The sequence below is a fragment of the Rhagoletis zephyria genome, unplaced genomic scaffold, assembly GCF_001687245.7.
Source record: "Rhagoletis zephyria isolate East Lansing unplaced genomic scaffold, Rhagoletis_zephyria_1.1 Rzeph_scaffold_00837, whole genome shotgun sequence".
In the NCBI taxonomy this organism is placed as follows: Eukaryota; Metazoa; Arthropoda; class Insecta; order Diptera; family Tephritidae; genus Rhagoletis; species Rhagoletis zephyria.
The window spans coordinates 22003-142871 of record NW_016157921.1 but is presented as its reverse complement, the minus strand read 5'-3'; the positions used below and the strand labels follow the sequence as shown (position 1 = coordinate 142871).

Genomic DNA, 120869 nt, shown 5'->3' with positions numbered 1-120869 from the left:
TATAAGCGAGTCATTTCAGCATTCTACTGTGGCTGCTTTCGTCACTCGCGCGCACTGCCGTGCGCTGTGATACATATACATAATATGGACGTGCTAGTAGGGAGTAGTAGTTATGTGGAGAAAGTCGTGGGACTTAATTTTGTCATTAATTTTTAATTTTAAGAACCCAACCCGCTTAAGTACCTCGATGCGGGTACTTAAGCGAACATAATTATTGATGTAGTTACATCTTTTTGTAGACTCACATAAATATGTAAATCCTTAAATAAAACATGAACATTTAATAAAGTAACCGTAGCATTATTTAAAATTCTTTAATTAAACTACAGTTCATTCCCTAACAAATACCATATAAACCTAAGCCTAATGTTTTATAGGAAACTTACAGAAAAAATTCACCAAAAATTTAAATGTTTTTCCCAGAAGTGTTTGTTGTGTATACAGTTTTATAGCCCATTCAATTTTAGTGTAATAATGTGCAAGTTTCAAGTAGCTAAAAATTACCGTTTATTTTTTATAATTTCTTTCCCGAAGGTGTGTAACGCTGCCACTGAATTTCAAAATATGTAAATATTTTAAGGAATTTTAAAAGAGCACCTCAAAGGGGAAAATTACAGGTAAAATGGTAAATGGTGTTCGAAAAATTTAGGTACTTAGGCGGGTGGGGTAAATAAGCGGGGAGATAGTTTAAAGAGGGATTTTCTTCAGATTACATTCAAAAATTCACATTGCTCAAATATGTTGGTTACTTAAGCGGGTTAGGTACTTAAGCGGGTTTCACTGTATATACACGAGATTTGGAAGTTTTTATCCAGACGTCCAATCGACATGTTTGAGATATCGTTGGAAAGGTCTTGCAGAATGGGTCCAGAAAATGTATTCAAGCTTCATAAACGATTAACCGGATTCTTAAATATTAGGCTAAAGTATTGTGAAACAAAAAACGTTTTTTTTTGCTTTTGCCGATTAAGGGGGGCATGCGGGTACACCCTACGTATTTAGTGTTATTCTATAGGTCAATACCTTTGAAACGATACCTTATATATTACGCTCCGCCTACTAGTTCGAAAGATATAGAGGTAAATGTGTTTTGGTTCGTGTCTCCGCTAAGAGATGTATGTATGTGGCGTCTGTACGTCATTTAATTTTTTTTCAAATTTTCAGGAACTAAAGTACAAAAAAAACTAAGAAGGTTTTGTTCCAGGATGTTTTGATTCGTATGCCTTTGTGGGCGTGGCTGCTGCCTGAAATTCGAAAAAACGCAATTTTTTAAACTACCACTGAGGCCGCACTACTCACTCCATGTCATTGACGCGGATATCAGTAGAAGGGTCTTCAAACAAGCTATCAAACGCCATCTTTTTTGTTTATAAAATATAAACATATCATAACGTTATCGCCTGAAAACTAAAAATCGGGCTGCTGAAAATATACGGCAGTTTCTCAAAAACTGGTCAGTCAATTTTATTCTAGGTTTCCAAAAATCTAGCCCGAAACCTTAGCTTTCATCTGGTATACAGCTTATATCTGGGAAAACTCTTGTTGTGGAGATATTGGGATTCAAATTGAAAAAATGTCGCTCCAAAAAGGGTCAAATGGTTAAAAATTAACACATCCGTCTAATTTGGTTACTTTAAGATATAAAAATAATATTCCCAGTTCCCCGAAAAAATTGCCCATTCCCCGATTGCCACTTAAACCGAAATTCCTTGCAAATCGGGGAATTTCCCGCGAGTTGACAGCAGCTGTGCTAATCACTTCGTACATGTCTTGGAAACCACCATTTGTGTGTATTTTAGAGTTTTTTCAGTCACATGCCGAAATTGTAACATTTTTCCCCAGTTTAATTGCAGGTATGTACACAGTATTTAACTATGCGACATGGGTTTATCACCCGCACTTAACCTACCTGGTATTTACCTATAGTTGTACATAAATATGTATGTATGAATGCATTTAATTCACCCAATGTGCCGTTACTACTTACATACATATGTATAAATTGCCAAAATTTATTGAGCAAAACTACTTGAGAAAAAAGCATTAGTTTAATGGCACGAGTGCAACACCGTACACGTGATAGAAGTAAAACTTCTCAAAAAAAGCACATGTGTGCCCACCACACCCGGTAGAAATCTTAACAAAAATAAACTACGAGACTATCAGACGAATACAGTTGTTTATTGTATCCAAAGTTAGTACCAAGTTGATAAGTTGTTATCATATCTCATATTTTTTTTTTTTTTTTTTTCGAATACAAAGGATATGCTCATTATTTTTCGTTTTATTCCGTATTCGAAAAATTATATGTTTCAATGGACTCATCGCTTTGAATACATAATTTGGATTTTAATATTTTTAGCAATTTATTTGAGAAAAATAAAACATTTAGATTATTGTTTGTATTTCTGTCGATTTTAAATTTGCTACCCCAAAATAATTGATATCAAATAAAACACTTCTTTGAGGTAAAATTTTCGAGTGACGAAAGCTGAATACGAACACAAAATTTATGATATCAATTGCGTGACGAAAATTATACGCATTTTTAACTGCCTTTGAAACGTACGGAAAATCTTTTTTTATTATTCGGAACGTTGCGAAATTCCGCTCTACTGCTAGAAACACAAAATGAATAACAGAACTTGTGCAACGATTCGTATGAATAAAAAAGATTTTCCCTGCGTTACAAAGGCAGTTAAAAAATGCGTATAACTTTCGTCACTAAATTGATATCATAAATTTTGTGTTTCTAGTTCAGCTCTCGTCACTCGAAAATTTTACCTCAAAGAGGTGTTTTATTTGATATAGTATGTTGTGAAGTCCAATGTATTATGATGAATTTCAAGGGCACATGTGCCGTTTGCAGTTTACTTTCTCTTGCTGTGGTGCATGTCTCATTCACTTATTGTAGGTAATTTGTGCGGATATATGTATGTATGTAGTACATACAAGTAAATAAGAGTGTTAGATATAAGTAAACAGAACGTTAGATTTATAGTGTGTGACATAGGCCCAAGAAGTGACTGATAAGTGTTAGAAACTTGACTAAATGAAACGGAAAAAGCTTATAGATACATATATACTATAGAAAATAATAAAGACTTAGTAGACTGGTGCACAACTCGGCTTTCAGCTGGTTTCAAGTCATTTGCTCATTTAGCATACCAATGCAACGTTTTGATTTCAACCAACTATGCACTGCAAAAGCACAGAGAGAAATAGGCAATTTATGCCATTGCATAACCTGTTTCTCTCTAAGCATTGTCGTTTCAAGCATCTATCGTGTGAGAGAGCAATAGAAGCAATGGCAATGAAATGCAGTGCAAATGAAAATGAATTAATATCTGTGCAATGTGTCAAATGAGGATTCTTTCCTTCCTAAACACACGTACATATTGTTGGTAATTTATGGAGAAAATAAAATAACTAAGTAACTAGGCGTGCTTGATATGCATATATGGCGTATAATTGATCTTGATGTTTAAACACTGACAATGTGTATATGTACATGCATTGTACCGTTTTGAAAAAAAGATTAATATATTTGTTTTTTTGACAACGAATAAAATAAATAATGTTCATTGTTTATGCAATTAAAAAAGATTATACATACTTTCAATGTATGTATAAGAACTTGTGTACTTTTATGTATAGCTTTACATTACGCAATTATATTGGCTTATGAAAACTACCTTGGCCTGTATATTGAACTAGAGGCATTACCGGTTTAGTTTCAGAAAGCTTTCTGCTTCAGACAATAAGAAAGACCTAAAAGTTTGCATTTGACAACCCAATGTTAAAAAACGTACATATATTCACAAAAGTATTTAAAATTCAAAATTATTGAAAAATATCAAAATTGTAGCGATATGTGTGTTGGTATAAAAATGGTAAGTGTCACATGCAATAGGTCGCTTGTTGCGCCGGTGAAACCAAGGCATTTGTGCATCAGTCTAATACTTTGCTAGTTAGAAGATTTTATATTACATTTACATTGAACGCAAATACGCGCTTTGAAATAAGGCATTTGAATGTATTTACACTGCCCGAATTGCATTTGCTTTGATTTCCCATCAATTGCAAAGTAAAAACAACAAAATTCACACAATTCAAAACTATCTCGCAGCACGCAATTGAATTTTTAATGAAAAATAGAAAATGCAACCTTGAAAAGGGTTAACAGTTATTCATCATTTGACATTATAGTCGGTGTTCAAAAGAGAGAAATGTCACTATCACTTCTACCTTATTTAATATGCCTTGTGTATAGGGAAATGCGTGATTTGACTTCGCATTTCATATTTCCCTCTCAAGTGACGTATTTGGGTTCAATGTAAATGCAATATTATCTATTTATTTATGATACAAACGAATTGAATAAATAAACGCAGGCATACGGTAACATACAAACAATTAGACCGGCATACAGGCAGTTAAACAGTCAGACAGACAATTAAGTACTCACAAGTGAAACTTCTCGTTCCACACAGGATTTAACTCCTGTGGCATTGTACGTGTACGCTTTTTCACCTTGCTAACTTGCACCGTCACATAGGGATCACTGGTACCGCTTTTATCCTTCGCTATCAGGCCTTGAGCACATATCACTGTAGAATTACATATACGTGTTTTTTAATTGAAATCATTTTCATTCACATTTTTTTTGCAATTATTACTTGTGGATACACATTTTCGTTTCATTATCAAATATCGAAAAGCAATTTTGTTTGTTGTACATACATATATTGATTTGTGCGTATGTATGCAATGTAACGTAATGCAAGACTACGAATACAAGTATTAATAATGAATGTACATATCTGTGGACTTATGACCAAACAACCTCTGTGCTTTCTGTAGGTTGGAATTTAGTGTAAATTATAAGGAACTTCCCTTTAAAAATTTTATATTTTTATTCAACTTTGATTAAGATATCATCTTGAACTACTCCTATTAATAGCTAAGCATAAAAATATCATTCGAGAACTCAATAAATTACTGCTTTGAAGAGAAAATGACCTCACTCGAGAGAGTTGTTTTGTCAAAAGTCCACAGAGTTTTTATGTATATAAGTAATGAGTTTGAATTTTGCGGGTAAAATAGAGTAAAGGTAGGATTATGCATACTTCGCATAACTTCGCACAACCATTTGTACCAATGCAAATGAAATGTCACTTAAGAAAATGTTAAGCAAAATCTAAACTCAACAGATCGTTAAGTTTTTACAAGTTCTGCTAATTACGGGGTAATGGGAGTACATACAAACTATATTCAAAGTACCTACAAAATTGCAGTTTGAAATTTATGCGAAGTTATGCGAAGTATGCATAATCAGACCAAAAGGGTTTTTGTGTGTTTATGGGTGGGTAAGAAAGGTAAATGATATGAAGTATATAATTTATACATATGGATGCGTATATATATGGAGCTGATGATGGCAGTAGTTCTGCTGGCATATATGTATACACTGTTCCAAATCATCATTATAAACATATATACATACATATGTATGTAGTATGCGTATGATGATGATATGGAACAGTGTTTATGTATAAACATTCATACATAGATATGTACATATATGCATTTTTAGAAGGAGCGCATGCAATGAGGGTACATATGTATATGTATGTACCAGGGTTGTTGCGAATGTTATATCAAAATAAAAATCCTTTCCGGATAATAAACAAACGGCCCGTCCAAATTAAAAAAATTTGGTATCATATGAAAAAGGACTGAAATAGCTTTTAAACAGAATTAACGAACAACCTCTATTTATATTTTTTTATAATTTAATACTAAAGAGTTGCATATACCTGACCCAAGGTTTGTTCTATGATAATAAATTAACATTTTTTGTTGAAATATTTTTCAGTATGTGGCTTTCCTCGTTTAGACATTTCAGTTTTAAAGCTGTTTAAGTCCTCTTTCATTTGATACCAAACTTGTTTAATTTGCATAAGCGGTTTGTTTATTATCCGGAAAAGATGTTTATTTCGGAATAATATTCGCAACAACCCTGGTATGTACATATAAGCATAACCGAATGTAGAGGTGTCGAATGCGCGTCGTGTTCGTATGCGAGAAGTCGGAACAATTAGTTTGCTTCTAAGTGGTTTACAGTGGATTGAAGGTGTTTGAAGTGGCTTAAAGTTTTAGAAAGAGGTATCGTGGTTGGGATGTACAGGTGCGGTCGAAATAATAGTATTGTGGGTTTTGTAGGAATCACAGTAACAATATAGAATACTGAAATATTTATAGATAATTATGTACATATGTGAGAAAAGGAAGAAATAAGAAAGAATTTAGTGCCAAAACATTCGAAAGAATATTACATTTCACACCACTATTATTTTGACAACAACTGTACTATAGTGGAAGCAGTTGTGTATTATAGATGATGAATAGGATTCGATTTAGTTCGGAGTTAAGTTAAATTACGCATATATTAAATAAAAAACAAAAAGGATATTAACAAATAAGTAAAACGTTAGAGTTTTGCGTACTGGATAGCTCACTAGTTTAAAAGAAGTGTATGCACGAACATAGCAAATCTTAGTACAATTGCAATTCAAAACCATGAAATTTTAAATATTATTAATTTTGGTGAAATTGTGGGGAAGTCACGGCCAGATTGACGAAAACCATTTTGGTTAATAATAGTTTTTATTTTAGTTTTAAATTTTCGATTTAATTTGCATTTAACGTTTACGGCAGTCCGTTTAAGTAACCGGTGAGACAGCAAAACATTTTTTCATATGTTTGATTAATTTTTTAATGATGTAGAAAAACTAAAGTGGAAAATTAATTAGAAATATAAATATAATAATTTACTTTAAATTTTCAATTCATAAAATTCAAGAAAGCTGCTGTAAATGAAAATTCTTATGTTTCTATAAAATGTTTGTTTCGATTTTTAGAGTAAAATAAGTGAACTATGTACATATACGAATAACTATTTTTTATATTCCGAAAATTGAACAGCGAAAGTTTAATTACTTTTAACTTTGAAAATTTCAGTCCTAAATATATTTAAATTATTTAACAAGCTTTATAATTTATTTATAGTTGTAGCGGATATCCGGTATCAGGTATCCGGCTGTCCGGACAGTTTTTCGTCGGATATTCGGTATTTGGTATCCGACCAAGTCACTAGCCGTTACATCTCTAATTTATTTACATGTTTATTATGTGATTTTTAGACAAATGAAGTAAAGTAAATACATATGTAGGTACTTCTAATTTTTTTTTTAGTTTCGAATTTTTTTGTAAACTTAATTTTTCAACCTTGATTTCAAATTTCTAAAATTGTTTTTTTAAGTTTTCTGCCGATCGATATTATTTCTGAATAGAACCAGCTGAATAACTAAGTAAAAGCAAAGCTTAAAATTTTAGGCGCTAGTTTTTTATTTAATTTTTGAGAGATGTTTACTAAAAATGCAATTGTAATAAGTGTTTGCCATTTAAATTTCAAATTTTCTCTTTACGTAGTGTTGGAATGAATAACTTGTGCATATTTTCACAAAAGTTTCAGTATAAGTATATAGTTGTGGCCCTCTCAAACAAATTTCTAATTATAAAACGTAGAAAAAATAAAATCGTATATATCAGCTAATCACTACGTACATGTGTATGTATATATGTATGTATGTGTGTATATTTCTACCCAGCGGGGAAAATATGAACAATTAAAACTGAACGTTTAGGAGCCCAGTATTGAATGCTGAATGCCGGCGTGCTACGGTAGTAAATGCAAGAAAACCAGTTACTTTTCAGTATTGTAACTATTATTTTCTAAAGTTTGTTATTCGCTGTGTTTTACCGAGTTTTAGTTAGAAATATGTATTATTTTGTTTTTATTTTTTGAAGAATGCGATTAACATTCATGCGCAAGTTTGCATAAAATTTAATTGCTTTAGGCTTAAAGATTCCCTTGTTCGCATTCACTATGTACACTTACACAGTACTTATACTGAATTTGTAGATTTTCCCGCGGGTATGGTATTTATACAATACTATATACATATGTATTTATAATATATAGCGGAAAAATATGTGAAATATAAAAAAATCGTGCTAATAAGTAAAATAGTTTGTTATTATTAGACTCTAAATAATTAAGTTGCACATACATATTAGTCCATTCCAGTGATAATTTGCATACATATCACTTGAATGAATGGCGCAAAAACCACTCAGGTTAAGCGAAAATCCTTTGACCCAAATCTTTGCTCAGATATTTAACCGCGAATCTTCGCAGTGGAATTTACTGGAATGCGACCATTTGCATGTAAATATGTACATATGTATGTACATGCTTATATGCATATACTTATAGTTATCACTTTGCTGCAAGAATTTCATAATTACATTTTCATTATTAGCTCATATCTTGTTGTGCAAAAATAGAAAATATATATTTATTATATAGCAACAACAACAAGAGAAAATGCTCACACTTTCCAATATAAGAAGTAAATTCCTTCAATTATTATTTATACTTATTTATTTAACAATACACATTATTTGTGAACAAAGCCGCCGTTATTAACGAATTTTTCCTTGACTTTTTTGGTTATGCTTGATTAATTTTATTTTTAATTTCATGGCACTCTTACAGCAAGCAAGCGTTATGTATTTCTTGACTTATTGTGTTGCTCAGATAATTGTATTGTAATGTGTTAGTAGTAGGCAAAATTAATTCACAGTGTAAAGAAATATATACAGCCTTAATGAAAAGTGACCAATGATATTTACAATAGGTAAAAAACTAAACAAAAAATAAATGCAAGAAAAAATACGTTAATAAATTATTTAGTATGATAATAACTTCAGTTCGATTGCCCAGCACTTTAAAATCGCTCGCATGTACATATGTAGAAATTTTGCTTTATTTACTATTTATTTACTAACTTTCAAATATGCATGTATGTATGTAAGCTAAGGGCATTATAGCTTTCTATATAGTGCTAGAGAACACGCAAATAAAAAGGAAGGAATTAAGTTACTGCGAAAATGCTAATGGTAAACATGTCAATATGTTAAATGTATGTAAGTAAACTTGGCAAATTTGCGTATGTAAGTTGAATCAGAAACATTTTACTTAAAAGAAAAGAACAGCTGGTGTTTTGTAAACAAATAATAATTTTCAGATTGTGTCAGAACGACCTAGTCGGATAATTTAAAAAAAGATGTATTTTTGAAGCCCTTTTTCGGAGTTTTTAAAGCGATAGGCCTTCCGTGCTCGACATTTTCCCCCTTTTTTCTTGAAATGGTCACATTTTCAAACTTTTTGATTCAGCTTATCTTTAAAGACGCTGGTTAATCGGAATGCATACACTTCAAAGTAGAATAATAATGTACGGATTTACTTTCCTCTACGATCAATTGTTGGTGTTTTAGATTATATTATGAATGGGCCTATCACACGGTCTCTTATTGAATACTCTAGATCAGGGCCAGCGAAGCTTTATACATACACGTGCCATTATTTCCAAAGAAACATTTAATGCAGCCATGACGTGCTCGTTCTTGGAGACAGTAGTTGACACTTAACCCTTAATTAGGCGCATAAATAAAATCACACAATTAGTCGCATGGGGTTCCGAGTGACCCCAATAAAAGTGTTGAAAAAAGAGTGTTACAAATAAAAAAAGGAAGTGTGTATTATCAAAAACATTTAAGTACTCTACTATCGTTAACTTAAAAAAACATACGTTCTACTTCAAACATAAAAAAAATTAAAAACTTACGTCCGTCAAAAAATTTTAAGTTAGTGGTCGCATGAGATCAGCACTCAAGAGAGTAGCGACACATGTGACGACTAAATAAATAAAACGAAATGTGTATTGTCATAAATATTAAAGCTCTTTATTATAGTTAAATTTAAGAAAGAAAAGCATAACTTTGACTTCAAACTTATATACAAAAATAAAAACTTACCCCCGCCAAAAAATGCTACGTAAGTGGTCGCATGGGGTCAGTACTTAAGAGAGTAGCGACACATGGGTACCAGTGTTGACTTAAATATAAACAAAATTGAATACTTTTTTTCTACCTGTTAAAATTTTTGTATTTAAATAGTCAAAAAGGACTGCCAACCAGATCCCGTATAAAGTTCCAGGAATTGTTGCTCTACGCAACTCCCGATCCGCGGTCGCCGCATTTTCAAACCTCCGAGTGTACTTCTGTCATTAAATCGTTTCTCTTAAAAACCATTTGCCGTTCAGAGGCAACCTAGAACTTTAAGTCCCTTTATTTTGCGTGACAAGATCAACACTCACATTATGGATAACATGATACCAAACTCGTTGTATGCATGCATTCAAAAAACTAGCGAAAGGGCAGCTGATTATTATAGCAGTATACATATATTGAAAGACTGAAATAGTAATAGTTGTCAAATTAAGCAGCTGTTAGATTATAAAATCCTTACTTTTGACCACAAAATTTAGCCTTAGATTGCCCTTACATTACTTACTTGCTTACTTTTTATTACTATAACTAATTTACCAAGCTTGGGAATAAACAAGCAGTAACTCCAAGCATTTTCGTTTTATTGAGACCTGCTAAATAACTTGCTTAATTTTAACGGGATTTATTAAATTTTTTTAACTATTTTGGTATACTTTATTTTTCAGGTGCGGCGACACGGGTGTGTACAAGCTGATGTTCTGGCCGTGACTAATTTACTTACCCCGCGGGGAGTTAGGAACAGTGTTGCCGCCCCCGAAAAATAAAGTTTAACAAAATCTTTCAAAAAGTTTAACAAATACCGCTAAAATTAAGCAACTTATTTAACGGGTCTTAATAAAACGAAAAATGCTTGGTGTTACTGTTTGTTTCTTCCTGAGCTTGGTAGATTGGTTATAGAAATAAAAAGTAAGTAAGTAAGTAAGTAAGGCTCTATAAAAGCATAAACAGACGGCAGCGTTGATCCGGATCAACTCGGGAATTAACTGCAGTTGATCCGGATTAAGTTCGAGTTAATCCGGATCAACGCTGCCGTCTGTTTAAGCTTTAAGGCTGAGTTTTGACGTCAAAGGTAAGGATTTTATAGTCCTCTAAGGGCCAATTTCAAATGAATATTTAAACGGCACTTAAGTTTAATTGTGGATTGTTGTTTAAATGCCATTTAGCTTTCGTTGGGTTTCAGATCAAGTTTGTTTAAATTGGCAGTACTGCTGCTTGTTCCTTGAAATTATTGTTGCATTTGCTTGTTTGTTTACATTTTCTGCTGAACAGCTGATTGTTTTTTGGTGGGATTTGGTGGGATTGATTAAACGACCTACCAATCAATATTGGTTGTTTGATATAAAAACAGTGTTGCATATTAAATGTATGATCTGAAAATGAATAGTGGAAGTTAATCAATAATCTCTACTTAAGTAGGCTATCTGAAATCGGGCCTAACAGTTGCTAAATTTGAAAACTATTACACATTATTTCAGGCTTTCAACACATACTCCTATAATAGTTATCTGCCCTTTCGCTAGTTTTTTGAATGCATGCAAAAAACGAGTTTGGTATCATGATATCCATAATGTGCGTGTTGATCTTGTCACGCAAATGAAGGGACCTAAAGTTCTAGGTCGCCTCCGAACGGCAAATGGTTTTAATGAGAAGCGATTTCATGGCAGAAGTACATCTGGATGACAGTCTCCCTAAACATAAATTTGAAAAATTTTTTGAAATAGTAGCTCTTCTTAACATTTTAACAGGCAGGAAAAACTTGATCAATGTTGCTTAAATTTAAGCAAAACGGTAACGCTGGTTAGGAAGCTAGAAAGAGCGCGAGCGTCCTCAAAGCACTCCAATAAATCGTGAAAAAACTAAGAAAAAAAAAACAATTAAGCGTCTCTTAAATGCCTCTGTTTACTTTGTGCGCAGGGGCCAGCTTCTGCAGACGGCTAATATGTGTAGAATTGAATTGCAAGTTTCCAAAGTTTTAGTATTAGCGTGTTTGCCCATATTGCCCGATGGTCTTTCTGATTCGATTGATTCCAACTCTTTCTTTCTTTCGACTAAGTTTTTAGACCATATTGAATTACACTGAAACTCAATCAGCTGCATTTCAAAATCTTCGATTTCCAATCAATCAAATTTATACGAGTGCAATTTATCAAGTCAAGTCACATCAGGATACATAATAAGTAAATTTGAGTGTTTCCGATAACTCCTTGAATTCAGAAAACGTTGATGAAAATTCGTCGATGAGAGAATTTATTACCAAAGAAAACTATTCAGCGACTCTTGATCCGCCTGGTTTTTTTATCTAGATCCAAATCTAATTTAGACTTGTTAAGTTTGGCAAACTTTTGTAATTTTTGGAAACGATGGGGCATATTCATAGTCAAAATAAAGACGACACTAAAGTTAGTTTCAGCTTTTTCATGTAATGAATTATCAATTTAATATCTGCCAAAAAAGCTGCTACTAAATTTAGAGTCGACTCAAAATCTTAAAAACTAACTTTAAGTTTAGCCTAAAAAGGGCGAATGAGATCTATGCATTATAATTATAGTTTTATTAGAGCCTTGAAACTTTACGTTCAAATCATTCAAATGCTTGCACATATCCGTAAAAACCACCAATTTTGCAAGCCACGTATAAGCCTTAAACCTTCGTTTATTTACTGCCTGCGAAGATGTGAGGTCCAATATTTTTGAGAACTACGCCCATTATATCACCAAGGAAGGCGAAGCCATGCTTTGCGCACTAAGCTTATTGATGAACAATGCAATGGAACTCAAGGATCGAATGTCTTGTGTGTCTGTATTTTTGGCTCTTCTAACCTGTTGTCTTGTGTGTGAGTAGATCTTGCTTTGATCTCAAATTTAAATGAAAAAAAAAGAAATTGTGTTGATTTGGTAGTAAATATTACTAATGTTAATTGAAGAACTGAGTTCTCAATTAATACTGTGCTCAAATTATTGCGTGCCATCAATGGCACGCGTGCCTGAGGTTCGCCAGCCCTGGCCTAGATTGATAGAACGCTATGATTTTTCCGTACATTGTTTTTCATTTAGCAAAATGTTTTTTTCTTACGTAGAATAATTTAAGGGTCAGCTATGACTTTTGGCTGAATAACTTGAATAAAAAAACATTGTTTTGGATGCTTTCAGTGCGTAAAATCATAAACAAGTATACTCTGTAATGAGCAGGGCCGAAGAAAATAAGCTCGAAAAAATCCATTTTAAGCGATTAGATAAGCACTAAAAGATTGGTAAATATGCTTGAAAAAATGCTCGCAAAACAAAAAAAAAACAAAATTAATCGCAGTTTTATGTTTTGTTTTCTATTCAGTTTATTTCAAGGAATGAAAACTTCTAATGGTCATACAAGTCTTGCTGATATTCTCAAATAATGAAAATCTGCGTTGGTCGTTAAAATTTTTTTAAATATTCGTTATTCTCCATTTAAGATAAATTATATAAATCTCTTCAAAAACACCATTGCCTTTCCGTAGAGACGAACCATTGGTTTTATATTTTTGTATCCAAGCAGAAATGCAATTGAAGTTACGGGTTAATACAAACTAAATCTGTTTTCATGTTATTATTTGTAAATATTTCTTTAGTTCGACGAATAAAAAAAAGCCCAAGAAATGGCCAAGAAAAAATTATTGAGCCAAATTTTCTTAAGCAGTACGAAGTTCTTAAGAAAAGAAAAGAAAGAAGAAATTTTCTTGAAGAGTACAAGAAGGCATCATTGTTTTCAACAGAAATATATGGCCGTTCCATTATTTCGTAAGGAAAAAGTGAGACAGCAGGCTGTAGACTATCAGATGTCAAAACTCCTTGGACACTACTATTCACACACACGAAATAATAGCACTTTCTTTCTTGACCATTTACTTAAAAGGTCTGTACTTAGCTTTATACATTGAAATAAGCAAAACAAGCATGATTGTTAAAATTAAGCTTGGAAACCCTGAATAAGCAAATAAAGCAATTTCAAGGAAAAGCTTAAACTTTTCGGCCCTGGTAATGAGTGACGCCAGAAAAGTGGCAACACGCTAGTGAAACGTCCAATACTACGCAGCTGATTGGTCGTGGTGTATAAAATTATTATTATTATGTTCGTATGTTCATTGATCGAAGGTGGAAAAATATGATCCATAAAGTATGTTAGTGAAAGAAAAATTAATAAAACTAAGTAAAAGAGTTGTCTGAGAGTATTGGAAATTTGTAACTCAAGTAGCACACTGGTGTATAAGTTGGTGTAAATTTAAAAATTTTGGTATAAATCTGATTAATTGTACCAAAATTCACAAATTTACACCAATTTATACACACACATACTTGAGTACACCATTGTCTGGCACATTGACAATGACATACACACTATTTAATAGCCTTATTCATAAAAAGCATAAAAAGTAAAGTAGCTTTAAAAAAGGTTTACGAATGTTGATTTCGTTTCTTCCGAAAAAATGTCGCCCTTCCCCAGTGCAAAATGTATTCAATGTTACACTCAATACTGTCAAAGGGCATGCCTTTGCCTTCTTGTCGTTGTCTAGCTCATGTATTTTATAATATTGTCGTTTTAAACAACCATCTGATTTTGAGGGCAACCATCTTCTCTGACAAAGCTTCAAAGGGCAGAGGATGTGCATTTTTTTGTCTTACAAGAGTGTGACATTTTAACAAACGAACACAAAATTTTCTAACCCTTTGCTTTCAATTTGGTATCGAACACTAAAAGAGAAAGTGGCACTCAAAAGGCGTTTTTTTGGTATAAACGAAATCACCATAAATAAAAAATGTACGTAAACGTCAATTTATAAAGCTCTTTAAACCTACTTAATTTTTTTGAATAAGGCCAATATACTATACATTCAGACATACGCACCGACACATATCGTTAGCTTAGTGAGTGGAAAATCCATTTTTAAACATTTTACAGGAGAGGAAACAAATTTCGTTTAACCGTATTCTTCAAGTATTTTGTTAAACTTTGAACACACAATTTTGCATGTTTAAAACAAAACAAGATTCAATATGAATACAAAGAATTCGATATTAATTTAAAAAAAAATCGTATTATTTTGGAATTTTCTGTGCATTTTTTGGATTTAGATTTCACTGAATATAAACGGGACGAAATAAAACAAGTACCTTAATTCTTTTGAAAGCGATACATTTTTAATATCTCTTGCTTCCGTTATCAAAATACATATGAGTTTTCACAAAAAATGGACCTAGCAACTTTTCACTCTAAGTTAACGATATCATACAATAGATAACTACCATCACCTTCCCTTATAAATACATGCATATGGTTTGAGCAAACCGTGGTGTAGCTAGATTGTGTATAAAAACTAGTTTCTACACACGGGTCAAGATGGAATTGAAAGCTACTAAACCAACCCTTAAATTGAGCTTATTTGGAGATTTACTAAGTAGCAATGTTTTATGATCAGCACCTATTTTTGAAGTATTCTTTTAAAACAGGCTAGCCTAATAAGCTCCCTACATACGTTGCTAATTATTTTTGCTTCCAAAAAATTAAAAATTTACTTTCGAGTAGAATGTCCCTTAATTTCTTTAATAAAAAAACAAAACAAGTTTTTTTCTAAGTAAATATGAATGACGGATAATAGCTTTGGAAAAAAAAATCAACCAAAAAATCGGCCGTACATGCATTTCTTAAATAAATATTTGTGTTGTATCAAATACTCTAACTTAGCATTAATAAATACATATAAATAAAATGAATATCTAAAATGACATTTTGGGCGTTAAATTCGATTTGATAAGAAACGAAGTGAGCCACGTATAATTTATTAGTGCATTTTCTACGTTTCTGTTCATTTCTTAAAAGTTTAGGATTTCAAGGAAGAAAGAAGAAGAGAAAAAACGGGAGCATTCTGTTGGGGAATGCTTTTCATCAGTTTCAACTTAATAAAGTTTCCTTTTATTGCTGTAAAAATCATTGATAGTTTTGGAATTTTGTAGCGCGAAATTATACAGAGAGAGAAAAATAAATTTAGCGGAACTTAACAAAATGGTGTTTTTTGTTTCTAGTTTTGTTAAGTTCTTAAAAGTAAACAAATGTTACGAAAACTTAATAACATAGGCTCCAATAGGTTTTACGTTTTCCAATTCTTATAATATATGCGACATATATGTATGTATGCAGGTATAAAACAAATAGTGATAACAGCCAATTCAACATTGTTACAACAATACATCTGTAGAAAACCTTAAGTACATTTAAACTGCATATCAGCACATACTTAACAGTTGACAATGCATGGAAATAAACGTAAAATGTTCAGCGAAAATTTAAACAAAAAACATTCAAAAATCCATCTACCTAACTACATGAAAATATAGTGTGTATGTATTGTATATAAATATAAGTTGAAAAAATAGAAAACAACATATTAAAAAAGTTTGTGTACAAGTTCAGCGAAAGAAATGTATTTATAAACTATTTACATATGAGTGACTCTTTTATTAAGCGTTCTCTTCGCTCGAGTTTTTAACTCAAAAAACCTTAATCTCTATAGTTGAACAAATTCCATTCCCTGGTAATAAAATTACAAAGTTAGTCCTGAACTGCCGACTAACCACCACTGTACATACATACATTTGCCTTTAAGGAGTTAAATAAGAATAGAACAACTGATCTAAACGCATAAATGCCTTGTAACTACATAAACCTCGAAAACTTACTTAATTTTGTATCGAAAAGAGGTTTATTTACGAGGTTTGCGCGGTTACGAGGCACAGTTCACATAATTCTGACAAAATAGTGTGCAATCTAGAAACTATAATCATAACGGTTAGGTTTTTGCCATACCCTATAAATAGAGCTTGAAGATTGAGCAAATTAATGCCTATCATCATTTTAAAGCTGTTTTCCCTGCACATCGACGCAGCGCACATTAGAGCGATACGATACGCGATACCATATGCTTACGGTTCTAAGCTAAGAGATCTTAAAAGCTTCTTCAATGATCCTAGATGTATTCACCCAAAAACAGCATCCTTATAGTAACATTACAAATTTGTAGGATATTTTTCTTGAGATATTCATCCCGCAAAATTTGTTACAAAAAATTCGTTAAATTTTAGTATAATAAAATGCAAGTGCAATCAGTGGTGCTACCATTCCGCAGACCCTGGGGTCAAGCCTGTTTCCGATCAACATCAAAAAATAAACAGACAAGTTTTTGTTCTAATAGCGGTCGCCCCTCGTCCGGCAATGGCAAACCTCCGAGTGTATTTCTGACATGAAAACCAGCTTCTCATAAAAATACAATCGCCGTTCGAAAATGGCGTAAAACTGTAGGTTCCTCCCCTTTGTGTTACAACATCAAAGCGTACGCCAGAAATTGGGGTAGAAGCTCGGCCTAACGCTAACATATTTAGGGGATTCACAAGACGTGTTAACCGTCGTAAAATCTTAAGCTTAACACTTGTTTATGTAAAATAGCGGTTAAAATGGTTGGGGGGTTGGCTAATTATATATTCTTTATCAGTTTAAAAGAATTTCGGTTTAGTTAGAAATCCCCTAAAACCATTTTGATTAAAAAAGATGTTAACCTTAAGATTTTACGACGGTTAACACGTCTTGTGAATCCCCTAATTGTGTAAGCGCCAATCTATTATTTTTAAAGTGCAAGTTTAAAGTGACTTACCGTTAATTTTTGGTATATTTTTTTCTTGAAAGTGTTACGCATTTTTTTCAAACAAAGGAAGTAGCGCGTTGCACTTTGTTATACTATATTTTAATGAGCTACAAAACTGCAAATCAAATTTTTTCTTAAGGATCTGATTTTGAGGAAACTTTGCAGAATTCATTTTCATAGTTTTTGCAAAAAGTCGGAAATTTGGATTTATATGTTCTTGTTGGGAAAAGAGCTTTACTTTCATAAAAAATAATAAACGTTAAATATACAAAAGCAAAATATCCAAACCTGGCTAAGATGCTGAATCCTAATTTATATTTTGGTCACGGTATGTGTTCCTCAATTCGAAGCACAGACATTCATATTAGAAAATAATAACTGTTTATGGAGAAAATTACGATCATATACCAACATCACTTAAAACTGGTTCAAAGGCACGCCATTTTAAGGAGCTGTCAAGCGTGGAAATACGGAACACCGAATACGGGACAAATACAGGACATTAAAAGAAATACAGAACATTTGGCGTCCCGTATAAAATAAATAAATTTCCAGGACAATTGGACAGGACTGTCCACTATAATACAGGACGGATGGTCACCGTACATATGCCGTGTGATTGCAAACCATGTCGCACGGCCGATACGCATGTGATATTATGCCGCACGGCCGATACACAAGCGATATTATGTCGCTGCAGTGTCGCTGTCGTGCAAGTGTGCACAGGTTTCATCGCTTCCTACCAATTCCCACGTACACGATGTCGCTTTCGTATCGCTCTAATGTGCACCGTGCCTCTAAGACCTTTTGTTTAAGCGATTTATGCATTTCCCGCATAAACAAAGAGCAGCGAACACACACATGCACTTGTATTGCATTTCGCGGATAAGCCAAGTGCAGCGAACAAACGCACTTATTTGTGTTTAAAAGAGACGCACTCGTTCTTAAGCTATGAACACATCGAGAACGACATCACCACACGACACGACATTAAGGTTTTATCTACATAATCTAAATGCTGTGTGGACGGCGACGTGAATTTTTTTGAATGCGACAGCGACATCATGAATTTGTTTGAGTTTGACATAAAAGAAGAGGATAAATCTAATCTTTCGCTAGAAAAATAGAAATGGATCTAATCTGCCCACAGCTACATTTTTGGCTAGTCGCGGTGCTGCCGTGTCGTCGCCAAAATAATTATCTACATAAGTGTACGTGTTAAAATAATTTGACAGCTGTGGTCCGTAGGGCGTCGTTCCCAATGTGTTTCAAGCTTTAATTCGATGTGCATTGTTTATGCAATTCTCAAATCTCTCCTTGCTGAACATAGCGAAGTGATAAGTCGCTGACATTTCCAGCCACGGTAAACGCTTACCCAGCTTGGCTATCACACGGTGCTTTAAGCATCGCTTCCACTCCACTCCCGGAGTAATTTTTGACATGGTAGTAAGCTACGGCTTACACGCCACACCGGGGCTCTGCATAAATTCATCCCGGAATAAATCTCAGCTAATTGCACAGCAGCCCGCGGCAGCTAGAGCTTGACTCCTCCAATGGATTCCCCAAATTTTACATGGGAAAAGGGTCACATCTTGAGCTACCGCTTCACCGGCCTGCCCGTATCTCTCTCTCTCTCTCTCTCTCTGTCTCTCATATCAGGCATATGAAGTCCGTGGGTGACTATGTGGGTTCATTGACAAAGGTAATCCCTATCTCCTCTACTCCTCTAACACACAACTCTAAACCTGGTCTCCCGCTCTCCCTCAGCTAAACACCTTGTTCTTGTGATGATTTTACATAAACAAATAAATATTGTTTTAAGTAGTGCACTTTTTTGCATGCATCGTAAAACGTTACTTGTAGGTGTATGTGCTGATATTGCAGTATATGAACTAGTAATTATGAGTTATTGCATTTTGCATATGATCGGTATGTGATTGGTATGTTAGTGTTGCTTAGACTCTTTGATAAAAAAGTTGATAAAATATCAGATATATGCATATGTAGTTAAAGTAGAACATTAGGCCATACAATATATTTATATACGTACATATATCATTTTCATAAACACACATCCATTCCACATTTAGAACATATGTACATATGTATGCATGTATCATTTTTTTCAAGCCTGTAGTGAATTTTGATATTGCAGCTTGACAGTGTTACAAAAAAAAAACAGGGATTACACACGAAAATACCTCAATGTCGAGGCTCCAGTGTGACATAAAAATATGTTTCTTATAGTTCCTGAACTCTCCATTTTATATAGAAAACACGAATTGACGCACTGATCTATTAACGACCTGTACTTTTATAAAAAATATAATGGGAAAAAACAAACAAAAGAAATATAGACAAATCCTGCTAAAATTATGCGTTTCTATTTATGTTTTTGTCACCGCATTTAAGAAAAAATTGCTCAACTATTTGTTTGCTCGATTGTTAATGTACTTTTAGGACAGTGTGCCATGTTTAGCTACTTTCATAGATGTTCAAAGTTGAAAAATAAGAAAAATAGAGATTTTTTCAACTTTACCCGACGAAAATTACAAAAAATCTAGTCTCCCAATTCATTAAAAATTAAGAAGACTTTAAATGCTTTATAAATCTAAAATTTTTATGAAAATGGCACTTAATAAAGCTTTTTAAATCTAATTTGTTTTTAAGGAATAAGGTCATAAGTCCAACAACACATTTGGGGTATTCACAACGGCGTCATAGGTGTCGTATTGTTGTATGTCGTACATTTTAAACACCTAAAAAATATATTAAGAGGGTTCACAAAGTACCCTCAAAGTGATATTATGAATTTTCGCAGTGTTAAAAAATAGTTGGTTGTGGTTTTAAGTTCTCTAAATATTTATTTAAGCTTTTAAAGTTTACGACATACAACAATACGACACTTTAAATGTCTATAAATCCTCTTTTAAAAACATATTTCATTTTTACAATCGGATGAAAAATTATAATTATAATAGATAAATGAATTAAGAAAGAAAATATCTTCTTTTATTGAAAAATCGAGAGTTCGGGAAGAAAAATACACCTATTTTTATTATGCACTTGACCCTACCCACACAGCCTACATTAAGTTTTTTTCGTGTTTTTTGTAGCACGGTGTAATTATTTTTCCTTTTTCTATAATCGAATTCGATTTCAATAATACAATTAAGGCTTTTAAGTGTACAAGCATTAGTGGCAACTTTCTCTATACAAATAAAAAGTAAATCTTTATAGGTATGTACGTATGTAAATAAGCCTATTCGAGTAACTTTTCGGTTTTAATATGTACACTGATACGTACACTGAGTTCTGAGGAGACTATCAGGGCAATTCTGGCAATTGTTCTTCAACTCATCACAGTCTTGCAAGACAAAAGTATTTCGTAAGACACTTGTCAATTCTGCCAACTATCTTGAAAGCTCCTTTCTGTCTTTCGGGAAACTAAATGAATGATCTCTTAGCGAGGAAGTCTTAGAGTTATTCTGTTTGTCGTTTAGCAATAGCTTTTCTAAACGTATCAACAAAAGAAACACTCTAACACGTTGAACTATATTTAAAAAGGAAAATTTTTTTAACAATAAAATCTTAAAATCTAAAGAAAATCTAAAAAAAAAAAAATTAATTAAAGAAACAAACTAACTTAAAAAAATTCGCTGCCCGATAATTGGATTGCTACGCCTGGTGGAGAAACGCGAGAAAAATGATTTTCATACATACTTATTCATCAGCCTTTCTGTCAAAAGAACTTTGCACAATTAAAATTGGCAAAAGGGAGCTTTTGTCTGCGATTTTTATTTCAGCAGATATTTTTGCAGTGAAATTATAACTTCCACTGACATTTTGTAACAATTTGGAAAAGTTTTACTTGAGTAAATGCTGCAAAATAAACTGAAAGCCCAAGTCCTTTGCATAGCCAGGGAGAAATTCGCGTATGGAAAGGATAACATGTTTGTCAAGTCATAGGATAGTCAAGAAGGAAGCAAAAAATTGTGAATTCGAGTTTACCATAACAATAAGCGGGTGCTTTTATTTTTTGTCTAAAAGACAGGTTGTTAATCCATTTTTACAAACTCTTGCAATCAAATGTGCCGATATTATGCATTACATTGGACTCTCAACTAAATTAGTTTAAAGTGAGTATTTCGTATTTTTAAAGACCTGTATTTAATACATTCCGCTGTAATGGAAAAACGGAGAATGTAAGTATTTTAAAGCTTTTTATAAACACTTTCAATAAAAAAAGAATACGTCGATATTTTTCATGCTGTGGCGTATTTCGAGTTTGATGTTCGAAAAACCCCGAAAGTGTGAATTTGTTTCAGCACATTGGAGCTACCACCAATGACTTGTGCAGGAACTAGAAATAAATACTTATGTAAATTGGTGAAAGCATATCGGATCAACTTTTTATCTGTTGTACTCTACAAGCCCAGTTGGTAAGCTGAAAGGTAGAGGGAAACATTCATATTATTAAGGCTAGGTTTTTATGGCACTTTGATTATTGTTGCACAGTCTATACTTTTTGGCTTTATTTAATATTTTGCGTTATTTTAAAGCGAATGCCTCTGAAAGTGTATCGCCCCCCATACCATGACACGGCCACCAGCATGTTTTACCGTTTTGTTTAAAATATTGCTATTTAGATCCCCACTTTCTTAACGCCCAACAGATCCAACAGGTTAAATTGGAATTCATCCGTGAAAATAGCCCGACCCCGGAAGTCAGTAGATTGATTAACATACTAATTCTTGAATTGCAATAGCTTGATGAATTTTGTTTTCTGATAGGGAGGGTTTATTGCGCGGTGTGTATGCTCGGAAATCCAACGAATGCAGACAATTCTTCACAGTCTGTGCGTGGACAGCTATTTTGCAATATCTACTGTGGATTGTTTTGGACCTTTCTTGATATATCGAGCAAAGCTTCTCTCTACCTCTGATGAATATATTTTCTTTGGTCTTCCACTTCCTCCTGTTATTTCTAAATTTCCTTTCTTTTTATATTTTGTTACTATGTACTGAATAGTAGTGGGCTTACATGGAATCCAAATTACGCGAGCTTCAAATCTTGAAAAATCCTGGCCTTAAAAGTGATGTTTAAAATATATGGGAGAATATACCCCAAGATATTAGCCGGAGCTTTGTTTATTNGGGGGGGGGGGGGGGGGGGGGGGGGGGGGGGGGGGGGGGGGGGGGGGGGGGGGGGGGGGGGGGGGGGGGGGGGGGGGAGGTTATTTAATGTTGGTTTTTTTTTATATATATAGTTAATTCTTTAACAAATCCCGTGTAAATCCAAGTTTCCAAACTTGTGCAATACTAAAAAAAATTCAACAAACTTTCGTACAAATTTCGAGCCTTTTTTAAAATTCTAAAAAATCAATCGTAGTTTTTAGCCATTTGAAACTTGTTCTTTATTCTACTACAACTGCATACTCAGAATCTAATTAAAAAACTCGAAATTTTTACGAAAATTTGTTGAATTTTCTTTAGTATTGCACAAATTTTTAAGGCAATGGCACTCGATTGTTACATTTATACAGATTAGTACATTTTTATATTGGCCTATTGGTACAAAATAAAAAATGGCACATTTTTTTGTAGTCAAAAGATTTGTACAATCCGGCGATGTTCTAATGAAAAATTTCAACAAATTAATTTTCGTGATTGGGATAAAGAAAATTATTTGGTTAATATACGTATGTCAACAAGTGGTCGAAAATATCTCAAAAAATTAATGTTTGAAGGCAGTCTTGAAAGTTTTAGACTCGCACATAAGCAAAGTGAAGTCCCTTACTGAATGCCATAGCTTTTAAAATGAGAACACATGGGCTACTTCCTAATGTGGAATCAGAACGGATCTGTATTGACCTATGCGAGAGGTCATGAACAAACATGGAGGACCGAATCGAAAAAGTTACCAAATTGAAAAACAAATTATCAAATTTTATAATGAAAGAAAAAATTTATCAATTTTGATTAACAATTATCAACGCGGCAACGCTGGTTTTGACCCGTTAATCGTTTTGAATTTAGTGTACAAGTTGTTTTTGGTTTCAAAAATGAGTTTCTTAACGTTGCTTAAGCTTCCGAGCTAAACTAAGCTATTTGAAATAAATCTTTACTGTTGATATAGAAAGGAAGTACCTCTGTTTAAATAATTTTTGGTTTTGTCTAAATAGCTTAACTTAAGATTTTTGATTTTGAAGATGGCTACCTTTAATGTAAAACTTTTGTTTGGTTCATTGTATACCCTTTTTTACTCTGGAACGAACCTTGCAAATTATAGGTATAAGCTTATGCCGCATTATGTATACTACAGTGGCATCATGAGCAGGGCAGTCTGACATACATACTGGACTTAAATGCTTTAGGTTGTCTTCAGAAAATGACACCAGGAAAAATCGCACTTCGATAATTATTAAAATTAAATACCTGTGCAATATCTTGGGCTGTAAAAGCATAGCTCTCAGCAAAATTCATCTGAAAGGTTACACAGGCCTGCGAAATTTTGCTTTTTCTTCCCCATTCCAATAATATATTAAAATACTTCTTTGGTTTTTTCTGGCACGTGGAGATTTTTTTATTGGTGAAATGTATATTTTATAGAACTTTTAGCAATTAATTAACTTATAATTGAATTTTTACCTAAAAAACTTGCAGTATTATCCAGCACAAGACTAAGTACATCAGAGAAAAACTTATATTTCCAAGTTAACACTGGTATTCCGAGTTAATCCTAAGAAAATTGAAAAATATTATTTTATCGAAAAAAAACTTGATGGATTATTTTTTTGGTAGCGTAGTACCTACCTAATTCCTACCCAAATTCCTAATTAGTTTTTTAAGGGAAAACCATACTGGCCTGTGTAACGACAAACCGGATGGCATGTTTATCTCAGTATTTTTAACGATTTTCATGAAAAGTCAGAAAGACTTATGTAATTTCGAAGTTGCCGATACAGCGGCGGATGAAGAATTTTTATTTTTTTTGGGGGGTTTCGAAATTTTCATTTCCTTTAGTTTTATTTCCAACAGATCGCCTGCAAAGTCTTGGATCCGTGAAGTCCTCCATTTATGCATTTTTTGCAGTTGAAAGAGCGCTTGCTTCGCCCATTCTTTATCTGTTATAGTTTAAATTATCCCTTAAATTCCTAAAAAGGTTTTAAGTGCAATTTTAATAACTTTGCTATACACTTGAAGTGTATAGTGAATCAAAATAATAAGCATAATTTTCGTGTATGTAGGTTGATGAAAAGTGGAAAAAAATCCAAGTAATCAAGGTGTTTTCTTCATTTTCACAACTTTTATTCGAAATTAATAATTCTTCAAAATGCAACCGAAAAGAAATTTCTCTGATTCCCACAAGTCCAGGTATAAGATTGGATCTTGAGAAAAATATGTGGACCTATTCAAGTAAAGCGTAGGGTGTATATAGGAACTGTATGATCAACCAAACTCGAGATACCTGAAGAGATAAAAAACAGTTGCTTTAGGTCAGTGGAAACTTCTACATATATATGTTTTGTTTTGACTACTCTTTACACTTGTCTCAATAAGCTGAAGGCAGCTTAATAATTAAGCGCCCATTCCCCGACAGGTGTCCAAAGATCTCTTTTATGAGCGCTTGGAGCGTACAAAATCGTGCTTGGCGATTTCAATGCTAAGGTGGGCAAGGAAGGGATCTTTGGCGCCACTATCGTAAAATTCAGCCTCCACGAAGAAATGCCCGATAACAGACTTCACCGGGGCCTGAAATATGGTATTATTAGTACTACACCCACTGCTGAATATGGTTAGATGAACGCATGCCCGAGTTTGCACTGCCCAATCCACAAGAAAGGCGATCCCGTAATACGCGCCAACTACCGCGGCAATGCACCAAATCTTGGAAAAGACCCGCGAGAATAGGATCGACACACACCATCTATTCGTCGATCTCAAACCCGCTTTCGACAGCACGAAAAAAAGTTGTCTTTAAGCCGCGATGTCTGAATTTGGTATCCCTGTGAAACTAATACGGCTGTGTAAAATGATGGTGAGCACTACCACCAGTTCCGTGAGAACTGGATGGACTTCTCCGAGCCGCTTGAACACAATAAACTGCTCAGTATCTGAATTTTTAACGCACAAACGTGCTTATACGATTTCCTTCGTTACATATTTACATATGTATGTATATTCTAGCGCGATGAAATATATAGGATGTGCAAAAAAAGTATTTCTTTCCCGACCATGTTCGAAAAGATGGCGTCTTAAAAATAACATCTGCATAAAAATAATTCGGTCTAGTGGAAAATAGTCATGCGAGATTGATTTAAAAGCTCAGAAGTTTGTATAAAAACGATCCAATTAATTACCCTTTTATAACTCTAGTTGATTTATTTGGTTATAATTTAAAAGGCAATGATTATTTTCCGTCCATGCTCTATATAACACTATATATAAATACGCCACAATAAAATTTTTAAACCCCTTTTATAAGGGGACCGTTCGCTTGATTTTAATAAAACATACACCGCTTTGAAGGACAAAACTTCTTCTAATCCAGAAGCACGAAATTCTATCAGCAGGCCTTCCCAAACTTTTTTCATCGCGGCACCCTTGTTGTGCTAAAAAAAAATTTCGCGGCACCCCTACTCTTCAAATGTCTACGAAAACAAGAAAACACAATGCAAACTTTATGCTCCTTTAGATTTAATTTGAGGACTGAAATTGTTTTGATGATGTCATAATTTCCCTTAAGTTTATTGGGGACTTTGACAATTTTACCCTGAAATTATTCGACGCTGAAAGCTTTCTGGTGTATTTGTTTTTTATGTAAACATTCGTTGAAAATGCAGTATTACAGATAAATGAAAAAGTAAAAGTCACTAGTATTTTTAATGCATCTTGCCAACTGCAGTATTTTCTGCATACACTTGCATCAAGAACTCTCTTGGCTCCCTTCGTAGTATTTAATATTCAAAGTGCTGTCTTCACTGATGTCCAGAAGGTTTTCAAAAGCTTAATTTGTCATCCCAGTAGGTTTACTTTTCGGGTCACATGAAAACGGGTTTGTTATCCAGCTGTAGACATCCTCAGAGTTAATGCTGGAAAATATTCGACAATGGTTTCTTTAAATCTTCTAAGTTAACGCAGGCAATGCCGGTTAACGCTAAGAAAATAACTTGTATCAATTTTCTTAGCGTTAACTTCGAAGTTACATACGTTTTTCTGATTTATTTTGTTTATTTATGGGGTTTTCATGCAAATTGCTAGAAATTCTAAAATATACAAGTCACCAATCAAAAAAAATTTCGACGTGCTAGAAAAAACCAAAGATGTATTTTAATTTTGCAGGCCTCTGTTATCTTCGCAGCGTCATCCAATACGGGTTTTAAATCTAGTGGCGGCATCTTCCTAGTCGCCAGGCAATACCGAGGGATCATACAGTGACCTCTCGTGGCGTTTTCTGACTCTTGCTTCATCCTAGACATCGCTCCTTTCGTTTTTCCAACCACTGGGGCTGCTCCATCACTGCAAATATCCGCAGACTTGCTCCATTTCAAACCATTTTTCTGGACAAAGTTGTTGATAGCTTTAAAAATTTCGTCGCTAGTGTTGTAAGTCTCAAGTCATCAAATGTTCTTCTTCGATTTGCATTGCGAATGGGTACCTCACTAACACGAGAAGAACTTTAAGTCCCACTACGTCGGTACTTTCGTCAAGTTGCAAACTAAAAAGTTCACAAGTTTTCACACTTTTTATAAGTTCGTTCTCGACTGCCTCTAACATAGTGTTGATTCGCTCTTTCACAGTGTGATTGTGAAGTTCCAAAGAAACTGCTGCGCTTGTTACAAGAATAGCCCAGCCAGGAAAAAATCCGAGAACGGGAAGAAAAGTCAATAAAACACGGATTAGGTCTACAAAAGTACCGAAAATGGTTGTGAAAAGGGTACGTTTTCGACTATTTTTCTGAAAATTCTCTGATTAAACTTTTCGTGTCCAACCGTATGTGAGCGCGATTTTTCTTGCCTATATATTTTTTGTTTCATTTGAAGTTACCTACTATATAGTACATTTATGTCTCCACAGAAGTGGAACATAGAGATCTGCGTGCCTGCATTGAGTTTCATTTAATTTGTTTTATCAGTAATTTCATTTTTTTTCCTTTTTATAATTTTTTGAAATGCGCATTTAAATGCAGTTAATTATATGTAAAATGAGGTAGACTTTTATAAAAATTTAAATATTAAATAAGCAAAAGAAATATAGACTAAAGTGGTTGAAATAAGCAGGGACGGTAATCATTATGAGTAAAATTATTTGAATCAGCATTTAATCATTATTTTATGATTTTTGTGTTTCGCTCAAAAATAATAATTGTTATTGATTTTTATTTTTTCGCTCAACGGAAATGATTTTTCTTTTTTTGATCACAAATAATGATTATTTTATGATTTTTATTTGTTCGCTCAGAGATAATAATTATTGTTGATTTTTTTCACCTTAACGATTATTTATGAAATTAAAAAGGCCATATAGACGCAACTTACTGAAATTCCGCCCTGAACATTTTGGGACTTATTCCTTTTATAAGGGTCTCGCTACCTCTGAAAAAGCTACGACGGAAATAGCGCTGGTATATCTTTTGCGTTTTTTGAATGATCATTATTCTTAAGTGAAAAAATAAAACTCAATTTATATATTAATACGCTAACATAAATTTTGTCTCCGTTCGTTTGGCGATTCTACCGAACCGATTTCAAAACCAAGAACACCATTGGAAAGGCATTTTTCCGTTTTTATGGTTTCACAATTGGTTGAAAATTACGGCTAAAACCGTCGTTTAAACATTTTCGAATTGTGTATAGATGTTGCTGCAACATGTTCAATTTGACATGTTTCGCCTGTTGTTTCACTACACATTTGAAATTAAGCTTTGAAATAAATATAAATATGAAGATGAAGAAATAAATAATAACTGTGAAGTCAAAAAAAAAGAAGACAAAAGTGAAGATAAAGACGAAAATGGAGACAATGACAGATACATAAGAATTAGGGTAACTGAAAGGGTAAGAATATTTCTTGAATTTATGAAGTGAAACTTCTTTAGCGGCAGTTGGTTGGTTGGGAGTAAATTGTCAAATTCAAGAGGAATAATGTTTAGCGGTTTGAGAATAAAAACAAAAACAAAGATGCCTAGGGGTACAGGCAAAAACGAAGATCAGAGTAAATTTAAACACTTTAAGGTAAAGGTGAAGAGGAATATGCAAAAATAAAGATAAATATGAAGAAAAGGATGAGGATGAAGATCGATATTATTATCGATATAAAACTCGACATTTTTATCGATATAATAATCGATTTTGCTGTCGATAAAATAATCGATATTGTTATCGAAACTGTTATTGATTAAATAACCGCCATTGTAATCGATATAATAATCAATATTGTTTTCGATACAATAATGGATATTGTTATCGGTATAAGAATCGATTAAATAATTGATTTTGTTATCGATTTAGTCGTTTATATTGTTAACGATATGTACAATAATAGATACTGATGATTGTTGTATTTATCGATGAATTAATCGATTTTGCAATCGTTGTATTTTTCTATATGTTTATGGTTATTGTTATCGGTATTTTTATCGACACAGTTAACAACAGGGTTATCGATATACTGATCGGAACATGGAATGTGATCACATTACATGACAACACATCACATTTTATCACATGATATGAAGAGACATCACATGATATTACATCACATAATATTACATCACATAATATGATATCACATCACACGATATCAACATGACATTATATGATATGACATCACATTATATGGCATGACATCACATGACTTGACATCACATGATATGACATCGTATGACATGACATAGCATTACATGACGTGGCATCACATGATATGACATCATATGACATGAAATCAGAGGATATAACAACACATGACATGACATCCTATCACATCACATAAAATCACGTCATCGCACCTCATCTCATCTACGTGAATAGAAAAAGAAAAGGATGTAAGCAAAGATGTGAAAGATAAAAACAAAGATGAAGACCAAGGTAAAGTTACCGATTTCAAAACCAAAAACACCGTTGGAAAGGTAATTTTCTGTAGATGAGGAGAGTTTTTATAGTTTCGAAATTGGTTGAAAATCGTCGTTGAAAAATTTCCATATTTGTGTATGGTTGTTTTTGCAACCTGTTCAATTTAAGCTGTTTCGCATTTTGTTTTACTTCGTATTTGAAATTAAACTTTGAAATAAGGATAAATGTGAAGATGAAGAAACAATTGATAACGATGAAGACAAAAAAAGGCAAAAGTGAAGATAAAGACGAAAATTGAGATAAAGGCGAAAATGGAGACAATGAGAAATACATAAGAATTAGGTTAAAAGATAGGAATCGAAATAAAATCAGCCATAAAGGTTACTGAAATTTATCGAATCATCGAAGTTTATAATTATCGAAATTTATCCATGCTCATTAAGTTACCGCAACGTATCGAATTATTCAAACTGATCAATGTTTACTGAGTTGTCGAAATTTATAGACACAGAAACTTAGTTGTCCAAATTTACGGATAGTTATCGAGCTATAAAAACGTGTGGGATTAACGAAATTTGTCAAGTTAAAGAAATGTATCAAGTTATCGATATTTATTGAATTATCATTATTTACAGACTTAACGAAATTTATCGAGGTGTCTTTCAACTTACAGAGTTATCGATAATTATCGATCTACTGAAATTGGTTGGTTCAACGAAGCGAAGTTTATGGAATTTTCAAAATGTATCGATTTATCGAAATTTCAAGGTTATATAAGCTTATCGATTTATCACTGCTTATTGAATTTAATCGTCTTAACAGAGTGTAACGAGTTATCAAAATGTTTAGATAGTTTTCGAAAAATGTGGAGATGTCAAAAGTAAAAATTTATAAAGGTATCCAAAGTTTTTACATTTTTGAGTTATCGAAAGTTGAAATTCATCGAACTATCGATATGTATCAAATCACTGTAATGTATCGATAAACTTGAATGTATCGGGTCAATTCCAAGTCCTGGCGAAGTACTCCAAAGACCTTCTCAGTTACGTTTTAGCAGAAGATTTTCCGGTTAGTTAATTTGTACCGTGTAAGTTTTGCTACGTGTTAAGTTAGAAAACCTCTCCAAGGTTCTAAAACTAGAAAAACTGTCGAATTTCGACAGTAACTGGCACTCTAGTAATAATTATTAGCTTTGAGCGAAAAAATAAAAGTCGTAAAATAATCATTATTTTTGATCGAAAAAAATAAAAATCAAGTAATAATAATTACCTTTGAGTGAAAAATTAAAACTCAAATATTAATTACTCTTTTTAAAATTAAAACTCAAATATTAATTACTCTTTTTAAAATTAAAACTCAAATATTAATTACTATTTTTAATCTTTATTGATTTAAATCGAAAAATAAAAATCATTGTAAATTACAGTAGGGCCTACGAACACAAATACGTGAGTATAGTTAAAACTGTTACGACAGTTACAACTTGTTGATTTTTTTGGTTAAAATTTAAAAAATCATGATTATTTTCCGTCCCTGGAAATAAGGCGTTTCTATACATATGTTGACTTAAGCTTTTTTTGCATCGTGATTTTTCCAACATGCCTTAAGTTACTTTATCAGATATGTACACGCTAAACTATTGTTAAATGCGTATAAATTTAATTAGTCTTTGTTTTGTTACTAATGAAATATTTTTCAACTTAAATAATAAAGTAGGTTTCAAACCCGTTTGTTTATTATTTATTATATGGTAGGACAGCTTTTCAACCTATATTGATGTAATTTTTTCATGTTAAGTTGTTGGAAAATAATGAATATCTAAATCCCGGGACTAATCCTGGGATTGTATGAACGATGTCCCGAAATCCCCGGGCTTCCAAATAACGAAAAAATTAACATTCCTAGTTTATACATACAAATTTATAATGAAATAACAATTTAATTTTGATAAGATATTTATTAATACAATTTCTTTTCTCCTAGGTTCCTGTTCCGCAAAAGAATCTATAACATCATCAAAGTTCAAAGATAGAGCCATAGAATTTTCAGTAGACAGAATAGCCAAGTTACGTAGCCCATAGAGTTTCGAAAATAGGTTTTTATTAATTTTAATTTCGAAAATGATCGTTCCGCTGCAGGCACAGGAATTGGAACAAATAATATTAATGCAGTACATACTTCGTTTTCATAAGGTAATCTGTGATATCTTCGACTAAAGTAGTATCGATTTTGGGTATTAGATGAAAAAAAAGTAGTTTTAATTTTTTGAGTCTCCATAGAGGCATCTGAATTCTGCGCCTGTGCGACACGCCTTAACCGACTCCAATCGGGACCAAATTTATATGTGATATCCTCGACTATAGTACCATCGACGTAGGGGTTGAGGCTTAGGAAATCTGATGTAAAAATTTGCTTCCTACATTTAAGGACCACCCTAAAGTACATAGTAATACACATGCGAATATATTTTTTCTAATATTTGTTGGATTTCTGATCCATTTTGACAATCTGTTGGCCGTCATTACTTTTTAAAAACTCAAGAAATACCTTGCAATTCATTTTAAAATTTACCTTTTTTTGGAGCCCACTTTTCTTCAATCTCGCCACAATTGAAGCTACACGTAATAACGCTACTTCAGTAAGAAGTTCTTCAACCCTTAGCCGGTTAAAAACATGGCTGTGTAGTACCAGGCTGACAGGTGAGGCACTTTTAGAAATACATACACCTATATATTAAAATTGACACTGAAATAGAGCTGCATGGCCACGACCATCGATAGTTTTGATAGTCACAACCATCGATAGTATCGATACTATCGAAAATGTCGACACTATCGATAGTACTATAGATATTTTTGATTAAAAAATTCCAAAAATAAAACAACAACTTTTATTGAAAATGATCTCAGAATTGCTAAAATATGGCAATATTTTTGTTAAGGGACAAAAGTTTATCAACCACTTTTGGCTTCAAGCAGCATCTGCGTTCGGAAATTATTTGGCCAGCTTTTCTAAATGTCCCTTCCGATTTACAAGATGAAGCAGGTTCCGTCGGCTTTTACTATTACTGATTAATGTATGCATGAGTAAAAACTATCGATAGTGCTTACAAAACCATCGATGTTTTCGATAGTCAAAAACCATCGATAGTATCGATAGTGCCCTCTATAGTTTTCCAGTTCTACACTGAAAGGATAATAAAAAGGTTTACGAAAAAAGGAAAGCACAAAATTGAGTTTGCAATTTAAATTAGTATAATCGAAGTTCCATCCTTCAATTGAAAAACGTTGTAAGTAAGAAATATGCATTAATATACAGTCATCCATTACCTCAATAAACACATTAGGGCTATTATCGAAGTCTTGCACGTAGCACAGATTGTATGAAATGCAAAAATACAATTCCATATTTGCAAGAGTACGAGGGCACCCCATTGCAAAGTGGTAGCAAGCAGCGAAAATCTATGTCAAGGGCACATATTCCAATTACAACAATAAAAAAAAAACTACCACAGCGTCGCATTTATCTTGCTATGCATTTTTGCAAAATATATGCATGGGCTTAGACGTTGCATACTTTGCTGCAATAGGAAATGTTGCTTCCCATGTATTTTGTTGTTGTGTGTTTGCAAGTTATGCAATCCGTGCATTCCGTGCAATGGCTCTGCAAAGTTTCGAGAATACCCCTAATGTAAAGTTTTGTATCTTGTTATTTTTAAATGATACATATAATCTCTATATTACCAGTTAGTTGCTTGTGGATCGTACAGTGTGAACTTTGAGGGGCCACCCATTGGTGAAACGTTTTAGATGTCTTTTTAATTTATTCTCTATCTTCTTTATCTGTGATTGATGAGAAGGAAGTGGAATAGAGAAACGGGGAATTGAAAGTTTCCAGTACATACATCGAGTGAATCCTAGAAACTGCTTAACGGGGAATAGCCCTTGTAACACGATTCGACGAAGATACAATACTTTAATCTTTATGTCAACAGCAACATACCCGGGTATGTTTTGCATTTTCAAACTGCTATATCTTGGGAACTATACATCGGATTAGCTGGAAATTTCATGATATCCTAAATAATAGAATTCTACACCATATTTCGAAGTCTGAGTGGGATTGGACCACCTGGACTAGAGATCTGACCGTTTTTTGACTTTTACCCCTTACATCAACAGCTGCATACCCGGGTATGTATGTGAAAAGTCATGCAAATATGTTGATACATTTGAAAAGTTAACTTTGTTCCGAATCAAATTCTTAATATAGTACAAGAATATAATCATAATATAATATTATAATACATGTAAAACAAAAAAGTATGAGTGAATTGGAAATTATCGACTTTTTAGTTACATATACCGCATTGCGGCAAGTTAGTAGAATGTTTTGCACAAACGAGTGTTTTGCACAATATGCAGGTTTTTTTGTTGGGCTTCGTTTGGAGCATATATATAACAATTAACCTTTGTTTTTATTCTACCCGTACCGTCACGTTCTTCATCGCCTCCTAGTGCAACATCCATTATACTCAAAGGATCGCCGTTTATTGCTTGAATGGCGTTGCGCGTAGAGAATATTCTAGAAGCTTCTACTTCTATTTCAGGTTTCGCCAAGTGCTCACTAAGTTAAAGAATAAAACATCATACTTCGGTTTGAAAAAGCTTTCTGGTGTGGGTTGTCTCCACGTAAGTTATGTACATACGTAGCAAAGGCAGCCACATGCAGAATATTATAAAGTGATGGTAAAGGGCATATATTCGTTCGCTGTTTGATAGAATATTCTGCTAAGTATTTAACCATGTCATTAAAGTCCCTTTTTTTTGTTGTGATCTAATATTAAAAGTGAATTTTCTTTAAGACCTCTTACTTCGGTTTTGTAATGCATTGCTGAAAGGATCACAACAGATTTATTTTTTTCGGCACGAGCTGGTCCATTTTTTGCAGACCTGTGTATGTTGTTGGTTCGAAACTGGCAGTTTGTGGTGGTACAGCAGATCAAGTTGTTCCATCTTTGTCAGAATAGTTTCCCTGGTCTCACCTGGTCTGTCGTCCTTTTCTCATCTTCACTTTCGTCTTCCGGGTCGTATTCTGGTGACTGGAATTCTTCTATATCGGAGTCGTCTGGAGTTACATCATATTCGTTATCCTCTACAATCGCCTCAGACACCAAAGGCTCACCGTCACTATTTTCCCCGCCTAAATCTTCTAACCTCTGGCGAATATATTTTTGCTGTTGCTCAGGATCAAGTGCACTAAGTGGTCGTGGAGTGAGTCATTCACCATCTTTAATTTTTACTTTTGTAAATTTTGTTTCGTTGGGAAACACTTGGAAATAAAAACCCATAGCTCTTCAGTGTCCAAGTTTGCACTACATAAGTAAATATCAGAGATAAGTACTTTTTTGCCTATGGGTTCTTCAGGTTTGTGCATGCGTTGAAGTATTTGCGTCTACTTGAAAACCCCTTCTTTTCTCACATAAATATACTAGTTTTTTACCTAAACAATCCTCTTCGCATATACATTCAAAACCCATGATCATAAAGTGTGGTCTGAGAAACTGATTATTCATACAGTAAAATAACATATTTCTCAAGTATTGTTTTACATACTTAAAACAAACATATTTTTTAGAAAATAGCAATAAAGTCTTAGCCAGATTAAAATAAATGTGTTAAATATTCACATTTTCGTCATAACGCAATGTCATTTCCCATATAAAATGTATGTGCATACCCGGGTATGCTGCTGTTGACGTACGTATAATTTTTCTGGTGTTGACATAAAGGTAAGGCAAAATTATGCTTGCTTCAATTAAATTCATAGAAACCATCAACGATTTAACATACATAAATGAAAGTTAAAAGCTAGAAAAGTGCCGCCTTCGGCTGTGTTGTATGGGAACTATACCTACATACATATATATGTTTTACTGGTCTGATATTGTCGGTTTCGATTAATGCGTTGAGGCGTATTTTTTTTGCGTACGAATCGAACATTTGAAATTTTTGAAAGAAGAAGTAAAAAAGAATACGCTCCAGTATAAAAAGCACCTGCTTATCAAATTTCACCCAGATATCTGAGAGACAAATTTTCGTCAAATCAATGTCCCTTAAGTAAGTGTCGAAACGGTCGTCGTTATAAACTTTGTGACTTGAAAATTGATTGTTTTGATTACGAAAAAAATATTTGTAAATAGATATTTTTGAATGTTTTCTTTTCAAATTTATGTCTATTTAATAGGGCTGTGCGATTAATTGATTATTCAAAATTTTAATTAATCACAAAGTAAATTATTCGATTAATTGGAAATTATGATTACTTAAAACTTCAGTTACTCGAGTAATCCAGATTTGTGATTAACCAAAAACAAAAATATTTGAGTAATTTGCTTTGTGGTTAATCAACATTTTGAGTAAAATGAGTAATCAACATTTCAAAGTACTCTTTACATATAAAGTAGTTGAAGTTCTTTGATACCTTGAAAACAACGTTTCTGTTTTCAAAAATTAAAGGGCTTTTTTTTCATATACAAAATGTAAAAAAGAAAATAAGCATTTTCCAAAGCAAACTCTTTTAACGAGCAAAATTAATTTTTTTGAGTAATCATATGTCAAGTAACTCGATTAATCATCGTTTTGAGCAATCAAAATCTTGATTACTCGAGTAATTGATTAACCGAATAATTGATTAACTAACTTGCTCAAGTAATCGAATAATCGCACTGCCCTACTATTTAATATTCTATCAAATGATGTGCTGCGCACATTTGTGTCGGTCTTTCGCAAATACATGATGCTAGAATTTTCGAAAAATTCTACCTATTATAGCTTCAAACACAAACAAACTCATTCGAAGGTCAAACATAATAATAAAAAGTTTGTGTACACTAACCGCATAACATTTATAGAGTTGATAGTTATAGTGGCGTTCTCTCAAGTAGGTTTTAAAATTTATCTGACCATCAAATACATATTTTTAGAACAAAATTTATGTTTAAAGGCAGATAAATTTTAACATCTACCTGAGAAAACGGCGCTTACCTTTATAGAACAATAATTAATTGGATCGGTTTCAGACAACATTTTGAGACTTTAAATCAATCTCGCATGACTATTTTCCAGTAGAAAGAATTATTTTTTGATTCAGATCATATTTTCATGACGTAATATTTCCGAAAATCGGAAACATATATATTCGTACTTTACCTGCCTGCCAAACATTTTTACGAAACATATGAAGATTCCATGTTCATACAAATGTATTTATTAATATTTGGGGCTACATGTACATATGTAGATAACAGCATCGCGTTATACATATTTGATGTATGTACATATATGTAAATATAGAAAACTAATCAACAATTTTTTGTTGGTATCATAAACAAAATTTTAATAGCAATATCTATATGTAGATATATAAAATTTAATAGGCCTATTTACAGATAGTTGCATAGAGTATTTATATGTATGCATATGTAAATAACCAGTTATAAAAAGCATTTGCATCATGAAACATACATATGTGCAATTTTATTTTCGAAAATAGTAAGTGGTTAGAATATGAACAGGTTTTTGCTAAAGTTTTTTTTTCTATCTATTTTTTATATTATTTGCCAAGGTGTGTGTATGCGTTTGATGGGCATATATGTACATTTTTACTACATAAATAAGTACTAAAAGTGGTTTTGGATGCAATCACTCAAATCGCAACGTAGCGTATCTTAAAATTAGTATATAATTTTTATTGTTATTATTATTATTATTATTATTATTATTATTACTATTATTATTATTAATATTATTACTATTATTATTATTAATTGTTATTATTATTCCAATTATTATTATTATTAGCGAGGCGCTACGATATGGCGCGATTTGAGAAATTTGAAGAAATATGCATTTATAAATATTATATGTAAACTGGTTCAACATGTTTTTTTTATAAAAATCCCCTGTTAAATATTTTCGGGTTAGTCAAAAAAGACTTATCAATCTTAATATTAAGATTTAGAGGTCGCTTATCGCGAATTTCTATTTTCGATATAAATAACCAGGGTTCGTATTTGCACACACATGTGCAGCACATCCTAACATTTTAAGCTCACACACGTGTGCTGTGCATATAAAAAATTAAAAATTTGCTCACATCACATGTGTGTGCCGTTTGGTAAAAAGCACGGGCACATGTGTGTACTTTCTTTTTATTAATGTAAAGCACACGCACATGTGTGTGCTATGCGTAGAGAAACTTATACACTTCGAATTCTAACTCAAATCTTAAAATAATTTTTTAATATGTTTTCTGTCATATAAAAAACAAACAACATCTCACTTTTTATTGAATTGTCTTTCAAAAAATAACGTTTAATAAACAAATTCTTTTAAGAATATATTATGTGCATGTGCATGGGCTGAAATTTGTACAAAAATCGGCTCACACACATGTGCATGTGCTTAATAACAAACAGCACACACTTTTCTGTGAGTAGAGTTTGTTTTCCACTTATGCACACACATGTGTATGAGCAGTGAGTGCAAGTTGAATGTGTTTCTGGCGTGTGTGTGAGCAGAGCATGTGTGTGCAAATACGAACCCTGTAAATAACACAGGCAAAAAATTGTTTCAATATTGAAACGGCTACAAAAGTGGCTACAAAATACTTTTGATTTTCTGCAAGTTTTTTGTTGGCAGTATTGTGCGATTTCCTTCAAAAATATATATCGGTCATTTCGATACCCTAACTTACAAACGAGTTATGAAATTTTAAAACCGAAATATTTGTTTCTGTGTTCTTTATATGGAAAATAGAAATTCGCGACGAGCGACCTCTAAGTCTTAATATTCAGGCGTCGTTTTTCACTGTCCTGAAAATATTTTACAGGGGATTTTGAAAAAAAGTTAGTAGATGTTTTGATACAGTCTAGTATAGATCAATGAAAGTTACGTACATACATATATACTCTTCAGGGATATTTTTTTCGCAAAATTCTAAAAGAAAGCATAAGGCAAATAGATACAAATAGATTGGTGGCAAGAAGAGGGAAGAAAGCTTATGAGATAGAAAAATAGTTGAAACAGAGCATACAGATTGAACAGTAGTAGTTGTGTAACAAGAAATATCCATACCAGGCTAAGGTGGCAAAAGTGTAATTAAAGTTTTTTTGTTTCAGACAGTATCGTATACTCAATAAAATAAAAGGCGTTCCTATGTACATATGTATGTGAAAAATTAATTAAATACATAGTTAGAGTGGATTTCCTTTAAGAGATGTGTCGTTGAGAGTCAAGAGTTCGCTTGGTACTATCGATTTAGAAGTTGCCTATGTCAAATGGGAAGCTTATTGGGTATTTTCTATCGAAATTTACTTGATAATAAACATACATATTAACTGTCTTCTGGTGATTGAGTGAAGGGATACAATATGGGTGTTAGGTTTGGTTAGTGGATAGATTAGTTAGAATGATGCCATAGGGACTGGTTTTTCAGGTTCAACGGAGTGCTTAAACTTTATATAATGTTAGATATTTATCTTTTTAAAACCAGTTTTTACTACTTTTAAATAAATACAATATATTTTTCTATATATTTTGCTTTTGTGTGTACCTGTAATCGTCAACTTGCATGACCATTTGGATGTTCCCTCAACAGTTGCGCGCTCGGCTTGTTCTAATGAATCTATGTGTGTATCTGGATCCACACCAAATGTCATCCTTCAAAAATCATAAGTATTGAAAATGAGAATTGGATTTTTTTGTAAACCAGAATGTATAATCAAATAAATTATTTGCCCTAATCATCCATTGCTGAGTCTTATTGAAAATGTAAAGCACAACTTTTTTTCATTGATTTCAGCCGTAATTGAAATAAACTTAGGTTGTAGGAAACACTAACGTAAAATAAAGTTGAAAAAAAACAAAAAATTATTTAAAGAAAATAGCAAGTTGTTTAAACTGTTTTCTTCAATTAAATTAAGCTTAAGTGACGGGTGTAGTGTAAATTTTGCCTAACGTACAGAAATATGCATACGCCTTTGGATATATGTACATATGTGCATAGTATATAAGTGCACATGAGGGCGGTTCCAATTCCATTAACGTAACTTTATAGCAAGAATAAAAACAAAATATAGATTGTGAACCAAGAATGATAGAATACAAGATTGCGCCAATCGAGCTGAGAGCAACTGGCCGTGACGTCAATAAATACCAGAATGAGAGAGCAAGACGAACTCGACAAGAAAAAGAGGAAGCATCGAACAAAAGGCAGTATTGCCAAGTTTTGAATTTGAAAAAGCACCAAATTTTTATTGGTATATTTTATGGACTTTATATACATACATAATTTTATTCTAAGGATTCGAATAAAATTAATAAAAATCAATGTTTCTTGCACGACGGTCGATTTCTTCTGGCATAATTGAAGGTGCTGCCACATTGTCGCTTATGTCACTGTGCCATGATTTTGTTAAAATTTTTGTAAAGTTGCTTACCACACTTACGATTGCTATAAATTTTGCTTCCATTTTTTTTAAGATTTTCTAATTTGGTTTCTTGAAACTAAAAACAAAAGCACCAAAAAACGCACCAAGCAAATTTTCGCGTTTTGAATGCCCACTAAATTTGGCGCGAAAAGCATCCAGGTGGCAACAGTGAATGTAAACAAAAGTATTTTATGACGTCAGCGATTGGGTGGATGCTGTCAAATCGACGAAGAGAGGGTTAGCGGTCCGCGAATGGCGCGACCTTTATTTTCCGGATCGTGATTGTGAAGTGTACAAATAGCTGAAGGTTTTTCTTCTACCAAAAAAGGCGCACAGCTTAAACTTTCTGCATGGTGCTGAAACATAAACCGAAATTAATTTCGGCGTCAGACACTACTTAGTGTAAATACTTGCTTCACAGTAGCGAGTTAGGAGGAAAACTTGAGCTTGCGAAAGCTGATAGTTTGGAAAATCATTAAAAAGCTAAGGTATGTTGATATACAATGCAACCGAAGGTGAAATAAGATTTTACTTACTTAGACGTTACATCAAGATTTGTAACGGTGTTTTAATGAAACTACAACCGACGTTTTTGCTCAGTAACCTATATAGCGTTAATAATACTTGTACATATATTCAAAATATCATCGCATCGGTAGATAAATCTATACTATGGCTAAAGGTAACACGACAGTTAACACATCATTTACTTGCGGACGGTAATTTATGTGAGCTAACCGGCAAATCAGATTATTCTACTGTCAGGGCAGTTATAAAAAAAGCGTTTTAATAAGCCACACGTTCCACACTGTACCCGTTTGCAATTATAGCATGCCAAAAGTCCAACATTAAATGACTTCAGATAAACATGATTTTTGATATTCTGGCTGACAAATATTCAGCTACCAAGTCATTCTAACAAAAAACAACAAAAAAAATAATCGCTGTCAAACGTTGCTTTTTGTGACGCGTTAAAATATTATTTTAAAATAACTCTTAATGCGTGGTTTAACTTAAATGTCTTTTTATTTATTTAGTAAGTTTCAAACCTGTATTACAGTTTGACAATTTTCCTTATATATAACAAAAAAAATCGAAAATTTATAATTTTGAATACATTAATATCTTTAATGGAGCAGATTTTGCAAGTCTAGCCTTACCCAGACAAGTTTTTATACGCAAAATAATAAGGAACATTTGTACATTAATATCCCGTAAGAAATTTTTGCACAGGTTTGCACGAAGCTCTAATTTTATTCAATAAACATGGCATGCACCTGCACCATGCATGATAATGCTGTAATGAAACATATTTTGGATAAAGTGGGAAGAGACATTGACAGTACAGTATTTTTCGCTTACAAGCACCCCGGTTTCTGTATTTCCCGCTTATAAGACTTAGAAACAATGGCGACTATCATTTGCTGGCCAAAAGTCGAGAAGTAACCAAGATGATTTGAAACTCAGTGTTTGGGAGTTTTTGAGGTCGCTGATTTCGAATATGATGTCAGATTTAGGAAATTCAAAATGGCATATCCGATATGGCGACCAAGTTTTATAATTCTTTCCCTTTCACCAAAAACGCATATAAATCGGGTATTTTCGAGGTCGCTGACTTCGAATCTGATGTCAGATTTTGTTAAATTCAAAATAGCGGTTCCAATGTGGCGTTATCGGATTTGGAGCGAAAACAATTTAAGTTTAAAATAGCCAAAAATATTTTGGCGTTTCAATAATTAATACTGATAAGACAATAATTTAAACATGAGAATGATGAAAGTTAGGCACTATTCTTTATATGGGAGGTACGGGGAAATTTTAGCGGGCCACTCCCATTTATGATCCAAAAAATTATATAGGTGGATGCATTGTTCATGCAAAATCTCAACATCACACATGTATTGGTTGCATAGTCAAGAGTTTTGCCACGCTAAAATTGAAAAATGGCACAGTGTGCGTCTTAATGAAGCAAGTGGAGTGACCCTGCAAAAATTTGAGGACCAGGTGGTCCACTGGGTCGTAGTTTTAAAGTATGTGCAAAAGGAACAGGTTGCATACTAGTATCTTGTTATGCTTACCTGGACCACTTTAAACGTAAAAAAACTGATAAATGTGTTGAATACCACCTTTTCGTGACCCATCAGAAATATGATTCGGCTGCCGAATGTGCCAAAAGGAGTAGTTGTCTAGGTGGTCCCATGTTATGCAGCGTTGGACCAGAGGTGGTCAGGTCCAAAGACATCGCAATGTTAATGTAACCATATTTTCTCCATATATTTCGTCCATTTTGGTTACTAATGTTGGTTACAAGGTAGCGTGGTCCTGTACTAGTATTTAACCCGGTCCCACTTTTTGCAGGGGACCGATCCAATCGCACACTGCAGCATTTGAAAACTGTGCTGCACCTCCAAACTCCTCAAAATTCACGCATACATGTTTTTTATTGGAAGCTAGGCAGTCATTAAGGCTTAATGGTTATGATGACAAATTCGCTTTGCGGGCTGGTATGCTATCCCCAGCCGGGTAAACTTACCACTGTGGAACAGGCCGTACATCTATCCCTTCCTCATTTATCTATGGACATAGATAGGCGGGACAGGAATCTCGAAAGCGAAATACCTTTGGCTCTGCTTTTTTATAGTATTTAAAGGCAATTGCCGACCAAGGTCTAGCATATTATTAGAGCTAGCTAAAAAGTGCATTTAAGCCTACGCCACCACTTTTTTGATAACACCGTGCGACAGTCGACTTTGAAATTTCTGGAATATGGTTGAATAAAAAACTTATTCAAAATTTTCGATGCATTGTAGAATAACAATATGGGTATCAATTAAAAGGTAAATTCTGTAGAATAGAAAAAAAATTAATTTTTGGGTGCACCAGGACGAATAAGTATTAAAAATGTCCTTTTAAAACTTTATCCTTGAATATCCTGGAAAATTTCCAATATTTATTTTTGAAAAAAATTCATATCAAAGACTAATATGTTAACTACCACATCCTCGAATTTCCTCCTTCTAACTTTATTAGTTTTATTTTTAATATTTTCATTGAACTTTGTACCACGATTGTTTATTAGGAAATCTGCTCACATCTCCTCATCAGCCTTCTTTGTTTTTTGTTTCCTTTCACCTAGGGGCCAAGGAGTTTATATAGGGGGCAAACATGATTTTAATTAAATTTTGTTTCTTTGTGTATATAAATAGAAATTTTTGGGATTAAGAAAGTATAAGTTTTCTGGTATCCTTTACAACGATACCAATTTTTTAAAAATGGATTTGTAATTTTTTTGTTTAAAATATTTTTTTTATAAAAAAAGGTATTTTTTGCTTTTAAGTGTTGTTCTCAAATTTTTATATACGAAGTATTGAAATATGCACACCAGAAGAAAGGGTATTTAATCGCCTTTACAACGATACCATATTTTAAAAATCGGTTAGTAATTTTTTCTAAAATTTTATTTTTTTTTATAAAAAAAGGTAGTTTTTCATTTTAAATGTTTTTTCTCAAATTTTTATTCACCAAGTGTACAAATATCAGAAGAAAGAAGATTTGATGGCGTTTACAACGATATCAACTTTTTAAAAATTTATTAGTAGTTTTTTTGTTTAAAATATTTTATTTATTAAAAAAGTAATTTTTCCTTGAAAATGTTTTTTCTCAAATTTTTACATACAAAGTATACAAAACTTTTTAAAAATCAGTTTAAAATTGTTTGAAATATAAGGTTTTTAATTTTTCGAAGACCAAACCTTTGCCCCCTTATAGCACCTGTAATATAAGTTTGCAAAAAGAAGGTTATAAACTATTTAAATAAGAGCAAAAGGCGGTCTACGACTGTATTTTTAGTTTTTTAGTTATTTACATATAATAATAAAAAATAAATTTTTACCAAAGATCTTATTTCGAACTTCGAAGACCCATATCTCCATTTCGGAGGCTAACTTCGAAAAACGGAGAAATTACTTTTTTACCTACATATAACTCAATCTCTTGAAAAAAATTGAGTTGCTCCAATACCCAGTGGAGTGCTGTACAGTGTAATGATTCTTCATTATGTATATGTATATATTGCAACTATCAATATCTTATAAAGAGAAGTGTAAAATTTTTTTATCTAAAACTAATAAAGTTAGAAGGACGAAATTCGAGAATGTGGTAGTTTACATATTAGTCCTTGACATATATATTTTTTTTCAATAAAAAATATTGGAAATTTCCAAGGATATTCAAGGATAAAGTTTTGAAAGGACATTTTCAACATTTATTCGTCCTGGGGCAACAAAAAATTAAATCTTTTTTAATTCTACAGAGTTTTTCCTTTTAACTGATACCCATTTTATTACTCTACATTGCACCAAATCTTTTTAATAATTTTTTGATTCAATCATACCCCGGAAATTTCAAAGTCCTTTAAAAAAATCCTGACGTTAGAGAGAAACATTAAAAACGCAGTTATACTACATTTGGCTCCTAGTTTTGTGAATATATTGATTTTTTCGTGTGTTTGAAAAAGTTTTGGTTTTTGTCGCACGGTGTAGATAATATGTATAGATCGATTAATGAGGATCCATAGAAAATTCTGAGTATGCAACTTTTCTTAACTCTACCAGATGTAAAAGTACATGTATTGTGGAGACCTCGAAAAAAGTATATTTAAATATATTTAATTTTGATACACAAAGTAGTGTAATATATTGAGCAGGTATTCATAATTTTCTTTTTCAAGTGCTCTTGTTCTTATTTATTTTAATTGACAACAATCCCCTGTAAAAATTCCGCAAAAACATTTGAGTACACGCTGAACAACAACTGTATAAGCAAACGCGGCTTCCAAATGGCACACAATTCTCATAAAAGCTGTAATTATACAACTGCATGACTTTTACCAGATATCTTGTTAGGCACCTGATCTATTTATTTATCTTGTATGTATGTATATGCATACATAACTTCAGCAAGGTAGGCAAATATGTACGCACAATGACGGACTTCGCGAAAGAGGAAAGAATTGTTAGTTGGGATACAAGCTCCTATGGGAACTAAATTCTCTAGGAAATGGAAAACTATGAGCAAAGTTGTCAAAAAATTTGCATAAATAGGTAATTACAGAGAATATTTTTGATACCTTATAGCTACCCTGCAGAGAAACCCCAAACTAGTCAGGGAAAATATTAGTTCACAACTAGAATTTCCTGATTGAAACCGAACTAGTTCGAAAATGACCAGACTTGTACTAGGTATAAAACGATTTATTCATGCCCTGTTTTATTTGAATTAGACAGTTTAATACAATAAAGTACACAAAATATTATAACTTTTATTTGGGTATATTGTAAACCCTTGAAGCGAGTACGTATTCAATTATACCAGACCCGTTAAATAATGATTAATATTCATAATGATTATTAATTAAAGCATGTTTTTTTGGATAACCGTTTAATGATTAAATATTAATTCATTAATTTTAATTACATCATTATTTTGTTATTTTGGATCATTTTCAATTATTTTTTAATTGTTTTAATTACACGATTATAATTATTTGATTAATTTCTATTATTAATTATCAAGACAAACTATAGACAAAAATTAAGAATATTTAATAGCTGCTTGAATTATTTATTTATTGTATTCCTATCCAAATTTCAAATTTTAAACAATAATTTTTACTTTTATAAAATTTTAAAAAGAAAAGACTGAAATGTGCAATGTTAATGAATTTAATTTATTTTAATGAAAACTTTTATTTTCATTTTAGTTCACACAAAAATGATCTAAAGTATTCATTTTATTTTTAACTAAAATGTTTTCTTTTGCATATTCAATATTATTAAAAATGATAAAAATATAGTATTTATTGTGCCTGAAACCTTTTACTTTAAATAACACTTAATGAAAAATGCATTTAAATTTATGTTCGAAAGTTGGAAATATTTATTTTTTTATTTTTGCCTTTACTTAATACTCAAAAAATTTAACGCTTATTGTTGGCAAATCTGATAAATATATTAAAGTGTACTTAATCAAAAGTGTTTTATTGTATATTCGTGAATTCATTTAAGTTTTTGACTCCTNATAACTTTTATTTGGGTATATTGTAAACCCTTGAAGCGAGTACGTATTCAATTATACCAGACCCGTTAAATAATGATTAATATTCATAATGATTATTAATTAAAGCATGTTTTTTTGGATAACCGTTTAATGATTAAATATTAATTCATTAATTTTAATTACATCATTATTTTGTTATTTTGGATCATTTTCAATTATTTTTTAATTGTTTTAATTACACGATTATAATTATTTGATTAATTTCTATTATTAATTATCAAGACAAACTATAGACAAAAATTAAGAATATTTAATAGCTGCTTGAATTATTTATTTATTGTATTCCTATCCAAATTTCAAATTTTAAACAATAATTTTTACTTTTATAAAATTTTAAAAAGAAAAGACTGAAATGTGCAATGTTAATGAATTTAATTTATTTTAATGAAAACTTTTATTTTCATTTTAGTTCACACAAAAATGATCTAAAGTATTCATTTTATTTTTAACTAAAATGTTTTCTTTTGCATATTCAATATTATTAAAAATGATAAAAATATAGTATTTATTGTGCCTGAAACCTTTTACTTTAAATAACACTTAATGAAAAATGCATTTAAATTTATGTTCGAAAGTTGGAAATATTTATTTTTTTATTTTTGCCTTTACTTAATACTCAAAAAATTTAACGCTTATTGTTGGCAAATCTGATAAATATATTAAAGTGTACTTAATCAAAAGTGTTTTATTGTATATTCGTGAATTCATTTAAGTTTTTGACTCCTAAAGTAGTGGTTTTGGTCCATAATTGGACTAGTATTTTTCTGTATATTTTGAACTGGTATGAGACTGGTATATTTCTAACCGAAATGGATGGAATGGACATCCCCATGTTAAAAATACCAGTAGATTGCATGGAGATAGTTGGCTGACTAGTTGGGCATGCTGTTCATACTAGTTGTGAGGTAGTTTACCACTAGGACATTTGACTACAGGGTACCTAAGCCAATTAGCGAACCTCCGCATTTTTTGATTGAGGTTATCCCGCACTAGGGATGAAAACGATGCATCGATGTTTCAAAAACATTGAAATTCGATGTTTGCCGTCGATATTTACAATTTTCCCACATCGCTAAAATGACGATACATCGATGTTAGTTTCAGCGATGTTCAATTATTTTTCTAAAATTTTAGTCTGATAAATTCTCCTAACAAACACACTTACAAGCGACGAATTATTACTAAAAAAACAAAATATGTGTAGCTGAGTATTTGCTTATACATATATGTACATACTACATTAGGGTTATGACCTTTTTAGATATAGAAATGTTATAACATGGATAACATCAAGTTTTTCAGGAAATCAAGTTTAAAAAGTGTAAATCTCTTGTATGGAACATTATTATTTTTTCACTTTAAATCAAACATTTTAAAATCACTTAAATTCTTTTTTGTCAAAGGTCCACAGATAAATATTTGTGTACTATAACATACATATATGTATAGCAAATATTACTACAATCAAAATTATACCTTTCACGCGTAATGTCCCTTAAAACTATTACATTGAACACTATTTAAACTGTAAAGTTTACAACAAAAAATAATGTAAAATAATTAATTATAATTACTAAGATTAACAATATAAATTAGCTTGTTTTGTTTAATTGTAGCGGTCGATAGGCATCCTATTTCTTAACCGATTGGGCTAAAGTTTTGCAGAAAAAGTTTCGTTTGTAGGACTAGTATAAAACTACGTTTACATATACATATATATAAACTAATTAATTGTTAATCACCCCGCTTACACAGGGAAATCTGAGATTTTTTGCTGGACAGTTTGTTTTTCTCACAACTCAAGGAAATTTTCAAATTCTTCCCTGTGCCACTTTTTTCTGCTAAATTAAGCAATTTAAATAAATTTTAACCTCATATTTTATTAAAAATACCTTTAAAAACGTTTTTTTCTTCCTAGCGTTCATTTTAGTTTACTTTAACTTCTAATCTCTTCTTCGCAAAAATAATCGATAAAACTTGGTTAGACACCGAAAAGTTATCGGTTTAATCTGAGATTATTTTATAATTAATCTGATTTTTTAATTACAGATAGTAAAGTTAAGCGGAAAATGAGGCTAATCTACTTATATATAAAGGGGTAGCACAGAAAAAATCAGATTTGAAAAACGAGAGCTACCAAATCAAACTGCATTTCACCACACTCCAATGCGAATTAATATAAGGTGGTGTTACTAGCTCAGCTGATTTTGTGTATGTGTTTCGCCGCACGGCTTCTGATATCAAATTGAAAAATTTTGTTTGAATTTCTACACACACTCTTACAGATTTTGACAGTTTATGCCGCCAAAGCAAAAACAAAATATATGTAAATTTTTGTTTTTGTACTCCTGCTATCACCTTATATTAATTCGCCTTGCAACACTCCAATTTTGCAGATAAGACGACATACTTACTATGGGACGATAAAACCTAATGATTTTCCTGCTGATTTTTGATGAGTGTGATTGCATCTTAAAATGTCCTAACTACTTAAGAGTTCACACAGAATGCTATCACTACGGCTGGGAGTTCTATCCGGACGTTCGAATGTTCAAAAATCTAATTAAAAAATCCGAATTACCGGATAAAAAAATGCAAGAAATATTAACCAGATGTCCGGATAGCAAAATTAACGGGACATCCGAATATTAGCTTAGTCCCAGCCCTATGTCCTAATTGTTGACCCAGTATCATGCTATGCTAATGCCATGATTTCTGAATAAGAATATGCATGTAGTGTAGGGATCGAAATTAAAAATGACCAATTTTTATCAAGATAATTTCCATAATCTGTCCCGTGGAAACAAAAGTATAAGACAGTCTTTTGGAAATATACAGAAATGGGCTTTTTGATAGAAATCTGCAGATTGGCTGTACATGGAGTTGGGTGACTGCGAAGCGTCATGGAGGCAAAATCGTGCTCAGAACTGGGAAATACTTCAATAATTAGTCATAGTTTCGACTTTTGCCGCTAAATGCAGAGGAATATGCGAACCTTGTGTGAGCAAAATTTCTTGTGAAATAGACCGGGCCCGGCTGCATCTCAGGGACCCGGGGATGAATAAAGAAAAGAAAAGTTTCAATTTTTGAAAAATACAAATATGATTTATATGGAATAAAAAGGCTAACCTGAAAAGGGATTTTGTTCTTTTCTTTAATATGAAAAATGTACACATTTTTCTTGAAAAGGGAAAAAAACACTCTTATGAATGGAAAGAAGAAACAAATTTTTGTGTTTGGACTATAATTTAAAAAATGTACGTAACTCCATGGCCTTGAGGATTGCAATACCTCAGCTTGAAATACCTCGGCATACTTCCCAAGATAGAAGAGAATATTGTCCTCCATTACTTTCGATATATACTCCATATTCTGCCTCTACGTCAGCTTTGGAGCCACCAATAAAGATTTTACAATGTGTAAGTTTGGACTCAGTATCGGACATCAGGTGGCCTAACTGGCCTCCTCAAAAGTATTAAGTGACAGTAGGTTTAGCAGTGCATCCAGAGCAGCCCAAGGTGTTGTAGGGAAGCCTCTGTATAGCACACTGCGGTAGTCCTTTGAATTTTGGCAAGCAGATTTCCCACGCTATTCATTAAGGGTTTGATCATAGAGCTGTAAATCCACAGAATTCCTCTAGCTAAGAGGCCCCACATTTTAGCAAATACCTGTTTACATTGACGGGGAGAGACGAAGCGTTGCTTATTTTTTACTACAATCTACATCGCAATGTTTGCATGTAGAAATAAATTGCTATTAAATGCCCTGAAGGAAATACGCATGGAAATGCCTACATATATGCATAAAAATATATATATATATATATATATATATATTTAGACAGATTAGCGGTTTATACATACGTACATATATAACAAAATGTGAAAATTTTAAATGTTCGTTGCACAAAAAATTATAGTACACATATTTTTTAAAGAGTCCATATGTAAGCCATTATATATGTATGTATGTTTGGAAATCGTAATTAAGCAATCCTTTATGTATATATGTCTATATAATAAAAAAATATTGTGGATGCACATACACATAAAATGTAAAGGCAAGTTTCTCATTTGTACTACATACATATGTAGCACATATACATATAGTACATACTACATACGAGTACACACTTACGGGTACAGACATTTAAACTGCTACAAAGTAACACACACATACATACTTGTACTTATAATTACTCCAGTTGATATTTTGATTGATTTAAATTTATCGAATTATATAAAATACATAAATATATGTATATATATGATATATCAAACATCGAAACACACAAATGTACACAATAGGTTCTTTTTCAGCAAATTAATTTGAAATGGTATTCTATTCATCTCGAAATTATAATAAAACACATTAGGTCATTTGCGTGTGTTGCGATATTGCTATAAAAAACTATTGTTGTTTCTTTATGTTCCTGTTGATTTTTGTTTTTGGAAATTCAGTGTTTTAGCATGTGTGCTTTTATTAAAAGGAGAACATTGTTGTCGCTTAGAATTTGCTAATTTCTTGTTTAGGTTGTTTGTATTTTTGTTTTGAATTCTGACTTTTTTGTATTTTTTAAATCTGTGTTTTGATTTTAGATTTTTGTATTTATTTATTTATTTTATTTTGTATTTCGTGCTTTGAATTTCATGTTTTGGATTTTGTGTTTCTATTTTCCGTTGTATTTGAAGTGTTTTTTAGATATGTGCGTATTACAAAGACACAAACTGAGTTCTTATTTAATTCATAGTTAAAAGATGCAAACCTGTAATTGCAATTTTTGCCGACCATTTGCTAGTACCATCCAAAACGCTTTGTTTAACTGCCTTCATGTGACCTGTATGACTCTTCTCTTCTACGCCGAATACCGCACTGCGCATGCGCACAGATCGTAGTAAAGGAATGGTGGTAATTGTTATAGTAGGTTAATGTTGAGGTTTTTAAATGACAGGTGTAGTGGTAGTTTGTTTTATGAATATTTTTATTGATGAATATACATATGGATAATGCAACGGCTTGAATGAATTTTCAATAACCCCATTTATGCTAAATTATGTACATATATTTGTACATACATAAAAAATTTACGGTTTATACCTACCCGTTTTCGACAATATTTTAAAAATGGTGCTGCTTAAAAAGTTGTATACATACATATGCATATGTATATAGTAATAGCGCAAGTAAGCAAGTTGATTACAGAATTCTTAATTGCCTATATTTAAATATTGGTATCAAAGTGCTGAGGTTATACATGACCAGGTTGTGGGGGTATTACAGGTATGTACACACATACATATACTCAAGTAGCACACTGATGTATAATTTGGTGGAAATTTACGAAGTTTGGTATAAATCTGAATAATTGTACCAAAATTCATAAATTTACACCAAGTTATACACTAGTGTGCTACTTGAGTATTTTCTAATAATTGGCATTGGTATATTTGGCGAAGTATTAATGAAGTGACCGTTAGACGACAGTTATGCTCTACACAGCAAAATAACATTTTTATGGTGTCATCTTTAAGCGTTCGCCGGGTTCGAATTTGTAAGTTCCGAGTTTGAATNTTCCGGCCGAAATGCTCGAAAAAGTTGCCCAAAATTGGACTTTCCGAATGGACCACCTAAGACGCAGCCGCGGTCAACATTTAAATGAAATTATCTTCAAAAAGTTTGCAAATTTTATGCGTTTTTTTTAAAAAAAAAGTTATCAAGCTCTTAAAAAATCACCCGTTAGAAGGAACCAAATATTGCGATTCATTAAACGTCGCAAGGTGGCATTTTTGGGCGAAATGGCAAAGTTACGAACAAAGTTGTATGAACGACCTATCGCAATTCCGGATTGCAAATGTAAAATTGTTTAAAAATGCCGCGAGTTAGAGAAAAAGAAAAGTTTTTACAATTATATTTCGAAGCAGCCTTAACTGATATACTTTTTCTTGAAGTATTTGAGGACAATGAAAAAAACATGTGTTTCGCGACTCTGACTTTGCAATGATTGCCAGCTCATATATTATGGCAATGTCGCAATTTTGTCGTAAGAAAGTTTCCATACAAAAGTAATCAACTGTGTCACAAGGTTGCAAATTTTGCGACAAATGCGATATTTGCAACAACTTTGCAACTTTTCATGAATCCCACTAATATTTTTATTATTCTAGCTTCCCGGAAGGCAATGGTGAAAATCCAAACGCAGTTCTGGCATGAAAAATCTTGGCATGAGAATCATCGGCGGACAAGCGCGCCTAACCACGTGACAAATAACATATGTAGGCTGTTTTCTAAAACGTCAATTGCATTGCATACGTACAAAGTATAATGTTCCATAACGTCGAACTACAAAATGTTGACAATGTATACTCTTCCAAAACGAAAAGTTATCGAAACGCATCGCTAGAGTAATCAGCGCATCAGGAACAAAGTTGATGCTTCGTTTATTTTTAGTTGCGATTGGTGTCGTGAATATGGAAAATTACGAAAGGTTATTCATTGCTATATTGAATATTCAAAATATGCAATGTATGTGGTTGCAATGTTTCGCAACTCTGCATATACAAACAGTTTGAATACCTCAGTAGAACGGTATCCAAACATTGTATTGGTACCTTTTTTAAGTCAGCCATACATACGCTTAACATACAAAATCTTTTTAATCGCATCCCATGGCTAATGCCAAAGTATCATTATGCGATAACTCCACCCCTGCCGTAGGTATTAGAAAAGACCTTAAGTAGCCATTTGGTGGAAAAGGAATGTCCATACACATTGATTCTCGAAGTAGATCTTAGATCCGGTAAGCTCCTTTGCGAACGCGGAGTAAGCACGTTTAATCAGTGACCATAACGATTATTACCCTTATAGTAAATATCATTCTTAAGCCGTTGAAATCGCATTTCTATTTATTCGATCAAAGTTTTTCATTCAAATCAAGATAAATCATTATTTTTTGATTTTAATATATTTTTTTTGTACATTTTTATCGTTATAGTGTGATTTTACTTTTTCGATAAAAAAATTAAAACTAGTATCCTAAGCAACGTCCTTGCAAAAAAATCTTCCAATTAAACATCTCGATACTACAAAAACAAATTCATGAGTGTGCATTTCGGCTGTAAACATTTTCAAAGTAAGTTATTGGAAATTGTAGTTTAATGAATAGTTGATTGAACTACAAAAATCCATAAAATGGGGACCATTATAAAACCAAATGCATTTAAGTCTCGAATCATCTAAGATTATAGTTGTTAATTCGTGGTCTATTGATTTTCATGCTGCTGATTGAGTTGCATTCTCATGCTTTCCTGCCAACCATGCATTTATTATTCTTACTAGAAACGGAAAAATCAGTCAGAGTATCGCTTGAGGGCGCCACGGATAGTTCATGTTTCGCATTCTATAAATTAGAATACAATTCAACTATGTACATACTAGAAAATTTAAGCTTTGGAAGCTTAATATATATAAATCGCCATTCATTCAAATTAATATTTCTCAACTCCACGTATCTAGTAGTTATCAGTTATGCATCGATGCAGGGTATCGATAATGGATATCATCCATCGCACTTGGTAAGTAGCAGGACATATGTGAAACCAAGAAAATTTGTATTCGAAAAATTTTCAAACGGTGATATCTCGCGTACGCGGAGATTTTCAGAGTGGCTGCATTAACAGAACGCTAATTAAGATGTGAGCTCCGAAATAAAACCTGTGAAATAAAGCCAAGCCTTTGACATAAAAAAAACTGTATGAAAACGGGACAGTGTGTTCGATCACTTATTGAACTACGAATAATGATTTGTATAAAAAGATGATCAGGAAGCAGAAAGTAGTATGAGAAGACCTCTATAGCTCTGTACTCTTGAGAGAGGGCCATAGATAAATTAACTGCTTAGTAAAGTACAATGGCTTAGTAAGATCTCGATCAGCGGAACAATTCGAAAAACACCAAATGACGCTTTAAATGTCCTTTTGGATTTTCTGCAACTGAGTATAGAGGGACAACAGCTCTTGTTGCTCTTCGTTTAAGCCATATTTTAAGTTACATTGTTCGTATCGAGGGTTCATTTGGAACCCAATTGAAAAGCAAATAAATAGTGTTACATACACAAATTGTGGAAAAACCTAAGCATTTAAAATAATAAAATTTTCTCGAAATAGAAATCAAATTTTTATTAATTTTATCATAAATATTTCATTTTATACCCACTTATTACTTAGCCTTTGGCTTTGAGCAAATTTATCCAATTGGTGGTGGGGTTCCTTTGGACCCCACGATACCAGTTACGGATTAAGACAGACATTTTAGTGGGAGAAAGGACTCTTGACACAAATTTGATATCCATCCGGGCAGATTGGAACGATGCGGTCAAACTGGTACCTGATAGAAATTTCGATAAAGGAAACCCAAGCAGGGAGAAGTCGGTTAACTTTTTTAGAAAAATTTTTTCACTGCGAAACCTTGCCATGAGCTGCTCATTTCGTTTACCAGTATACTGTAGTGACTTCCACGCTGAGTTTTCAGCTATTATGTAGTTTATAAATAAACTTAGAACAGGTGTTTTCGTCTTCAGTGACAGCTAAGCTGCAATGAGAGCTGCGCTACAGCTTAACTTAATTTGGGTTCCCGGACACACGAATGTAGTGGGTAGCCACGAAGTAGATCATTCCAGGAAAATAATTCCTTAATATGGGGTTTGCCACTTGCAAGCTGCCCCTGAAAAATTTGTATATGCTCTAGCAAATCTGTAGTCAAGGTGGGATCGGAAAAGACCTCGAAGCGTATATTGTCTAACAACCTTCATTGTTGCTTGCCTTTTCTGGTGACCTACATATATAAAGGACGGATATATAAAAATCTAAGATGCCTGACGTGGTTCGCCGATGATTCTGCAGCAAGGGGCATTCTGCTTAAGCCGATATAAGTCTCTTGCGGATTATAGTAAATCCCATATTTTTAAATTAAATGAGGTATTCTACGTTCTGAAATGTAAGATAATCTTAAAATATGATTTCTCTGTCGCTATTTGGAAATCCGATACAATTTATAATGCTTTAAACAGAAGCACATTTAAGGGAGTCAATGTTTTTTGTACGCAACTGTCTGACTAAAACTCTGTGAACTCTGTGTGTTATCAAAACTAGTATTCCCGATAGCCAGCAAGCGCATAAGAAAATGACTCCCAACCTTTTGACGATATACATATACAAAAATAGTATATGTTGTATATGTGTTACTAATCTGTACATAAGTTTAAAGCAATTGGTTATATGTGAGGAAAATATAACGCAGTCCCTCTTTAAAATATGCACAACTCAAAAATCAGATCCGGTTGTATAACTTCTTACGGGTCGTACAGATTCAACGAAATTAATAAAAAAACCGATACATAAGTAGTTTAATAGTTAGAGAATATAATCGTAAAAAATAAAAATATGTATTTGCATTAATTGAAGATAAATTCTTCGAATTGAGTTGTGTCTCTTTAGAAGAGGGAGTGCTGTATGTTACTTAAATACTTTTTCAATAAATCGGCAGTAGATGCTTAGCATGAAAGTAAATATGAATACCAAAACAGAATCGAGCAAAAAGTTTAATTGATTTGCCGAAAACCAAAATTGGAAATTAATCTGCATAGCTAGGTTATTTTTTTTGGGGAATTTATCTTTTTAGTCGTTTTTTATGACCTCGTTTCACCTTTCGGTTGCAATTTTTATCTTTTTTCTAAACGTTTGCATCACGAACGGATGTATGAACAAGTGAGATAATACCTTAGACCTATGCAACTTACCGTATCAGCTCGAAAATTTCGGGCTTTTCCCGCTCACGCTGCTTCATGCGATCCTTCATGGCCGTTATTATCGAATTGGCTTTGTCTTCTGCTCCATGCTTCGAACTCTTTTCGGCGGCTCCTATTTGTAAGCAAATTAAAGAAAAAAATGAACATGAAAAGAGATAAGTCTGCTTCTTTGAAATTTTCTTTTGTTCCTCCAGGCCTAAAAATTGAAAATCAATGTATTTATTCAATCATCGTTTGTGATTGGTCTATTTTCTAGAGGTCGAACAAGGGCGCGCTTTAGAGACACACTATTTATGTATGTATAGTCCGGCGCTGTACTTTAATGGAGTGAAGTCGAAGCTACCCGGTGGTCACTAATTTGCAGTTGTTGCATAACTCGTTCTTAAAACATCGATGTTTGAAAACTTCGATAGCGGTAATAAAAGCGATACATCGATTGTTTAATTTCTCACCTCCAACACGATTTAAGATATTGCCAGAAGCATTTGAAAGTCAGGGAACTAGATTGACATATTTCACAAATAAACCAATCATAACAGTTTCTAACTCAATACCTTAACCAACATCCAATTAACTAGACTAGCGACGCCCAGATTCGCAAATATGGGGAGCCCGGCAAGAAGGGAAAGAAAAAACTAGCGGAAGGGGTAAAGGAAGTGAGTGTACTTAAATATTTACCGATAATAACTCATATGAAGGATTTTGGTTTGGTTTAACATATCGAGCCCTAACCGCCAAAATAACGTAAGCGACATTTTTTTCAAAATTTTCTTTTTGATGCAGAAATGCACCTAGATGCTCTAGGAATATTTCTGCACCAAAAAGAAAATTTTGAAAAAAGTGTCGCTTACGTTATTTCGGCGGTTAGGGCTCGATATTATATTAATTAAGTCCTAAGATAAATATGTGAATCTTATCAGTGTTCTGTGCAGCAACTAAAAATTAACCTCGTCGCCATTTATAACTTTTTACTTCATGGAGAAATATACACAGTACTTTTACTCATTACTTGATCTGACATCACTGTTTGAGCATGCTTATGCACAGGTCCCTGTTTCCAACGCAATGCATTTCGCACTAAATTTAGTACTTTTTGGAAAAATGGGCTTTTTCTAGTGTTCTGATGCATTTTCATTAAAATTAGCAACACTCGCTGCAGCTGTTGTAAAATTGCTTATATGTTAGGGCTGCCATAATCCTGAACCCATCGACCAGGACAATTATCCCCTATAAATTCAGTTGCTCTGGTTCTGGCGTTGCATTATTTTGAAGAATTTTCTGATATTATAAGCAATTAGTTTTGTGGCACAATCCGTAGAGCTGAATGATTGAAGACGATGAAACGCTCATGTTCTGATTTTTTTTAAATCATAAAAGAACAAATTTCTCTTGACGGTGACGTAACTTGGAATGTTTGTGAAGTGTTTGATGCTTTTAACGTGGTCTTGAATGCTTGTCTTACCACCATTAACAAATTTCCACATATCCTATAATGCGCTTCATGATAATTTTTGTACATGTATGCCTAACCTAAAGATAATTCAGGAAGGCTGTCTGAAGTGAAGCCATTCTAAAAGACTTACCCAATAAGGACTGAAAAAAGTGCTTCCCTGCATACTTCCTAGAAAGGGGTTTCCTATTTGCAATTTACGCAAATGTACTTAAGTATATTTTTATATTATTTAGCATTACAAAAAGGATTCAATAAGCGCTTTAAGCCTCAATAAAACATATTTGATATGAACCTTAAATATTTAAATTCCCTAAAGAAGTATAAATTTTATGAATTAAAAACAGTTTTAAAAAAACTTCTTCAAAGGCCTTCAGAAGTACGTCCTACAAAAGCCCTTCTGGAAGCTCTTCTTTGAGTAGCGAAGGCAGAACCCCTTCAATTTGTGCCACACTGTACAAAAAAGGAAGGAGAAAGGAATGACTTTCAGAAAGGTCTTTTGGAAGAGATTTTAACTCCTGAAATTATCTACAGCGTGGTAAGTGTGACCCCTCAGCCGTGTATCTGTTCAGGAACTGCACTGAAGATACGAAATTAGATTTTAACCAAATAAACTAAACAAAAAGAAGGTAAACTCACCAGATATTGTTCAACATGTTAGAAAAAATTTTTCATTATCGATTTTCGACTACTAATGCTTTTTTTCAAAGCATAAATCTGCTAAAAATTAGATGGGTGTCTGCATTGACCTTCATTAAAAACTAGGACAATTTAAGTGTGGAAAATTTGTTTAAACCAGGACAAATCCTGGAAAACCAGAACGTCTGGCAGCCTTATTATTGTACATATACGCAATTTTACTCGAAGATAAGTGTGTAGCGATTAGGGATGTCGGAAAAATATCGATACATCGAAAATATCGATGTTTAACTTCGATGCATCGAAAATTTTCCACTCGATCTATAAATAGACGGTGTATCGAAGTGAAGAAATACATCGATGTATTTTTGCCACTGACATCTCTAGTAGTGATTAATATCCTGCAAAAAATTGCGCGACTAATCTCTAAAGAGAGTATTCCAGGATTAGTATCAATGGGGTACAGTTGGGCATTTGTTAGTTGCAACTTGTCTCATGCGGGTATTATTGGAAATCAGTTAGTTTCAACTCATCCCTTACCGGTATAATTTGAGATCATTTAAAATACAGTGTTGGCATGCAGAGGTAGTGTTTGCTTAGCAAACCAGAGAACCCCAGTTTGAATCGCAGCTAGCGCTAGTTTTTATTTCTTTAAAGCGACTAGGCGAATTAATACCCTTTCGGGTATAAAGGGGAACAAATAGTGTTTTGATAGGACATACTCGAAAAAAACGAAAGGTTCCTTCCAGCAGTGGTATTTGTCGCATGTTCCTTTGAGATTGCTCCCGTAGTAATTTTGTACAGGCTGTGCATACGTTGCCGCTGCTGTAGGCACATCTAATCTAGATTACTAAACAATAAAATGGATTTGAAAACGAAATCACATTTTAATGAACATACACGATCTCCCTTCAAGGAACTAGATTAGATAAGTATTTCAGTATAAATTAAGTATGCTTACACTAAGAAGAAAGTAACATGATTTTTTCAGAGTCATTTTCTTTTTTCTAGGTTATCGATTTGATATATGTATTTTAACCGAAAAGTAACTTTTTAAACAAACTTAAAAATAAAAATAGTTTGAACGACTCTAAGAAATTAAACTGAATATTTGCAGTACATTAAATTTTAGTAAAAAGCGCATGTTTGAAGTAGCCAGGGCTTATTCTTGATTTTCGACAGTTTTTTGTTAAAGATTTTGCTCATTCTCTATATATAAAAAATTTTTCGAACATATTTACTCCGTATATGTTTACATGATCGCACAAATAATTGTGAATTCTTGAAGTGGGAATTATAACTGACATCGAATAACGGAATAAAAAACGATGAAAAAATATTTCCGATAGTATCACGATAGTGAGCACCATTCATCGAAAGTGGTGATAAATTGAAACTATCGATAGTGCCTCTAGTTCGAGCTGTAGCTGGGTGTGCAGAGAGCAGAGATGATTGCTATTATTCGTTGGATTAAAAGAGATCCTAGGCTAAATTGCCGTCTGACTTATAGTTTTTAGTTTTTGTTGGGTTTTTCATCATTACGTAGGACAAAGCTTCTGCATAGTGCAGAAAAAAAGCGTATTCAAACGAAGAAAAAATCTTTAGAACTAAAGATTTCTTAAAATTAAGTGAGATACTAAATTTGATGTATAGAATCAAATGTTCAAAAAAAAATAAAATGTGATTTAAATAATCCTTTTTGTAGTCTTTTTTGGTTTTGTTAAACATAACTTAAACAGTTTATCTTATTTTAAATTAATCGTTTGTTTCTATTTAACCTTAGTTTTTTAAAAACTCTTCGTTTTTACCGGAAAATTACAGTTTTGTTGAAAAAATCTGGCAACACTGGCAATTAACCTTTATCTGAATGCGTCTGTTAACAACTAGCTTGACTTCATCAATTAAAGTTAAACAATTTTGTCATTATATTAAATGATAACGATAGCATTTGTTTGAACTCTCTCTTTACGGGTATAGAATCGGGATCTTGTACCAAACTTATCGACTTATTTGGAGGACGATGATTAAAATAAATTCTCCAGATAACTGTAATGGCTTACGGCAGCGGTGCGTTTTTTAGGCTTTCCACACACGTATAATTACACTAACCAGTAAGAACCCTATCTGTTAACTAATGCGTTATATATGTACGCCTGTTACTACAAACAGTTTTTGTGAGAAATTCAAAAACTTTCCATCATTTTACATAGAGCTCCTAAAGAAATCTAACGCATATGCGTTTCACGTGTGAGCAGTTCTCTCTTTCTTTTACATGGAATTCGCTATTATATTATCCTATATCTCTCTGTCTCTTTTCAATCAAATATTATTATGCTATTAATAACGTGTTATACTTATAACGCAAATAATGGCATATGCAGGGAACGCCTTTATGGAATTTGCCTTTTCTTCTGCTAAGGTGATAGAGTATATTTGATTAAGAATGCCCACGATTTAGCTTTCCCTGATTCTATATATACTTATTTGATGTTGCCTTTGTAACCTTTTTTAAGATATTTGCCTTTTTTTGGCGTTTTTAAGATATTTGCATTTTTTCCCTTAATTGTAAAGGGCAAGGAAAAAGCTCTTATTCCGGACAATATGAAAGTTTTAAACGTTCCATTCGAAAATCGAATGAAAATGCTGCCAGAAAACTTCAAAATGCATCTTGTGGTTCAATGCTACTACAACTATAGAGATTAAAGTTTTGTGGGTTAAAAACTGGAAAGGAGAAAATAGTCAAAGATTTTTCATATAATGAAACTAGTTCATAGATAGTCCCTTTTTACTTGTAAAATAAACATTTCTACAATAAATGGTTATTTTTATTATTTTCCCGGTTTTGTCGTTTTTAGTGCCTTCTTTTGCCTTTTTTGCAATGTCTAGTGCCTTTTGCTGACAATTTTGTATGTGTACATTACGGGCACAATGCAGAAACGCTTTGATGCCTTGCAACTAAGTATTATTGATGAAGTCTTTGAAAGTCCGGTTGAAACCATCATGTAGTGACATTGAATTTTTTCAGTAATAAAAAATACTAGTGCACCCGTATGGCATTGAAACCAAAATCATTGACAAAGATATTGCACGCAATAGAAATTTTCAAATGGTGCTTTTGCATGAAACCAATCGCAAAAATTATTAACTTAGTATTTGTTTTCATTCAACTACTTTTTACCTCCTACAATTTGTCGTTCTCAGTTCGTTTCAAGCTTTTAAACTAAAACTTTCTTAAAACTCTTTCTTTTGACACCAATATTGAAATATCTTGCATAACTTGTGTATAATGTATTTAAATCAGACTTTTCTAGCAGGTGGCAGACATCTTCAAAAAAATATGGAAACTAAAACCTTCCTAATTCTCTCTTGTTTGACACACATGTTGTCATGCATACTTATTTCAATTAATTTATGAATTAACTTGAATTTAACTTTTAAAACAGGTTGCAACTCCTTTAAAAACCTAAAAAATCCGTGGGCCAAATTTCATCAAAATCCGTCCAGACGTGTTTGAGTGCGCAGAGGTCTGTCTCTCAAGGTACCGGTTTTCTTCTTTTTCTTCTTCTTTGGCGCTGTAACCGCCAAGTCGTTTCTCCTCTGTGCCAACTGTACCGGTTTTCATTTCATCAAATTTCACATCACCCTGTACCGCTAAAAAAGTTCTAATCACAAAAAATTCAACTCATCATATTTTGAAAATCGAACGAACGGAGCAGATATGATGATATTCACAAAAAATGCCTGCGCTTATTATATACTTATGTACATCGAAATATAGAAAAAAAGAGTTATTAAAATTACTTTTTTGAATTTACTTACTTTGCAGGCAATCGGCATTTAATAAGTCTTTACATTTTTCATGACATTTCACTCCACATTCTGTACAGCGAACTCCTTGACGGGCGATGCCCCATAATAATCCCTCACACTCATAACAGTACGTCGGTGATGTCGCTGTCCATAGCACGAAATTATGCGGCGTTGTGGAGGAAATTGGGTAGATGAGCGCTTGCAGAGCCTTCTTGTAGACGTGCATTTTCTAAAGCAGAATTATAATAAAAACCAACGTGAGAAACAAATGTGACTGCACTGGTAACAAATATTTGTTAACCGGTTAGTAAAGTTCCCGTCAAATTTTAAACCCTTTTCGCATTCTATGAACTATTGTAACCGGTAAATTTTGTTACTACATATCTTATATTTCATTAAAATTAGTCCCATTTAACTTGTTAAATGCAAAATAGCTTTTTGTCATGGTACAATAATTATAGGTATTGTCTTCCCAGAGAGCGTATATTCCGATCTGCCTTATTTTAAAAATATCATTTTTGCCAACACCTAAAGGTTTACTGTAAAGAAAAAGGGATATTTCTATTCTCCATATACCATATACATATGTCCACGTATTTTTTGTAAACAAACCTTCTTGCATAGAACTTATTTAATTTGCAAAAGCCGAAAAATAAACATTTTCTTAGTAAATAAATCGAGAATTGTTATTGTTCACTTTATTTCAAACGTTTGTTCTTTTGTTTTGAAAAATTATAAAAATTAAATTGAGCGAAAACCAAAAGCAAAGCCAACTAAAAGTAAAAGAATCAACATTGAAAAGCGTCAAACTGAAAATAAGCGAGCACGAATTTCGATGTGAAGCAAAACTCTCTGGGAAGACAATACCTGTAATAATTGTACCATGGCTTTTTGTAACACACAATCGTCCACATTGAACATTTGGAGTTAATTTTGACGGTTGTTTGATTTCAAATAAAAATTTAAAAAAATATTCAAAATCGATTTTTTGTGTTTAAATTTGTTTTGACTTCGTATGCACTATTTATCTCTGCGTACGATGAGGCCTGACGGGAAATAACTAATTATCGCCTTGGCCTCTTTTTTGACGGGCAGACATGCAAAAATTTTGATATTTTTTGATAATTTTTAATGTTATGCTCTCTCTGATTGGCTGAAGCAGAAAGCTTTCTGATACAACTCTCCGCTGAAATGGGTTTCAAACGAGTTAAATGATTTAACTTGTTTATGAACACCTTTTATTCCTTTAACTGGTTCAAGCTCATTTAACATGTTTAACTCGTCAATTTGAATGTATAATACATAAATGTGTATAAAGTTAGCGAATCAACATGAAGAAAAAAATGTCCCATATTCCCATGAATTTGCCATTCATTTGTTGTGGAGAAAATTATTTTGTCGTTCTTGTATTTTTTAGATATAAGGTGTTTTGCTAACTTTACATAACTTTTTTTTTCAATGTTCAATAATTTTTCGAAGAAACAAATAATAATAAAATAGAAAAGCATAACCGGTTGCTTTATGTACAACTTTGAAAATTTAAACAAACAATAATCACCATGGTTAAAATTCAAAAAATAAAGAAGCATCCTCATCAAGCTCTGCAAAGAGTTCAAGATTCATAGAAAATTGCTACACTGCCGGAACAAAGTATTGGCACAGCAAATTTTTCACAATATATGCAAAAAATTGTATTCTAATATTTTTCCGCTAACATCGTATAAAACTATGGTTCATTCTACAACAACAAAAAATATAAAAATGTAATTCCTAAACTTTGTGTAAAACTCGCAAAAATTCAGCTAATTTACATGAAAATTTTCAACTTTTTAATCAGATTTTTAAGAATTTTTTTTGAGTATGCAGATTTGTAGCCCAATCAATTTTATTATAACAAAGTGCAAGTTTTAAGTAGCTAGGAATTACTGTTGATTATTGGCAATTTTTTTTACGCAGTCTCTTCCATACAACCAGTTTTTTTCGAAAATAATTTACATGGAAGAGATGCAAAACATATTCAACAAAAAAAAATCTCAAAATTCAACGCGATTTTTGACTAACTCCGAACTTGCATTTTTGTTTACTAGAATTTAATGGGCTGAAAAACTGCATACCCAAAAAATTCTAAAAATCTGATTAAAAAGTTGAAAATTTTGATGAAAATTTGCTGAATTTTCGCGAGTTTTGCACAAAGTTTAGGAATTATATTTTTATGTTTTTTTGTTATTGAATGAAAAAAATTGTTGCATATATTGTGAAAAATTTGCTGTGCCTATACTTTTCTCCGGCAGTGTATATAATTTTTATCACCCTTTCGCCATATGCATAATCCTCACCCCAAATAACAATTACCTATTACTTGAGTAAATAATAACTGGAACAATTCTTAGCCTTTTTGAATAAAAAGTAATATTTTTTTTCCAATTAAAAAAAGAATGATAAAATCAAAAACCATTTTTAAAAAAGCCACATGGAAAAATATGCAACAAAAAAATTTATTTCTTTTATTATTTTTAAATAATTATTAAACCGCTTTCCAAGTCGCCAAACTTATTTTAAAAATAAGGTAGTTTGAATAAAAAAAGAATAGACAAAATTAAAAACAGTTTTAATGCACAAATAAAGCAAATTATGCAAAAAAAATATTGTTTTTATTATTTTTAACACCGCTTTCCAAGTCTCTAAATTTTTTTAAAAATAAGGCTGTTTAAACAAAAAAAAAATGTATAGCAAATTTAAAAAGAGTTTTAAATGCACAAAACAAGTCAAACGGCTAGTTATGCAACAAAAAAAAATCAATTGTTTTTATTATTTTTAACCAATTTCTAAACCACTTTCCAAGTCCCTAATTTTTTTTTTAATAAGGCGGTTGCATATTCCCATGAATTTGCCGTTAATTAGTTGTGGAGAAAATTATTTTGTCATTCTTGTATTTTTTAGATATAAGGTGTTTTGCTAACTTTATATAACTTTTTTTTCAATGTTCAATAATTTTTCGAAGAAACAGATAATAATAAAATAAAAAAGCACAACCGGTTGCTTTATGTACAACTTTGAAAATTTAAACAAACAATAATCACCAAGGCTGTTTAAACAAGATAAAAATAAAAAATAATCGGCGAAATAAAAAACAGTTTCAATGCACAAAACAATCCTAACGGCAAATTGTGCAACAAAAAAAACTATTGTTCTTATTATTTTGAACCAATTTTTACACCGCCGTTTGGCCGTTTGGCTTGTTTTGTGCATTAAAACTGTTTTGATTTTGTCATAACATTTTTTTTTTTGTTTAAAAGATGGTTAAAAATAATAAAAACAATTGGTTTTTGCGTTGCATAATTGGACGTTTGGCTTATTTTGTGCATTAGAACTGTTTTTGATTTTGTCGTTTAATTTTGGTTTTGTTTAAACAGCCTTATTTTTTTAATAATTTTCGCGGAAAGCTGTTTAATAATTAATTAAAAATAGTAAAAGCAATAAATTTTTTGTTGCATAATTTTCTATGCGGCTCGTTGAAAACCGGTTTTTGATTTTTTCTTTATTTTTTAATTGGAAGAAATTATTATTTTTTATTCAAAGAGGCTTAGAATTGCTCATATTATTATTTATTCAAGTAATAGGTAATTATTATTTTGAGCGAAGATTATGCAGATGGCGATAGGGTGATAAAAATTATATAGCAATTTTCTATGAATCTTGAACTCTTTGCTGAACTTATTTTTTTGAATTTTAACCATGGTGAATATTGTTTGTTTAAAATTCAAAGTGGTACATAAAGCAACCGGTTTTTCTTTTCTATTTTATTATTATTCTTTTCTTCTAAAAATTATTGAACATTGAAAAAAACATTGCCAATTTTTTTTTTCATTTAAAGTTTTTTGTTTTTTTTTCAAAAGTAAACTAGCTCATCATGGAACGGCAAAAAAAACGGCAAATTCGGATATGAAGCCTAGTCTTTTATCTTTGACTTTATATAAAGTTAGCAAATCACCTTATATATATATAAAAGAAATACAAAGACAAAATTATTTTTTCCTCAACTAATTAACGGAAAAAAATCACAAATTCATGGGTATATGCGACATATTTTTCTTCATGTTGTTTCGCTAACTTTATACACATGTATTATAAACTGGTAACAAAACATTGCCCCATGAAATATGCAATGCCATTTCTTCACCAAAACTAATTCTAAGGAGCCTAGTTATTTGTACGAAAGACTTCAATTTCTCCAATCATCGAAGTCTGAACTTTTAGTACACACCAAATATTGAACCCTTGTCTCTGAACGTCAGTTTTTTATCAATTCCATACGTCTTTGGAGCTCTCTTCCTATTTGGGTAAGAACTATTATAGCAATGAATGCAATTAATATATAAATTTGTTTACTCTGTGTGTACCTGCAATTCCTACATATTATTATATAAATTTTATTTTTTCTTTTTATTGTCTACCTATTATTATATTATTTTTTCTTCTGTTTCCCCGCCCTCTCCCTCTTTTCCAAATACATAAGTATATTCTAAATTGCCATACACTGTATCATATACATATGTTTTTTTAGATTTAATAAAAAAATTGTAAACGCGTGACTAGCACTAAAAAATAATTGTAAGATTGTTGTGTTAGGATAAATCAATAAATAAACAAACAAACAAACAAACTGTTTAGCTGAGCATTTTGACGGCATTACGAATGTACATAGAATTTCGGTTACAATAAATAAATAAAGTTACTGTCAATTTTTAAACCCTTTTGGCATTCTCCACACCTTGTAACCGGTAAATGTTGTTACCGTCTCATGAGCAGGTAACAAAATATTGCCCCGTGAAATATGCAACACCAGAATTTCTGCAAATCTCCAAAGCTCAATTGTTGAATAAATAAGGTAAATAGAATTGCGGTTGCAAGAAGTGGTGAAACTTGTTGGTAACAAAATATGCTTATTATAAAATGTTCGGTTACAAGCGGAAAAGGCCTGTTAGGGCCAGTTTCTCAATGTCTAGATAACACTGATCTCCGGTCAAACATCGTTGTCAGTGTTACTGACACTATGCATATAACACTGTGTCGGTAACGGCGGCAACGATGTTTAACTGGGGATTGGTGTTAACCAGAGTCGGTGAAAACAGCCCTTAAAGTAGATTCCCACGGCACGTAATTCGCTTAATAACTCGTTTGACAGCTCTACTGCTTGTTGGTATTTGCCATTTATTACTATTCTTTGCTGTGAATGTTCGATGATGGAGAAAAAAGTAAGTTAAAATAAAGATTTAACTTTGTTTAGCGAATATTATATTAATTCTAGGTACTTTACGAAAAGTTGTTTTGGCCATTAGTAAACTGCTCCTCATGGAACAGTTCCTCTGAGGACAAATGGTATCCTGCAGCATACTTTTTTAACAATTTATTTTTTTGCTTCCGGCGGCCGCCGTGGTGTAGACGTTAGCAGTGCGCGCTACCACTCCGCAGGGTCTCGGTTAAAGCCCTGGCCAAAGCAACATCACAAAAAAAAATTCACAGCGATCGCCCCTCGGCAAGCAATGGCAAACCTCCGAGTATATTTCTGCCATGAGTGATGCTCAAAACAGCGCCCGCGGGCGAAACTCTTCAAAACCTCTCTGTAGATTTTATATGGGCGCGCGCAGAGTAAAACATCTCTCTGAACATCACTGCATGAAAAACAGCTTCTCATAAAAATGCAATCGCCGTTGGCAGCCGGCGTAAAACTGTAGGTCCCTCCTCTTTGTGTAACAACATCAAGGCGCACGCCAAAAATCGGAGGAGAAGCTCTGCCAAACACTAACATATTCTGTAAGCGCCAATCTATTATTATTATTTTTATAAAATAACTTTTTCTGTTATTATGCAACTTTTGCTCACTTTTTTTCTTTGGTTTACTCTTTCGTTTTCATTTGGCAGCTAATTTCTATAAATTTCCGATAAAAATGGGGTACGATAACGATTCGTTCATAATTCGCAAGGAAATTGAGACTGAACTACTTACAAATGTGGTAATTCGCTCTAAAAAATTTGTATGGCGAATTACGTAATTCGAAGGGTAATTGGGGCGCCAATTGCGATTGGGAGAGCGAATTACGTGCTCGATTACCGATACTCGGTACCGATTTAAAAAGTATCCAATACTTTCGATACTCGGTTCCGAAATATTTAGGTCTCTAATGAAAGCGCACACAGGCCAAAAATATGGAAAACCCCGTTCAGGGAGACTCGCTTATCAAAAGTTGAATTCAAATACACGATTCACGATTCGATTCAAATAAAAAAATGTACATACATACATATGTCGGTCCGTCGCCAAAATGCAGAGTAACTCTTACTTGCCTGAAGCATTTTTGATCTAGATGAATCGGGCGATATTATCTTTGTAGGCCTGAAAGACTTCTTCATCCGTCAAAGTGTTTTTCTTGAAACTTGATAAAATAATATTTTACTGTTGCAATAATTTCAAGTTTTTTAGCCGACATCATATAAAATAGTATTGGGGAACAGAAACGAGTACCACATGGTAATTTTTGTTAAAGGTTTTTAGATTAAATTTTTTTCATAAAAATATGATTCATGCTTTAACCAAAACCATATAAATCAAATTTTAAAACTTTGTGCACAGCTTAGAAAAGTTTAACAAAATTTCTTTAAAGAATTGAGCTTTTTAATCTAATTTTTTAGAATTTTTTGAGTATGCAGTTTTGTAGCTCATTAGCAGCGTCGATTTTTAATATTTTTTTTGCTGATGGCTTTTGAGGGTTTTTTCATATAACAAGTGCAATTAAAAAAAACTGGCATTCGTTTTTTTCTTTCCAAACGGTTTTGCACATTTTTTTTCATAAAAAATTCATGCTTGTATAGAAATATGTGCAAAAAGCCGTCAGCAAAAGAAAACTTGAACTTATTATACTAAATTCAACTTTTCAATTCCATTTTTAAAAAATTTTTAAAAACTTTAATTAATGTTTAGGTGCAAGTTCCAAGTATATAAAAATTTCCATTGATTTTTGATATTTTTTTTTGTCGAGGGTGTTGCTCGTTTTCTTTCATATAAAAATAGATTTGGTTCATGCGTTATATGGAAGAAAATGCGAAACACACTTGGCAGAAAAATTTTCAAAAATCAACGATAATTTTTAGAGACCCAAAATTTAATGGGCTACAAAACTGCCTACTCAAAATACTAAGAAATTGAATTGAAAAGTTGAAAATTTTGATGAAATTTTTTTGGTATTTCTTGAACTTACTTGAGTTCTATATGAAATTGAAAAAAATTATTCTGTTGGTTTTTGCTGTAGAATGAACCATGTTTTTATAAAAAAAAAAATAATAATAAAATGGTATGGAAAATAGGGTATTCATATTGTTGACGCTGACTGCATATGCATATGTAAGTATATGCCTGTTTAACTCTCGATTTCGCTAGGTAACAACCTTTTTTTGGTAGTACATAAAGTAATGTTATATTTTATTACTACCGTGCCATCTGGCTTGAGAGTAGAGGTTTAATAAATCCATACTACTTTGATTTTAATACTGTCACCCTACATTTTGTTTGGTGCTTATTCATAGCCGTAATTAATACATATGTAGGTACATCTTATTTCGCTAAACTTACCAGTTCTTCGTCATTCAATGTGGCCCGAGGTACAGCTGAAGTTAGTCCGGCATTGCGCTTGGTGGCAGCCATAGTCTGTATTTTGTAATTGTTGTTTTTAAATTTTTTGGAAAAAATGTTAGTTTTAAAATCAGTTCTAAGAATTTTGGTTCTTTAAACAAATCATGAATTCAAATCAAATTAAAAAATAGATAGATGTACATAAATCTCATAGCATATAAAACAAACAGCATATGCAAACTACTGAATTTTTTAAGCATATACAAAAACACAAAGTGGTACAGATACATATGTAATACCGTTGCGTGCTGAATTAGAAATAAAGGAACACTGGTGGATCTATGGTTCAAAGGAGCTGTATTAAAATCAACTAAATTTAAGTGCATAGAGAAACGGAGAAAGTGTTAATGGTATTACGTCCACTTGCAGAACATCCAAAGTTAAATATGTACATATATAAATATAAAGGTAGTTACCACAGATTTAAATTTCTATTTTCTTAAACGACGCAATGTCTTGCCTCTCTTGAGAATTGGCTCTGAGATAACTTGGGACTTAGGGAATTCAGAATTCGGTAGGTATCGCTCGACCTTTTTGTATTTTTTACAACGAACTTTTGAAATTCAATATTTGAATAAAAATTATAAAATCAAAAGGAAAAACCAGAATCAATGTCAAATATTAAGGTAAACTGATCTTCCAACGGTTGGATACACACAGCATCACATATTGGCACTGTAGACGGTTACATAACACGTTTCGAAACAGCCTCAGTTTTAATTTTCAAAATCGTGTATTTTACTACCGGATTGTTTAAAACAACTTCATTTCTGAAAAGAATAGCCCAAAATTAATTTTTTAATCTCTCATTTTAACTATGAGTATAATACTTTCAGGGTAATAATAAATAACTCAAATCACTTATATAAAAGTGATGTACAAAAAATGTATGAATTAACACATTTGACAATAGGACTGCGCTTTCAAAAAATGTATTATAAGTCATATTAACTGATTAAAATCCTCTTTTAAGCGGTAGGCACTAAAAAATAAAATATAAAGCTATAACTAGGCGAGATAAGCTATTTTCACAATTTCTTCAAAGTCATATATAGTGTCTAAATCATTAACTTTTGTATTGTTGTCGTATATTCAAACTTGATAGCGTATTATTTCGTATTGGAAACGATTTTCAGCAGAAACTATTAGCTCTCATATAAAGTTTTATTCGAATTATTGAATTACAGTATATTGCAACTATATATATATACAGCTTTGCTGCCTTTATGCTTAAGTGCACATTTAAGACACCTACCCTAAAATGCGCATCAGCTGCATTATTTTTAACATTTATAAAGAAACTGCTCCGATATATGCATTCAACATACCTACACGTTAGCGATACCTGCCTTAAAAATTGTGCAACTATTATCAATTATCAAAAAGGTATTACGGTTATCTGCACTGGCGCTACAATTTCCTCATTTTACAAGCTTTTATTTATTTTGCTCATCTCGCAGAACAACGAAAATGGCAATCAATTTATGTAGTTATATAGATAATTAGATACACTTCAGTAAAAATATCGCTTGCAGTAATTTCTACGTTGTAAGTGCTCCGCCATTATTTGGTTTAATAGGGATTCGGATACCTTCCTTATGGAAGCAGTAAAGAAAATTCGCTTAATTGCTTTTATCGGTTAAGTGCGCACGTGTATTGGCTTTCCAACGTCATCCTAATCCGAATTTTGTTTAGTTGGATTCATTACGGAAAAACTCACTCAACAAAAGCATTTGAGTACGGCAAGTATAACTATACAAAGGGTTGCCACATCAAAACAAATGCTCAAAACCTACAACCCATTTCTCACGTGTTGCGATGGGTGAAAGATAACGAGCGCATTTACGTGGTAGCGCACAAATAATGGATTTGAAGGGAAAAACATCGCTCAAAATCGGCCAAAGCGAATTCCTATAAATAAAATTAATAACAATCGACTAATTGGCGCTAAACCGCCCAATCTGGACACTCTGAATGAGACGTACCGTAAGAGCAACCGTGTACGTATATGTACATATATAACACTGCTATTCAAATTTGGTGGTTTATAAACTGCTCGAATTACACTCCAACTCTTTGTCCTTACTTAGGTAGTGACCTCTTCCGATCTGGCGGGCCAGAACCTGCCTTATTATGTATCACGAACGATAGACAACACGAACGATTCGCTCCTTCCCAAAATACTTTTGCCAGTAACTGTATATGGGGAGAATCACTTCAAATCTCCTAGCGCGGCGCGCAAGCGCTAAATACTGTTGTTTTCAACTCGCGCTGAAGGTAGGAAAATGGTAAAAAAAATTCCTTAGCTTTTCAAAGACGTTGTCAGATTTTCCGATTTTTTCCCCAGAGTGCCCAAGCATTTGCCTACGAGTAATAAAAGAGTGAAAGTACCGCACGCGTCGCTAGGCTCGGTCGGTCTGTGGACCCTTTATTTATTCATTCCTATAATCATGTGTTTTTAATATCTAGGTATGCTTCTGATATTAGTTCATTTGTTACTCGATAGGTGGCTTGGTACATACATATGATCTCTAAACTGTAAATGAATTGTCACTCTGAATTTATATAAACGACGACGTTATTATTTCTTCTTTTAGTACGGGAGCTAGCAACGTCGTGAAAACAGGAATTTCAGGACAGCTGGTTTTTTAATATGACATCTCTCTTACTCCCTCGGTTAGCGTGGGGCCATCTGGCAGGCGGTAATGGTTGCGTTGACTAGTGCGCATCCTATCTTTACAGTTAAAAATGCTAATTATTTAAATCATTTTAGTAAGGCTAATTTTCTTTCCATTGGCTTTAACTAGCTTTTAGAAACGTAGATTTGTTATTGCCAGACATGTCCGTTGTTGCTAACATTGTGCCAGACGTCATTTTTTATGAAAAAAAATTAATTTTTTCACCTTATTTTAGTAAAGCTCAAAATTTAATATGATGTTGTGTAAGTTCTAATGAATATAAAATTAATTTGCCAGACATTAATTCGGTTGCTAAAGCAAGAGCCAGACCTATTTAAAGCTGAAAAGTATTAGACTATGTTCAAACAGGCACCTTATTTTCAATTAAGAACCTTTTCTCAATTTAGGCCTTAATTGTTACACAATTTATCATACGAAAATCAAAGGGTATTGGCGCCTAAAAAGGGTTAAATTGCCCCTTCAGTCGCACAACGGCAACACTGATCGGCAGTATCTATCACTATCGCAATGGTGTCGCAATCATAATTACTTTTTGTATGCACCACAGATATAAAAGTAAACGGAAGTAAATGATTTTCGTTGTATAATGTATGTATTATCTCACCCTATACTTTAAGCCAAACAATTTGTTTAAATTTTGCGCCTGATTGTATGCTATCTAGCGTACACAGCATGCACTTGATAAAAAAATTTTGATTTTATACTTTTGTCATTCGCAATACAAATTGTAAGCAGTGTATGCATATCGTTACCCTAATATAGAAAGGCCCTAACTCATATTTTTTACCGAAGCGGGGTTTTAACGGATTTTGATGTATAACCTCTAGTTGCACCTTCTCTAAAAAAATTGTTGCATTCTTATGGAAATTAACGGTAATACAAGCATTAAAAAAAGGCCCTAACTCAATCCATATTATTTATATTTTTTATTTGAAGCCCTAACTCACACTATACTTATATATGGTAAATAAAATTAATTGCAAAGTACTCATCGCTTTTCTTTGTTTTATGAATCGAAGCTAAATAAACAGTTTTCTATTGTAAAGATCAGAGCGTGTTTGTTTTCGAAAACTGTACTTTAATATAAAATATAAGTGTGCAAATTTGTAAATATGGATATTGTGAGTGAAAGCACTGACAGTGATGATCAAAAGATAAAGGATTCTGCACCAAAAAGAAGTCGTAAAGCACATCCATCTAAATGGATGCAAAATAAGAACAAAATAATTAGAATGAAGGGTGAACAATATGTATGTAAATCGAAAAAAGGAGATTTGCAGAGACCAGCAAGACAGCTTGGTGAACCATGCTCATCAAATTTTTGTGAAAAAAGTTCACTAAGGAATTGTTCTGCTTTTATGGAGCCTGTACGTATAGAAATATTCAGTTTATTTTGGTCGATGTCGTGAGATCAAAAACGCCTATATGTTATAAATCTTGTCGACTTTGCGAAAAAAAACAGATTTGTTCCGAATTTTCCAAACGTACACAGTCCCTTGCATTATCAAGTGCTTTGCTTGCCTTTTGTCAGAAAACTAGCGTTACAGTAGAGCAACAGTATTTAATAAGTGGGCATACAGAAATGGAATGTGACTCAACGCATTCGCTTATAGAAAGAAAAATATGTGGAAAGCAATTGAGCTTTCCTTCACAGTTTGGGTAATTCATCAGGGAGGCACGAAGAGACCCATCTCCCTTACAAGCACATCAATTGCACTACGACGATTTTTTGGATTTTGAGAATATTCCAAAGCGATACTTATCTATTCGACCAGGTAACAAAAGCTACTATACAAAAAATTAATCTGGAATATTAATAGCAAATTTTTTTAGGCAGAAGCAGTGGAGATCCCACTGTTAACATGCTGCCCGCATTGGCTTATGATTCTTCTAGGTTATTATATTACAAAACACAAATAAATGGAGAAAACGAAATACTTCCACAACGATCAAAAATCAGTACTCAAGATACCACTCCTAAATATCTACATAAAAAACAAAATTGCAATATCGAAGAAAAAGTGGGATAATTTACAGGAACTCAAAAAGTTTATACCTTCTGATTGCCACCATTTTTATGATAAATTAACTTTTAAAAACTGATTTCTTCCTCTTATTCCATAGCATACCGATTATTCATTATTAAAGAAATGAAATACTTTGTATTTAGCTTGTTCCAAAAAGCCCTATCTCACGACTTTTTTTTTTAATTACAATAAAAAAGCCCTATGTCATAAAACTTTGTTAAAAATAAAAATTCATAAAAAACTCTTTTAGAACTAAACAAGCTATTAGTTTTTATTAAAATTTCCATTTCAATAAAACTTATTTGTTTTCTGGTTAAATTTTCAAACAGTTTTTTTCTTCTCCTGTAAAGTAACGAAAATATGAGTTAGGGCCTTTTCATATTAGGTTAACGATACACATATGCATGTACGTACATAGGTACATAAAAAAAGCACATATTAGGCGTGTTTCCTTAAAGCATCACAATATAAAGCTAAATATTGGCCAAATAAAACAAACTACATAGATTACTTCCTATGTTGGCTTAATTTTGTAAGTTGTTTGACTACAAATAAAAAAAATATTAAACTACCCAAATTCAGTCCTTTTGTTAACGCATGCGATTTCTTTAAGGCCGTGCCACATGATTGGTACATACATACATACATACATACTTACATATTTGTACATTTTTTTTATTGGACTATTGGTACAAAATGAAAAAATTGGGACCCCTTTTATTTGTAGTCACACGATTGGTACAATACAGCGAACTTCTATTGGGAAATTTGTACAAATTGTTTGTCGTGGTTGGGATAAAGAAAAACATTTGTGCATTTACACGATTGGAATACGATTTGCACCAAATTTTGCCCAAACGGCCAATCGTGTGACACTGCCTTTAGAGACTTAAAAATGCTTAGTTTGTACCCACTGTTTACATATCTCTGCGGGAGATGAGATATGAAAAGAAATAGCTTATTATCGCATTGGCCTCTTGTGTGGCAAGCGGACATGCATACAATTTTGATATTTTTTTTTAATTTTTAATTACTAATATTTTTGTGAATACATATAAATTTTTTAACGTTGTTGTGTCAAATGAAGCCATTTCTGTTTGGCTGAAGCAGAAAGCTTTTAGAATAGCAATGCCTCTAGTTAGTTCAATATACAAGCCAAGATAGATTTTCATAAGCCAATATATGTAATTACGTTCGCTAAATCTTCCATACAAATAGCTTACATTTCTGTCAAATAAAACACGCCTATTGTATGTAGTGTGTACCTATTAAACGTATTTTATAATTATTCGAGTGGTGTACTTAATATAATATAAGTTATGAAATTAAAATCATTATAAAAATACATGCGTAAAAATTTTAATATTTGATTTTAATTATGTATGTAGGTATGTATATCACATTGGTTCAAAAGATTCTAAAAATCTTTCTTTATTAAAGGTAGTTTGTGGATTGCGATAGCTGTACCGCTATCGAACGCAAATTGCGATAGAAGAGCAGTTTAGCTTTCGTTTACGCATTACAGAGAGCCTAAAATGCGAAAGGGGAAAAAATGAAAGCGAAAAGGGCAATTTTCAATGCGCCTGTCGCATTGTAGGGTGCCAATATTCCAAATTTTCGCAATTTTGCTATCGCATCACATTAAAGAGTAACCCCCCAGGTGTAGCATTTCTTAAACAAATAAAAAGGAAAGTTTCCGTCAGACTTTTTATTTACTTAGTCTCTTTTGCGAAATTTTGAACTAATACTGCTTGTTTTTAAGTAGAAATGTAATTTTAACCTAACTAGTTTTTGGTTTTTCATGAATTTGGCTAAAAATTTGGAAATTTTATATATAAAAAATTAATATAGCGAGTTTTGAAACAGTAACTGTTACATAGCTAGCTTTTCTTAGCTTTTCGCGTTCTCTCTTCCATGAAGATTGGTCTACTTCTTTTTTACGACGTCTTCCACTAGCCACCGAAACTACCACGTTTTCTCGCAGTTTTCTAAGTTCATCAGAAGATGGAGACTTTTGAACTTGTATAAATACGTACAATGAATATTATAGCGACTTCTGCAAGTGTATATATACAGTAAGTACTATAGCGACTTTTGCTAGAGTAGCTAACATTTGATGCTATTTTTTTCAGAATATATAAGGATTTTGCACTGTATTGTTCGTGGACATGAAACTACTTTAAATACTGGTACGTTAACCACCAAAAACTAAAAATCGAAAAAATTTTACATAGAGCACTTTGCAAGTGGACTACTCAACTCTTTTTGTGTAAAGAAACCTCAGCATTTGATTTAAAGGTAAACAAAATTTTAAAAGTATATTTTTCATTTTGCGTTTTTTATAGAAAAATGGAAAATTTCCGAAAATCTAACGACGCCATTGGAAAGCTGTGGAAAAACTACTTGCAAATGGGGTGTTTGGATTTCACATTTACATTTTCATACCACCAGCGCGAGTTTAAAACAACAGAATTTAGTGCTTGCGCGCCGCGCTAGGAGAGTTGACGTGATTCTCGCCAAACGTATGTATGTATAGCTTTTACACTGCGGATCGCGATCCTAGATCTTGATATTTGTTGAAGGTGTAGCATCAAATATTGATGGACTTTTATTTTAAAATGGATCGCAAAATATCTAAAAATTTTGAAATCCGGATCACGGGTCGTGGATCGCGCAATAAATATTGAAAGCGTAGCATATTCAAAACGTGATCCATAGATTTCGTCAGTACATCTTGTACTCTCATAATGCGAAATCGAAAGCGTATTCGCTCTCGGCGCTTAAAACCTTTTAGAACAAATTGAAAGCATTTAAATTAACATTGGAAATTTTAAAAGAATTATGGAATGCATTATCTGTAAATTATTGGTACAAAATAAAAATATTTTCTTGCGCCATAATAAGCGTGCCGCACAAAAATTATGCAAATACTGATGCGATAAATATTGAAGGTTTGGCACACACTCACGATCACGATCTAAATATTGCGATCCGTATTGACGGTGTGACAGGCGCCTAAGATTACAGTTTTAGAACGGGAATTTAAAAACAGCGAACTGTCAATCGGTCCAGGCGCTAGTCAACTCCCTTTCTCCGATATTATATTGCCAGCCAGAGAAAAAGATCTCTCAGCTGCAGCAATACTAGTTTCGACAAATAAGGGAACTTTGTTCTATTTCCTTCTCACTACTCAATTACATTAAAGTTTACAGTAATGTCAATTGTTTCCGTGCTCTATATTTCAACTTCATCTTCATATATTTCTGTGGTTTGTGAAACAGTTCGCCTAAAAAAAATAAAAGAAAAAGAGCTGTGCATCGTTGTTAGAAGGTAATGAGTTATCAGGAATCACAGTATATACAGAAATAAACCTTTTCGCAGTTTTTCACCATTTGGTCCCCGAGGAGTACTTTTGGGTTGTGTGCAGCGTTTTCGTTTTGCGAGCACGGCAACAGTTACTGTGGGGAATTTCGCCTCATGATTAGAAAAGTTCTTTTCGAGGATAAAATATACATAATTATCAGCCGGGCTCCCATTTTCATTTACTTTTGCGTTTTCGTAAAAATCGTACATTTTTTATATTTTTGGGTGCTCTTGAATTCGCAACTTTTTGTTATCGATAAGTTCCATTTTCCACATCGTTTCCAGCATTCTTAAAAGCTATCCCTTGAAGGTATGCAACAATTATCGCACATTTATCGTCCGCACCAAATCGTAAATCTTCGTTGCTTTGATAAATTTTCGTTGCCCAAAACGGAGATGTGTATAATAAATAGTGAATTAAGCAAATAAAATCAACAAAACAAACAAAAGTTAATTTTAGGACGCCAAAAATATCGCAAAATATAATGGGCATAATCAAAAATAAATTTAAACTAAGCTAGCTTGTTATTTATGTTAATTTTGCCATTTACTTTTCATTCCACCGTCTCATCGGCAACCGATTTGAAACCTCAAAAATTTTCCGATTTGCGAATATTGGAGCACGTAATTTTGAAAACTAAAACGCAAAATTTTTGCGAATTCGGACACGGGAGCCCGGCTGTATGTGTTATTTGTGAGCAAAATGTAGGTTAAGTATAATATCCATCTTTAATGTATGCTGATATTCATGCTTAATGAAGAATAATATCAATAGTTAAGTACAAAATTAACGCTTGTGTTTTATAAACTGGAAAACTCAAATCGTAATTATAGCTCTGAATGGAGTTTTCTTAAATGTAAGTTTATAATGAAAAAAAGTCTTTATAAGATTATATTTTTATGAAAAAACGTAAATTTTGTGAATTTATCAAGCAAAATTTTAAATTTCCGAATATATTTAAGTCTTTATTAAAAAAACACAAGGTTTGTATAGTTATACAGACCCTAATGCCTGCCAGCGCATCCGCCTAGAAAGTTCATTAAGCACACACACCTAAATTTGAGTGATCTACAAGTTAATAGCGTTTTCAGCATTTAACAGTTCATTATCATGTACGGTGTATACACTGAACTATGATAATCTGTACTATCTATAATAGTAGACAATAATTTGCAACGTTTTTACACCTTTGCAATTAATTTCGGTCATTATAACACTGTCATGACTTGTGCTACTCTGCCATAGTACGGTTGTTGCTCCCTTTCATACCACAGTAATTTTTTATACAACTCTGAATGAACAAAATGTATGCTCCTTCTCATTATCAACCCTGATCAGATTTTACCCCCGAGGAGTACTCAAAACGGTTTACTGCCATACCTAAACAAAAGCGTTGGGCGGAACGGTTTCTTACGCCTAGCGTTAGCGCCGAAGTGCCATACCTAAACAAAAGCGTCAACGCTACATCAAATGCAGAAATAACACCAACAATAAGCATAGGTTTGTTTGTGTGTAACACAAAAATGACAGTTTCGCCGTTTTCTGCAGCCAACTTTAATACCTAACGCCCTGTCAAAATCGGAATTTCCAACCGCCCAGCGTTGGCGCCGCGTTGTTTCGGTATGCTTCATACAAATTGTATGGGCATGAGAATTTTTTGACAGCCAGACAACGCTGACGCTTTCGTTTAGGTATGGCAGTTATTATTGTATATACTGTGTCAGGAATGGAAGCTGTGCAAAATATTTTAAGCTTTGATCTGAGCTATTTTGATTAATGGGAGGATGTAATCCCGAAGCAAATGAAGGAGTGGTCAAGCTTTTATTTTCATTGTCTCTAAATTGCGTAGAACTTTGCTGGGACATAAAGGCTCTTCAGTTAATGTGTGAAATGCAAAAGTCCTTCATAACACTTAAGTAATTTTGCTGCTTATTTATAGCTGTTGGATATATGATACATGAAACCTTACGCCACAAACATTAATCGGCTACCCATACTTCATTAATACTTTGTTTGACCCTCTCTTTCAAAACTGAAATAGGACCTAAATACGTATGTACATTAGGGTGGTTCAAAAATGCATGTGAAAAAATAAAGTCGGAATTATTATGCTCTCACCCCCTAGGATTGTTCTATACCGAAAAAAAGTATACCTCTATTTTTTATTTTGAAATCCAAAAATATTTAGAGGTCGCTCAAAGCGCCCAAAGTTTTCCACGTATTTTATATGGGGGAAAACAACTTTTCGTAGAAATGGTATAGAATAGTTAAAAAGCAATATTTTTCTACCAGAAAAATCTGTTTATCTGCAGGAGATTCCCAATAATAATACCCAATTGTTTATTTAATCATTAATTATAATTTAAAGGTCCGCCAAAACCCACAAAAACCCCGAAAAATACCATGGGGCGACCAACAAAAAATCGTTAGTATTAAAAAATGGTTAAATAAACAATTGGGTATTATTATTGACAGTCTCCTGAAGAAAACCATAGTTTTCCGATCGAAAAATATTGATTTTCAGGAATTCTATACCACTTCTACGAAAAATTTTATTTTTCCCATATAAGTTTTAGCGCTTTGAGCGACCTCTAAATATTTTTTGATTTGAAAATAAAAAATAGGGGTATACTTTTTTTCAATATAGAACAATCCTAGGGGGTGACAGCATTACAATTCTCACTTTACTGTTTTTGGACCACCCTAATGTGCATATACATATATATCCTCACTGTGCGGTTCACAAAGGAGTTTAATTTTGAACACGGATGGTAAAATTTAGCACAGGGAGGGAAAATTGGAAAGTTTTAATTTCCTAAACACAATTTGAAAATCCTTACACAGTACAATGAGGACTTTAATTATCGATATATTTATATGTATGTAATAATCTTTGGCTTTGTTTGTTTCCATTCAGAACTCTGTTCATTTCTAAACAGTTATCACTTATAAGCATTATGTAGAGATAATTTTACCGTCTTGGAAACTAGCTTTTCAAAGAAGTTTGATAAAGTTGCTGCAAATTAGCCTTTATAAAATATTTCAAATTTTTTTGGAGAACTCTAAGATGCCTGTCACCTCAGCAAATGATTTATCTAAAACATTGGAAGGTTAGTGGCTACTGCAGTTAAGACGTACATTAAGCCTTTCGCACTGTGAAATGAAACGCCTAAAAAATTTCGTTTCCCGTAATTGTCCGTCGCCTCCTGCTCTTAGCTCTTATTTTTTTACCCAGTTCTTGGTTTTAACATACTTTTTCGCTTTATGAGAAATCGTTTTTGCATCTCGCAGTAACTTCCCACGTCGACAAGTTCGCCAAAGGCTGCGACGATCTTAATAATAAATTTCGACAATTTGGCAAAGCCGGCGCCATTCACTGCCGGAAAGGTCTGACTATCTTCAATGACCCATAACGTACATTTCTCAATGGCCTCATGTTTATCCAATACTGTGACAGGTTTAAAACTTTTGATTCCTTAAAGTTTTTGCTGCATTTGTGACGATTCAAATTTGATGTTTGGCTTCTGCCATACTTCAGCAGCTTACAGCAAGTGCGGCTGCAAACTAAACCTGTATCTAGTCTCATCCTGCCTTAGGATTTCAGAAACCGCATTCCAAACAAGACTTTTTCCCTCACGGCAAAGAATCTATGAACGCCGCTCAACTAATATGTAAATGCAAAGCAAACAAAATTCGACGTATGTGTCCCCGCATTCGTCTTGACCAATGAGCTAACGCTCAGTACTTACTACACCAGAAGCCCGAGTAAATGATCGAGCATACACAAAATTTAGGTATCCGCCGCAGCTCTCTTGTATGTATAGTTTGTTCGATTTTCAAAAGTGAAGTGTCAAATTATATGCCATGATCCTCCACTTGAGGTACTGTTGAAATTGAAATTGATGGAAAATAATGAAAAGGGGTATCAAAAGACGCGTATTACTGTCAGTATTAAGAATCCGGAGGCAGAAACTGATTATTTTAAACCGTGCAAAAGTTATTCGCAAAAAACTGTTTCATTCAGCTCAACTTTGTCAATACTAAATTCACGTTAATAAATATATTAAATGAACACATATTGGAATCTAGATGTTCACTATAGTTTACTTTAACTCAATTTGTAACAAAAAATTGCGAAACTTATTGATTTAATTAAGCATTAATGCAAAACAATGTACAAAAGCCGGCGTCGCATTTATTCCGCTAGTTGCAGCTAGGTGCAATAAAAACATGAAGGTGCTTGGTGTTGCCAATCTATTACTTTTAGAGAAGGTGTTATTAGTGATGTCAATAACAATAAATGAGAAAGATTTTAATTTTAGTAATCATTTTTATAATTTGTATATAAACAAAATCTTACTCATAGAAAACACATTTACGGTTTGCGGAATGCGGAATGCGCCACCTTTATGCATTATGCAGCAAATGAGCGATATGTATTTATTCATTTACGCAGGTAGTGCCCCACTTCCCAAAAAACTTATACTTATAAAGCAGCAGTGGAAATATAAAATTATATCCATTGGGCTTTTAGTGCTTTAGAACTAATTAATTGTATCAACTCTACCATGCACAGTTGTAAATATACGTATAGGTAGTGGTGTGTATGCGCATTCACATACATTTGTATACGCATATGTATGTATATTTGTTAAAATTCGTGCCGAAACTTGATTATATCTAAAAGCTTAAAGAGACAGCAACGTTGATCCGGATTAACTCGGACTTAATTCGGATCAACTGCAGTTAATCCCGAGTTGATCCGGATCAACGCTGCCGTCTGTTTATGCTTTGAGAAACTACAAATATGTACCCAATTTGCAAAACGTCTTCGTATCGACGTCGTTTCTGACTCGTTCTGGTGAACTATTTGTTTCCCGGCGACGTCGCCAAAGACTCGCCGGCGAACTCGTCATCGGATGAAAAGCACAGTTCCCCGGCGGGTCACAAAAACGATATACTAGCGAACTGTAAAACAATGCTAAAAACTTTAACAAAAACTATACAAATCCAATTTCAAATTGTGTGATATATTTAAAAAAACTAATCAGCAAGGTTTCCGAAAGTGTTGAATCTTTTCAATCTGAATTAAAAAAAAAAACAAGAGCAGCGCTGTCTTCGGCTACGCCGAAGGCTTCATACCTTTCATTTGAAAAAAAATTATATATTCACAGCATCTATAGATAGAGGAATTACATATACTATAACAAATCATATGTAAATAATCAGAGGCATGAAAGATATACCTTATATAGCACCAATCTAATTGATTTTCACTGCTGTGAGATCGGTATGTAAACCGGTAACACAATTTAATGGTATCTGAACAATCAGTGATATAGTAGATAAAGCTTATACAGCATAGACGTTGACAATTTTCTCAGTAGACTTTTTATTTTTATTTTTGTTCATTTTATTGTAAACTTTCTGTTGATAATGAGTAAAAATAGTGCAACATTTAATGTTTCTAAATGAATAAATGGAGAAGTCAGAAAAAAATCTCATATCTGAACAATCAGATGTATGGAGGCTATAGGTTATAGCGACCCAATCTTCGCGATTTTCACTGTAAGTATTCTTTTGATAATGGGTGGAAATAGTGCGAGATTTCCGATTCTTCCTGTTCCGACAAATGATTATAAAAATATACCCACTTACCAAATTTCATCCAGATATCTCGAAAACTGAGAGACTAGATTGCATACAAACAGACGGACATGGGTAAATCAACTCAGCTTGACGTTCTGATCATATAAGTATACATATTGATGGGTCTATCTCCTCTTATTCTGGTACTTAAAATCATGGACCAAAGTTATAATACCATTTCATGCTTATGAATTGTATAACAAGGAATTTTTAAGCAGAAAAACAAAACTAAAAATTTAAGAGTACCGTTAATTTCTTCATGATCCAATGATCGGATCTAAAATAGTATGGGACCACCTGTGAGGTTCCACCTTTTCTTAAAAAGAAAGAATTATAGAAATCGGTTAATGTGGTCCAAAGTTATGCGGTAACATACATAAAAAAAAATTTCAGAAGAATTGATAACTTCTTCCTTTTTTTGAAGTTGGTTAAAAAATATAGCTCATTAAATTTTAGTGTAATGGAGTACAAATTTTGTATGGAAAAAATTAGTTCAATTTGAGGTCGTTTCGAATTAGCTTCGATGAGAAAAAGCGAAGTCGGAATGACGCACAGTGGTCGGAGAAGCCATGTTTTACGCGAAAAAGGCATATTTGAAAACTGTGATAATTTAACCGGAGTAAAGCCATTCTTATTCAGAAATGTCCAACGACCTCAAAACTGACTAGTATTTCAATAGTGTCTGCAGAGAAAGCCGTTGAATCCGTTTAATTCAAAGAATTCGATTGTGGCACGTCCAAACAGTCAAGTATTGATAGACTTCTTAAATTTTTTTTTATGGGAACCTTCAATTATAACAGTAATAGCTGGTTTGGTGTTACTTCTTAAACATGGAAAATTATGGTTTCAATTAAATATTACATAATACAAATGTGTAGCTAAACTATCAATACCTTAATAACACGGATTATTTTTAAAGAATTTTTTTTTTTTTATAACTATTGAGTAGGGCTCGGCCCTTTATCAAAAAGTAAAGCAGGGGATCAGCGAAAAGAAAAGCTGCGCATACTGGCGCCAAAAAGAGTGGCGACCATTTTATTTTACTAGATCCACTTTAGCAGTTTTTCCACATAATATAAAGTGTATTAAAACATAAAGGGTTCAGGTAAATTATTCTATATTTAGCATCACAAAGTGTAATGTACAGGGAACGGATTTTATGGAAATTGCCTTTTTTCTGCTAAAGAGATAGAGTACATTCGATTAAGAATATTTTCGATTTAGCTTTCCCTGACTCCATATATATACATTTGATTGATTTTGTATTTTTTTTTGCCTTTTTTAAGATATTTGCCGTTTTTTGAAAGTTTTAAACGTGTCATATTTAAATTGGGCGCCACATGTATCAACACATGTCGAGCGCACGTTTAGTACATTCAAGGCTTTTCTTCGCGAAAATCTAATGTATCTTGTGTAATGTGACTAACCGGACTTCTATCGGAAGTACAGTAATTTTTTTGAGCCGTTATACTTCGTACTTCGAAGTACAGTCAATTGTACTTCTTTACAATATTTTGTTCTACCCAATGCAAATTGAACAGGTAGTATCAGTAGAGCAGCTTATTTGTTTTTTTTTTTAATTATTCGGTTCTACCCAATGAAAACTGAACAGGTAGTATCAGTAGAGCAGCTGATATATTTTTTTTAATTATTCGGTCTCTGAAACGTCAAATATTTTTAATTTCTTCTGGGCCTTGCAAATGATGGATCCATGCTTCGAGAAGCAAACAAAATTTACTAAGAAAGAAAGTCGCACAAGTTTTTTCCAAATATTTTTAATTTTTACTTTTTTGTATTGCACATGGTACTCTTTGATTAACAAGAAAAGAATCAGAACAGTTTTAAGATTTTAGATAAGAGAACCAACAACAAACTACACATAAATGTGGTTTTTGCTGGTCTGTTTGATATACCTTTTAAGTTGATTTTTCTTTAACTGTTTCGAAAAAATTTTAAAAGGTTAGTCATCTCAGTTAAGAAAGGTACTTATAGATCAACACATAAATTATGACTTTCAATCACTTCACTTCTCTAGCTGAAAAATTTCATTATAAATGGCTACTCAATCAAGAAGAATTAAAAGGTATTAGAGAGTTTAAAAATTGTGTGGCGAATCTTACTTGCTCCTGTGGATATTCAGAAACGGCAGTATCGGTGATTTGATTTTTTTAAGTTATTTATTTATTTTTTCAATTAAATTGATCAAACATATTATTCCCAGCATACCAGCGGAGTCCGCAGGGTGCACAATTAGGACTTCCTGTACGGTGCGTTGATGCTCCTAGGGAGACTGCGAAAAGAGTCCGAAAGGAGCATGCCCGCAGGAGAAAAGGGTAATCTCAATATATATGACAAAAGTGCACCTTTAGGACTACTTAAATGAATGATTTCGTTGCCCCAAAAAGCAAAGACTCCTATTCACCTATGATTTTGTGAGGACTCCTTAATACCTCCGATGATAACCAAGACGGAGTGTTTTTGGAGTGCTCCGATAATATACCGGAAAGGAGGCTTTACGGTTTTTCAAAATGTTCTTAATTTTGTTTATAATAAATAACTACTACAGTTTTTTTATCATTTATTTTTATTGAAAAAACGCTAAATTAAAAAATGATTTACATATTATTCAGTAAAAAAAAACAGATTACAACGTGAAATTTTTTTAAATGAATCAAAAAAAAAAGTTATTTATCTTGTTTAAAATACATTCCTTTTAGGTTTGAAATCTTTTTGCGTCCGCTCTATGCAAGTCTTTGCCTGACCCAACATATTTTCTAATAAATACATCTGAAAAGTTCTAAAGTAATGCTGGATTTCCACTAGTCATTAAATAGCAGACATTTTAATGACAAACTTGGGCATTAAAAAAAAGCCATTAAATTAATTTCCACATGGCACTTTTTAAATGCCTCCAACCTTTGGTCATTTTAATGCCTAGTGGAAATGCGGCATTAGACAAAGTAATTTTTTATGTATTAAATTTATTTGAAACTGCCACAACATCAACAGTTCTTTTTGCGGCGTCCCTTTTCAGGAATATTCGGAAGGGACGATCAATTTCTTCTTGATTGAAAATTTCTTTTTTAATTCACCGACTAGATAACAAAGAAACACGGAGCGCTCCGAAACACTCATTCGAGGTGTTGCTGTGGGCGTCCCTTGTTGCCTATTGAAATGAACGTAGCAATGCTTTGTTCAATGTAAAACTTATATAGTATAGATTGTTAATTAATAAAATTGATTTGTTGAATTGGTACACTGCTACCATTTTTGTATATTTTTGGTTTCCAGTTCGTGTACTTCTTTGAGCTATGAAATAGTTGGTCCATTAATCTTGTGCTTTGTGCTTTAATGTTACTTTAAAGTTTTGTGGGTTAAAGACTCGAAAGGAGCAAATAGTCAAAGATTCAGAGCACAAATTTTTCATGTAATGAAACTAGTTCATAGTTTTTCCCTTTTTACTTGTAAAATGTATTTTTTGATTGTTTTTCGGTTTTGTCTTATTGAGTGCCTTTTTTAGTGCCTTCTTTTGCCTTTTTTGTGATTTCTAGTGCCATTTCCTGCCTATTTCGCTATTTTATTTTAAATTTTCTAGCCTAAATATTTCGCTGTTTCGTTTGCCTTTTTATAGGTTTTTAGATCCTAAAAATCCGTTCCCTGGTAATGTATATATATATAAGATGTCTCTTAAGCAACCTGAAGTCAATTTTCAAAAATTCAAGCTAGCGAATCCATTATGGCGCCCAAGACTAGTTTTTGAAAATTCAAAATACAAAATCCAAAGTGGCGTCCGAGATTTAAACAAATTATTGAATTTTCGTGAAATTTGGTAATTGGAATAAGAAAACTGAAGTTTTGGAAATGATGAATTTCGTTTAAAAAAAAAAAATCTTAAGAAAACTATGGGGGCCAAGGTCAAATTGTTTGGGCTGAATATATAGCAGACGTCCCCAACAATCCCCTATTTATAAATATAATTACTGTTATTATTTCATAATTTGATTATAAATTCATTTTAAATATGTTCCCTGGAATACAATAAATCAATAATTTTGTTGAATAAATAAATATTTATATTATACTACTCAACTGAAAATTACAGTTTATTTGACAGTTGTCAACGGAAAAAGTTTAAATGTGATATATTTAGAACTCAAGCTCAGTGAGCCTTAAAGCCTAGTATGTTTAATTCTTGGGAAATTTTCCTTATTTCTAGAGAAATTGACAGCCCATTCGACAGATTTGATGTAAAATTCGTGACTCGTGTGTCTATCACCTTTATCAGTAGCATTTAAAAAAATATTTTCTTACTTTTAGAAAAATGAACAGTCCGTTTGACAGCCATCAACTCTTAAAGTTTTAATTCGACATAAAATTTGTGAGTAGCGTGCCTAAAAACTTTATCAGTGGAATTTTTAAAAATATTATCTTATTTTTAGAAAAAATAGACAGTCGATTTGACAGCTGTCAATCCTCAAAGTTTTAATTTGATATTTAATTCGTGACTAGCATGCCTAAAGCCCTACAAGTGGTATTTTCAAATAGATTTTCTTAATTTAAGAGAAATTAGCAGTTAATTTGACAGCTGTCAAGTGTTAAACAATACATTTTATGGCATGCTCGGATTAAGAATTACAAAAATATCACGATCCTGTAGTTTTTTATAATCGTAACAGCCCTTCTAATTTTTCGCGTAAACATGGCTTCTCCGACCAAGGGCGTAGCCAGGTAGGGAAAGCTACAAAACGAAGGAGAAATATTCAAATATCAATAAACAATTTCTCTTGCGTTAAATCTTGTTGTGAATGACTTAAACGAGGTTCCAGAAATAAGAAATACTATTTCTACCCTAAAAGATATGATAAATTTTTTTTTCGCGAATCAACGACACGCAAGAATTGTGCTTCTAATAAATATATCACGTTTGCGTGAAACAAGATGGCCCGAAATATATAGCTACACCTGTATTCAACTAATTCAAAATGTTATTGTTTGGAGATTATGTTTATTTCTTTATTTGTAATAATTTTCATTTAAAATATAAATCAATCTGTAACAGAAACCACAATAATAAAAGTTTCAAAGCTTACAAAAAATAATTAAGCTTCAAAAAGTTGTCATCAAAATTTCCAAATTGTTAATCAGAATATTTAGAAAATTTTCGGGTACGCAGTTCTGTAGCTCATTCAATTGTAGTCTAAGAAAGTGCAAGTCTCCAGTCTAAAAATTACCGTTGATTTTTTAAAAATTTTAAAATTTTTATCATGTGTTATATGGAAGAAAATGCGCAACACTGTTCACAAAACAAATTCTAAAAAATCAACGGTAATTTTTAACGTCTTGAGACTTGCACTTTCTTAGACTACAACGGAATGGGCTACAGAACTGCGTACCCGAACATTTTCTAAATATTCTGATTACAAATTTGAAAATTTTGAAGTTTGATTAATTTTTTTTGCAATTTTTGCAAGCTTTGAAACTTTTATTATTGTGGTTTCTGTTACAGATTGAGGTATACTTTAAAGAAAATTATTAATAAAATAATAAACATAATTTCCAAACAATATCATTTTGAATTTCGTTTCTAATTAGTTGAACGCAGGTGTATCTGGAAATTTCAGAAAATTTTCCTGAAGTTGTGGAAGCTTTAGAAAAGTTGTCAATTCAGGGAAACTTTTCCACAAGAATGTCTGCGTATCAATTGTGTGCATCTATAACATATCCGATGTTCATCATTGCTTTAATGACAAGTGCTAAATATTAAACGTTGCTGGAACCTACAGAAAACGTTTTGAAAATGAAGACAATAACTAGACCTCATTTTGGAGGTAGTTGGGAATGATCGCAAGAATGCAGAAGGAGTCACTACGCCGATGCAGGAGTTGAAATTTCACTACCACGTTTGGCAGGTAAACAAAAAAGCAGAAGTAACCCCCATCGGTCAATGAAAATGAGTACTGTCGACGGTCTATAATAAAACCGTATCGATTCGCTAAAGTCCTCTTTACAACTACGCTTTTCTAATGAAAATACTCCAGCTTTTTCGCTGTCTCCATTTCACCCATTGTTACGGTGACCATATTTATGGGAGCCGAATACGGGACAATAAATAATTTTGAACATTTTTTCCACAAAAACTTATTGATCTTAAAGCCTTCTTCAATAATCCTAGATGTATTAGCCTTGAAATAGCATCCTTGTAGTAACATCACAAATTTGTAGGAAATTTTCCCCGAGATTTTTACCCACAAAATTAAAAAGAAACCTTAAATTTAAGTACAATAAAGTGCGATTTTGAAGTCGCTAAGACTTACCGTTAATTTTTGACCATATTTTTTTTTTGTTGTTGACGATGTTGAGCATCTTTTTCATACAAAGTAGGTAAGTATGGCTGACTTCCAAAACGTCAATTGCTTTGCATACGTACAAAGTATAACATAACGTCGAACTACAAAATATTGACAATGTATACTGTTCCAAAACATAAGTTATCGAAACGCATCGCCCGAGCATACTTTGAACTGCTATCAAATTATAACTTTATTACATGGCAGTTGAGAAGTGCATTCATTAATTTAATGAAGGAAATTTTTGGACTTCAGCAGCACATAGCACGAATTTAGGCGCCTGGTGTTAGCAATCGCACTTAAACAGTATTATATGGTTTTGTTAGGAAAAGAGCTTTCTTTACTTTCATAAAGAATAATAAACGTTAAATAAACTAAGGAAAAATAGCCAAACTTTGCTGAAATGTCGAGTCCTAGCTTCTATTTTGGCCACTGTATGTATTCCTCGAATCGAAACACAGGCATTCAGATCACTTAAAACTCGTTCATAGGCTGGCCTTTTTAATGAGATGTTAAGGCATCGAAACACCGAATACGGGACAAATACAGGACATTAAAAGAAATACAGAACATTTGGCGTCCCGTATAAAATAAATAAATTGCCAGGACAACGGGTCCAAAAAGAGGACTGTCCCGTATAATACAGGACGGATGGTCACCGTACCCATTGTATACGATTAAAGCTCTAAAGCGGTTAAGCGGCCGTCGGTTAGCCGCTGTTAAAATTAAAACTCACAAAGGCGTATGGAAGGCTCATAATTGCGGCGGAAGCGTTTTACCGCCGACTTTTTCGGGTGATTTAAATTTTTTTTCTATTTTCACCGCCCAGCTGGGACGGCACAATGTTGATTGAGTGTTGATTGTGTTGAGTGTGTTTACTTTAACAGATTTCACTGCTGCAACTGTTCAGCTCTTCACTTACTGGTGAGACTGTGGTATGTAGCAAGAGCTGTCAAAAGTTAAAATATTCTAAATGCACTAAACTGGACACAATATGTTGCTGTGGTTGTGGTGCATTATTGCTCATGTAGCTGATGTAGCTAGCGAAATAGCTTGTGGCTGTGGTACTACTTTCTGGTTAGCCAGTTACCGCCGTCCGCTGTTGGGTAGAGCTTAAATGTTCCAGTAAAAATGTACAAAAGAACGCGAAGCATTTTAAACAGATCTATGATCTAGATATGGGTAGTAAACTCATTATTTGGTACATCATCAGATCCTGGATACGCCCTTGTCTCCGACTACTGTGCGACCTTGTATTTTGTATGGAAAACACGACTTCGGTTCTCCGTCGTTTCGAGTTCACACAAACGACTTCACCAAACCGACGTCGTACCCACTTCGATTCGATGAGAAAAAACGAGGTCGGAACGATGTTGCGGTTGGTATGGAAACAACGACTTCGTTTCGACGTCGTTTGCAGTTCACCCAAACAACTTCACCAGACCGACGTCGATTCCAACTCGTCCTCGCTCTGTGGCAAATTGGGTGTATATATGTATATTTTCACTTACAGTCACACAAGCTATAAAAATTTAAATTTCTTATACCAACACACGTGTATAATGCATGTTCTATGTATATAAACGTGGCCCTATGGTTATGCTTTTATATTTTTAAAAACAGAGCAAAAATTCTGACTTTAGTAAACAACGCTGAATTGAACTGGCATAAAATGTAAGTATATATATATATATATGTATGTATACCATTCACTCATTCATGTGCTGTGAATTAGAAAAATTTAATTACTCAACAGAAGGTAATATATGTAACAAATAATGTCTAATAATTAGCGAAAGAGTTAAAAAAATTTAATTAAGATATATTAATGCTATCTACTTTGTTGCTTATCAATCAAAAAAATCAAAAACAAATCTGCACTATGGCATGTACTTATGTTAATTGAATGGTTTCGTATACCTTGAGCACCTTTGATCCACATTTGAAAACACAGCATATTGACATATTTTAGGTTGAGTGGTTTTAAATTTGTTCGTGTTTTTTTTTTAATTTGCATAATGTGAAAATCATCGTTTTAGAAGTAGAAGAGGCAATGGAAAAGTATTTGAGAGTTAATACAAAAAATTAGAAAGCATAATAGTTTATGTATATTTTTATTGCTATGTTCAATTTTCTCATGGAAATTAAAATTCATTTATACAACTAGAACAAAGAATTTGTTCAATTTTAATACAAAATAATATTGACAGTTGTATGCAAATATGGAATGTTTTTAGAGAATGAGAGTAAATTAATAGTTTTAACAGAAGGATAATCTGTATAGATACAAACATTAAATGAACACGACACGATTTTTACAATAAACGAGAATATATACTTATCGATTTGTTTATTTACGCTTGTATGTGTGTTAGTGTACATTTACTAATACGGTTGTATGTACGTATATAAAGACGTTTATGTGATAAATGCGTATAAGTATATATACAGATAGATCAATGTGCACGCATATGTACATACATTTGTCCATAAATACCCACTTCATTCCGATATACTTTCAGAAATAAAGTATTTTAAATTGGTTATTATTGAGTTACTCAAAATTCTTGGGTAACAGATGAAAATCAAAGGTAACTTTATATCTAAATAGTTCCACGATCGAAATCAATACCGTCAGAGGCAGCTTTGCTTGGGTCAAAGTGGCCAACTCGCGTAATATTTCCTGTTTGTTATTGCGAAATGAAAGCTGTTTGTAGTGTAATTATCATATTCAGGGCTATCACTGAATCCATCGAAACCTACGAAAGTGCTATCACTGAGTCCGAATAGTTACGAACTTAAATTCGAAATTCTTACAGAGCCTTCATTGAATCCGCTCATAACGAAGAGTTGTAGAGCTAGTCTACGACGAGTCTAAAAGCTCAGTTAGTCTAGACTTAACTTGAATTAACTTACCCTAAGAAATCATCAATGATTACTCAACGCGTCAACTTAAGCCAAGAACGGAAATATTTTGTTTTTGTATTTTCTCTTTCAACTGTTCAACAGTTCGCCGCCTAAAATGCTACATCAAAAAAAATCATGCAAACAAAAATGTTTGCTTTAATTTATTTTTAAGAAATACAAAAACGAGAGTCTGGTAACCCTGATTCTCTCACCGCTCTCAATTTCCGTAAGGCCGTAACTTAAGAACCTAATATCTACAGGTTTTAAGTCTCTTACGATAAGTTAAGTTTTAACTAACCGCCAACAAAGTTTCTCATATAACAGGTTGGGTAAAAAAATAAGGTAAGTTAAGTTACGGAAATTAAGTCTAGACTAATTTGCTGTCGGAAAAAAATTTAGGATCGGTGAATCTTAAAAATAATGCAAACAGCTTCATCATTGTTAATGATAAATATTTATTATACTCCAAATTCGCTATAGTTTCATATTATTCCATATAATTGTGTAAATGTAGACGTAAAATACCAATGGCATGCATTTATCTTGTAGACGCTATTTATTAAATGAATATTTTTTATGAAGCGAGGAAATATTAGTTTAACAACAATTTAGTAGAAAAGAAACCTAAATACTTCAATATCTTAAAAATTAATTTATTTGTTTTTGGTTTAGGGCCTTTGAATTATAAACTATGATAATTTTTTATTTATTAAGTTCGAAACTCGGAAAATACATAAAATTGCAGTTTCAGTTTTATTCATTTTAATTATCGAATGAGGTCGAAATATCGACAATAAAATTAATGAAACTAAAACCGGAGTTTTATGTATTTGCTGGGACTCGAGCTCAATAAATAAAAAATACCATAGTTTAAAAATTAATTTAAATATAAAAGCTTATTAACCTTTTATTTTTAATATTTCTATTGAACTTTGTACCACGATGTTTATTAGGAAAAATTGAAAAAGCAACAAAGTCTAAGCGGTAGAAGTTCTAGCAGGTATTTCATAGATCACCACACCTCCTCATCAGACTTCTTTTTTTCTAGACTTCCGCAGGGATCGAACTTGCGTAATCGATGTTCAAAGTCAGAAGCGTTAACCACTGAGCTATGTACATCCCGTAAGCTCTTGTTGCTAAGTCATTTTCCTTATTCAACCAACTACTATCAAGTGCAGCTGATTTGCCGCTATTTAAACTCGACAGCGTGGTTGTTGTCATTCTATACATCCATTTGCTTATTTGCTTTTTTGTATAGTTTCAGGCAGGCTCTTCCTAAACTATGTATTTGTCAATGTTATTGTGGCTTATTAACATTTTATTTTTAATATTTTTATTGAGCTTTGTACCATGATTGTTTATTAGGAAAACTTGAAAAAGCAACAAAGCCGTAAGCGGAAGAAGTTATAGCAGCTATTTCGGAGATCAATAAAAATATTAAAAATAAAATGTTAACAAGCCACAATAACATTGACAAATACATAGTTTAGGAAGAGCCTGCCTGAAACTATACAAAAAAGCAAATAAGCAAATGGATGTATAGAATGACAACAACAACCACGCTTTACGAGTTTAAATAGCGGCAAATCAGCTGCACTTGATAGTAGTTNATAGCTCAGTGGTTAACGCTTCTGACTTTGTACATCGAATTCGCAGGTTCGATACCTGCTGAAGTCTAGAAAAAAGAAGGCTGATGAAGAGATGTGGTGATCTCCGAAATAGCTGCTATAACTTCTACCGCTTAGACTTTGTTGCTTTTTCAATTTTTCCTAATAAACAATCGTGGTACAAAAGCTCAATAAAAATATTAAAAATTAAATATACAAGCATTTTTATTTTTAAAAGAATAAAATCTAAAGCTAAAAAAATAATAATAATAAAAGGAAAATAAAAAAGTAAAAAAAGTTCCACTGCCCGAGGTCTTGGATCTCTCAAACGGCAGACCAGTGCTTTGCTGACTCGGACATTGCCACTGCTGGGGCAGGGTGAGGAAAATGACATACATAAATGTCTATTGTTTCCTTTCCAGCTAATTTTGAATCTTCAATGTTCAGCATTCAAAGCTGGAAACGATATTTCAGTGATAGAAATTTTTTCGTATTCGTAGCAGGCATCCGAATTCGTAGATTTTCTACGATGGATTCAGTGATAGCCCTGAGTGTGTTTATCTCAAGCCCAGATAATAAATTAAAGTGCAATGTTTTATATGTATTTAGTTGTATTTTTTCGATTACCTTCTGTTCGATAGGACCAATTCTGTTTAAAGGTTCTCGTAAACGATGAAAACATTTTTCATGAGAATAGGAATTCTCACTGTCTGATTAGTAGTGACTCATTAGTAATGAGCAGGGAACGGATTTTATGGATATTGCCCTTTTTTCTGCTAACGAGAGAGAGTATATTCGATTAAGAATGTCCACGATTTAGCTTTACCTGATTCTATATATACACATTTGATGTTGCCTTTTTTTGCCTTTTTTAAGATATTTGCCTTTTTTGCCTTTTCTACCTTTAAAAAAGTGATTATAGCATTTACAATTTTTTTTTTAAGATTAAAAAATATACACATGCCCATGTGGCTTATAGAAGCGCAGGGACCTCTTACCAAATTGGTGTTGGAAAAATTCAAAGCCGTTTTCTCAGCTAACGTAGGCTTGAAGACAATAAGGGGTGTGGATAAAATTGTAAAGGGCGAGGAAAACGCCCTCATTCCTGATAATATGAACGTTTCAAACGTTCCATATTTAAATTGGGTTCCACTTGTATTACCTTACGTCGAGCGCACATTTAGCACATTCAAGGCTTTTCTTCGCGAAAATCGAATAAAAGTGCTGCCAGAAAACTTCAAAATGCATCTTGTGGTTCAATGTTACTACAACTATACAGATTAAAGTTCTATGAGTTAGAAACTCGAACGGATAAAATAGTCAAAGATTCAAAGTAAAAATTTTACATATAATGAAACTAGTTCATAGTTTTTCTCTTTTTACCTGTAATATAAACATTTCTAAAATAAATGTATTTTTTGATTGTTCTTCGTATTTTCTGTCTTCTTTTAGTGCCTAATTTTGCTTTTTTTGTTTTGCCTTTTTTGCAATACCTAGTGCCTTTTCCTGCCTTTTTCGTTATTTTATTTTGCCTTTTTTATAGGTCTTTAGGCCCTAAAAATCCGTTCCCTGGTAATGAGAATGGATATTTACAGAGCCGTAGCAAGCTTTCTGGCACCCTATACTGTGGAAAATAATGCATAGTAAAAATGAATACTTTATATTTAAAAGTAATATTTTCATATCAAAATTTAGCACGCACGTATTTGAATGATCACATCTGAGTATGTATGTATATGTAAGTGTGCATACCCTGCAGTGAAAAGCCAAACCAGTCAGTAAAAATACTAGTTCATTAACTAGTATGTGCTAAAGCGATGGCCTACCAGTTCAACAATTCCGAAGAACCTAAGTTTTCAATGACATCTGCCTTTGAATTGCCAAAGCCAAAAAAAAAAATTTTTTCTTTTCTTACAAATGGCGGCTGTGGCGTCGCGTGAAGACCAGTGGTTCTGGATCCAAGATCGCAGGTTCGAGTCCGCTTGGAGGCGGTTAAGATTTTTCAAGTTAAATTAATGTAAGTTTATATACATATCTAATAATTTCAATTTAAATAGATAGATACAAATTTGAAAAATATAAATACTTGTGCCATAAAAAAGTTCAAGTGCAGGCGCGGGGTTCTTTTATATATTTTTTTTTTATTTAGATAGTTATTGTAATTTTTAAATTATATCTAATAAATAAAAATCTCGTGTCACGGTGTGTATGGTCGAACTCCTCCGAAACGGTTCGTCCGATTTGTACGGAATTTTTGGTATATATTTGGTAGGTATGAGAATAGGTCGTGAAGTATATTTCATACCGCTAGGTGAAGACGGCGTGGCACCTCCCATACAAACCGAATTTTTCATATTGCATATCTCTGAAAGTGTTCATGGTATAGTATTGAAACTTGGTATGCAGATGTCGCACACTTAGATCCAAAGTGCGATCAACTCAAAAAAAAATTTTAGACGATTTTTTGCATAAACCAATTCATAGGACTTACCTCTAATTAATGCATCGATTTTTTCTTCAAGATTATATACACGAAAACAAAGCTGCTGTTATACCAGTTTTTGCATCATTTGCGTAGAATCTGTAGGACCCACAAGCTGTTATATATCCCACTCTGATTTTTTAGTTAGCTGACTTTAGATCTAGGTGGGCGGTATATGAAATCGCTTGAGTTCTTTGAAACTGGTGGGCACATACTAGCTAATGAACTTGTATTTTTCTAACTGGTTTGGCTTTTCACTGCAGGGGCGCGATGTGGTGTTGATGGAAATTCAACATTTGGAAGTACATTTATACATATGTCTGGCTCTGACTGAGTGGGCAAATATATTTTTGTTTTTTATCGTTTATATTAAGATAAACTACGTTATTGATTGATTTTACTGTTTTTTCCCCTTAGTGTAGGCAAAATCCAAAGTGTCAGGAAATTAACGCAAGGATTGGAGGTTGGTGCGGACTGAGATTCGTTTGAATTTGTTGCCGCATCCTTGTTACGGCAATTGGTATGTATGTACTTATATGAGACATTCCTTTTTATATCGGACACCAAATTTGGTGTCGCACTTTCGATTGGCTTAAAATTTTTTGTATGTATACATGAAATAAGCTAACACGTGTTCGAGGAATTTTTTTCGCTTTTTTCTTTGGAGATATGATCTGTCAATGTTTGCATTTTTTCGTGATTCTGACTAATCATGTACTCCTTAAAATCGTTATATCTCGGGTTCTTCCCATCCTAGAGATTTCATCTTAGCGTCATTTTAAAGCTTAAGCAAAGGCCTTAATATTTCCATATATAAGATGGTCAAGATTGTCCTAAAGCTAGCTTAGCTATTAACAGTTGAACTTTTTGAAGTAGATTTGCGTAGTGAAGACCTTACTGGGATTTAGAATTATCAAAAAAATTGGGGTTATCAAGAGTTATTTTTAAAATATTTTTCTTTATGACGAGATGGTTTATTTTGTGAGAATCAACAATTTTTTGTAATTTGTTTTCCAAAACTTATGTTGAGATATATTTAGTAAGATGTTAAACATCGAGTTTTTGCAAGAATTAAAATTTTATTGCAGATTCCGATAGAATACCTATCCAGGTATAATATTTGTACGTCAAGATTTTTTTTTAAGGCGAGAAACCCCTAAAAATGGGCGTGGCAATTTTAGGACTAAAGTTCGCAAACGCAGATTTTATTGCGGATTTCGGCAGAACATCGTTTCGTTAACAACTTTTGTTCCCCAACTTTTTCAACCAAAGAATATTCTAGAAATGAGCGTGGCTATATTAAAACCAAAGTACAAAAATTTAGACTTTGTTGTGGATTTCGCCAGAATACCTATATGAATTGAAAAAGTTGTGGAACAAATATTCTTAACGAAGCGATATTCTGCCGAATTCTTCAATAAAATCTGCGTTTTGCTAATTTTAGTCCTGCAATTGCCACGCCCATTTCTTGGGGTTTGTCGCCTTAAAGAAAAATCTTGCCATACAAATATTATATCTGGAGAGGTGTTCTATCTGAATCCGCAATCAAATTTTACTTTTTGCAAAAACCCGATGCACAAAATAAACCATCTTGTCATAAAGAAAAATATTTTAAAAATAGTTCTTGAAAAACCCCCATTTTTTTGGACCACGTTTTTTATAGAGAATTAAACAAGCATTACGATGGTATAATTTTAAATCCTTAATACATATACTGGCCTTCACTATGCAAATCAACTTCAAAATGTTCAACTGTTAATTGCTAAGTTAGCTTTAGGGCAATCTTGACCATCTTATATACAGAAATGTTAAGCCAGTCTCTACGATGGGCAGAACCCGAGTTATAACGATTTGAAGAAGTACATGATTAGTCAGAATCACGAAAAAATGCAAACTTTGACAGATCCTATCTCCGAAGAAAAAAAAAGAAGAAAAAAATTCCTCGAACAGGTGTTAGCTTATTTCATGTATAGAACCCACAAAAAACATGTGAAGCGAATCGGAGACATGACATATTTTTTTACGAAATCCGTCCGACTTAAAAAAGAATGGCTCATATTTATACTCTGTTTTGAAAGTTGGGATGAGAGAGAATTTCTTTTCTCATGAGAAATATTCTCAATATTCTTCTCCCTTAAAAAGTAAAACTTTTACAATCATACTAGTATCGCTCATTTTGTTAGGTACTATAAAAATATTATACTTAATATTATGATTGGGCTGGTTCGATCTGACTTTTTCTAGTACAACAAAATTTTGCAGCCGAACGTTAAAATAGACGCACAAAACAACAGAAACAGTTCTCTCCTTTTTTATGAATAGCCGTCTTAAATCTTTAAGTATTATTAAAATTTTAATTTGTACTTTTTTATGAGAAAAAGATATGCAATCTTTATTATGCCGCTGAATTTTGTAAAATATCAGTAATTTCTTGGCCGAATTCGGGGGAAACATAACAATTACCTGGCGACTCTGGTTTGGGCCTTTACTTGCGTTTACTTCAGTGTCATGAACTGTTCTCGTTATTTTTTATTTTTGTAAATGACATATGCAGTTACAAATTCTTATGTACATACATTGACTCAATCAAACAAGCGTTCATATCATCGTATAGTTCTAATAAGTAACGTAACTTTTCTTCGTATCGTTTTTTTTAATGCGTTTTCATTGCATCTTAAAAACTGACCAAATGTCGACATCGCAGTGCATGTCAAAGACTGTCGTCAAATTTCGGTGGCAGGTGACTGACATTCCGTTTTCTTATATTATCTACTGTGTTAATTTTTCCACCTGGTAACTTTAAAACATTTTATCATGTGGTAACTTTCTTTGTTGTTGGTTCCCATATTAATTAGAGATAACACTTTTGGGCAAAATTATTCGCCTTTGTCTCATGTTTTTGTTTTGTGTTAAACTGGCATCTCTGATCAGCTAATTATTCGCGCTAAGAAAAAATGGAAAGTGAAGCAGAAAAACATAAGGTGGGCGCAATTTGAAAAATTTTTAAATGTATATCTGACCATATTTGTTTTATTGACAATTTGAAACACATGTGTGAAGGCTTGCTCACAGTTCCAGTGTGTTATCTTGTTAAAGTTACCACCTTTTAACTTTAAAAGTAAACTGTGAATACCCTAAAAAAGTCTGGAATATCGACCTTTTAGCTATAGACAAACCAAAACAGTAACTCGATAGAATTCTTCTTGCTGATTTCAACCTTACCAAAATTATTTAGCGCAAGTAAAAAATTAAGAAGATATAAGATGTTAAGTTAAATTTTTCGATATTTTTAAATATTAATATCTTATGAACTACATAACCGATTAAACAACTAATGATATCAAAATAATGATGATTAATTTATTTTCAGCTGATGTACACAATTTATAAGATCTGCTGATATTTTAATTAAGTTTAATTAGAATTAAGTGAAAGAGAGCATTTGGATGAAATCCGACGGCGAAGGACTTTAATAGATAGCTCCAATCCTTTTTCGACCCCCTATAAAGGATATGCACAAATATTTAGTCATTCTATTTATGACCTTTAACCACATAATTCATGTAAGCTCCGTTCACCGATTTAGTTTGTCCCGGGAAACCGATCAACTTATATTCCGCCGATTTTACGACTATGTGCTACTTTGGAGGTCCTTGGAAGTACGCTATACCAGGAGGTGAACTATATGGTTTTGGTTATAACTACAATATTTTTATTAAAAAATATCAAAAAATTGTACTTGAAAAACATTGCGAATATTTAAAAACAAATCAATATATGAACGGTTGTTTGAGTCTCTGTATGTACTTATGTACAGGGTGTCTTAGACCGAAAAAAATCTATCAAAAACAGCTTTAACATTTGCCGTACCCAAATTTTTTTATATTTTTGTTGGGCTGTGTTATCCATTAAAAAATGAGCAAAAATTCAGATTTCCGTTTTTCTACAGAAATTTTTCCTTTTGTTTGCAAAATAAATCAATGAATATCATCGTGCGTGTGGAGAAGCCTGCGCCTTATTTTGCAACTTTGTCCTACAAAGCAAGACTCCCCCCAGAAAGATTCATTTGGTCATAAAAACGTGACCTGCGAAAAATATTTAGAATCGGATAACGGAAAGACGTGCGTCAAAGGCCCCGTAAGTTCAGCAAATTCATGGAATTTTTCTCGAAGCGGTCAATATTTTGCTTATAAGTCAATGGGAAATTTAATATATTTTAATGGAACTTGATGGAGTTTTGTCCCCCGATAAGGGTTTTTTATGAGGAAATTTTTACCACTTTATAAAAAAATGCATGAAAATGCTGAACTTTAGAGCCTTTCGAGGCACGTCTTTCCGTTGGCAGGGCACGTTTTTATGACCAAAGGTAGGTTAACAAAAAAATTTCTCCATACACCTAAGGCGCAGGCTAATGTGCAGGCATGGGTAGGGAACGGGAACACAATGGGCTAGCTTTTCTCAATTTTCATCGCAATCTGGATGTTGATGTTGACTCATTGTTAAAAGAAGTTTTATCTATACCTCGGTAAATTGCATGTGCCCTTTCTTTGGGTTTTTCTAAATTATATCCACAATTAAATACAGTATGCTGAATACCTACTCTAAATAAAAAAAATGATATTCTTGGTTTTTACGAATGACTTTATATAAAACCCCCGAAAGAGAAATACTGCGTCCGGTCCTGACGCCTTCTAAAATGGAGGAAAGTGTTGTTTATTGGAAAGCGCAAATATAGACTACAATGTTGGGAACGCTCTATCTGGACATCTAAAATGGACAAAATTTTTTTTATTGGCAAACGGGTTCGACCGGGGGTGGGGCAAACAGAACTGAGCATCTAAGTATGGTTGCATGTTTATGGACTCATTTCTTGCGGCGAAAAAAATTTTATGCGTGTGTGTATATATATATAGGTATGTATGTACATAAGCTGCCATTATGTTGTAAAAAAAACTTGATAGAAGTAAGTATGTATGCATTAAAAAGATTGCAATAAATTAAATTAATATTTCAACAAGTATATTATGGGCGGTTTGTTCAATGTCCGGTTAAAATAAATCGGAGGTAAAATCTCCGGTTAAATACGATGACTGCGTTATCGATCACATGTCGGAAACGTCGATAATGATGTATAACTGGGAGGTAGTGATAATCAGACATTGAACAACCGGACCTATATACATAGGTTGTTCGAAATATATTTAAATATGGAATATATAAACGTGTAAACTTTTACTACTTACAAGTTCCGACACAAGAGGTATGGATTTCCGGCGTGGTCTAATATCTGGCATACTGTCGATATTACTATAGAATGGATTATCCCCAGGATGTCCACCGCCACGTATACCAATATCTCCAGATCCACTGCCATTCTGTACGGAAAATGAAAATATATTAATAAATGTAAGTAAGTTATGTGTCCCATAATCATGCATAAGTACCAGCTTGACCGAGCTTTGCCCGGAATGCATATACTTTTTAAAGTTTTAAAGATTTGGATAGCTTTAAAAAAATATTTTGGAAATAAAAACAAAAATTTGATTTCGATATCTTACTCCAAAATTTAGGTGGCTACCATATTCCGAAATACGCTGAAAGGAATGGTACATGTCCTGAGCGTGTATGTACTGTGTGTACATAAAAAAACATGCCGATTGAAATAAACAAAATAAATATTTGTATTACATAGAAGCGTAGCAACCCTGACAGAAAATATTTTCTGGCCAAAGTTCTCAACAATACGAAAGGATTTGATATCCATGTTGCAACGTTTTAGATGTATTATGTAGAATCGAAAATAAGTGGCAACCTTACACTATTATCCTAAGGGACAACATATTGTATATATGGAAAGCATGTTTAAGAACCTTTTCTCGGTACCCATGAATAGTAATATTTTACCCTTTTTCTAAACAAAAAATTAAATAAATATGCGGTTCAAAATAGGTAGCAACCCTATTAAAAATATTTTTGAATTAGGGATCTTTAAAACTGTTTATCTGTGTTCGTATGGATTAGTAGCTTATGTCGGGAAGCTGGCGTTAGTATAATGCGGCATTCCCTTTATTCTTTAAACGACAGGGAATCTTTTGACGAGACTTAATAAAAATATTGATTTGCTAGTATCGGAACTATTTCTTGCACGTTTATTTTCAAAAACTTCTTCAACGGCTCGGCTCAGTGAGTCATACGCAATCGTATGCTGCGGATGCCGCATTATACTAAAGTCAGCCTTTGGACATAAGCTACTATTCCATACGAGCACAGATATATACAAGAATTGCTCGTTTAATGTAATAAGATTATATGAGTTATCTGCATATATACATATGTATGCGCATAAAGAAAGGTAATTCAGGATATTTGTAGGTAATGTTTTTCGGTGGTCTCATAAGGATTTATAAACAATACATACATAATCACCTCTAATACGAATAATCTCTATAAAGATGGAACCCGGATTAGTCTCCATAGGTACAATTGTGCATTTATTATTCTAGACTGATCCCAAAGAATGAGATTGGAGATTAATTAGTTCTTGACTGATCGCTTGTATTACTTACTCTAAAACTGTTATAGATTGTAAAGAGGCAATTAGGTGAGGCATGTCACAAGGCGTTCACTTATATTCAGTGTTGCCAGAACTTTTTGGGGTGACCGGCTAGATTGGACAAGAAAACGGCTAAAAACGGCTAAAATGTTTCAACTAGAATTAACTTTTTTTTTAATACATAAATTACAATTAGAAAGATTAGTAAATCCATTAAATTTTTTTTGGTTAACAAAGATTATTCCTAGCTAAGCTGTACACCACTTTATTTTTGTTTAACAAAGGAAATGTTCATGTTTGTATTACTTAAATATAAAAACAGAGATAAATTACAAACTTATGGCATTTTCTTTTCTATTAAACAATTTTGCCTTCTTATAAATATTGTAACATTTGCAGTAGGTTGCTTTTTGTCCCGCAAAATGAGTATATTAGCAAAAAGTATGGCACTTTTGCTTAGGCGGAGGGCAATATATTGAGAAATGAACACGTAAAGTCGTGAAAGGCCTGAGGAAAACAGAGCAACATTATTTCGAGAAAAGACGCCATGATATATTAACATTCGTTGTTGTTGCCGAACTTTTAACAAGTTTATGACATTTAACTAAAATCATGCCACCAGATTCACTAGAAGACAAAATTTTGATTCTTGTAAAAGTAAAAAAAAATAAGTTAGTGAAGTTGGATGAAAATGTTAAAAGTGTTGCGCGTTTCCAAACTGTCAGAATTCGGTTCACCTGAGTAAAGATTCGAAAATAAAGTTCTTTGCTTTTCCGAGGATAGGGTACGTAATACGTGCAGTTCGACGACAAATTGCTGACGCAAAATATTTTTTAACCTCTAAAAGATGTACCGTTATCCATGGAACAGGAAGGAGGTCGAGTTAAAATGATGGCCTGCAACTTGTAACAGTACCAATTTTTGGATTCTCGGAATTTTCTGATAAAGATGTGGTGCTGCTAAGAAATATTTATACATAAATATAAGCACGAAACTATGTATTTGTGACAAGAATTATCCCCATAAGATGAAAACTATTGCAGTTTCATTTTATAAAATTTTTGTTTATAGAAAAATGCATAAGTAAGACAGTTTGGGTACGGTTCGGTTATTTGTACAATGATTTTGGGTTATCTACGTTGAGTTGGACTGATGAGGTTATTTCTTCTAGGGCGGCTGAAGGCCACCAACTCGGAAATAACAATGATAACAAAAATAAAGTATATTTGCACCATGACGCAATTCTTCACAGGTATTGTCAACCCAGAGAGTTTTGCTCCACATCGAAATGTCTGCTCTTTTATATTCTAAGTGTTGCGCGTAAAACTTCACACTTAAATTTAAGACATTCTTAACAAAAATTGAAGCAAGTTTCGCCTATTTTTCTTTAGTTTATTTAATGTTTATTATTTTTTACGAATATGTAGCTCATTACTTAACAAAAACCATATACTACATCCAGATTTTAGACTTTGTGTAAAAATTATGAAAACTCTTCAAAATTTCAGCAAAATTTTTAACTTTCTAATCAGCTAAAATGGCAGTTTATATGTAATTGGGTCACTCGCTTAAAACAAAAAAAACATTGAAATCGGCTCACTATCTGCAGACTTTTCGGGTTAGAAAAAATTTTAGGCATTTCTAATAGATTTTGGATCACTAAATTTGTAAAAATAAAAACTTGTATATTTTAATTTTAATAAAATAAGGCGAATAGCAAATAGCAAAATCGGCTAAAACCGGCTATTTTTTTGCAAAACGGCTAACAAGTCGGCTGCCGACTAAACCGAATTTTCTCCGGCTGTTTGCTATCGTAACCGGCTAAATCTAGCCGGAAAACGGCAAAAATGGCAACACTGCTTATATTGGGTACCAGGACGCAAAGGTGATAAAGGTAACTAGCTAGGGATGGGCGTGTCAATTCTCCTTCAGTAAATCAAAGGTTCACACGATATTCTCATGGATTGCCTGTCAGACAGGGTGTGGAAACTTACCCAGTATTGCATGATGTGTAGATTGAACGATAGAAGAAATGCGGATTTCCTGTTATCGATACGGAGGTTAATATGGTCTGCCAGTTGCATCTTTTACATTTTATTTTTGCTGCATAGCAACCGTTTGCATTTTATTGTAGTGAATTTGCAAATACATCGAAATATGCAAATACTAGACCATATGCACCGGAATGTGGATACCCTGAATAAGAACAACAAAATCAAGACTGCTAAAGGGGCAATGCCTGCTATACATACGGTGACCATCCGTCCTGTATTATACGGGACAGTCCTCTTTTTTTACCCATTGTCCTGTTAATTTATTTATTTTATACGGGACGCTAAATGTTCTGTATTTCTTTTAATGTCCCGTATTTGGTATTTCGCCCACTTAAGAGCTCATTAAAATGGCATGTCTATGAACGAGTTTTAAGTGATGTTGGTATGTGATCGTAATTTTCTCCATAAACAGTTATTATTTTCTAATCTGAATGCCTGTGATTCGAATCGAGGATAACATACAGTGACTAAAATAAAAATTAGCACTCGACATTTTAGTAAGTTTTGGATATTTCCCTTAGCTTATTTAAAATTTATTATTTATGAAAGTAAAGCTCTTTTCCTAACAAAAATCATATAATATCAAATTACCAACTTTGTGCCAAAAAACTATAAAAATTAATTCTGCAATATTTCACTTACTCTGTACGAAAAAATACGCAACACCGTCAACAAAAACAAAAATTGCCAAAAACTAATGGCAAGCCTTAGCGACTTAATATTGCGCTTTATTATACTAAAATTTAACGAATTTTTTAAACAAATTTTTCGGGGTAAAAATCTCGAGAAAATTATCCTACAAATTTTTGATTTTACTAAAAGGATACTGTTTCAGGGCTAATACATCTAGGTTCATTGAAGGAGGCTTTCAGATCTGTAAGCTGTGGTGGAAAGAATTTGCAAAATTATTTTTGTCCCGTATTCGGCTCTCATAAATATGGTCACCGTAGCTATACAACAGCATGACCATGGGCAAAAATTAAAAAAAAAAATTAGTTTTGAATATGAATAAATTAGTGTCATAGGAAATAAAATTTATTCAGTAACAAAATTTCGCTGATATTTTTCCAATAATGCTAATTATGCGCCGTCAGCGAGGGGCTAAATTCTTTCTAATATCTTGACACGAAAATAAGTGTCAACAAGTAATTTTTAGCAAAAAAACTATATCTATATATATTTCATGATCCAATGATCGGATCTGAACCATTATTTAGTATGGGACCACCTCTGAGACACTACCTTTCCGAGGCAAAAAGAATTATCAAAATCGGTTGACGTGGCCCAAAGTTATGCGGTAACATGAATCACGTATGATGGCAATCGCCTGGACCCATATCGTGTTGAGATGGTCTTGCTTCATGAAAAAAAAAATTGTTTGTGCGATATAGTCAACTCGATTTAAATTTTGCTTCACGTAACAGTAACACATAAAAAATACATAAATCAGTGTTTTGACGACATCTTTTGTCAGTATCGTTTGAACGACTATAGTTTCAAACTTACGAGATTCATGCCCTGGCATTTCTAGAAGACCATATAATATTAATATACATGGGCGTAGCCAGGTAGTAACAGGAAATGCTAGCTCGATAATTTGGAACCCTACCCCTAACTTTCAAGATTATTCCTATGTATATACTATATATAACATCATACACTCAATGCTAACAAAATAACTTGTAAATTTTAATAATTAAAAAAGTGAATATGTGGATCATCCGGTTCTGTTTCAAGTTATTCTCGCTAACTTCAGAGTAATGCCATTTAAGAAGGGTAAAAACCCCGCTGTAGTCGACAATGAGCGAAAATGGATTGAACGGTAAACTAATAATTATTTGTTTATTACTTTGTCTTTACGTTTGTGTCTTCTAAGTGTACATCGAATGTTTGCATCAGAGAACCAATTTGAGATTATTGATAAAGCTATAGACCGGTTTGGCGGACAGCCAAGACGTTTACTTCTTAAGTAATTACAGCTTGCAACGATGTATACATTTTTAGTTTATCTTACAAAATTGCAGAGGTATATTGCATAGTATACGGAAAATTTTATTTTTTTTATTTTTTATTTAGAAAAACGTCTTGTCCGGCTATTTAGTATACAGGTATGTAGAGCTATGAATTAAAAAAATACGTCAGGGTTTAGTTGAGATACTCGCCTTTGTCCGCAATGTTCTTTAAATTTCCCAGTACTGCAAAGCTTTTGCCATTCACTTTGTTTGAATAGTGTAATGTCGACACAAATACCAGAACAGCTACTCACTCAAATTCAAAAAAATTTTAAGCCAAAGCCATTCATTCGTTTTGTATATGAATAACTCAAAAGCCATTTTGAATGCATTCAGGCAGCCCTCTAGTATGTATGTATGTGTGTCATTGGTATTTTATGTCTCCGTTTACACAAATATATGGAGTTATATTAAACTATAACAAATTTGGAGTATAACCTTTGAAACACCGGCGAACGGCGAATTTTCGCCTAAATAGTAGAGCGACGACGCACATAGGGTTATTTGACCGATTTAGGCGGCCAAAATTATTTTCATGAAAATTTTAACTCAAAATTTTTAGAAACGACGCGTTTCAATATTTAGAACTGTAAATGTTTAAAGTCAAGTAAATAAGGTAGGAGGATGTCCAAGTATTCGACCAAAACAACGAAAATAAAGTTGCTTGAAGTTTGACATCGATAGACTCCATGATATCGAGGTCCGATTGTGGAAACATTGATACCTACGAATTCATATCGCCGCGGAGAAGGTTTATTCTAGGTTAGAACATAAAAAGGGCTGCCACCTGCTAAAAAATCAAATGCAATTAAATTAAATGAATACTACAATATAGGTATCAAGCGAGATGTTTTTGAAAAGGCTTTATTTCTAAACAACATGTGGGAGGATTACCATCTGCTTAAAAATTAAATTCAACTTTAATTCAAGGGAATAAGGTCACTGAAATATGTATAGCCATATTGGTGTCAGACTGAAAAGTTTAATAAGGTTATAGTTTGAAACTATTTTTAACAGGGCTGCCACTTGCTTAAAAATTTAATTCAATGTATATGATAGTTTCAATTCATTTTAACAATATGGATATGGAACATGAGGTGGTTTGCCACCTGTCCAAAAATGTAATTCAATTAATTTCAATGAATTACTACGCTAAGGGTATCAACCAAAACGGCTTTGAAAGGGCTTAATTTTCAATTACATTTAGTAGGATTGCTACCTGCTTAAAAAACCAAATTAAATCAAAATAACATATGATTAAAAAACACTATACGGAGTAACCATTATGTTGAGGTTTATTGAAATAATTTGCACCTTATCTAACACGCAGAAATTTCATACACTCATCGAACTTTACTACTATAGTATATAGTAGTTTGTTTTATTTGAAATGTCTTCTAACTTTAATTTTTTAGTGAATCTTTTGTGCCTTCTTAGAATTAATAATTATAAGTAATTTCGAATACGTGGCAACTTTGTACAAATATCTCCAGATACCCTTAAAATTAAAAACATTATCTGAATACAAAATTCCATTAAAATCGTTAGAGTCGTTTCCTAGAAACCTTTGGATATATATACATTAGACTGCATCACTCCCCATACAAAAAAAATAATCGGTGCTATTTGTCCATTGGAATTATAAAATCTAATATATTTTAAGACGTCCACCAAAATATTTCGGAAAAATATTAAGATTTACGTGAGCTGGACCGATTTGAAAATACTTCTTAAAATGGAGTTTTGTATGAATAAAAATAGTTTCTTAAAGTTTTTTTTTTTTTAAATCCCCTCAATTGACAAAACGGTTTAAGCTTACAAAATTTGCATAAAAACATTTAAAAAAAATTAAAGAAAATTTAACGGAATCGTAATGATGAATTATTTGATGCTGTTTTTTAACTTTTTTCTAAGATTGGTATAAGAAAAACTTGAATAACTGAGCCTTTTCTCTTCCGATTTAGACTTGTGAGGTATCATTGGAAAGGTATTTTTTCACCCTTTTTATTTCTTTGCTAACAATTTCATTCAAAGGATGAAAGAGAAAGGTACGATGACCGATAGTCATTCAAAGTTGAATTAAGATGTGTTGGTTTTTGAAAAAATAAAAAATTGGGACCCGAATTACATTTTTTGACAGAAATAAAAACAGTGTGAAAATACCTTTCTACTGAGATCCCATAAGTCTAATCAGAATAGTTTTGGCCCAGTTATTCAAGTTTTTCGTAAATCAATCTTTGAAAAAAGTAAAAAAACAGCATCAAAAATCTCATTCTTACGATTCCGTTGAGAAGATTTTTAAATATTTTTATGCAGTTTTTTTAAGCTTAATCTGTTTTGTCATCGGAGGGGACTGTTTTCAAAAAGTTCTTTAAGAAACTATTTTTATTCATAAAAAACTCCATTTTTGGAGGCATTTTCAAATCGGTCCAGCTCACTTAAATCTTAATATTTTTCGGAAATATTTTGGTGGACGTCTTAAGATATAATAAATTTTGTAATCCCGGTGGAAAAACCGCAACTTTTTTTGGTGATGCAGTCTAATATACATACATATTTACAAGAATTGATTGTTTAAAGTAAAGTACATATATACATAAATATATGTAGTTAGAGAAAAAAATCAATTTACTGCCTTAAAATCTTATTTGCAAATTTTTAGTAGAACTTACCCTTAAGTAGAGAATTTTTTCTAAATGTACTGACAACTATTTTCTCCCTGCAACTCTCCAAATTTTTAGATTGAACCCCTCCTCCCCCACCGTCCCAGCCACCCCTCTTAAAGTTGTCGGGCGTCTTTACTTTCCTATCACCCCCCTTTACTCATTGAACACTTTTACAGAACACCCTGTACATGTAAAGAAAACAGGTACAGTACTGCAGCAGTATTTTCAGTTTATTTTTCGGTAGTAGTAAATATTTCCAATGGTCAGTGCACAGCAAACGCACCTTTTCAGTAGTTTTTTTTTGCTTGTTTTCAAACTACGAACTGTCAAGCATAACACCCAAGCAAGAATCTCAGCGCCGTTGAGTGGTGTTACATAACTTAATGACTGTAGTTCATTTCTCTAATCCATTAAAATTTGTAAGAATACGATATTCTTCCTTGTAGCTCTGCCGGTACCAGTTCATGTTATATTTGTATTAAACTATTTGGATTATATGGTATTTCTTTGCCTTACAATTATCTAATTTAATATAATTTAAAAAATTAACACACGATTTAAAGCAGATTTTTACAACTTCGGCTTGTATTAAACACATCTAAAAACCAAACAAACAATTATGAACACGGCACTTTGACAGCGCGGTGCGAGCGAATTAAAGCAAAGAGGGATTAAAAAATAACGGTCAAGAATTATATTCTCTTCGGCTTATATTCAGTTCAAAAAGAAAAAAGTGCGTATGGAAAATTCGACTTTTGGCCGGCCAAATACCCCTCTGTGCGACGTCAGCAACTTTCGCCCAAAAATTTCGCCCAGTAAAACACAACTACGGTGACAACGAATTCAGCTGCTTATGACAAGGTACAATTAAATTTTTTACAAACAACAGGATTATTCATTTTTAACAAAAACTAATTCAGTGTTTATCAATTTCGATTCAAAAACCTGAGAATATTTTGCATATGGCCAGAATTAAACTTTTTTTTTGTCGCTGGCGCGTGTAGAAATAAGTCTACCGTCGCGAACAGTCGTCGGGCGAACGTCGTTGTTTGCTTTGGTTGTGCGCGTTCTCATATACGACAGTGTGTTTTAATTTTTACAGCGAACATTCGCGGCGAAAAATTCGCCGTTCGCTGGCATTGTCTTTCAGCGGTAATAAATATTTATTATTAACAGTAATGCAACTTTTTTCCATTATAAGATTCAGTGATTTTAAATTTTGTTCCGACAGCATAAACTCGTCGTAGATTATCTGTACGAATATTTATTACGAACGGATCCAATCAAGGCTCTCTACGAATTTCGAATTTACGTTCGTAGCCATTCGTATTCTGTGATAGCACTTTCGTAGGTTTCACGAAAATCGAAGCTATGATGAATTCTTTGATAGCCCTGAATATCTACTATTGCACAAAAAGAGCTGCAAGGTGGCGCTGGAGTCGAGTTATTGGTAAAAATCGTCAAGTGAAGTCAATTGGCGATACCAAGGATCAAAGTTAAATTACCACCCTTAAATGAATCACCAGAACGATTGCGGTCCTTGCTTAACGGTGACTAAACAGAATAAAGACAATTCTTGATAAATGCCTAAAAATACAATAGTAAGACTTCTGAGGTATTTCATCTGAAATAAGTCTATGTATATTGGATTTCTTTGGACTAATGATACTCCCACCGTGTACGCACTGTATATATTTTTCATCGGATAAACAGAAATTAAGTTACGAACAATTATAAGGCTCAAACGAAAAACGTGTTTTTATACCTTAAGTACAGATTGTGAGGATGTATTCAAACTTCTAAGTACGCATTTTTTTGTGCATCATTTGATCTATATATTTATCAGTCACACAGTGTTATTATCCCGACGAAATCCTTGACGGTGGTACCGGAGGGGAACGGTACATGACGGTAGGAGGCTAAGTTTGGGTTGAAGTCTCATACTGACGGGGGTAGGATTTCGATCGATCGATCTCCTCGATGTGCAGTAAAAAGTTAATTATTTAAATCGACGAATAGTTTTATATCAACTTTTGTGAACTTCTATTTATGGGTTTTGGTGCAACATAATAGAGGTATGTTACAATAATTTTAAGCTATAGGTAATACAGATTTTTTAGTAATAATAATTGGTTTTGGAAAAAAAACATTGTATAGAACGTACGAAAACGCAAAACCAGCAAGAAGTTGCCAGTTTTATGAACAGCTGAGTAATTTGTTATTTTCCGACGCAATTTTCTAAGAAAAATAGTGGCTGCGTTTCTTTATACCTTCCAGATAATCCTATTTCACAGCCAGAATAAACAGAATGCGTTTGAAATATACGTTAACATATCATCAGGAACGTTCTATAGAATAAGTAAAAAAAGTTTATTGCAAACGTTCAGAATGAATAAAGAAATGCAGCCAGTATTTTCCATCTTATTATATACTATAAAATGCCTGGCTTCCTTCGCTCCGCCTGATAAGAACTATCCCATATAACGGTAATTTCCAGAAATACGATAACTGCGATATTTTAGGAACTACTGAAGATAATTCACTCAAAATTCATATTTACAATAATTTTTAGACGAAAAATAAGAATATTATAAATTTTTGGAAAATGGGCGTAGCCACGCCCACTTATGGTTACATGTGTGTATCTTGGTAGCCGCTGAACCAATTTCTTCCAAACTTGGCACAGTTGTTGGCCTTCGTACAGTATACTAAATGGACTAAAAAATCGGACAATAACCACGTCCACATCCCATATAACGGTAATTTAGAGAAATACAAAATCTTCGATAAATCAGTAAATATTAAAGCTAATCTATTCAAAATTGATGCTTGCAACAATTCTTTACCAAGAAATACGTTTATGGTAAAATTTTGGAAAATGGGCGTGGCACCGCCCACTTATAATCACATATATGTATATCGGTAACCGTTCTACCAATTTGTACCAAACTCGGTATTTTTATTGTGCTTGCCACGTAAAAGCAAAGCGTTGAAAATTATTGAAATCGGACGAAAATTACGGCCGCTTTTCATATAACGGTAAATTTCAGAAATGCTTGAAACTGCGATATTTCGAATTTTAAGTACGCTAATTTACTCAAAATTGATACACCCCGGCTTACCATGTAGCGGTAGCCTTCGGAAAGGTGAAAAAACATTTATTTAATATTTGCGCCGGGTATTTAATGTTCGGTTAATAATGTTGTTTATTTATATTCTCTGAACGTAGACGGCATGCGTAGTGGGAGGTGCTACGACTTCTTACAAACTCTCATTCCTGTTTAGTTTACAACAGGTCATTACGGTCAGCTGTCTTTTTGTAATGGATCCATGGTTATGGTTCTCTTAACGTACTCCATCTATTGGAGGTGCCATGCCCCTGTCAAACACTCACTCTCTTTTAGTTTACTATAAACGCCACACCCTCTTGTAAAAAATCATTTGTATACATTTACCATAGATCTTCTAACCGAATTACAAAGTCATGTGAGTTAGGGATCCGAAGATATGAGATTTCACGGCTATGGAATGTGCCGTGGCACCTTGTGCAAACTCACTAATATTTACATCGCTATAAGCGCCTACTTTACTTATGTCTTCTCACTAAATTTCGAAGTTATCTGAATTATAGTTCCTAAGTTATAGCTGATTAAAATTTTACACCTGTAAGATGTTCCACCCCCCGTTTTACAAACTTATTATATATGTGGATACTTTACTTTAAACATCTATCATAGATCTGTCTTCACACCAAATTTAAAAGTCGTGTGACTTACGGTTCCGAAGTTATTGCAGATTAAAAGTTTCACGCTGATGGGAGGTGACACGCCCCCTTGTAGAAACTCATTCATATATACCTTACTCTAAAGGCCTACCATGGGTATGTCTTCATACCAAATTTCAAATTCATGTGACGTATGATTTCGAAGTTATGGCTGATTAAAAATTTCACACCCATAGAAAGTGCCACGCCTCTTTTACAAAAGTATATCTACTTTACTATTACTAATATAATAATATAATATATAATAATAGTATTAGCATCTATCATAGATATGTATGTGAACATACCAAATTTCAAAGTCATGTGACTTACGGTTTCGAAGTTATAGCTGATTAAAAATGTCACGCCTATGGGAGGTGCCACGCCGCCTTATCAGATCCCATTTTTTTATAACCTAGCATGTCGGCCGCTGTGGTGTAGTGGTAAGCAGTGCGCGCTTCCACTCCACAATGCCTGGGTTCAAACCCTGGTCAAAGCAACATCGAAAAAATATAGGAAAAAGGTTTTTTCTTAACAGCGGTCGTCCCTCGGCAGGCAATGGCAAACCTCCGAGTGTATTTCTGCCATGAAAAACAGCTTCTCATAAAAATACAATCGCCGTTCGGAGTCGGCGTAAAACTGTAGGTCCCTCCGCTTTGTGTGACAACATCAAGGCGCACGCCACAAATCGGAGGAGAAGCTCGGCCAAAGAATAACATATGTGTAAGCGCCAATCTATTATACACCAGTTAAAGCCCCATGAAAATCCATTCAGTAGCTCGGGTGATTAGTGAGTTCAAACAGACAAACCGACAAACAGTTTACAGTTTTATTATAGTATAGATAGATAGATTTAAATAGGTTTATTTTGTCAATTGCAACTCTAAAAGCACCACAAACAATTCTTTTGGCAATGTGAATTGCATTAACTGTTTTTCTTACTAGCAAATAGTTACTAATAAAAATTTATCCAGTAAAAATCCTGTAAAACTTGTTGTAAAATTGGTTCGTAAGATATACGAGATTAAAAGGATCCAGGTTTTGCTTTAAGTTCAATAACGGGAAATTGCAAATATCTCGAAAACGTATAAATAGAAAAAAAATTAACTCGATTTTCGAAATCACCGAGCAATTCTAGATAGAAATTGGATAGTGGCGTGTGGAAAACAAAAACCAAACTAAAATTTGTGATCCAGTGTAATTTTTCATTTAAGAAATTTCAAATAACGAATAAATTTTTATTCGCCATTCAAAGTAGTTTCGAATGAAGAATAAATTTTCATTCATGATTCCAATAATATTGAATAACGAACCATTTATCATTTATTCACTCATTATGTCATTCTTTCTTGATCATCGGACCGTCTACCTGGGTCAAGGTAAATTTTCGTGTCGTATATACACATTTACTGTGTACGAAATCTTAGAAGCATGTAGTTAAGTACTTATTTATATATGTACTACGCGAAGGCATTTCGTGTGAATGCTATCAAACACATCGTCGACTGGGTAAAAGATTGTCGTAGCTATGTTAATTTCGCCAGGTTGTGGGAAATGGCGATTGAAGTTTGGAATGCAATTTCTCAAAAACGCGAAGATAGATTTCTCCAAAGTCTCTGAAAATTTTACTAGTTCAAAAAATTTTTAAATTATTTAATTTTTAATATTTATTGTTAATTAGTTTTGAGTATATGAAGGATTTTCTTTAGTAAAATTTTGTCGTAAGCGTCATTTGTCCACAATTTAGCAGCCAGTTTTTATGAAATACGACAAAATGTGATCAAAATTTCCACTAAATTAACGGAAACTAAAGGAGATATCCAAAAATGGAGAACGCGATTTTTAAGATATTGATTAGTTTAATATGACTGCATCACTAACTAAATTTTTACTAATTATCGAAAAAATTGTAGTCAATATCTCGGAAACTAAAGGAGATATCTAAAAACTGATAACATCAACCGAAAGACCTTATTTCAAAATATATATTTGCATCAAGAACTAAAAATCGTCAAAATTCCGCTTACGACATACATTAGACTGCATCACTCGCCATACAAAAAAAAAAATCGGTACTGTTTTTCCACTGGAATTATCAAATCTATTATAATTTATTAATTTGGCGAAAGAAATTGAAAATACCTCCAAAAATTTAGTTTTTTATCAACAAAACATTTTTTTAAATATTTTTTGAACAAAATTTCCTCAGATGACTAAACACTTTAAGCTTAACAAATTTGCATAAAAACATTTTAAAAATATTTTCTACGGAATCATAATAATGGATTTTTGATGCTGTTTTTGAACTTTTTTTAAATACTGGCTTAAGAAAAACTTGAAAAGCTCAGCCAAAACCTTACCAATTTAGACTTATGAGGTATCATTGGTGAGGTATTTGCTCACCCTTTTAATTTCTTTGCGAATAAGCTCATTCAAAGTATGAAAGAGGAAGGTAAGATAAACGAGTGTCATTCCTTGTTGAATTAAGATGCGTTGCCCTGTAGGGAAAACACGAACTAGTGAACCAAATATCTAGTTCAGTACTAGTTCTTTTTCGTCAAAAACGAACCAGTCCGATAGTAACTAGGCCCGCACCAGGGAAGGTAATCATTATGAGTAAAATAATTTAAATCAGCATTTAATCATTATTTTATGAATCATTAATGAGTTTTATTTTTTCGAACAAACGGAAATTATTATTATTTGATTTTTATTTTTGGGATTACAAACAATAATTATTTTATGACTTTTATTTTTTCGCGCAGAGATAATCATTAATTTTAAGTTTTAATTTTTCCACTTAGAAACAATGACAATTTATAAAATGGAAAAGGCCATACAGACGCAAACTACTGAAATTTTGACCTGAAAAGTTTGGGTCTTATTCCTCTTATAAGGGTGCGGCTACCTCTCAAAAGGATACGTCGGTAATCAAGCTGGTATAGTTTTTGAGTTGCTTAATAATCATTATACTTAGTGATTCCATAAAAAAAGCCCAAATCCTGAAGGACAATTGAATCAAAATAATTACCACTTTCTCACTAAATTTATTTAAAAATTCAAGCCACCAGAGCTACCTTTTTTTAAGAAAAGACAAATTAATTTTTTTTTATGCAATACAGTTAGTCAATAAAGTTTAGGTACAACGATTTTTTTACAATACAGCAACTGTTTTTTAAATATTTTAGTTTTCGGTAATTTTTTATAAAACTATGGTCAATTATACAACAAAATCGCCAAAAATCAGAGTTCCAAAATTTAAGAAAATTCTGCAAAATTTCATTAAAATAATTCACTTTCTATTTACGCTCTCTAGAAAAAGTTGATTTTTCAGTTTTTTAACCCATTTAATTTTAGTATAATGAAGTGCAAGTATGAGGAAGCTAGGACTTACCAAACAACAAAAAAAATATTGCTAAATATGAATGGTAAGTCCTAGCTACCTCAAACTTGCACTTTGTTATACTAAAATTGAATGGGTTAAAAAACTGAATTTACTTAAAAATCAATATGCTTAAATTTAGACAAGTAAGACAAAGTGAACTAATATTTTTACTTTTAAGCAGAACGCACTATTGTTTTTTACTTACTACTTAGGTTTAATACTACTACTACTACTAATGTGGTTTATAAATTTTTAATAAATGCGTACACATATTTGTGATGGTATTGTCCTTCCTTCAACCGATCGTTATTAATATAAAAGGGAAATGTTTCGACAAGCTTGATTAGAAATATAGATCTAAGGTGACGAATTTATAACAGGTTGGGAACTTTAAAAAATGGATGCAGATCGAGCTAGATCTCATCTGTCGAATTAGGAACTGGTTTGGAACTAAAGAAAAGGGGATGCAAAATGAACTAGATCTCATCTGACGAATTTGGAACTGGTTCGGAACTATAGAAAAAGGGATGCAAAACGAGCTAGATCTTATCTGTCGAATTTAAAACTGGTTCAGAACTAGAGCCAAAGGGATGCAACGGGGGACAATTGACACTTCCTAGGACATCGCAATGTTAAATTCGCCAGTCGCTAGCATGCAAAAGAGAATTAACGCGTACTAGTCATGGTTCCAAACACACTAGAACCAAACCATTTCCGCACTAGTTCGTTTCCCTAAAGGGTGGTATTTGATAAAGAAAAAATTGGGACGTGAATGAGTCTTTTTGCAAAGAAAAATACCTTTCCACTGATACCTCATAAGTCTATATCGGTAAAGTTTTGGAGCAGTTATTCAAGTTTTTCTTACACAAATCTTTGAAAAAAGTTAAACAACAGCATCAAAAATCTCGTTATTATGATTCCGTTGATACAAATTATTAATATTTTTATGTAGGTTTTTTAAGCTTAAACTGTCATCTGAGGGCATTGTTTCCAAAAAATCTTTTTAGAAACTATTATTATTCATAAAAAACTCTATTATTGGAGGTATTTTCAAACCGATCCAACTCAAGTAAATCTTAATAATTTTCCGAAATATTTTGGTAGAAGTCTTAGAATATGCTAAGTTTTGAAATCCCGCCGGAAAAACCGCAACTTTTTTTGGTAATGCAGTCTAACATACATACATATCGTCGTTTAAAGTAGAAAACCGCGTATCAAGAAAATGCAAAACCTCGTATGTGAGGTTGCCAAAATTTTATAGGATAGAGTGAAACCTATCTTATTTCAAAACGCTTCTCTATTTTATCCACAATTATCTCTTCTTCTTATGTCTAAGAATAGATATTTTAGTATGAATGGATAAGCGCTTGATGCCAGGAGCTTCCGGTGAGCAAATATCGTTTTTGGCACAAATGTCAGTTACGAGGTTTTACAGAACCACGATACGCGGTTTTGTACTTTAAACGACGATATGTAGATTTTGATATTATATTTTAACAGGCCGATGTCATAACATTATAGATATTAAAGAAAAATTAATAGGGGGTCTTAATTAGAGTAACGATTTTAAAATTTTTTTGTCTGTCTATCTGTCTGTCCGACTGTTTGTATGTTTGTACGCGTTTCACTCGAAAACTAATACATGAAGTTGCAGAATAAAAATTTATTTTTCATCTCCAATTACTTGAATTATGAATAAAAATGTATTCGTTGTTTGAAATCACTTGAATGAAGAATGACAATTTATTCATCATTCGAAAGTACTTGAATGAATAATGTAAATTTATTCGTCACTCAAAATTGTTTAAATGGTGAATGAAAACGTATTCTTATTTTCTCATTCAATCATACTGCCCAGCGAAATTGTGTTGCGTTAAATATTGCAGCTGATTCTTATAGGATTTTTCCTGTAGACTCCGAATCATAAAGATATTGGATTGGCTCTAGTTTTCGAGCAACTTACGTTTAAAGGTGCCGAAAAACGCGTTTTTGGACATATTCGAGCCTCTGTAAAACAATAAATTGATGCAATATATCTGTCTGTGTGGAAGGATATGAAAGCCCTTTAATACTCAAAATCAAAAAATTATGGTGCGAACACTGAACGCAATTGGAAACAGTTTTTTTATACACGTACGTACGATTTTTTTTTAACTATTGTTTTGCCTGTTTTGATCACTTTTGGTAAATGAATCTGAGGCGCTGGATATTTCTAAATAGGTTGAAATCGAAGCTCAAACCTTCATCTAAGACAACACAGCACAGGCCGACAAAATTTATGTTGACTAAAATATTATACCCTATCCTTATAGGATTTGTCCCGTATAGCCCGAATCTGATCTTGAACATTTTTAATTGGCTGTAGTTTTCAAGCAACTTGGGTTTAAGGGTGTCTCCCTCATCTTCATTCCCACTGCTAGAGTCAATGTCCATCGGTATTTGGTGATTAGTCCATGAAACCTCGAGTTGTACTTCAACGATTGGTACAGGAATTTCTGCAGTATGTAGATAAAGGCCGTTAACCGTTTAACCATAATTTTTGTTTTTGAGTATTACAGGCAGTGTTTTCGCTTTCATATCCTCCCACATATATAGATCTTTTGCAAAAATTTATTGTTTTACAAAAATTACCAAAAACTCGTTTTTCGGCACCCTTAAACCTAAGTTGCTCGAAAACTAGAGCCAATAAAAAATAATATATTTAGAGTCAGATTCGGATTCTACGGCAAAAGTGATATAAGAATCGGCTGTAATATTTTAGTCAGCATAACATGGTTTAAATTTTGTTGGCCTGTGTTATTAATTTTCCTGATTAGCCCAGGTTTATAGAATCAAATCAATGTATGTCCTTGGACGCCTCGATATAAGACGATTTGTAAAAGTGGCGAATTAGCATTCGATTCGACCAATACAATGGGGTATAGTCATTGCGCTGGGTATGCAGTTACAGTTGCACGGCTATACTGAATCCCGACTCTTGCGTCCTCGTTCGCGCACTCTGAGCAACGTGAGCAACCCATGTGCGAGAAGCGGTAACCAATCCGAGTGGGACCTTGGGTCACGGCAGAAAGAGAGGGAGTTTCGGTGGGGCCACTCCGACTTATTCGGTTTAAGGGCTCACTGAAGTCTGCATCGTCTGTTCACCAGTAGGTGCGGCTGCAAGCGATGGGGCATTCCCACGGCAGCCGGTTCTACGTACCGGAATGACTCGGGTTTCTAAAGTACAGAGCCGCAACAAGGTCCTCAAGTCGCTAGCCGGCAGTACTTGGGGCAAAGACAAAGAAACGTTGCTGGCAACATACAAGGCAATAGGCCGGCCGGTTTTGAACTACGCAGCGCCAGTGTGGTCGCCAGGGACTAGTAGGACGCAGTGGACGAAGCTACAGACGGTACAAAATATGGCACTTAGGACAGCGACGGGATGCCTCCTGATGTCGCCTGAACACCACTTGCACGGCGAGGCGCATATGCTCCCAGTTAAGGAGCATAATATAATGCTCTGCAAGCAGTTCCTGATCGGGAGCCACAGAAGTGGCCACCCAAACAGACAGCTGCTTGCAGAGGAGTTCTCGCCTAGGCACGTCAGGAGGCATCTATATGAACTGACGGACGAAGTCCAGAGGTTCATTAAGCAACCTGA

General features: G+C 33.0%; 1 protein-coding gene across 1 annotated transcript; it reads right to left on the bottom strand.

Moving 5' to 3' along the window:
• Nucleotides 1-4448: 4448 nt before the first annotated feature.
• LOC108361756 (protein unc-13 homolog A-like) lies at nucleotides 4449-105370 on the bottom strand. Its single transcript, XM_017614493.1, has 8 exons — nucleotides 105344-105370; nucleotides 102040-102171; nucleotides 91721-91729; nucleotides 69655-69729; nucleotides 62037-62256; nucleotides 56120-56240; nucleotides 51092-51198; nucleotides 4449-4610 (listed from the first exon to the last, which is right to left on the bottom strand). The coding sequence occupies exons 1-8, from the start codon at nucleotides 105353-105355 to the stop codon at nucleotides 4465-4467; spliced, it is 822 nt and encodes a 273-aa protein (XP_017469982.1). The 5' UTR covers nucleotides 105356-105370; the 3' UTR covers nucleotides 4449-4464.
• Between the last annotated feature and the right edge of the window lie 15499 nt (nucleotides 105371-120869).

Bases quoted from the DNA above. Each gene is read 5' to 3' on its own strand.
- LOC108361756 (XM_017614493.1), bottom strand. The intron at 62,257-69,654 runs GTAAGTTTAGCG...ATTCTGCTTTAG, and splicing joins CATTGAATGACGAAGAACTG to AAAATGCACGTCTACAAGAA. The intron at 56,241-62,036 runs GTAAGTAAATTC...GCTTACAAATAG, and splicing joins AAATGCCGATTGCCTGCAAA to GAGCCGCCGAAAAGAGTTCG.